Genomic DNA, 144,179 nt, shown 5'->3' on the forward strand with positions numbered 1-144,179 from the left:
CCAAGGTTCTCTTTCCAACACTCCCCCTCAAGTTAAGTAATAGGATTTCCGATGCTTAACTTGCCGAGAACATCTAGGAAATTCTTCGTAACAGTTTTGGTTAATATATCTGCTAGCAGATCGAACAAACGGGAATGCAACAATCTCTGCTTCAATGTTTTCCTTGATGAAATGCCGATCAACCTCCACATGTTTTGTTCTATCGTGTTGAACAGGGTTTTCTGAAATACTAATTGCAGCTTTGTTGTCACATAAGAGTTGACAAGTTTTTGGGGACATCAAACCCAGCTCCTTCATCAATCTTCTCAACCACAATACTTCAGTCAAACCACTTTTAACCCCCCCTAAACTCGGTTTCAGCACTAGATAATGTCACAACCTTTTGTTTCTTGCTTTTCCATGAGACCAGATTTCCACCAACAAATGTGAAGTATCCGGCAGTAGATCTTCTGTCGATTGGGTTACAGCCCAGTCTGCGTATGTGTAACCATGAATTTCCAAGTGATTATTTCTTTTGAACATAATTCCATGACCAAAAGTACCTTTTAGATACCTTACAATCCTTATTGCTGCTTCCATGTGATCGGCCTGGGGCTGATGCATAAACTGGCTTACTACACTTACAGCGTAAGCTATATCGGATATGGTATGAGACAAATAGATCAACTTTCCAACCAGACGTTGATATCTTCCACGATCTGCCAATGGTGAACCCTCTGTAATTTTTAAGCCGTGATTCACAGATATGGGGGTTTCAGTCGGTTTGCAGTCCACCATTTCTGCTTCTGCCATAAGATCCAGTATATACTTCTTTTGATTAATGAAGATACCTTGTGGTGATCTCTTTACTTCAACGCCCAAGAAATATTTCAGATGTCCCAAGTTCTTCATTTCAAATTCTGAAGCTAGGTTATTCTTTAATTCCTCTATTTCTTCCAAATCGTCTCCAGTGATAATCATGTCATCCACATAGATTACCAAATATGTGATCTTTTATCCCTTCTTCTTTATGAATAGTGTATGATCAACATTGCTCTGGCAGTAATCATATTTCTTCATTGCCTCAGTGAACCTCCCAAACCAAGCCTTAGGAGATTGCTTCAACCAATATAGGTTTTTTTTTTCAATTTGCATACTTCTCCCTTTCCAAATTCTTCAGAGAATCCTGGTGGAACCTCCATATATACTTCCTTTTTTAGTTCCCCATGGAGGAAGGCGTTGGTCACGTCGAGCTGATGTAGTGGCCAATCCTTGTTCGCTGCAATTGATAATAATACTCGAACTGTATTCATCTTGGCCACGGGCGAGAATGTCTCTGAGTAGTCTACCCCATATGTATGTGTGTACCCTTTGGTAACCAGACGAGCTTTATATCGTTCAATGCTACCATCAGGTCTTCTCTTAATTGTAAATACACATCCACATCCAACTGGTCTCTTTCCTTCAGGCAGTTGGCATTTCTCCCATGTACTATTTCGTGCCAATGCCTTCATCTCTAGCTTCATTGCCTCTCTCCAATGCTTGCTTTTCCAAGCTTGTTCCAATGTCTGAGGAATCTCCTCTTCTTCATATAATGCCTCTTCAAATGCACGGGCCATTTTTGTAAGATTGGCCCTGGCAATGTTCCCAATCGAGTATCTTGTTCGAGTGTTATTATTCTCAGGGGAATATCGTTTGGGTGGAATCCCCCTATTGATCTGAGTTGGCAAGATATATCTCTCTGTGTCTCCATCGATAGCATTTACTTCTGTGTCACCATTGTTAGTAGCACAAGTAGAATTTGAACTTTCTTGAAGGGTCGTAGTGTTTACCTCAGATATTGGACGAACGACGGGCGTGCCACTCAACTCCACGGGTTGACTCGTAGTGTGTGGGACCTGCTCGGCAACAGGAGTAGCTGACTCGGGTAGCTCTTCAGTAGGGGTATTACAGTATGGCATAGGAAACCAACTTAGCGGGTCACTAGATTTCTCCCCCTGACTGGTAAGTTGGGTATGGTAAAAGAATTCAGTCTCCAAGTAATCACAATTCATAGTAGTGAAGACTTGTCTATTTTTCGGATCATAACACCTATACCCTTTTTGGTGTATCCCATAACCTATGAAAACACACTTGATTGCACAAGGCGAGAGTTTAGAACGCTCATGCTTGGGAATATGAACAAACACAGAGCTACCAAAGACTCGAGGTGGAAGCGATAAGGCAGCTGGGACAGAAGTTAAGGTAGACAACTCAAATATTGGGGCTTTGAGGTTCAAAACTTTGGTGGGTAACCGATTTAAGAGATAGATAGATGTAGCTACAGCTTCGGGCCAAAAGTATTTGGGGACTCTAGAATCAAGCAACATAGATCGAGTCATTTCTAGAATACCTCTATTTTTCCTTTCGGCGACACCGTTTTGCTCTGGGGTATAGCACAAGATGTTTGGTGGATGAGGCCTTTTTCAACAAAAAATTGTTTCATTTGAGCATTGACATATTCCCCTCCATTATCAGATCGAAGGATCCTAATTTTGGTTTGAAACTGGGTTTTAATCATGGTATAAAATTCTCTGAATTTTGCAAAAACATCATACTTGTTTTTAAGGAAATAAACCCACGTCATTCGCGTGCAATCATCAACAAACAAGACAAAATATTTAATCCCATTACCCCCAACAACAGGTGAAGGACCCCACACATCTGAATGAATTAAAGAAAATGCAGAATTCACTCTAGTATTGTTGGGTTTATAAGAATGTCTGTGACTCTTCGCAAAAACACACGTTTCACAATTCATAGGGCGAAGCTTAGAAAATTTGGGAAATAAAATCTGCAAATAACTAAATGATGGATGCCCTAACCGCCTATGCCACAACCATGCCTCCCGTTCTGAAGTTCCGTGAGCCAACATTGCACTGCCAGTTTGAGCTATCGCATCCACATAATATAACCCGTGACGCTCAGTGCCACGCCCAATAATCGTTCCCGTCCGAATATCCCGAAGAACACAAATTTTTGGATGCATTAGAAGAGTGCAGTTTAACTCACGTGTGACTTGACTGATAGACATCAATTTCTGAGTTAAAGAGGGAACATATAGACAATTTGATACTTTCAAGGTTGGAGATATTTGAACTGTGCCTGCCCCTTCTACCCTAGAAATTTCTCCACTAGCTGTTTCAACATGTATTCTCCTAGACTTATGTAGCATTTCAATGTCTGATATATGATATGTCATAGTATCTGTAGCCCCACAGTCAAAAATCCACCCTCTATCCTTATCTCTACCAATTTCCCTAACTTGACAAGAACTAGCAATATCAAGATTATTTTCCAATGCGGAGAAACGATTATGGCATGCAATATTACTAAGTTCCTTTTGTTGGGGCTTATTTTGCAAGTAATCAGAAGAGTATGGCATCTTTTGGGGATAACTTTTAAAGTGGGGGTCAAACAGTGATAATTGAAAATTGAAGGGTTTGGGTGTAAAAACCCAAACCCTTTACCTTCTTCGGTAGATGCCCAAAATGTGCCCTAGCTGCTCCCGCTCCTTCTTCCGCCTCATTTGCCGACGGCGGCGCTTGTCCAGCCCACCATCCGGCTTCGTCTGGGGTACCCTCCGGTTGGCCACCAAGTCCCCCTGCGTAGGCGGCCTCTCGGTCGCCCGCCGGGGAACTTTCTCTTCGGCTAGCTTCCTGTCCTCCGATTGCCATCTTTCCTTTCGCGGTGGTGCGATTTCCTTTGTGGCCATCTTCCCACCACTCCGGGAAACCGATTAAGTGGAAACAAGTCTCCCTTGTATGCTTCGACATTCCACAGTGGGAACAATTCAACTTGGATTTGTCAATTTTTGTGTATTGAGGTCCACCGCGATTCTGAATTGATGGCTTCCCTTTGTGCGGCGGTGGTGGCGGTCCTCGGTGTTGTCGATGGAACTGAGCTTGCGGTGATGGGGCTCTAAATCGGGCACCATAGCCTGAACCGATGCCCGACTGAACCACCTCTTGGGAAGTTGGTTTCCAGATACTCGTCCGATTCTCCTCTTGTTTGATGACACCAAAAGCTGCTTCGGCAGTTGGTTCTGGAACTTGCTTCAACAGCTCCCGCCGGAGACTATCGTAGCGTTCATCCAAGCCTCCCAAGAATTGGTATAGTTTCTTTGTTTCCATTTCTTTGTGATACGTAATGACAGCTTTGTCACAACACGTATACAGACAAGGTTTCCGTGTTTCAATGCTTACCCACAAATTTTGCAAATTGCTCCAGTAGTCCTACAGGCTTTGATTTCCTTGTGTATATCTGCTTGTATGTGTAAAACAGAATTTTGGATCGAAAACTGCTCTTGATACCATATTGTTTGTATTGAAATGATATTTTCATTGACTTGGTGTTGTGATACACTGTGTCCCCTTTTTATAGGACTCAAGAGCATATAATAATAAATGTGCATAGGGACTTTATACATTGGGACAACACATTATTAACATTATACTCCTAGAGACCCTCAAGTTCTTCCTTTCCAATATTCTTGATATTCCAAAGCTTCCTTCCCAATATCTTTGATATTCCAAGGTTCTCTTTCCAACAGCCACCACAATCGTCGTCGGAGAAACTGGCAGTGGAAAAACTACTCAAATCCCTCCGGGTTTACTGTTGAATTAACACTTCTGCTTCAGTTTGAGCTTAATTAAGCTGATTATTGATCTTTCCTGTTATTGATTATACTACATTTGGAGTTTTTAGTGTTGTGTTAGCAATAACCATTTTCTTACTCTTGGGCATTGAATATGGAGTTATGCTTCTTGATGCTAATGGTTGAAAATACAATGAAACCGGGCAGTTCTTGAAAGAAGCTGGATGGGCGGATAGTGGACGGATGATAGCCTGCACGCAACCAAGGCGATTGGCAGTTCAGGTACGATGTAGAGTCCAGATTGTTTTTTGGATGCAAGAAACTCAGGTTTACTTGTTCACTTACATTATAACAATCGAGGTCTATATTGCGTTCAGTCAGTCGCTTCAAGAGTTGCTGAAGAGATGGGCGTTAAACTTGGGGTAGAAGTTGGTTACACAATTCGCTTTGAAGATATTACAGATGCTGTGAGCATTTATCCTATCCTTCTTCTGGTCTTATCTTTGTTGATTTGTAGTATCATATGTTGTTTTTTCATCACGCCTTTTGCTGATAAGGGAGTAGACACAAAAGCTACACCTCATTATGCGGCAGTTCCTCCAACTTGGATTACAATCTACATATAAATTGACACTAACGATGACTTACACTTTCTGGGACCAGGAACTAACACGGATAAAATTTCTCACTGATGGAGTCTTGCTAAGGGAAATGATGGACGATCCTCTATTAAGCAAGTATAGGTAAGTCTATGCCTTTTAAAGATTGTATGCGAGCTTCACTAACTTGGCTAGGCAAAACACTGTATGACATACTATGTTGATGAGTGATTAGAATTGAGTGACACTTGCTTGTATTTACATTACTGGGGCTCATCCATTGCTTCTGGATACGCAGTGTTATCATGGTAGATGAGGCTCATGAACGGTCTCTTTCAACGGACATTTTGTTAGGTCTCCTGAAAAAGGTACCTCTTTTATCCCGCTGGTTCTTATGTTCTCCGCCTTTTGTCTTGAGATACATTTTTCTGTTTGGTCTCATATCTTCTATTGAAACTGAAAGTAACTGTTTGAAAACAGATTCAACGGCGTCGGCCTGAGCTTCGCCTCATCATCTCATCTGCTACAATTGAGACTAAATCAATGGCTGCCTTCTTTAATAGCAGGTTTTTCTTTGCATCTGAATAGTATAAATATAGCAGTTAGTTATAATTGTTTGGCTTCAAAAACATTGGTAAACCTATACTTGTTGCCCCTTATTATAGTCGTGATATCCCCTGCTCCCTACAGTATACAGGTGAACTTATACTCCCTCCGTCCACGAAAATAGTCCCATTTTGCCATTTTGGGATGTCCACAAAAATAGTCCCATTTGTAAAAATGGAAAGTTTCTCTCTCATACTTCACCTACTTTTTATTCTTATCTCGCTTACTTCACCTACTTTTTCTCCTTCTCTCTTACTTTACCAATTTCTCATTTAAACCCGTGCCGTCCACAAATGGGACTATTTTTTGTGGACGGGGGGAGTATTAATTAGCTTAGTTTTCTTGTTATAGAATTATAACAATTATCCTTATCAAGCAGTTGTGTCACTTGATATGGCCTTATTGTTTAATTAATTACGCTAGTAAAGCCTTTGGGGTGATAAATGAGTTTTGCATTAGTTGTTTTCTTCTGGTAGGAGGCATGTGCTCTTTCGAACCTACTCTAGTGATGATATAGTATTTTATTTTGGTTGGAGTAAGAGTAACACAATATGCACTGACCCTGTATCTCTTTGAAAAATGGCTCTACTCAGTTCTGAAGGTATTTAGAAATATCAGAACATGTGTTAGTGCACTATTGTAGTATTGTTGAGTGAAGCCTAATCATAAATTCATGAGAACACATAGATAAAAGGTGCTCTTGCATGGTTTTGTTGTGTAAATCGGTATGAATACGTAGTTGTTTTAAACTCCACAATTCCACTGTACCTGCTTGATAAGATCAGTAATGCTTTTATGTCAGAACAACTTCCAAGTTCATTTCTTTAAGGGCTATTGTACTTAACTGCTTATTGTACTTAATTGGTGGGTTCAAGATTTGCAGATCTGAGAATAAGATCAAATGTATGACGCTTTACGGCTTTACCTTAAAACTTCTAAATTCTTCTTTGGGTTTTCTTGACACTTTGACCTAATTGGTGTATGACCGCAATGATGCTAGTTTGAAGTTGCATAACTACATATATTCGATCATGGAATCTGCTCAATATTATATTTATATTAGAAATTCCCAAATTCTGAGCTTTATGCTTTTAAAATTTGATCAAAACTAGCCGAAGGCTTCAAGGACGAGATGTTGAAGGACATGGACCGGAGAAAGAGTCTGCTATTCTCTCTGTTGAGGTATATGTTCTTGTAATCATGCTTTCGGAGTTCGGACACACGACCAGAGCCACCCTTTGCTACGCAGACTCAAACTCAGACAAACACAAACATTCACACATGCATACATACCATCTTATTTTTGGTGATTGAATGATTGTTGATATTTATAACCGGATGTCTCAAATTGGATTTGAATATGTAGGGTAGAGGATTCAATGTGCAAACCTTTTATATTGAGGAGCCGGTTTCAGTTTATATTCGAGCTGCAGTTTTGACCATACTTTCTATTCATGATAAGGTACGATGAGGACTACCGCCAGATAATGTCTTAGCTGATTGCATGAACATAGATGCACATGCAGAAAAGTAAAGAGTGGCTTAGAATAGAAAATTGCCTAGTTAGAATTGCCTTTTTACTATATGTATAAATTTATACATCTGTTGTGAGCTATGTTGGATAAAGACTAGGCTGATTTTCTACCAAGGAAGATTTGAAGACTGTAAGGTGGGCTCCATCAACTTGAATTTATGCCTCACAAGATGCCATCAGTTCCTCTTTACAGTGATTTACTATAATTTATTGAATTAATGAATTTTAATTTGCAAAAGAGAGATCTTAATGGTGTATATTTCTAGGAGCCAATGGGAGACATTCTTGTATTTCTTACTGGTAAAGATGATATTGATGCTGCAATGCAGTTGCTTGCGGAAGATTCTCATCACAGAAACCAAGGTAGTTCATGTAGACAGAATGAATTGATAGGGTTCACTTGTTTCTTTATGCACTTGAGGCCATAAATTGTTTTATCTAGAGATCACTGTTTAAGCATTTGAAGAAGTGTGGCTTCTATGGAATTTTCTGAAGCAAGAGATAGACATGGTTTATTTAATCATTTGCTCATTCTCTATATACTCCCTCCGTCCACAAAAAATAGACAAAGTTGTAAATGGCATGGATTTTAATGCATAATTGGTAAAGTTAGAGAGAGGGAAGGAAAATGTGGTGGAAGTAATGTTAGTGGATTGTGGGGTCTACATTTAGAATAATGTGTATGGTTAGTAATGGTTTAAAACCTTTTATTTTTAGAATTAGTCTAATTTTGGTGGACGGCCCAAAATGGTAAAACTTGTCTATTTTTTGTGGATGGAGGGAATACTAACTTTCTTAGTATATAATTTTGAAGATAGCTTCCACTAGAATCATGCAAAATTTTCCTACTCCTTATCTGATTACCTGCTTGAAATTTGTACCCATCTTCATTACTTAGATTGGTAAGTGGATAATTTATCCTATTCATTTTCTTCATTCTGTTTTATTAATCTCGCTTCTGTTTGCTTGTAGGACTGATTGTTTTACCTCTGTATTCTGGACTGCCGCGTGCTGATCAGGTTATTGATTTTTCATTTTCTGTTGAAAAGAGGGGAACATACTGGAGTCTCAGCCTTCATCTATATAACTGAATCTCGTAACTGTTTATCTTTTCTAATCTTCTTGCTAGGATCTTGTGTTTTCTCCTACTCCTCGCGGGAAGAGAAAAGTGATAATATCGACAAATATAGCAGAGACATCCTTAACATTGGAGGTAAAATATTCATCCTAAAGGGCATTCCTAACACTACCCTGATTCGATGTAGCTACTGATCCTTGTTTCTAAACTTCTCAATCTCATTTCAGGGCGTTGTCTATGTCGTTGACTGTGGGTTCTCAAAACAACGGTTCTATTATCCTGTATGTGTTTCCAGTACTCTGTTGATTTCACAAACTCTTTTGACTTTCTTCATCATCATCTTCATCGTGTTCCTTGTTTTTGGTAATTTTAGTGAGACTTGGTTCTTCTCATGTCATGACTAATTAGTAATTTCTGACTATCAGTCAAATTGATGCTTAATATTTTCTTGTAAAAGCATTGGGCATGTATGGGCTACTGAATCATGCTATGTTGTGCATGTGCTGAAAAAAGCTGGAGCATATCAGTTAGTTAGCCCTAATGGTCGTTACATGAGAAGGTGACCACAATAGTTTCGAGGAAAATCAACTATGCACTTGAAGAGTCAGAAATCAGACATGGAATATATTCTGATAAATCATGTGGTGCTATATGAATTCAGTAAATTTAAAGGGCTAATAAGCAACCCATATGTTCCACTCATTGACAAATGCATAACTAAAAGGGAATAGGGATAGGAAGCAATGAAAGTTAATAGATGTGAAGTATGCAGTTAATGAGTACCTGAGTGCATCTTTTGTCGAGCAACAACAAAATAGAAGTTTATGATTTTTCTCCTCTAGCTAACACTACATTGGCTTTTTCAACAGATAACTGATATTGAAAATCTGGTCGCGGCTCCAATATCAAGGGCTTCAGCCCGACAACGGGCTGGAAGGGCTGGAAGAGTTAGACCAGGAAAGTGTTACAGGTGCTGAACTAAACCTTTGTCTTCTGAGCTAATACAACTATTGTCTAATTTAACTTGGGATAGATCTACTTACGGAAGAAAAAGAATAACTGAATGGTTTGAATGTTTTCCTTTTCTTCACCTTAAATAGGCTCTACACTGAAGAATATTATGTAAATGAGATGTCTTCTGATGGTGTTCCGGAGATACAGAGGTCAAACCTTGTTTCCTGTATTATTCAGGTATGTGTTTATTATAAATCAGTTTGAAGGTAAATGTTGTTTGAATCGTGAAAATTGGGCTGTACATCTCACTATTGAGCAAAGTATCCTCATTTTAGATGGATAATAACATGAGTTACAGCACTTGATTTTATTACTTTAAATTGTTATATGTCCATCACCATCTACTAGTCATATACGTAACTGTTGGTTTTTCTTTTTTTCTTTTTTGGAGAGGGCAGGGGGTTGAAAGATCTAGTTGGGTAAAATTCTTGTGTTCCTTTTGTTTAATTCAGTCGCCTGCCAACCCTGCCAGTGATTTCAAGAACTTCTGATGATCCTGTCATGCATTGAATGATTTGAATCTTTTATCAATTTAAGGGCTTCGTAGTGACTTTTTATTTATTTATTTATTTTTAATTTTCCTTGATAGTTAAAAGCATTAGGGATAGACAATATTTTGGGATTCGACTGGCCATCATCACCATCGCGGCATCGCCTGAAGCACTTGACACAGAGTAGCGCAGGGCAAGGGATCGAAAGATCCAAGAATAAACTTTATAAAATCTGATCTGGCTCTTTTACAGCATATTGACGTCCTTGTATAGGCATATAAGAACCCTTACAGCTAAAGGAAACAAATAAGGTAATTATTCCTAACAGCAAAAGGAAACAAATAAGGTAATTATTCCTAATAGCAAAAAGGAAACTAATAAAATAACTATTCCTAACAGCAAAAGGAAACAAATAAAAGAAATACTAACAAAAGATAACTTCTGGAAATAAAATATCGATTAAGAATCTGGAGCCCCCTGTTTGTTCTGCGTCATGCTCCTCCACCGGGGAAGAACTCGACCGCGAGTTCTGCAAGGGAGTAGGATCTCCATACTGGGGACCGACATCAGGGTGGAAAGGTGATAAGTCAGCCACGTTGAATGTAGAGGAGATGTTAAACTCTGCTGGAAGATCCACTTTATAGGCATTATCATTGATACGCCGCAATATTTTGAAAGGACCATATTTCTTCGGCCGCAACTTGTTATAAGTGCCTACTGGAACACGTTCTTTGCGCAAGAAAACCATCACCTCATCGCCAACCTCAAAAATCTTCTCCCTGCGATGCACATCAGCCTTCTCTTTATACCTTTTGTTTGCCTCATGCAGCTTTTGGATTGTTTCTTCACGGGTCTCAACAATGCGCTCATCAACCTCATCAGCTGTGCCTCTTGGTTCTCGCCCGGGCGGCAAGAGATCAACAACAATAGTAGGAACCTTTGTATACACGAGAGAAAAAGGAGAGTGCCCCGTCGAACTATGTTGCACGCTATTATACGCAAATTCAGCTTGAGGCAAGGCTAAGTCCCATTGTCTAGGCTTATCCTGACAGATAGAGCGTAACATGTTGCCTAAAGTACGATTCACTACCTTGGTTTGGCCATCCGTCTGAGGATGTGCAGTGCTGCTAAAATTAAGAGAAGAATTAAATCGCTTCCACAAACGTCTCCAAAAATGCCCCAAGAATCTGGAGTCACGATCTGATGTAATACACTTTGGAATCCCATGTAAGCGAACAATTTCTCGAAAGAAAATTGATGCCACTGCATCAGCATCCGAGGTCTTTCGACAGGACAAGAAATGTGCCATTTTGCTAAATCTGTCAACCACCACACAAATAGAATCCATACCTCTGCGTTCGTGGAAGTCCGAGTATGAAATCCATAGATAGGTCTTCCCAAATAGGGGTGTACAACCCAGTATTTTGTATCTTTCCTTTTGATGTCTGGCAAACATGGCAAGTTGTCAAGACACGTGTCACATCTTTGCGCGATTGCGGCCAAAAAAACCTTTCTTGCACTGCAGCTATGGTTTTATCTCTTCCAAAATGAGCAGCTAATCCTCCAGAGTGCAGAGTGCAGGTCATAAATTACTTTGTCACGCAAGGAGGTGCGCGGTAAACAAAGTTGGTTTCCTTTCATTAAATAGCCATCATAGATGTAGAAATCTTGATTGGAGCGGCCGTGTTGACAGTCAGCCCACGTAGTACCAAAGTCGCCATCTCCTTCATAACAGTCACGCAAGCATGAGAATCCCACTACTTCCTGTCCCAATTGTAGTAGCAGTGTATGTCGTCTGCTCAAAGCGTCTGCGACAATATTTTGAGACCCCGATTTATGCACAAGGCGGAATGGGAATTTTTGTAGAAACTGACCACCTCGCATGTTTGTCGACGCTAATTCGGCTCTGGCTATTAATAAACTTGAGGGCTTCATGATCTGAATAAAGGATGAACTCTTTCCCTACTAAATAGTGTTCCCAAATCTTGAGTGCGCGTACAATAGCATAAAATTCTTTGTCGTAGGTACTCCATCTTGCGCGTACTTCATTAAATTTCTCGCTGAAATAACATATCGGACGTTTCTCTTGGGACAATACTGCACCGATGCCTACCCCACTAGCGTCACAATCGACCTCAAACACTTTCTGAAAATCTGGGAATGCAAGGACTGGGGCAGAGCAAAGTTTCTCTTTGAGCATTTCAAAGCTGGAGTTAGCTTGGATTTAGCTGCATCTGTCCATATAAATTTCCCTTGCTTTAAACAGTTCGACAGTGGCGATGCAATGGTTCCAAAGTGCTGGATAAATCTTCTATAAAAAGTGGCAAGTCCATGGAAGCTTCGGACTTCAGATGCCGTCTTCGGCACAGGCCAATTCTGAATGGCTTGAATTTTTGTTTCATCAACTTGTACTCCCGACGAACTGATCACAAACCCCAAGAACAATAATTTGGAAATTAGAAACTCACATTTCTTGAGGTTGAGAAAAAGTTGGCTGGCACGCAAGGCTTCAAACACCTGCCTTAGGTGGAATAAGTGTGCAACCTCCGTGGGGCTATAAATAAGGATATCATCGAAGTAGACGACCACACATACTCCTAAAAATGGTTTTAACACCTGATTCATTAGCCTCATGAATGTACTCGGCGCATTTGACAATCCAAATGGCATAACCATCCATTCGTACAAGCCTTCTCTTGTTTTAAATGCAGTTTTCCACTCATCTCCAGGCCTAATTCTGATTTGATGTTAGCCATTCTTGAGATCTAAACGTGAAAACCACTTCGACCCATGCAGTTGGTCTAACATATCATCGAGACGAGGGATTGAAAATTTGTAGCCTATAGTGATTTTGTTGATTGCTCGACTATCGACACACATTCTCCATGATCCATCTTTCTTTGGGGTTAGTAAGGCAGGAACGGCGCAAGGACTCATGCTTTCACGGATTTGTCCTTTCTGCATCAATTATTCCACCTTCCCTTTCAAAATTTCTCCTTCTTGTGGACTCATCCGATAGTGACGTAAATTTGGTAGGCTGGCCCCGGGGATAAGATCGATATGGTGTTGAATGTCACGTAACGGTGGCAAACCTGAAGGGGTATCATCTGGGCCAATATCTGCAAATTCTGCCAGTAGCAGCTGAATGTTTTCGGGTAATTTGGTGATTGATGGACGTTCTTGGCTAACTTCTTGCTTTATAATTAATGCAAATGCTCTGTCTGTTCTCCAAAATTCCTGCTTTATATCAGGCCACGAGGAGCACAATGAAACCAATTCCACAACGGGCTCCCGTTTCCTATAATGTAAGGGTAACAGTACAAATCGCTTACCTCCCTTCTCAAAAGAGTATGTATTAGTCCTCCCGTCATGGCAAGAACTTACATCGAACTGCCAAGGTCGGCCTAATATTATGTTGCAGACATCTAATCCTTCCACTACGGCACAAATAATTTCATCCGAATAGTTTCCTATGGAAAACGGAACCTTACAACGTTGAGCAACGCGAATACCTCCAGAGGTGGCTGCAATCCTACCTAAGGTGTACGAGTTAGGGTGTGGTTCCATCTGTGACTCGAGCGTACGAGCCACCTTGCCCCCAATGATATTTTCCATACTTCCGCCATCTATCAAAATGGTGAATATTTTCCCTTTAATAGTGCAACGTGTACGAAATAGCTGATGTCGTTGCGTCTGACTGTCTTCTACCTTGGGTGCTGTCCAGAACCCGTCGACAAACTCCAGCTAAGAGGTCATTGTCAGAATCGCCGTCATTCATGTCACCATCCCCGTCAGGGTCACAAAATTCAGTCTCTTCGTCAACAATTTCTTTTCCAGCCACGTTCACTGTTCGCCTCTCCGGGCACGTGTTTGAAGTGTGTGACCGGGACCCCCGCAACGGTAGCACTTCCCCATGAATGGTCGAGAATAAGGGTTTGTATTGGGACGTCCTCCCAGCTGCTGTTGTGCAGGGGTATTCTTAAAGCCCTCGACAGCTCCTTTCTTTTCACTGATCTGCTGTGTCGGTGCTTCTCCTGATGCCTGCCCCGTAGGTCTGGTTCGGTCACTATTTTGTTGGTTGCGGAAAGGGTTTTGCTGAATCATCTGTTCTGCCTTTAAAGCAAAACTCTTAGCATCTCGTAATGTTCTAATATGTTGGATGCCAATTCTGTTGCGAATTTGTGGCTTCAACCCCTCCATATATCGAGCCACTCGTTGGGATGTAGACTCGGATAGTTTGGTTCTGGTGGTCAATCGATTGAATTCACATGTGTAGTCATGAACGGAGCGGTTGTTCTGCTGGCAACGTTGGTACTGTTGAAATAATACCTGGTCAAAATCAGCGGGAAGGTATTCATCAAAGCAGTTAGAGTGGAGAAAGAGTAAAAGTAAGAGAGAGAATAATATAGATAAAGACTCTTCTCTATACTATTTTCTCTCTTACTTTACTCTTTATTCACTCTAACTATTTTATTCTATCATTTTTTCAAAACGAGTGGGAAAAAAAAAACGTCTCATTTATCTTGGGACGGATGGAGTACCATTTTGAACAAAAACTTTATAAATTGGACCGGATCAGGCTGCGAACAACATGTTGTTCGGTCTAATTTGAACATAAAACCACTAAAATATTGAACTGTTATGAATTGAAAATATGAACCGATTCAACCATAAATAGATAGAGGAGTATAACATATTCTTGTTAGCTAATGCTCAGCATAGCACCAAGCCTGTATCATCTATTATGATATCATCTTTTTTACTTTTGATATTATCTTTTATGTATTTTCATCATTTTATTTTTTTCTCTAAAAATTATTAGTACTTATAATTAGTGTTAACTTGAGTATCAGAATGGTTATACTTGAATTTATTCCCTAATCCTTGTTTTGCGGCGTTTTCCAACACTCGAAAGAGAAGGTTTGCCACAACTAATAAATAGCAACACGTTTCTATCAGTTGTGATGTAATAGACGTTTCTTATGTATTTATTGATTGGGTAATGTTCTTATAATTTATTAATGGTATCATCAATAGGTATAGATTAACATGCATCAAATTCGATTCCTTAATAATAATAGAAAGGAATTGGGGTGTGATGTAATTATGCGACCATGCAAAAAGTGGACCTTGAAGATTATAATCTGTGAAAAGAAGATGAATTAATTAATTAATAGTAGCAGTATTATGTAAAAAAAAGTCGGTGGACAATTTTAATCAGTGGAAGTGACTTAGAGTGAAGCTATTACAGTCACTTTCAGCAGGTGGCCTTTTGCTTTCGTAAGCTAAACTCATAATTAATAATGATTTTGTCGTAAATTCGTAATGCTAATGCATGCCGCTCAATCATGCTAATTCACTTCTTCTAGACGTGGCCACGGTTCCGGAACCGCCGGTTCCGGTTCGTCGAATGCTTGAACCGTAACCGGCCCGGATACCAGTTATCCGGTTCCGGTTTAACCGCCGGTTCCGGTTACTAACCGCCGGTTTTAAATCCAAAGAGAATTGATAACGATAAGGAATTGCAATTTTATTGATTTGAAACTTTGAAACTTTAAGTTATATATTGCATTTGCTTTTGCTTTCTGTGGAAAGTTAGATTGAATCTGATTTCCTTGGTCTCTTATTCTGGATCTTTGAACTCCCAATTTCATTTTGAGAACTTGATGTGCCTCTCTGATCCACCAAATATCAGCTTCTTTTCTCTCCCATGATTTGCTTTTATGTGAGGTTTAATGTGATGATTAGCCTTTACTTGAGAATACTCTCTGGTTCTTCAATGAGACAGAACAAGTTAATACTATCAGTTTTATTCACATAAAGAAGTACACACTGTAATTTAATGGTTAATGAGTTGACTAAAGGAAATATTGATAATTCCTGAGAAATGAAGCAATCTATGTCATATGATACTTACATCTTGTTGAAATATTCATATCACAGAACACAAAAGGAATTTGAGACATATCATATAACACAAAATAGTTGTAATGATGCAGCTTTACTGTTTTTCATTTAGCATTGCTTTTATTTTCTCAACTGAGGTGACCACCTTCTCCATGCAGGTAACCAGCTGTTGAAGCAAAGAGACTTCAACAATGACAGCCGTCACAGACCCTTGCTCTGATGTAGCACCAAAAACAGGTTCAGGAGCAGTCACAGCAGGTTCAAGGGGCTGCTTCCCCTTCTCTTTAGCAATCACAGCTTTAGCATGGTACTTAGTACCACGATGAGCTTCAAACGCAGGTACGGTGATATTTCTACTCCCATCAGGAGAGTGGTAACCGTACCCTCTAGATGAAGAGCCAGATCCATACTCACAGCAGATAGAACAATAAACCCTCTCCTGTCCTTGTTCATCACGAAATACAAGAGCCTGGTTTTCGTAAGTTCTAGCGAGCAGACGCGCAGCAGGTGAAAGTTCAGGGGGTCCAACTGCATTAACAAAATGATATCAAATTCAAAAAAAAGGCATAAGATAAAATAATACAAAAACAGAATAAAACCATACCTTGATTAACAACAGATGGTTGAGCATAGACATAAGATGGTGGAGCATTAGATGGTACAGAGTTCAAATACAATGGCACAGTATTAACATGAGTTGAATTGCTGAACATGACCCCTGTGGATGGTATAATAACAATAAATTCACCTGAACTGGAAAATAAACAATAAACAGTAAGGCATAATATATAAAACCACAAACCAGAAGTGAAGAAGGTTGATACAAGGGTGTGTGAATATCCAGTATTGATGGGTAAGGTACAGAAGCTAGCAGCTGATTGGTAGTAGTATCCAGAACTCATGAAACCTCCGTTGAATCCAGAACTCATGAAACCTCCGTTGAATCCAGAACTCATGAAACCTCCGTTGAATCAACTAATAATAATAATAATAATAATACAATTAAATTGGAGTATTCGATATCAAAATCAACAGCCCATTTTGAGTCTCACTTCTTCAAAAAAAATCAATAGAATACGAATTTTCAAAAGAGTAAAGATTCAAATATAGCAACAGAAGAATTCGGAAAGAATTTAAAGCTTCGAAATTCTATGGGTGCAAAAAAAATCAATAATATACGAATTGAAGGAATTGAAGAAATAAACAAGTAAGACATGCAAAAGAGGAGGCAGAGGAAAGTGAATATGGTTAGGAGGGGAGGGATTTGTTTATATAGAAAAAAAATAGGGTTACAACCACTTTCCCAAATAAATCTACGCAAAAAGAATCCGTCGTGGCTCTTGCGTAGAGCCACGACGTTCATGAAGTCGTTCAGCAATGCGCAAGAGCCACGACGGATTCTTTTTGCGTAGATTTGGGAATATGGTTGTAACCCTATTTTTTTTTCTATATAAACAAATCCCTCCCCTCCTAACCATATTCACTTTCCTCTGCCTCCTCTTTTGCATGTCTTACTTGTTTATTTCTTCAATTCCTTCAATTCGTATATTATTGATTTTTTTTGCACCCATAGAATTTCGAAGCTTTGAATTCTTTCCGAATTCTTCTGTTGCTATATTTGAATCTTTACTCTTTTGAAAATTCGTATTCTATTGATTTTTTTGAAGAAGTGAGACTCAAAATGGGCTGTTGATTTTGATATCGAATACTCCAATTTAATTGTATTATTATTATTATTATTAGTTGATTCAACGGAGGTTTCATGAGTTCTGGATTCAACGGAGGTTTCATGAGTTCTGGATTCAACGGAGGTTTCATGAGTTCTGGATACTACTACCAATCAGCTGCTAGCTTCTGTACCTTACCCATCAATACTGGATATTCACACACCCTTGTATCAACCTTCTTCACTTCTGGTTTGTGGTTTTATATATTATGCCTTACTGTTTATTGTTTATTTTCCAGTTCAGGTGAATTTATTGTTATTATACCATCCACAGGGGTCATGTTCAGCAATTCAACTCATGTTAATACTGTGCCATTGTATTTGAACTCTGTACCATCTAATGCTCCACCATCTTATGTCTATGCTCAACCATCTGTTGTTAATCAAGGTATGGTTTTATTCTGTTTTTGTATTATTTTATCTTATGCCTTTTTTTTGAATTTGATATCATTTTGTTAATGCAGTTGGACCCCCTGAACTTTCACCTGCTGCGCGTCTGCTCGCTAGAACTTACGAAAACCAGGCTCTTGTATTTCGTGATGAACAAGGACAGGAGAGGGTTTATTGTTCTATCTGCTGTGAGTATGGATCTGGCTCTTCATCTAGAGGGTACGGTTACCACTCTCCTGATGGGAGTAGAAATATCACCGTACCTGCGTTTGAAGCTCATCGTGGTACTAAGTACCATGCTAAAGCTGTGATTGCTAAAGAGAAGGGGAAGCAGCCCCTTGAACCTGCTGTGACTGCTCCTGAACCTGTTTTTGGTGCTACATCAGAGCAAGGGTCTGTGACGGCTGTCACTGTTGAAGTCTCTTTGCTTCAACAGCTGGTTACCTGCATGGAGAAGGTGGTCACCTCAGTTGAGGAAATAAAAGCAATGCTAAATGAAAAACAGTAAAGCTGCATCATTACAACTATTTTGTGTTCTATGATATGTCTCAAATTCCTTTTGTGTTCTGTGATATGAATATTTCAACAAGATGTAAGTATCATATGACATAGATTGCTTCATTTCTCAGGAATTATCTATATTTCCTTTAGTCAACTCATTAACCATTGAATTACAGTGTGTACTTCTTTATGTGAATAAAACTGATAGTATTAACTTGTTCTGTCTCATTGAAGAACCAGGGAGTATTCTCAAGTAAAGGCTAATCATCACATTAAACCTCACATAAAAGCAAATCATGGGAGAGAAAAGAAGCTGATATTTGGTGGATCAGAGAGGCACATCAAGTTCTCAAAATGAAATTGGGAGTTCAAAGATCCAGAATAAGAGACCAAGGAAATCAGATTCAATCTAACTTTCCACAGAAAGCAAAAGCAAATGCAATATATAACTTAAAGTTTCAAATCAATAAAATTGCAATTCCTTATCGTTATCAATTCTCTTTGGATTTAAAACCGGCGGTTAGTAACCGGAACCGGCGGTTAAACCGAAACCGGATAACTGGTATCCGGGCCGGTTACGGTTCAAGCATTCGACGAACCGGAACCGGCGGTTCCGGAACCGTGGCCGCGTCTAGAAGAAGTGAATTAGCATGATTGAGCGGCATGCATTAGCATTACGAATTTACGACAAAATCATTATTAATTATGAGTTTAGCTTACGAAAGCAAAAGGCCACCTGCTGAAAGTGACTGTAATAGCTTCACTCTGAGTCACTTCCACTGATTAAAATTGTCCACCGACTTTTTTTTACATAATACTGCTACTATTAATTAATTAATTCATCTTCTTTTCACAGATTATAATCTTCAAGGTCCACTTTTTGCATGGTCGCATAATTACATCACACCCCAATTCCTTTCTATTATTATTAAGGAATCGAATTTGATGCATGTTAATCTATACCTATTGATGATACCATTAATAAATTATAAGAACATTACCCAATCAATAAATACATAAGAAACGTCTATTACATCACAACTGATAGAAACGTGTTGCTATTTATTAGTTGTGGCAAACCTTCTCTTTCGAGTGTTGGAAAACGCCGCAAAACAAGGATTAGGGAAGAAATTCAAGTATAACCATCCTGATACTCAAGTTAACACTAATTATAAGTACTAATAATTTTTAGAGAAAAAAATAAAATGATGAAAATACATAAAAGATAATATCAAAAGTAAAAAAGATGATATCATAATAGATGATACAGGCTTGGTGCTATGCTGAGCATTAGCTAACAAGAATATGTTATACTCCTCTATCTATTTATGGTTGAATCGGTTCATATTTTCAATTCATAACAGTTCAATATTTTAGTGGTTTTATGTTCAAATTAGACCGAACAACATGTTGGTTCGCAGCCTGATCCGGTCCAATTTATAAAGTTTTTGTTCAAAATGGTACTCCATCCGTCCCAAGATAAATGAGACGTTTTTTTTTTCGCACTCGTTTTGAAAAAATGATAGAATAAAATAGTTAGAGTGAATAAAGAGTAAAGTAAGAGAGAAAATAGTATAGAGAAGAGTCTTTATCTATATTATTCTCTCTCTTACTTTTACTCTTTCTCCACTCTAACTATTTTGTTCTCTCTCTGTCACGAAGTTGCCTGTCCCACCAAGCAGCCGCGCCAGATTTTAGACGACACGCAACCATAGCAGCTCGTTTTTCGGTGGGTACCTCAACATGTTCAAAGAACCTATCTACATCTGTAACCCAATCGAGGAAATCTTCAATATTGGTACCTCAACATGTTCAAAGAACCTATCTACATCTGTAACCCAATCGAGGAAATCTTCAATATTGAGGGTTCCATCGAATGAGGGAATGTCAATCTTCAGTCTGAACTCCGATGCCCCCTTTCTCCCAGTTCCCGTTTCATGATTGTGTGTGATGTCGCCACGCGGACGACGATGGGCCTGCATCCGGATGTTTCTCCTTCGAGAGGCAGATTCATCAATGCTTTCCTCTGGATTGTCTGATGAATTGGATGTTGAATGTTGCAACCTCGTTGATTTCGTTGCAGCCCTAGACCAATTAGAGCGATGAGAACGCTCAGAGTCAGTTGACTCGACCTCAGATGGTTGTTCCTTGCGTCCCACCCTACGGTGGTGGCGCTGGTCCTCCCTCCTGATCCTGTTAACCCTAGATGACGAACCTACATCCATCTCTAGAATTTCCAGCCTTTGAGTTATTCCTTCAATCTGCGTTTGAACGGAATCAAAACGCCGATCGAGGTGTTGCTCCAAGCGGCGCAACAACACGCAATCTCCCTCGGTCATAGATCCGTCTTTGGAACCATGGCCGCTGAGATTGGAAGCTCCAGAATTGCCAACCATAACTGATACCACCTGACACAGAGTAGGATCCAAGAATAAACTTTATAAAATCTGATCTGACCCTTTTACAGCATATTGACGTCCTTATATAGGCATATATGAACCCTTACAGCTAAAGGAAACAAATAAGGTAATTATTCCTAACAGCAAAAAGGAAACAAATAAGGTAATTATTCCTAATAGCAAAAGGAAACAAAAAAAAAAGAAATACTAACAAAAGATAACTTCTGGAAATAAAATATCGATTAAGAATCTGGAGCCCCCGTTTGTTCTGCGTCAGCACTGATCAGAGCACTTGAAGTGTAGTATTCTCTTGGAGTTATTGATGACGATGCAAAACTTGCATCTCCTACTGGATTCCATATTGCTGAAATTCCACTAGTAAGTTGCTGAAGCCCAATCTCCTTATATTGCATCAATGATGATTTTGTATGCTACACAATTTTTCGTTTTTTACTTTTTCAAATTAAGTTTGTGATGGAAGAAAATAATAATTCTGATGCACAAGATGATCATTGTTTTATTATGTGAAGTGTACTGGATTAGGAGGGTCATGTAAGGAGTGTTGTGATTTTTTCTGGAGAGTTAACATTTTTTTACATAATTTATCGTAATCTTTCCGTTGCTAAGCAAATGTATATGCAGGATCCGATGGTTTCAAAAATGATTTTAGCTTCAAATGATCTTGGCTGTTCTGAAGAAGCCATCACTATTGCTGCTGTGTTGTCCTTACAGGTTTGTTTTCTTCTTTCTGCAACTTCTATTAAGTTAACATCTCTGCATTCTGCTATCATTTGATCGCATAATTCAGATTGTGAAAGACTCCAATTTTCACATTTCTTCCTCTTTTGCTTCCCATCTTTCTTCCTCCCCATGAAGTCGATCTGGTATTCAACCAGGGGATCAGAAAAGGAATTGGATGAGGCCAAGTTGAGATTTGCTGCTGCTGAGGTGCTTTCTTGTTCTGCTCATCCATCATATGCTCTGCACAATTTTTGACTTGCAGGTTTTAATATTTTGTATCTATCTCAACAAGAAGTTCTGAGCTTTTGAAATATCCTTATAGTGCCTTCTGGATTAGGTAAAACATAGTTACTTATAGATCTATGGTTGTTATGGAAGATGGATGTACCATTATTTTGAACCAAAGTATCACTCTTTGTGTGAGAGTTGCTTGTTTATATTGATTATCCTATAGGTATCTTGTATCATGCGTATTGGATTGTGCTGTTCCATTAGCTTTAGGAGAAATCGGATATGGGCATGATGGACTACTTATTATCAACAAGTACTCATTAGGTTATTACATATGGAATTGTCCACTACGTTATCTGATTGGCTAGTGTAACAGAAGTAATAGTTAGTCATGGATTTGTTATACTTCTTTGAGTTTTTAACTTTAATGTCTTACCTTAAAAAGAAGCCAACTGTAATTGTTGTTACCATCCAGCTTTTACGGATTGAGTGAATTTATTATTTTCGTGTTTATAAATCAACAATCAACAACATTTTATATTTGCCTATCCTCTCATAACATTCTTACTCTCTTAGAAATGATTTTTTATACATTTTCTGGTTCTGCTCATAATTTTGCAGGGTGACCATATTACCTTCTTAAATGTGTATAGAGGATATGTTGAGTCTAATAAATCTTCGAGTTGGTGTCACAGGAACCACATAAACTACCATGCAATGGTGAGTATTGTAAATTGTATACATTGAAAATTTGAAAAATTTTCAATGTGCTCGTCTTAGATTTTGGTTTTCTTTGCCTACAGAAAAAAGTTGACGACGTTCGAAAACAGTTGAGAAGAATAGCACAACGTTTGGGCATATCCCTTAAATCTTGTGACCACGATATGCAGGTTAGTACAGGGGGAACATCTGATGATTATTTTGTCGCATAGCTTAGAGAACAATCAATTTTGTCTTACAAGCCAAAGGCACATTCCTGGACCTAATTTTCCTCATGGTGTTTTTTGTATTGCTGGACCTAATTTTCTTAAGCATTGTTGATTCATCCACACTACACCCTTGCATAGATTCAGGAATAGATGTTCCACTCATGTAACATACATGTGCTTGCATGATTTAAATAATAAATGATTGCCACGTCACTGGCAATAATAATATTAATTTCAACATGTTGTGTTTGTTTCTAATAAAATATACTGTAATAGTTTCCTAATTTCTTTAATGGGATATTGGATTCGGCAGGCAGTGAGGAAGGCAGTTACTGCTGGATTTTTCTCAAACGCTTGTTGCGTAGAAGTAAGTGTTGTTTTAAGTGTTACTTTTCTAGTTAACAGATATTAATATCAAACTCACATTATTGGGGAAAACTTGGCTCGCTCTGAGCATAATTTGATTTGTGTCCCTTATCTGTTGCTTATATTTAGGCCTTCAGCCATAACGGTGCATACAAAACTATACGAGGTTCACAAGAAGTCTATATTCACCCTTCGTCTGTATTATTCAGGTTAGATGGTGTTATTTATTTTCTTAGATACTATCTCATAGAAATTAGAAGAATAGAAGTATCAGCGTGTGTTCGGGTTTTGGTATGTATTGTGCAGAGTAAATCCAAAGTGGGTGATCTAACATTCTATTGTCTCGACTGAGCGTCAGTACATGCGCAATGTCATCACTATAGAACCCTCGTGGCTGCCAGAGGCTGCTCCGCACTTCTACCACCGCCAACAGCTTGATCCTAGATTGCATTCCTAGTGTTCCTTTGACAATAAAGCTTATGCCGTATCTGTGCTCCTTTCGGTTGCTCTCTCCCGCCATTTGTGATCGTTTGCCTGAAGATGTATGCATCGCGCCTCAGTGAAAGAGCTTAGATAAACCTCATGCAAGCTTGTTTCGTCGCAGACCTCTGTGAGATTGCTAATTTTGAACTCGGTGAGAAGCTAGAGCTGAAAGAGGCAGAATGACAGAGTTACTGATTCCTTGAGGTGGTGCTGCTGCTACTTAATCAGATTAACGTTTCAACTCATCAAAATCAGGAGTCTCATCATCGTCACAGTGAAATCAAATGTATTAGGTGGGATATCAAATGTGAGTTGGTATCAGTCAATTTCTCTAGAATGATTAAAAAGTTATATCCGGGTTGCAAGTCTATCTTGAATCTATGTAAGAATAGGCATACGCGTCATTTTAGTTCGACTATCAAAACTAGTATTTAATTTAATAATAATATATTCTCTCAATCCACTAAAAATAGTCTCATTTTGTTCCGATCAATCTATTAAAATTAGACTAATTTCTATATATAAAAATGTTTCACTTTCCCTGCACTCGTGAAAGCTTGTGTACTTCATGAATAATAATATTTTTCGTGAATATGAGAAATAATATTTTTTAATCATGTGAAAGGATAACTGTAACTTAAAATTAAGATTCATTTTTCATTTGGATCTATGTCGTCCAGAATATGCTCAGAGAATGACAGTTGGGGGTTGCAAAAAAGTTTAGTTTCCGAAGCAATAGGCAGAGGATGCCAACTGAGTCGTTAAATATGGCAACTTTAAATATTGGGGGGTTAGGTAAATTTCGCTTTCGGAGTTGCTGAGTTAGTTAAATAATGCAACATCTCACTATAATTTATACTCCTGCAGTATTCCCGCCTTACGTAGTCTTTGCTTGATTTTTCTGACCCGGCTGCTAAGACCGAACATTGCATGCGCCAACTTGTTGCGCATAAAATAATGATAAAACCCTGTTTAATTGGTAAGATGTTTTTCCTTTAACCCATATCTAAATTAAAAAAAAAAAGCATTACTCAATTGATAAGACGCTTCATCTCGACCAATAAATAAGAAATTTGAGTCACATGTTGTATATAAACAAGTGTTTTAATGACGTGGATTCTCATTCAGCAGCCCCTTCCCCTATATATTTACGAATGGTTGGAGTGGAGATTAATATGAAGTAGCTAGCATGGGGAAGATGAGCATAATCTGTGTGATGGCTGTGGTGGCGATTCTTTTACAGGATATGTAGGTGGCGATTCAATTCAACTCAATTTGGATGAATATTAGTACTAGTATAATACATCTTGTCAGCTTTCATGTCACATCTACTTTTGTTTCCAAACACCATATAATTTCAAATGCACGATTAGCATGCATCTAAGAACGAACGAGGCTAATAGTATACCCTCTGTCCTTGAAAATTTATCACTTATCTCTATTTTTTTCCGTCCCTAAAAATTTGTCACCTTTTACTTTTACCATTTTTGAAAACACTCCAACTGTTGTAAAATGAATCAAAATGCGGATGTAAATACTGAAGTAAAGAACCATGAAGAGCTTCAGACCACATTGTTATTTGTTATTGTCTTGTTTGATCCAAAACATTACATAGCCGTATTAATACTAGGCATATTTTCTTGGTTAAACACATAGACTATTACATAAACCTTATTAACTTCTTTGGATAATTTGACTTGATATTTGTCTGGTCACTCGATTATATAGATTTGGGTTTTGTTTTCTTCTAATTTCTATCACTGGTATATGTTTGGTTTTGAATCAGCAACGGTGCTTTCGGGAACCAAAGAGGCTGCTCAAGAAAGGGCAGCTCTTGGCATGGGATTGGTTGCTGGATCAACGGTTTTGATTCTGACTTTCATATGGGGCGTTTCCATTATCCTTGCCAGCTATGATCTCTCAGAAGCTCCCACTCTTGACAAATCTGGAAGCCAGAAAACCACACCACAAGGTGCCATTTTATCATCTTTGATCTAACCTTCTTCATGTTGTTCCAATTGCTAAACTTCTCTCTCTCTTGAGCAGGTTATGGCATTGTTACGGATGCCGAAGCAAGCTACACTTCACGGATAATGCTGATACCCTTGCTTCCTTTTCTCATCCTTCTGCTAGCACAGGCTTTCAGTTCATCATCAGTGAAGAGAGTGTTTCTTCTCATTGCACTCATTGTCTCAGTTTTGTTGCTTTTCGGCTTCATTTTGTATCAGGCATTCCAGCCTTGGATTCAGTCTCGTAGATTCGAGTACTTTATGAGCAAATATGCGAAGGACAAGCTGCTCAGACTCTTGTCCAGGAACGGCAGGCCTGATACTCGGAAAATACAAGAGTACGTTGATCAGTGTAACTTGTATTAAGCCAACATTTCCAATGCCTCACCAGTTCCGTCTTGGTGTCGTTTGCAGCCTGTTTAACCAAATCGACAAGGACAGAAGCACGTCTGTATCAGCAGCAGAACTCAGAGTGCTTCTCTTAGGTGTGAGGCTGGATGAAGATGATTTGAGCACAGACAGGGATGTTGAGAATGTGTTGGAGTCTTTTGATACCACCGGAGATGGACGTATCAACCAGGAAGAGTTCATCGCAGGCATGACCAAATTACTCGATGATCTGGCTGAGGAGAGGCGAAACCGCATCAAAGGAAGCAGAGCCACCAATTCTCAGGTAAATATATTTCTGCCAAAAATTGACTGAAATGCAGCTGCTGATCCTATATTGTATAATGCCAATCTTCAGGCAAGTGATCCATCACAACAGGGCTTGTTAGTTAACAGCAACACCTCGAACGTAAGCAAAAGCCAAAGTTCTCAAACCACTTGGCTGAACTATCTGCAAGCTCTTTCCTTGGTGATTCTTGGGATTGCATTGATGTCTGCTTTCGCAGAGCCACTGATCACCAGTGTCGTGGGTTTCGCCACAGCAGCATATCTGCCTAATTTCTCTGTCTCATACTTGGCAATACCCTTAGCTACGAACTACCGAGTTGCAGTGCAAGCATTTGCTTCATCCGGAAACAAGTCACAGAACTCCATTTCTTTGACACTCTCTACAGTAAGTTATTCACTTGTTCAGTCAAAATAAATACATACATACATGAAGATATCACTTTTTCCATATTCTGAAATCTCTGATTTTAATTTGTTGTGCAGCTTTACAGTAGCGTGTACATGAACAACGTGGCGAGCTTGATTGTGTTCCTTGCACCAGAAGAAGTGATCGCCTGGTCTAACAAGCAATGTTCCTTGGATTACATGGGAGTTGTCACTAGTGTCTAAGCACATTTTTGTAATGATGCCTTGCAGCTTAGTGCCAACAATGAGCAGCATCTGCGACAGAACATTTTTTAATAGGCCGTATATCAGATTACTATAGCATCAAAGTATGATCTATGTTCATATCTTACCACTAATGGATCGCGCACACCGCTGCACGTGGATCAGCAACGATCACCATCTTGCTGCCATCCTACGACTCACCTCTGTCAAGCTGAGGCTTGCCTCGAATTTCCCACTACCGTGCAGCAGCCTCTGCTCCAACGCCCGCCCTCCTTCCTGCATTCACCGAGCCTCCACTCGGCTACGAAGCTTGTTTCGTATGAAGAGAAATACTTGGAAATTGAGGGTGATTCAAAAGTGTTGCATCAGGTTGACTTGCGGCTCAATGAGAAGAAATTAGTAGATGAAGAAGTACAAGCTATAGAGGTAAATAAAATTGATGAGGATGATGGTCTTCATGATTCAAGTAAAATTGGAGCATTTGATTTCGATGGTTGTCTCGCAAAGACATCTGTGAAGGGAAATGCAGATACATGGTCCCTCGTGTCTCCTTCAATACCAGAGAAGCTCCATAATCGGTATAAAGATGAGCTCCATGATGCTCGCGAAGATACGGTTGATGGGTTGAAAGACATGTCAATATACTCTCGTATGGGTGTGAAGAGGATGGGGGAAGTTGATAACAAGTCATTTCATGATACGATCATGAGGAAGTTAGCTGAGGATGTTTACATCAGATATGCAATAGTAGGTTATTGGAGATTGAAACAACGATCGTGTCCGTTTGATCCAGGAGGAGATACCTCGCCAAAGCTTCTGCGTGCGTTCAACTCTTCGTTGCTTCGTAGTTTCCACCTTGAGGACAAGGTGGATTTTAACCGTGGGGGAGTTGTTACGAGCATTCATTTAATTAGTTTAGATATATTAGGGTTTTGCATATCTTTTCATATATATTTATTTCTTGTTCAATAAGTTAGGGTAGTAGTCTAGTATTATAAATAGGTGAGTTTGTTATCATTTTAATTATTCAATCAATCAATATACTATTTTTGGCCAAGTCCATATGTGATTCTTTGGATCCCAAATTTCCTACACTACCTGCTGCCCGACGGAATCTCTCCGCGCACAGCCGGAACGTATATCTGATCTGTAGCCGTTGCCCGACGGGTTGGAACTCGCGCACAGCCGCATAGATTATCTCTCCGCCGACCCTCACGGGCGCCAGATTTATTTGTTTTGTTATTTTCTGCTTTATTGGATCGTTAGGGATTTAGATCCTTAACATGGTCCCCACTGGATAGGTCGACGCCGTACATTCTACCGAGCTCGCCGGATTTCTTAACGTCGCCGCCGGTGTAGGGAACGGCGCGTGAGCCCATTGTGGGCTGGCGCTCCTTGAGCTGCTGCTCAGGCCGGCCCGAGACCATCAGCCCGTTACTCAGCTGGTGCGACCCGCTCCAGAGGCTCATTTTTTCCTTGAGAGAGAGGAAATCAAAGTGAGAGAGATAGGAAAAAGGTTTTGTAGGTGTGGGTAGAGTGAGAGTGTAGTGCAGGTGGGAAGAGAAGGTAATGGAGGAGGCGAGGCCTGAAATTACCAAAGAGGGTCTACTGTCAACATGAAATGACCTTTTTCTCCTTGTCTCTCTGTTGAGAATAAGATGCTCCATTTCCGATGACTAATTTTTAACTTAATTTTTTTTTTCATCTGTAAATGCCCGTATTGTTAACAATGATTAATTTACTGATTATTGATTACGTGGCATCAAATTTAATTTTATATTGACAAGGCAACTCTTACTTAATGAACCATTTATTTGTATTTAAAAAGCTAGCGCTTTGTTAAATGATGAATAGATGATGGAAACCTTAACAATAAATCTCAACTGATGCATAAATTGGAGGAGATAATGACTAATTCATGAAATTAAAATAGAAATATATTTGAAATAGAAAATGACATTTATATATAGGTAAGCATCATAAGTTGATAGTAGTACTAATTTTGAATTGATGATGTTTCCGTACACAATATAATGATTTGAAATACTACCAAATTAATGAAAGACCAGTAAAAAGCTTGGCTGTGATGGATCATGGATGAGTTGTTAATCGACTTTCTCAAATCTCACTACCCAAAACGGAAATAAAGAAATGTACTAGTATGATTTATGGAGTGTATTGATAAAGTATGGGATTAGTAAATCAACGACTGTTATTTAATAAGCTGAATAAACAAAGTTTAATGTGCGAATGCAATTCTTTATGGAATTTGATGTGTAGCGTTATAAGTGTCGGTAGCAATAAGGTTTGGGGTGTACGTGGGTTCCATACGAAAATGATATTCCCAAACATTAGATTTTCTGACCTTTTATTCTTCCCAAAGGAAAAATAAATACTTAAAAATAATTAAATATTCATATTCTGACGACAAAAAAATATGCTAATATAGAAGATTAGTTAAGATCCATGAATAAAATGGCCATCTCAAATGCGGGATTGTGGAGGGACCTATGTAACTTGTCCAGCCTTGCTCTTCCATAATACATTCCCCCAATTTAATATGCGGATTCGAGTTCTCCATCAAATTGACTAAATTAAATATTGATGTTTTATTCATTTTCTTGTTTTTATTTAAATTCTACTCCATGTAATAGGTTATTCAGGTATATTATTTGATAGATAATAAATGTCAAAATAAATAAATTATGTAGTTAACTCCGGAAAAAAACTACTTCCTCCATCCCAAGATAATGATGCGTTTCTTTTTTGCACATTTTTTGAGATTGAGAAAATGATACTCCAATATAAAATAGTTAGAGTGGAGAAAGAGTAAAAGTAAGAGAGAGAATAATATAGATAAAGACTCTTCTCTATACTATTTTCTCTCTTACTTTACTCTTTATTCACTCTAACTATTTTATTCTATCATTTTTTCAAAACGAGTGCGAAAAAAAAACGTCTCATTTATCTTGGGACGGATGGAGTACCATTTTGAACAAAAACTTTATAAATTGGACCGGATCAGGCTGCGAACCAACATGTTGTTCGGTCTAATTTGAACATAAAACCACTAAAATATTGAACTGTTATGAATTGAAAATATAAACCGATTCAACCATAAATAGATAGAGGAGTATAACATATTCTTGTTAGCTAATGCTCAGCATAGCACCAAGCCTGTATCATCTATTATGATATCATCTTTTTTACTTTTGATATTATCTTTTATGTATTTTCATCATTTTATTTTTTTCTCTAAAAATTATTAGTACTTATAATTAGTGTTAACTTGAGTATCAGAATGGTTATACTTGAATTTCTTCCCTAATCCTTGTTTTGCGGCGTTTTCCAACACTCGAAAGAGAAGGTTTGCCACAACTAATAAATAGCAACACGTTTCTATCAGTTGTGATGTAATAGACGTTTCTTATGTATTTATTGATTGGGTAATGTTCTTATAATTTATTAATGGTATCATCAATAGGTATAGATTAACATGCATCAAATTCGATTCCTTAATAATAATAAAAAGGAATTGGGGTGTGATGTAATTATGCGACCATGCAAAAAGTGGACCTTGAAGATTATAATCTGTGAAAAGAAGATGAATTAATTAATTAATAGTAGCAGTATTATGTAAAAAAAAGTCGGTGGACAATTTTAATCAGTGGAAATGACTTAGAGTGAAGCTATTACAGTCACTTTCAGCAGGTGGCCTTTTGCTTTCGTAAGCTAAACTCATAATTAATAATGATTTTGTCGTAAATTCGTAATGCTAATGCATGCCGCTCAATCATGCTAATTCACTTCTTCTAGACGTGGCCACGGTTCCGGAACCGCCGGTTCCGGTTCGTCGAATGCTTGAACCGTAACCGGCCCGGATACCAGTTATCCGGTTCCGGTTACTAACCGCCGGTTTTTCACCGGTTCCGGGCCGGTTCCGGTTCGGTTCTGGTTTTTTTTTTTTTTAAATCCAAAGAGAATTGATAACGATAAGGAATTGCAATTTTATTGATTTGAACCGTAAAAAAATCGCACAAAGCATCTTTATGCTCCAAAGTAGAATTGAGGCAATCATATGTAGAGTTCCATCTAGTAGACACATCCATTATAAAAGTTGTATACCTGATGTTTCTGTTACGGCAATATTTTTTCCAAGCCTTGCCAAGCTTGAAATGGATCGCTCTAACTGCATTTCTAATAGGATCAACATGCTTTTGCCATAAAGAAAGCGCATCTTGTACACATAAGTTCAAAATATGACATACACATCTTTGATGAAAATACTTACCATCAATAATCGGAGAACAGACATCAATCAAGTCGCTAATACTTGCAGTATTAGCAGTTGCATTATCAAAAGCAATAGAAAACACCTTATTGCATAATTGATATTCATTCAAAACTTGAATAATTAAAAAAGCAATTGCATTTGCAGTGTGTGGTGTAGGAAAATCTCTAAAAGCAATTAAACGTTTGTTCAAAGACCAACTATTGTCCATAAAGTGAACCGTAATTCCCATGTATGCATGCTTTTGGAAAGCATCAGTCCATACATCAGAGCAAATATTCACTTTGTGTCCCAAGTTAATCAAATATCGTGATAAATCTTTTTTCATTTCAGAAAATTGATTTTTGGTAGATCGTTGAATACTAGTTCTAGGTAGTCTTTTTGAGTTCAAATTATAACACTCTTTCATCGAATCTTCGTAATCTTGATTATCATAAATATTAAAAGGAAGATGATGCATGACAGCAAATTTAGCTATAACGTCAGTAGTATGCTTATGATCATATCTTAAAAGAGCGGAGGACGGCGTACCTGTTTGAGACGAACCGGAGGCGGAGCCATGGACACTCGCACTTTGGAAGTTGAGTTGGGTTTGGCTAGCGCTATGTCCATATAGTTCGGGATGAATCTTCTGCATGTGACGGATGAGAGAGCCATATCCACCGGACTTCTTCAATTGGTATTTTTTGGTGCAGTATTTGCAATATGCCGTAAAAAATATCGGCACTTCATTAGGGGAAGACACTATTGGGACCTTTTTGAAATGTTTCACAAATATATCAGATTTATATTTAGATTTTTCTCCGCGGCCGTCTTGTGAGGGGGGGGGGCATTTCCTCATTTTCGTGGTCACCGTCACTGTCCTCATTATCATCGGTCAGATTAACATTAACGTCATCAATTTCGTAATCATCGACCGAGATGTAATTATCACCCGACCCAGCATCGGTTTCGGCGCCAACCGCGCCATGACCACCCAATTGGGCTAGTGCAATGGCTGCACCTGCACGACGATCTTCTTCCATCTACAAATAGTAGTATATGTACGAATTAGAATTTAGAAGATGAACATAGACAAATCATGAACTCAAACTTATTATGTATAAAAAAATAATATGCAAAATATTTTATAACTTACTTGTAAGCGAACAACCTCAGCATGGGAAACCTCTTCCAAAATTTCTCGACGAGTAGGTCGTCGTGATTTTTTCGGACGGGTAGATTGATCTTCGGCAATTCCTTTGCTCCGTCGATCACGGTCACCACCACCACGAGAAGAAGACATATTTTTTTATAGTAACGTAGTTGAACAAGTTGTAACTAATATGAAGAGCAAATTATGAAAATTGATGAACAACTTAGGTAAACAAGTAGAGAGCAAATTGAGAGAATGAGGTAGAGAATAGAGAATTGGAGATTGAGAGAGAAATACTTGTTAACACAAGAATGGGGTGAGTAGAAGTGATGAAGAAGGGGGTATTTATAGATGAAAAATGGGGGAAAATCTGATATTAAAAACAAAAATTGAATTTCAAAATTTGAAAACGGTCGAAAACCGCCGGTTTTGCCGCCCGAACCGCCGGTTTTCTGACCGAACCGCCGGTTTGTGTCAGAAAACCGGCGGTTCGGTCTGCAAAACCGGCGCTTTTCCGATACCTTTTCAGACCTACGCTGCAACCCTACGCCTATGCCTGAACCCTAGCCCTGAACCGTCGGGAACCGGCGGTTTTGTGTCAGGAATCGCCGGTTTTCCGACACAAATCGCCGGTTTTCCGACACAAACCGGCCGGTTTCCGACCTTTTTCAGCCCTACCGGCGACGGCTACATATTCCCGGTTAACCGGCGGTTCCTAACCTGCGGTTAACCGCCGGTTCCGTATTTTTGGAACCGTAACCGGCCCGCAATAACCGGAATACCGGATTTCGAACCGGAACCGTCGTCCGGTTCCGGTTTCGGTTCCGACCCGCCGGTTGGGAACCGGACTGGGAACCGGCGGTCCGGTTCGGTTTGGCCATGTCTAACTTCTTCTAAGGATTCCTTACGTCAAAATGTTTCATCAATCATTGTTTCCATTTTAAAAATAAACCTTGACTACGTATTTTAAGATTAGCAATTATGATTTATGATCAAGGGGGTGACCCCTTACTACATTGAGGAACAAACAATACTAACTCCTACTACTAAGTTACTTATTTTAATACTATACTAGTATTAAAGATTCGGAAGGTCGTAATCCTAAAACCCTATTAGTTTTCGAAATATATTAATAATTCGGAAATACGCTCATGTCAATTTTGTTTAAAAAAATCAAATTAGTACTATTAGTAATTCACGAGTAAACTTGACAAAACTAGGAGTACATTTTCATATATGTATACAAAGTTATATATAGACTTCGAATACAACTATTTTAAGTTGTTTTTTACCACTTAAGCGCGTCGCAGCAAATAAATAGGAGTATTATTTAAAAAATATTCCTGATATATAAATAATCAACAATAGTAAACTGAAATTTTGGAAGTGAAATGTGGATTAAGTTCATGTAACTGGAAAGTTTAACGTTCTTATTAGTCTGTCAGAATACTACCTATATTAAAAACTAAATCTATTTGTTAAAACAATCAAATACTTTACCAACTTTGCGAATTAAATTATTTCTTTACATGTGAGTTGTTCAATGCATATACCATAAAATAATAATATAAAATAAAAGCTTATACCTAGTTTTTATTAAAGCATGCAATAATACTACCAAAATATATGAAAATAGTTTAGTGGGTTATATTATTTGCCAATGTTTTACAATTATGTACATATTCGATATAAATTTGTCTTTTGATAACCTTTTTCAGTGGAATTTTCTATTCACCAAATTGAGTCCAATGGATGTCGCAGCCCAGCTAGGCCCGATTTTACATATGGTAGCCATTAAACCTCATTAATAAATCATGTTGGTCAGCCCGATTTATCATACGCCCTCGTCCAAAAAAAAAAAATAGAGCAAAATTACCATTTTTGGCCGTCCACAAAAAATAGAGCACATTCATTTATGGAATGTTTTCAACAAATAATAACCCTACACATCATTCCACTAATACTACTTCTCACTTACTTTTTCTCCTTCTCTCTTACTTACCAATTCTACATTAAAACTCGTGACATACACAAATTGCTATATTTTTTGTGGACAGAGGGAGTATTATTTTTCAATAAACTTTGAATTTATTGTTTCTTTTGATTTTGACGGACTCATAACTGTGTAGGCCCAAATAATGATATGGGCCCAAACAAATCCTTTTACTGCCTGCTAATCTAGGATTTATTACTGCATAAAATTGGAGCTTGGTTGATTTTCAATTTCAAAACAAGATTGGTTAGAGCATCCCCATCCGTGCTCTTAGCTAAGAGCACGGAAGTGGGCCCGGACCCACTTTTACTCATTGTCCTTAGCTAAGAGCACAACACCCACATCCGTGCTCTTAGCTAAGGACAAGCTCAAGGGTCCCACCATTCTATTATTCAATTTAAATAAAAACATTTCCACAATATTAAAATGCATTAAATATACCCGAAATACTATTACAAATTACAAAATAATTAAAAATTACACAATTAAAATCCTAAAAATTAAAAATTACACAATTAAAATCCATAAAATTAAAAAACCCACTACTCGTTGCCGAATTTCGCCCAAATGTGATTGATTAGATCTTTTTGTAGCTCAGTGTGAGCTCTTGTATCACGCATTGTGTGTCTTCTTTCGATCCTCTCGTTCACCGTCGTATGCACACCTCGGCGTGGGGGAGACCTCGCGGTTGAGCTTCCGGCTTCATCCTCGTCGTAAAAGTTAGCCGCCCTCGGTCCTTCGTCAGCTATAATCATGTTGTGCAAGATAATACACGTGTACATGATGTCGGCGATATTCTTACCGTACCAAAGCCGAGAAGGAGACTTCACAATGTTGAATCGGCCTTGAAGGACACCAAAAGCTCTTTCGACGTCTTTCCGAGCAGACTCTTGACGTTGCGCAAAAAGAATCTGTCTTTGCTCTTGTGGATTGCTGAACGACTTCACGAAAGTCGACTACCTTTGGTAGATACCATCGGCGAGATAGTAACCCATGTGGTATGCATTTCCGTTGACGGTGAAGTCGATCGCCGGTGCTACACCATTCAAAACATCATCGAAGAGTGGTGAAGAATATAGCACGTTCAAGTCGTTGTTGGATCTGGGAACACCGAAATATGCATGTCAAATCCATAGGCGGTAGTCGGCGACCGCTTCAAGGATAAGCGTTGGGCCGCCGCCTTTGTGGCCGCTTAAGTATTGCCCCCTCCAAGCAGTCGGGCAATTCTTCCACTTCCAATGCATGCAGTCAATGCTGCCTAGCATACCGGGAAAACCGTGGACTGTTTCGTGAAGACGAAGCAACCGTTGACAATCGTCGGTGGTGGGTGCCCGAAGGAATTCTTCGCCGAAAGCAGAACGAACGCTGTCGCAAAAACTCTTGAGGCATAGGATTCCAGTTGACTCACCGACATGCAAATACTCGTCGAAGAGGTCAGCCGTTTGCCCAGTAGCAAGTTGTTGGATGGCACAAGTACACTTTTGCAACGCCGTGAGACTTTGCCGACCGGTTGCGTCTGCACCTTCTTGAAAGTATTCAACGTGGGTGGACAATGTGTTGACAATACGCATAAACAACCGTTTTGACATGCGAAAATGGCGCCGAAAGTAATCTTCTGGATACCGCGGCTGGTCGGAAAAATAGTCGGCAACGAGCCTTTCGTGGGCTCCCTCTCGATCACGAGGGATGTAGCGACGTTTTGCTCTAGTTGGTTGAGGAGGAGGGGCGGGGGTATTGGCGGCGACATAGGCTTCATAGGCGGCACGATATTGTTCATAATATTCTTGTTCTTCGCGCTCCGCTTCTGCAATGAGATTGGTGAAATCCATTTTTGAATTTTTTAGAGAGGGTTTGGGTGAGAGAGGAAGATGTAGATGATTTAGTATGAAAATGTATGAATGAGAGATAATTTGATGTGAAAAGTGGATGATGAATGTGTGTATTTATAGATGATTTTGGGATAAAAAAATCACAAAAATCCAAAAAACGTCCATAAATGGCTCTATTTTTTTGGAATCCAAATTTTTTTTTTATTTTTTGGTATTATTTGGAATTATATATGAATTTTTTTTTTTTTAAAAAAAAGAAAAATCGAATTTGCCAACGGCTAAGCCGTTGGCCAATCAGGACGTGTCACGTAGGGCTGCTCAGCGGCACGGACGTGCTCTTAGCTAAGAGCAGCGCCGTGCCGCTGGCACGGACGGACGAGCTCCAGCGGCGGACGAACGCCGCCTGCTCAGCAGCACGGACGAACGGACGGGAAAAAAACAACCGCTGCGGATGCTTTTAGAATCTTTCCGGCCAAATCTCATAGGTTTATATCCAAAATATGAATTCCTCGCCTTTACACCAACTCATTCAACTACATAACATTTTCAGATTATTTATACAATTTTCTTTTCCTAACATTCTAAAATATTACCGTCATTAGTTAATAAGTAGTAGTAGTACTTTTCTATTTTTGTCCATTCACAATAATTAGCTTCTTTTTCATTTTTTGGTAAATTTTTCTTTATATTTTAAAAGTCCACCCATTTATGTGGATGTTGTTGCTCTTCATCGAGAGAGGATGGGTCATGGATGTGGACAGAGGCAATTACGAAATATTAAAAATTTATCATTCAATTTTTTAGCATCAATTATCTCTTTTATATTTATAATTATTTGATTTATTACACTAGGAAAAGTACAAAACAAAAAGTAACGTCTCATTATTTCTCACTTATTATCCTAGTGAGGCCTAGCCACATCACAACTTCATACAAATATGCACAGTGACTTATATTTTACATTTTATTTATTTCCTAGTTATAACAACGAGGCTTTTATATAGGCAAAGGTAAATCCTAAACTTATAGAAAATAAAAGAAGAAAAATTATTAAAAGAAAAATAAGCAAAAAATGAAAACCTAATTAGTAGAAGGAAAACAATTACTCCTAATATTTTTCCTTCTACTAATTCTATTAACTAGGAAATAAATAAAATCTAAAATATAATTTACTTATTCTCGAAGTTTTATATTCTATAACTGCATCACCTAAGTTAAACTGTAACTACTTGTTGGATAATTTTGGTGGACTTCATGTTTGGGCTTGGTGCTTCTCTGGCCCAAGCTGGATTGAGCCCAGCAGCACATTACTTACTCCATGGATGGTTGGATTGCTGCCACGTGTACTCCCACCCGGATCTTGAGTCTACACCGTTGGATGAAGGGTTGTGTTTGTTAATGTGTGTTGGGTATGCGCCGTTCTCTCACTAATTCAATACTCTCTCTCTCTACAAAAAGATACTCTCAGAACTCCTCTCTCTTCTCTCTTCTTCTCCGGTCGGTCTCCGACGGGTTTCTGGTGATCTTTCATGGTTTCTTTGAGTGATTGATCTAGTGAGAATGTTGGAGGAGGCAACTGCTTCGGTTGCCATTGTGTTGTGAGAACTAGGGTTTCTGTGTGTAAGGTTCCGAGTGAGTTCTTGTGTGTGAGGAGTTCAGATCCGGTGTGGTGGAGTTGTGTGGTGTTGATATCGGTGGTGAGAGGTCCATCTCCAGTCAGATTCAGCGTTGCTCCCTTGGTTCTGAATTCTGGTTGAATAGATCTGGTTATAGGCGGGTTGCTGAGCCATATCTCGGTGATCTATTCTGTGTTCTTATTTTCTTGTTAGTCTTTGCTGAAGATCCGAGAGGATCTTGTGTTTTGTTTACTAACAAGTTTACCTAGTGTACAGGGTTCGTTGAGGAGTAACAGTTGGTCAAGAAGACTGCTAGGGTTCCAACAAAGAGTGACATTGTAAACTAGTTTTAGATTGTAATCTTGTAACTAGTTGAATGTTGTATAAATCAGTCGCGTGGGCGAGAGTTTGGTTGAACTCTCTTGTAACAAGAACAAAGAGAGGTCTTGGTAATTAGTGAATCTGGACTGGTCTGATCCCTACACTACTAAATTTGATCAATTCGTGCTTTGTTATGGGAGTACATCAATGAGTCATTTGACGCACAAATTAGTTTCAGTGTTATTTTAAGAAAATAAGTCCAGATTATTGAGAAAATTAGAAATGGATGGAAAGAATGAGTCAAATAAGCGCAGTTTGTTATCATCAAATTTATCACAGTCTGATCACTAGAAAGTAGAAATCCCCCAAAATGTCAGTTGCATTTCAATCTCTTTGGTGACTCAAATTCCGTGTGATATGCCGTTGACTCATTCAACAACACTTTAATCTATATAGTTATAATCTATCGATTTGATTTTCGAAAATAATAATAGTAGTATTTCGTTGAATGAACTATAAAATTAGCACTAAATTTATGAATAAATGAGATTTACCTGATGGCGAAGCCACATGAGGGAAACTTTGTTTGTCAAGTAGTTTGATAACCTATCACCTTATTCTATTTTCGGCAACGCACTGAATCACTGATATATAATATGCCAGACGCTTATATGAAATGAATGAGGTAGGCATTGAGAATATGCACATATTTCTTAGGAATTTGATGTCGGAAATTGAATATGTTAATAGATTTGATAAAAGTTATAAAAAAATTTAAAATCGATATTTTACTGATCTTAGGAGAGGATATACTTAGTTAAAAATATTATAACAGGTTGGGTGGGATACAAACTATAATTAATCCAACTTGAAATATAATTCGATGAGTTTATTTGGCGTGTTGACTAAATCTGTAAAAAATACTGATAATGTAAATATAGATCATATTGGTTTATAATTGATATGTTTAACGACAATTGACACCTTAGTATATTATTTCTAAGTATAATGGTTTACAACATCGCATATTGAGAAACACAATAGAAGATCATGGTTAGTCTGCTACGTGTGCGTAAAAATTTGGTGAACTAGGCATACCAAGTTGGCATGATGATGTGGCATGTCACACTAATAATTAATTGACAAATGACATTATAAAAAATCTTATTTCCAACTAGATATATGAAAAAACTATATCCTCAAATATGGAAACTCCTATACATAATTTATAAACTCATACTATATTCCTGTAATTTATACACAGAGTCCCATTATCCACAAATCCACTCTTAAAGACCGAACCACCGAACCATACCAAATTAGGACTTTTAGATCTAGTTTTTTATGGATGAGATGCACAAATTTATAAATTATTTCCGCCTTCATCACCAGTCTATTTTAATTCATCCGAAGGTAAATAAGTCATACTAACACGTTACGAAGATTTAACTTCATTCCAGAATATATTACTTCGTTCCAGTAGGTTTTTACTTTATTCTAATAAGATTATTACTTCATTCCGGTATGTAAATGCAGTTTCGCCGTCGCGTGCCGTTTTTTCTCTCTGCAATATCTATCACCACCGCTACGGCGCTGATATGGTGTAATAAACACACGAAATAATATAATAAATTATTTGAATGTAGTATGTGTAGAAGCATTTGAAGTTATACTGGAATGAAGTAAAAACCTTATCCAATGAAGTAATAACATTTCTGAATGAAGTAATAAACTCACTTGAATAAATTGCATTTTTTAATGTGAATAAAGTAAAAACCCAGATCAATGAATTCGAATTAAACATATGTTGAACAATTCCAAAACTACTTGAAGCAAGTAAAAACATGTTGTAGTTTCAAGGTATTACGTACGGAAATAAACCTATACAATGAAGTAAAATTGGCTTGTAATGAAGAGCGAAAAAAATTTACACAGCAGCACATCTCATCAAAAAACTAGATCTAATGGCTCAGATTTGGTCTCTAGTTCGGTCTTTAAGAAGGGTTCGACATTGATTACAACTATTTATACACATATTTTTATTTGTAATAATCTTTTCAATTTAATGACATTGCTTGTATTTTTCTTATTATATATAAATATGCTAAAATGAGATATAATAAATATGATCTTAACTTAAATTTATCACCTTCATTTTCATTATATATATTTTATGTATGCAAAAAATCATCAAACATAATCATCACTTAACTTTGTTTAGCTCTTATTTTATAAAGTTAAGCTCTTATTTTATTTTATAATCGCGCAGCATTAATTACATGAATTATTATATGATATATTGAAAAATAAAGTAGCAGCTATGCGCCTATGCGTAGTATAGATAAAAGTCCATATATGGTTAAATATTTTACTTAGGAAGTCTATAACATACCATGTTTTGAAAGTATTTATTTCATTCCATAATATTGAGGGGACTTTCTATTTGTCAATTAATTATTAATATAACATACCACATCATCCCAACTTGGTATGTCTAGTCCATTAAATTTTTACTTGTAAACTTTGCCTGTTTAATTATTGAATTTGCAATCAATATAGTAGAATAATTTAATTATACTGGAAAAATCTGATAACCGTGGTTGACATCGAAACTAACTAATTTCACCAAATTTAATACACCGACTCACTTTCTTATCTTACTCTCGCTCTTGGTAATTGGTATTGTAATCAAATTAGAGATATGCTTGCATCTCAAATTTTTGAGATACAGATCAAGGTTAAAAGATTCCCTTTTTTTAAAAAAAAAATTTGATAACCTCATCAATAATATAAAAAAATGCTATTATTGGCAGTATAAATGTTCAAGAATCTTATCATGCCCAATAATTTGACACGTTAGTTTAAGAATAAATAATGTACCTTATAAAACCTATACTATAAAAGGTTCCTAGAATTATTAAACTGCCACTCCGAAATACAAAATTCTTCTTTTAGCTCAAGGATACGCAAATTCAACCAAAAGATTCTATAGTATTAGTATTATATTTCGCCCCAGAATTCCATCTAAATCCAATAATTACAAATTGCGAAATACTACTAAAACAAAGAAAAATAATCTAGTGCACAAAAGAAAGTTGCAAATTATTTAGACGAAATTTCTATACAAAAAGAATAGACAACTTGCTTTACAGTGTAACCACCCTTCTTGGTTGCAGTTTATAGGCTCAAGGACATGTCTTTTCGTCGCTTTCATAAAAATAACCATTGAAAATTTTCCATTTCCCATTATAAATCAACCTTTTAAACTCAGTTATTTTTTCAATTAGATTCAAATCACAAAATTAATAAAATTCTGATGAATAACATATTTAATGATTATACATATCTATGAAATGAACTGAGATTATCCGCCTAATCTTTGTCCTTTGTTTTCGCAACGAACTTTAGCAGACCACACTTAATGTGGAAAAGTAAAGGACATTTCCATTTTTTGCAACCCTGCCACTGCCACAAAACAAGGTACCCTTTTCCTCAAATTGAGCTGTCGAATCCTAATTATTTGAATATAGTTCTAATTTCTGGCACTATTTCCTACCAAGAAATCAAACAATTTTCGTAAAGCTGAAAGCAAATGTATTGCAAAGGGGAAAAAGAGATGATCGAAAAGGTACAAAAAAATGAAATAATGAATGAGGAGAAAACAAAGAGTATCATAGATGATTAGAGGTCCCCACGGTTCGTGAACCGCCGGTTCCAAAAAATTAAGAACCTGAACCGGCCCGCCATAGCTCCCGGCGGTTCCGGTTCGTGAACCAGATTTCACGGTTCCCCCGACGGTTCAAGACCGGCGGTTTCCAACCGGTTCCGGGTTATACCGCCGGTTCACTTTCCGTTTTTTTTTTCAAATTTATTCATTTATAGTACTAATTACATATTACACCTTGTAGTCTTGTACTATTGAATAAATAAAACGAGAATGACAATTGACAAATGGAGTAGAAGTGGACATTGGACAATTGAAATTTTATTGTTACAAATTTGAACGATATGTCGATATTACAAATACAAATGTTGAAAATTGAAATGTACAAGTACAAGTTACAATTTATCTATGGTCTTATTTGTTTATACAAATTGAAATTACAAAAGACTTGAAGACTTAAATAATAATAATTAATAAATAAATGATGAATGTAATTATGTAAATATACATGCTTGTATAACAATTTAAATAAAAAAACTTGAAGTAAAGAACAATAAATGTAAATAGATAGTATATATATATACTCTTAGTCGGCGAAGGAGATGTTTCTAGATAACTAAATTGAGGATACCTTTAGCAATTCAACCTTAATTGTTGAGTTTAATATAATCATCAACAATCATAGTAGAATTGTCAAAAGTCTCCCTGATTTAGTCTTATAGAGAAGTCTTCTTCACCGATTAGAGTATATACAAATACAATTATATAATTGTATTTGTATATTTTAAAGTTGAAACAATTGAAAAAAAAAGAAATAAAGGAAAAGGGCTTGAGCTCAACTTAAATTTAAAATTTAAGTTGGGTTGCATACGTATCCTTAATGTTCAATTACATTATGGAATCAAAGTCCACGTAGTTCTCTTACCTTACTTACCTATTCGGCAATCGGCGGTAGACCTCCCACTCCACTTCATTCTTGTTGTTGTTGTTCTTCTTCTTCGTCGGGGTAGTAGTCTTGATCGGTTTGTACTTGGGTGTTCCAATCTAGCTCTTGGTCTCTAATGTCAGCCGAACACAAATCGTCAAGTAACATGGTGGCTTCCATATTTTGGCCGGATAGTCTACTTCTTCTTCGTCCAAGACGTTGCCTCCAATACTAAAAGCGGACTCAACGGCTACAGTGGAAGCCGGAATTGAAAAAATCTCCTTGACCATTGATGCAAGTATGGGAAAATCTTTCTCATGTGTTTCCCACCAATCGAGGACGTCGATTTGGTTGGGAGCGGGACCTTCATCTTCATTCAAAGAAAAGCGTGAGTCAAAATATAAATCTAACTCACTTACCGTCCTGCCGACGAACTGCCGCTGGTGGTGTAACCGTATAGGTCGGCCAACAGGGATTGTGCGTCGGGGTCATCATCTTGAAAGAACCCAAAACTCTGTGGTTGTTGAGGGGTGGGTCGTTGTCTCACTTGGTGGGTACTGTTGTACTTGGCTTCGTATTCGGCAAAGAGAGTTCGCAACTCAAACTCAAATGCATGTTTGATGACGGAGAGATTGGGGAGGTTTATTTGGAATGTTTCGGACAAACGTATGTTGTTGTCCTCATTGTTATTGGTGTCCGATTGCAAAGAACGAAGTGGTTGAAGATCAATAGAACTCAAATTGTTGTAATAAAATTCTAAAATCTTCAAGGTACCGACTAATTTCCATTTCAGATCCAAAACCTTTGCAATCAAAAACACCGTTGGAATCTCACTGAAATACTTAAGCCATTTGTCAATCATATAATATAAAACACACATCAACTCAGGATTTGTAACGGAATTTTTCATAGCCGTCTTAAAACCAAGTGAAATATACATGCAATGCTCTAAAACACGAACAGATGTGCAATAATAAACATCCGATAACTCAACAGTCGCATTTTTGAAACCTTTGAACAATTTAAACAAACTCATGCTTTGCTCCCAACATGCATGCGATAGATATAAATCAGCAACATGATAAGTCCTAAAAAAATCAATCAAATAATCTATATGCTCCAAAGTAGAGTTCAACCAATCATATGTGGAGTTCCATCTAGTAGACACATCAATTGAAAAATTTGTGTACCTTATTTTCTTTTGATGACAATATTTCTTCCAAGCCTTACCAATCTGAGGCTTCCAATGGATCAAATTTACGGCAGTTCTAATAGGATCAACGTGCTTTTGCCACAAAGAAAGAGCATCTTGTACACATAAATTTAAAATATGACAAATGCATCTTTGATGAAAATACTTACCATTTATAACCGGGGCACAAGCCGCAATTAAGTCGGCAATACTTGCAGTGTTAGCGGTTGCATTATCAAAACCAACAGAAAACACCTTATTGCACAATCTATATTCATTCAAAACTTGAATAATTAAAGCAGCAATTGCGGGTGCGGTGTGTGGTGTAGGAAATTGTCTAAAACCAATCAAACGCTTGTGCAACGTCCAACTATTGTCCAAGAAATGACATGTAATGCTCATATAAGAATTTCTTTGAAAAGCATCAGTCCACACATCAGAGCAAATGTTTACTTTGTGACCCAAGGTGGACAAAAAACGTGTTACTTCTCTTTGTTTCTCAAAAAATTGTCTGTTGTTAGATCTTTGATGTGAAGTTGCGGGTATTCTTTTAGCAGCGACATTAAAAGCAGTTTGCATAGTGACTTCATATTTTTTGTCATCAAAAAAATTGAAAGGCAAATGCTTCATTGCAGCCTATCTAACCATAGCATCTTGAGCGACTTTATGATCGTATTTAAAAAGAGGAGTACCTGTTGTTTTAGACGCACCGGTTGGGAAGTTTAGTTGGGTTTGAGATTTGGCGACTCCATATTAGATCGGATGCTTTGTCTTCAAATGACGATGGAGAGTACCATAGCCCCCACCGAGACTAAATGGGTAGTATTTATCGCAATAGTTACAATATGCGATAAATTCACCGGTCTCTTTGTGAGAGTGTAGATCTACTACCGGGACTTTTTTATAATGTTTAATAAAAATATCCGATTTCAACGCCTTCTTAGTCTTACCCCGCCCGGTTTGAGTTTGAGGAGGAGGAACCGCTTCATCATTTTCACCAACTAGTCTGGCGCTCGTCGGAGGATATTGTTCAGATCCTCCACCTCCAGTTCCACCATTACCATCGTTGTCGTCGGATGATAAATTCATGTCGCCATAAGAGTGATAAGACTCGTACCCTTCGCCACCGGAATGAGTAATTAGCATGGCATCCCTATGATCTTCTTCGGCCTACAAATATTATGTACAAACGGTATAAATAATATTATAATTTTATGTGTAGCAATATTAATTTCCATCCTCTTCTCAGGTCAAATTGAACAAATTTGAATCAAGTATATACGCGGCCGCGGGTAAAAGTGAAAATCAATGCCACGTCATTATTCAAGATATACGTATTGAATAAACATCCTTTTTATGTACAATGTAGTCTGCAAATACACATTAAAAAAATCCGCTATGACAAATTTGATATATAAAATCATTATATAAATCTAAATCGCAAGAATAAAATATAATGCAAAAGGCTGAATTAATTTATAAAGTCATAAAATCATTAGTGGGACATATGCCAGAGAATATATCCAAAGCAAGGCATAAAATATAATGCAAAAGGCTGAATTAATTTATAAAGTCATAAAATCATTAGTGGGACATATGCCAGAGAATATATCCAAAGCAAGGTTTATGCCTTGTAACATGAATTGAAAGCAAGGTTTATTGTAGAAGTTAGAAGGAATATGCCAGAGAATATATCCAAAGAAAAAATATGGGTTGTTAGGTAAATCACAATCTTTAAGCTATGTGTGAAGACTCTAGGATCATCCACAATTAATTAGCACAATCACCGGATTTTTTTATTTTCAATTTTTCATGCCTTGTAACAACATTGTACATTCATAACGTGTGGGGTAGATTGAGTATTGATGATGTGGCGAATTTTTTATGGGAATAAATGCAAGTAATAAACGATCACAACACAGAAAATTACGTGGTTCGATTTACTGAGGTAAATCTACGTCCACGGGAAGAAGAGATGGCAAATTTGTATTGCTTGGTCTCGCTTACAGATTACAATACTGATTTGCTATAAGATTCAGGATCTAGAGAGCTTAACCCTCGTCTATCTGATCTAAGTTCTATTTATACATTCGAACTAAGATCGTGGTTTGCAGCCCTGGTAGTGGGGTTGATAACTGCTTAATACCACTAAATAGATCGTGGGTGTAATGGAGGTCGTGGAGATCCTGCATGGGTCCACTATCTCCTTGTTCGGTCGAATACTGAGACCGAACTGCTGAACTTTGCCGATCAGCTTTTGCCGATCTGAGAGTTGAGCTCGATTGGTCGGCTTTTACCGAGCTATAGGCTGTGGCCGAACTCTTTGGTTATGCCGAACTGATACTACCGAGCTATAGGCTGTGACCGAACTCTTTGGTTGTGCCGAACTGATACTCTTTCTTGGGTTTTGGGCTAATGGGCCGTCACTGCTATTGGGCTCGCAATTATTGTTTAGTTGTTTAGTTCGTATCCCCATCACCACCCCCCCCGAAAAGCGAAGTAAATCATTTCGGCATTTTGTAAGGGGGTCAGGAGGCGTGCTCTGCACGTGTCTGCATTAAATGTGACAGCAAATCCGGCCAGAGAATCCAGAAAAAGTGGGATTTGAAACGGTGCGACGAATTTGAAATGCCTTTGCGAATCTGATAAATATTTCCTCTCTTCATCATTGGAATACTTTTGCGATTATTTCTTCTGTATTCTCTCTCTTTTTCGTAAAATTTTCTTCCGCTTCTTCAAGAATTTCTTCAGAGACTTTCGACCATCAAAGAGTAAGAATCATGTCTTCTTCTTCTGAATCTGTTTCTGAATCAGGTAGTGGTAGGAAGGGGGGTAAGGGGTCTTCTGGCCGGAAAAGGTCCGGGGAGAAGACGGTAGAATATTTTCACAGCATTTTGAGTAAGGATACTGTGATATCCTTACACGGAAAATATTTTCTTCCTGGGGGTTAGTGGTGATTCCCGACGACATTCATAGGGCTAACTCGCCGCCGGAGGGTTATGCCACCGTTTACGAAGCCTGCTTAGAATGCGGGCTTCGTTTCCCTCTTCCCCCTGCCTTTGTAGAGCTTCTTGATTTTTTTCAACTTCCTTTAGGTCAGGTGACTCCAAATTCTTGGAGGCACTTATCGGCCTTTGCTGCCGAGCTGCGTAGACTAGAAAAGGATCTGTCTCTGAGGGCAATCCTTAATTTCTTTCAGTTTAAGAGAAAGGGATCCTGGTTTTACTTGATCCCTTTACAGCCCTTCAGAGCATTCTGTAAAACCAAATGACCGAAGTGGCAAAATCGTTTCTTTTTTTACAATAGGACAGCGGCTCCGGACTTTTCCTGGAGAGGGCCGAAGTCCGTAATTCCTCATCCTCGGGTAGAACCGTTGGACGAGCTCGAGGGCGAGCTCAATAAGATTCCCATGATTAGGAAACAGTATTCGGAATCTGAGCTCGTCAAGGGTGACTTCGTGTTCGATTCCTCGTCTTCGGACGAAGAGACTGAGGGTGAGGATTTCTTTTTTATGCTTTACTGCTTTAGCGGCGAAAACTAACTTTGTTTTCTCGCTTTTTGGCAGTGAACATGCTAAGCAGGCTAGGTCGCAAATCCTCCGAATCCAAGGAGCCGGAGAAACAGAGAGCCACCAGCTCGGCGTCTGATGCCGAGAAGAATCCGAAGAGGCAGAAGACCTCTTCGAGTCAGTCTTCGGATCCAAAAAAGCCGGAATCGACTTCGGCAAAGGGGAAGGCGAAGACTCAGAAACCCCCAAAAGCGCCACAGAGAGACATTGTCCTGGGGGGTTGTGGATCCGGAGCGGTTGCGGCCACTTCGGAACATATCTCTGAGCCCTTTTTATGGCCAAAGGACTTTGTGGAGGTGAATTTCCTTCTTGATTTTCTGGTTTTGCTTCTTTCCTATATTTTTTGTGGCCCCTCTGTTGACTTTTTTCCTTTTTTCCATTTTCAGAGGAACAATATGCTCTGCAAGCTCGTCACAGTTGAACTCTCTAAAGCGTCCAGCGATTATGATGAGATGCAGAGGAATTTGAATGCTGCTCGTCACCAGGCCGAACAGGCTCGGGCAGACTTTGAGGAGGCAAGGGCCGCTAGGATCTCGGCTCAGGATGAAGCCCAGCGTGCCAAAAACCAGCTCATCATCCAGAGAGAGCAGTCGAAACAGAGGGAGGCTGCTGCCGTGGTTGCTCAGGGGGAGGCTCTCCGTGTTTACATGGAGAAACTCTTTTTGAGCAATCAATTTTCGGCCCTTATCGGCGATCTGCTGAAATTGATGACCGATAACGCTGAGCAGGAACCCGAAGTCGTTTTGCCGCTGTATGGCCGAGAGATTGCAGCGCGCCTCCAGAGTCTGCCGCTCCTTGAGGAGCTTGCGTCTTCATCGGTCCTGCTTTCTGCTGAACGAGTCCGTAATTACCGTGCTGACCGTGACGAGAACATGGAGGCCATCTTTGCCTCCTTGGGGCCTGTTTCACACCCGCTTCAATTTTCAAAGAGGGTGAGCAGGAAAATGAGGCCGGCCGGGAGACCGAGCAGGAGGATCAGCAGACCGGCGATGGGGGCGCCGAGCAGGAGGGAGGGAGTAGGGAGGCCGAGGCTGAGACCGAGGTAGACAAGGAGAAAGAAGCTGAAACCCACAGAGAAGCCGGAGACGAAACTGGCGGAGTATGATTTCGTCTCCCTTCTCTTAGTTTAGTTTCTTTCTATTTGTAAAATGGCCTTGAAGCCCTCCTTGTGTAAATTTTTTCTTTGAATGAAAAAATTCTCCTTTCTACACTCGTGTCTTCTTTATAGCTTTTCTTAATCTCTTTTACTCCTATTGTGGTTTACTGCCTGCTCGGTAAACTGAAATGCCGAACTGACATAGCTGCTTCGTATTCTTTACTCTAAGGAGCTGGAGGTACTTCACTGGAAGCGGCTATACTCTTCGGCTTTAAATGAAGCTGAGAAAAAAGCTATAGATGACCAGATGAAGTATGATGAACTCTTGGCTCGTTTAGTGGAGCTGGAGTCCAACAATAAGGACTTAGAGTCCATAAAGAAAGATCTGGAGGCCGAGCTGAATACTGCCGTCGCTGAGAGGACTGCATATGAAGATTTCATCTGCGGGCGCGGGGGAATGACTATATCCGAAGTTCAGAATCAAGTTGATGAACTGTGGGAGAAGCTTCATGTACTCCGGAAGAACAATGTGCTGGAGAGCTCGGCTTGCCAACAAGTTGTGAAATCATTGCGGCGCTTGGCTTCTCTGTACGACATCATTCTTTCCCGGCGTCCCGCGATCGAGAGATTCCTTAGCCGTTTCCCGCTAACAGACGCTCACGCTCCAACTCAAACCTCGGATCCACTTACTCAAACTTCTACTCCAAATCAGCACCGGACTCAGGAGCAACCGAAAACGTCAAGACAAGAACGTACTCCAAGTCAGTAACGGACTCAGGAGCAACCGGAAACGTCAAGACAAGAACCTACTCCAAGTCAGCAACGGACTCAGGAGCAACCGGAAACGTCAAGACAAGAACGCCCTGAAGTTCGTAGAGGAGTGGTGAATATGAGTGAGCAAGATCAGCGAATGCTTCGTGAAGAGACTCTTCGCCGCCGAGGTGCTAGAACTTCCCGGACTCAGAGAAGAGGCGGTAGGTCGATCAGAGCATCTCGTCCACCTACTGATTCTTCAACTGCTCGGAACGCCCGAACTCAGCATCATGAGGACTTTTTGGATAGGTGGCTCAACTTTAGCAACCGTAGACAGTAGAGTAGTCCTTTGTAATGGTGTAACGCATTCTCGTAGGGCAGCGGATTTGTATGCCTAACAAGACTTAGTAAATGAAATTTTTTCATTTCGCTTCTATCACTGCGTATTTACAGTTCAGCGATTTTTTATTTCATTTATTGTACTCGTCCTCGGTCTTATGAAGTAAACTCTTCTTTGACCGGACTGAGTTAGTGTCCTTATTTGGCGAGTTTTATCGCTTGGATTGGACTTTCCATGTACTCGTCCTCGGTCTTATGAAGTAAACTCTTCTTTGACCGGACTTAGTTAGTGTCCTTATTTGGCGAGTTTTATCGCTTGGATTGGACTTTCCCTGTACTCGTCCTTGGTCTTATGAAGTAAACTCTTCTTTGACCGGACTTAGTTAATGTCCTTATTTGGCGAGTTTTATCGCTTGGATTGGACTTTCCCTAGTTAACCGGAGTGGTTTCCGGCTTATTGCAGTTCGTTTCAGACGAATTGCTTGTTTCTTAAGCTGAATTGTGGAATCTTGTATCTTCCTTAGAAGCTTGGACTCACAATTGTCTTTAATACATGATCTAAAAAAAAGGGGATCAGCCTTTAAGGAACAATATACCTCAGTAACATTTGTAAGAGACAAAACGCACATAACTCTAGGACCGAACTAGACACAAGAACAATAAAAATAAGAAAGCACATAACCCTAGGACCGAACTAGACACAAGACTGACCGGACCTTGTCTCTTACAAATAGAACTTCTTGAGGTTGGAAATATGCCATGTTCGGGGTACTTGTTCTCCTGACATGTGGGTTAATTTATAAGACCCTTTTCCCAGGACTTCTGACACCCGATACGGACCTTCCCATGTGGGTTCAAGTTTGCCCAGCTTTTCTGCTCGGCTTACTTCATTGTTTCTCAATACGAGATCTCCCACTTGAAACTGCAAGCTTTTTCACCCTTGGTTATAATACCGGGTTACTTGCTCCTTGTACTTGGCTTCTTTTATGAAGGCCAATTCTCTTCTTTCTTCGGCAAGATCTAGTTCGGCTCTCAGCCCGTCGTCATTCAGTTCTGTTGAGAAATTAAGAGTTCGGGGGCTGGGTATGCCGATCTCAACCGGAATTACGGCTTCAGTGCCGTACACTAGACTGTACGGAGTTTCACCGTTGGAGGTTTTTGGTGTAGTTCGGTAAGACCATAGGACTTGAGGAAGATTTTCTACCCATTGTCCTTTGGCTTGTTCTAACCGAGCTTTTAATCCTTTCACCAAAATACGGTTTGTTACTTCCGTTTGTCCGTTTGCTTGTGGGTGAGAGACCGAAGTGAACCGCTGTTGAATATTCAACTCTTGGCACCAATTCTTGAATGTTTTGTCAGTAAACTGAGTCCCATTATCCGAAATGAGGATATGGGGTATGCCAAATCGGCAAACTATGTTCTTCCAAACAAAATCTAATGCCTTTGAGCTCGTTATCGTAGCTAATGGTTCAGCCTCCACCCACTTTGTGAAGTAATCCACGGCAACGATCAAGAATTTCATTTGCCGGGGAGCTTGTGGTAGTGGTCCTACTATGTCTATGCCCCATTGCATAAAAGGCCAAGGGCTTTGCATAGCACATAGATCAGTCTGCGGCATCCTTGGGATATTTGCATGGATTTGGCATTTCGTACATTTCTTAACTAGCTGTACTACTTCTTGTACCAAAGTTGGCCAATAATATCCCCATCTCAGAACTTTTTTAGCTAATGCTCTAGCTCCGATGTGGCTACCGCAAGATCCTTCATGAACTTCTCTAAGGATGTAATCCGTCTCTTCTGGTCCTACACATCGCAATAACGGTTGAAGGTAGGACTTTCTATATAGGACTCCTTCATGAAGTTCATACCGAAGTGCTCGGCATGTGATTTTCCTTGCTTCTCTCTTATCCTCGGGCAGTTGTCCTTGATCTAGATACTTTAATATTGGCGTCATCCAGTTTGGTGAACTGGTTACTGAGTGTACTTCAGCTTCATCAATGCTTCTGTGCGGTAATTCCTCCACCTTTGAGCTCGGATATGAGGCCAACTTACTTAAAGTATCTGCTCGGCTATTTCCCGCTCTGGGAATGCGGATTATCCGAAAATAAGAGAAATTTCGGCTAATACTTTGCGCTTTGTCCAAGTATTTTTTCATCCTTTCATCACGGGCTTCACTTGTACCCAGCATGTGATTCACTATGACTTGTGAATCACAATGAATTTTGAGAGATTTGACAAGTAGACGTTGCGCTAACTGAAGTCCGGCAAGAAGGGCTTCGTATTCGGCTTCGTTATTAGTGGCTGGGAATAAGAACCGAAGTGAATAAGTTACTTCGTGTCCGTCGGGAGTGATAAGTAGAATACCAGCTCCACTTCCTGTCTTATTCGAAGCTCCATCTACGAATCCAATCCAACAGTCCGGCGGCTCTACTTCGGGTTTCTGGGGCTGTGTTAGTTCGTCATTGGTAGGATTTTTCTGTTCGGCAATAATAGGGATTGCCTGATCGAACTTTGCCTCTACAAGAAAATCTGCCAAGGCTTGTCCCTTGATGGCTTTCCGAGGTAGATATTCTATTGAATGTTCTCCCAACTCTATGGCCCACTTGGCAATTCTGCCCGATGCTTCGGGCTTAGTCAAAACTTGCCGAAGTGGAAGATCGGTTAAGACGCACACTTTGTGAGCATAGAAATATGGCCGCAGTCTCCTTGCTGCATTTACTAATGCCAGAGCAATTTTTTCCAGAGGTTGATACCTTGTTTCGGGACCTCTTAATGCTCGGCTTGTAAAGTAGATAGGACGCTGTTTTAGGCCTTCTTCTCGTACAAGCACCGCGCTAATGGTTTGATCTGATGCTGCTAAATATAAGAATATCACTTCGGCATCTGTTGGAGCAGAGAGAATAGGAAGTTCGGTTAAATAACATTTGAGTTCGTCAAAAGCCTTCTTCTGTTCGGCTCCCCACTCAAACTTTGGTGCCTTCTTCAAAACATTGAAGAACGGCATTTGCTTCTCGGCTGCTTGGGAAAGGAATCTATTCAGTGCGGCTAGACATCCAGTTAGCCTTTGCACATCATGTATTGACTTCGGCATTACCATGTTCTGAACAACTTGAACCTTTAGGGGATTTGCCTTGAGTCCTTCCTTTGAAACCCAACAACCCAGAAATTTTCCCGAATCTACCAAAAAGGTACATTTTTGGGGATTGAGTTTGAGGTTGGCTTTTTTGAGCACGTCGAGAGTGGATTTGAGATTGTTTTCGTACTCCGAAGTGCTTCTGCTTTTAACAACTATGTCGTCAACATATACTTCAACCTCTTTTCCGATCAGGTGCCGAAATAGCTTATCTACCATCCTTTGATATGTGGCTCCGGCATTCTTTAAACCAAATGGCATCTTTTTATAAGCAAAAATACCGAAGTCAGTAATGAAAGCCGTTTTTGAAGCATCATTCTCATCCATTAAAACTTGGTGGTATCCTTTATACAAATCAAGAAAACAGAAAATTTCGAAGCCTATCAAAGCTTCTACTTTTTTATCTATGTTGGGAAGGGGGTAGCAATCTTTAGGACAGTGCTTATTTAGATCTGTAAAATCTATGCACATCCGCCATCCTCCTTTTTTCTTTATCATCACAGGATTGGCCAACCAAGAAGGATATTTTACTTCAAATAATACATCCGCTTTCAGTAATTGGCGGACTTCGTCATGGATGACTTGATTTCTTTCTGCCGCAAAGAGTCTTTGCTTCTGTTTTATAGGCCGGACTGAAGGATCAATATTTAACCGATGTGTAATTACCTCGGGAGACACTCCAGTCATGTCCAACGGAGACCACGCAAAGACATCTTTGTACTCTTTGAGGAGCTGGATGGTCTTTTCCCGGAGTAGAGGTGTTCCCGCGAAACCGATCTTGACCGTTCTGGATGGATCGTCTTCGTATAACTGAACTGGTCGTGAGTTCGGCTCCGGTGTGACTTCGTTCATTTCGCATGCCTCTGACTCCGGCTGCTGTGATTGCTATGCTTGATGGTGCCGATCTGATTGTTCGGCACTTTTAAGCGCAATCTGCAGACATTCTTTTGCTCTCTTTTGATCACCTCGGATGACTGCTATCCCTCCTTTAGTGGGGATCTTGATCGTGAGGTGATAAGTAGAGCAAATGGCCCGAACTGTGTTGAGCCAGTCTCTTCCCAGTATAATGTTATACGGGGATTGAGCTTTTACCACAAAAAACTCGATCATCGTACTGGAGTTAGTAGGCGCTCTTCCTACCGTAATCGGAAGGCTGATAATACCTTCAGGGCAGGTGTCCTCCTGGGCGAAACTTTTCAGAGGAAGTGGGGCCGGACTGAGCCGAGCTGGATCCACTTCCAGTTTATCAAAACATTCTTTAAAAAGAATGCTAACCGACGCTCCTGTATCCACAAATACTCTGTGGATCAGTTTGTTTGCCACTCCAGCTTGAATGACAATAGCGTCTTGATGAGGAGAAATGGCCGGGACGGGATCTGCATCTGAAAATGTAATCACTTCCTCCTTCTTCAGCCTTTTATGTGTTGGCTCCTCTCGGTTGAAGCCTCTGCGCTCTGATTTTAGAGACGATTTAGTCTTCCCGGCTGGGAGAGCGTCAATAGTCTGGATTACTCCATCATATTGCGGCTCGTCATCGTCTTCGGGATCCTGTTGCCTTTTAGGATCCTGAGGAGCGCAGTTCGCACTTCTCTGTTTCTTATTCTTTTTCGGCGGCTTGCTTTGGTATTTTTTTTAACGTCCCTGCTTTCACAAGAACATCAATACCTGCTGCCAAATTTCGGCACTCCTCGGTATCGTGACCGTGGTCTTGATGGAAGGAGCAATATTTATCCTGACTTCGGCGCGTGGCCGATTTCGTCATCTGCTTTGGTTTTTCGAACATATCAGAATGCAGTTCGAAAATTTCCGCTCTCGACTTGTTCAATGGTACGAACTGAGCGGGGGGTTTCTCAAGATTGAGACGTGGTCCCAACCTGTCTTGTACCGGTGCCCTTTGAATTCTTTCAAAAGGAGTTCGGCGAGGATGCCCCTGATCGCTATGATCGGGCTTCCTCTTGTCTCCTCTGGAAGAGCTGTCTAAAGACCGTTTTCGACGGTCTGCCTCATCAGCCCGAGAAAACTGGTCCGCAATGTCCCACATCTCTTGAGCTGTTTGCGGACTGCATTCAACGAGCTTTCTGTAGAGAGCTCCTGGCAGAATTCCATTTTGGAATGCCGAAATGACAAGTAGATCATTGAGATCATCTACTTGTAGGCATTCCTTGTGGAATCTTGTCATGAAGTCGCTAATCTTTTCATCGCGACCTTGACGTATAGAAAGCAGCTGAGCCGAAGTGATTCGGGTTTCCGCTTTCTGGAAGAACCTCCTATGAAAAGCATCCATTAGATCTCTGTAAGATCTAATGCTGCCTTGAGGGAGGCTATCAAACCACCTTCTTGCGTTCCCGATGAGCAGCTCGGGAAACAGCTTACACATATGAACCTCATTGAGACCCTGGTTCGCCATATTATACTGATAGCGTCCCAGGAAATCATGAGGATCCACTAACCCGTCATAAGTCACTGACGGAGTTCGGTAATTCTGTGGCAACGGAGTTCTGGTGATATCATCCGAAAATGGAGTCTTCAGCGCTCCATACATAGCGAATCCGACATCTCTACGGTATGGTGGAGATGGAGTTCTCCTGTGATTCCGGTAACAAGGAGGAGAAGGAACATATCGGTGGTGAGGATTCTTTCTCCTGGAAGATACGACACTACTGCGGTAGTGACTTTCATGTCTGGAGGGGGAGGGAGAATCCGCCGTTTTCTTCTCCGGCTTCTGGCTCTTTTGCAGGAATGTTAAGAACTCATCCTGCTTCTCAGCCAAGAACAACTTGACAGCCTCATTCAAAGCGAGCTGCTGGGGAGGCTCGGTGCGATGACTTTTTGAGTGGTTTGTTCTTTCACCGTGAGAACTGGAGGCAGATTTCTCCCGAGGCTGTTTTCCAGACCTACGGGCTGGACTAGCTTCCTCACGTTCATCACGGACGGAAGTATGGGTATTATGTGATCTGGTACGCATTTTTTGGTGGAAGAGGATCAAAAACTCGCTTTTATCACAGTTTTGGTTCTCTGTTTCCCACAGACGGCGCCAGTGATGATGTGGCGAATTTTTTATGGGAATAAATGCAAGTAATAAACGATCACAACACGGAAAATTACGTGGTTCGATTTACTGAGGTAAATCTACGTCCACGGGAAGAAGAGAGGGCAAATTTGTATTGCTTGGTCTCGCTTACAGATTACAATACTGATTTGCTATAAGATTCAGGATCTAGAGAGCTTAACCCTCGTCTATCTGATCTAAGTTCTATTTATACATTCGAACTAAGATCGTGGTTTGCAGCCCTGGTAGTGGGGTTGATAACTGCTTAATACCACTAAATAGATCGTGGGTGTAATGGAGGTCGTGGAGATCCTGCATGGGTCCACTATCTCCTTGTTCGGTCGAATACTGAGACCGAACTGCTGAACTTTGCCGATCAGCTTTTGCCGATCTGAGAGTTGAGCTCGATTGGTCGGCTTTTACCGAGCTATAGGCTGTGGCCGAACTCTTTGGTTATGCCGAACTGATACTACCGAGCTATAGGCTGTGACCGAACTCTTTGGTTGTGCCGAACTGATACTCTTTCTTGGGTTTTGGGCTGATGGGCCGTCACTGCTATTGGGCTCGCAATTATTGTTTAGTTGTTTAGTTCGTATCCCCATCAAGTATAACACAAAAAGGTTAGAGATTGTGATTAAGATAATCACACTTTTAACAAAACACAATTGTTATATAGATTAGTAGTGGATAGGAATTTGTTGACGAGGCATGCCGTGTAACCACGATATGAAGATCATCAAATATGCATTTGAATAAATTCCAATATGGATGAGATTTAACTATTTAAGCATTGATTATGCTACACACGTACACTCATTATTAGATCATCAACCATCGCAATACTACTAATAAATTATTTATTTATTATATAAGTTAGCTACACCGCTCCTCCTTCAGCCTATCGGTGGCAATGCGGTGGCGCTTGTCACTAACCACCGCGCCACACCTATTTTATTCAGATTCGTTGAATTTTTTTGTTCTTTAAGGACAATAATTGTATGGAGATGCGTTCATGATTACTTGATCTAAATATAATTGGGATAAGATAATTATAAAAAAAAAAATAAATGCTATTTTGACCACATGTTAAGACTTTTCAGCTTCAGCCAAATTCTCAAATTAATTGATTGAAGCACTTATAAAGAAATTGATTAATTAAGTCGGTTAATCAAAGAAATCACTCCAAATCCCAACTCACAATTGAATTATAATTTTTTTTGGTTTTAACCACAGGTATACCGGACGAATCCGATTAATCCTGCTCGACCGGGCTTGCGGATTAAGGCCGAAAGTCTCCCAACGGGTGGTGGGGTTTGAACCCGTGACCTCATGGTCACCACAGCTCCGCGCTGCCAACTGCGCTGCAACCCGTTGGTAATTGAATTGAATTGAATTATAATTTGATTAACCCATTAATAGATCTTAGACAATCCACACAGGTGTAATTTGGTGAGTGATTTGGAGGGTTTAACACTTAAAACTCATCAAAGATTAAGATATTTTTGTTGGATATAGCCTTCACGCGATTCTTATTAATATGTGGAGTGTAGGTGATGTGGATCCACGCTTTTCAGCCGTATAAAAGTGGGATAATAAGCTGGCAATATAGCAACTAGTCAGCCACCAGTCACCACATTCTTAAATTTCATACTAGTAGTATATTAAATTTAAGAAGATGTAGTAGGGTGGCCTAATATTAACATCATATAATAAATAAATAGATAGAGAGGTTTTTTATTAGAACCCTATGTTAATTCAATATAGCCGCGTCGCGTGCCACATACATCATCCACAAATTAATTAATTAATTGAGCAATAAAAATGTAGACACGAACAAGTTACTAATTACGAACCCAAAAAACTGAATATCTTTTCTAAGCTATGAAAAATCATTCATCATATAAATATTTATAGGTTCCTAAATAATATTATCGGCTTAGTTTTAATTAGTATGAAAGAGCTTAGTTTTAATTAGTATGAAAGATGTTTAAAATTTTCAAAATAAACAATCTTATGATTTCACTTTGATCCACTTGAACTCTTTTTTCATATCCATGATGTGACTAATTTTCCATCCACAAAATAAAGTACTACTGTATATCATGTAAAAGTACAAAATTACATAAAAGTAGCATACAAATTAATTAAAAAGAAATACTCCATATTGTCATAAAAAATTATGAATTTAGGTCAAATTTGTATGTTTCACTAACAAGAATGAAGAACATCCACCAACATTTTTTGTTGTTGAAAGTGCATCTTGTATGTTAATTATTGAAAATCATAATGTGATGATCGCCGCTAAATTAAATACTAGTACAATCATTAAGAGCATCCACAACCGTGCTCTTGCCAGCGGCACGGTTGTGGGCCCGGGCGGTACTATTCATGCCTGCTCTCTGGCAAGAGCACAACACCCACAACTGTGCTCTTCCGCAAGGACGAGCACAATTAATATAAAATTCAATTACACAAAAACATTTCCATAATATTAAAATTCATTTAAAACCCACAATAAATATTACAAATGACAAATAAAATTAAACATTGCATAATTAAAATCCTAAAAATTAAAAATTACATAATTAAAATCCTAAAAATTAAAAATTACATAATTAAAATCCTAAAAATTAAAATGACACTACTCGTTGCCGAATTTCGCCCACATGTGGTTGATTAGGTCTTCTTGTAGTTGATTGTGGATTCGAGTATCGCGCATTGTGTGTCTTGTCTCGATCCTCTGGCCAACCGTCGTATGCTCGCCTCGGCGTAGGGGAGACCTCGCTGTTGAGCTTCCGGCTTCGTCCTCGTCGTAGAAGCTAGCCGCCCTCGGCCCTTCGTCGGCTATAATCATGTTGTGTAATATAATACACGTGAACATGATGTCGGCGATATATTCACGTACCACAGCCGAGCCGGGGCCTTCACAATGTTGAATCGAGCTTGAAGGACCCCGAAGGCTCTTTCGACATCTTTCCGCGCTGACTCTTGACGCTGCGCAAAAAGAACCCGTCTCGGGTCGTGCGGGTTGTGGAGCGTCTTCACGAACGTCGACCACCTTGGGTAGATACCATCGGCGAGATAGTAACCCATGCGGTATATATTTCCGTTGATGGTGAAGTCGATCGCCGGTGCTACACCATTCATCACATCATTGAAGAGTGGTGACGAATATAGCACATTCAAGTCGTTGTTGGATCCAGCAATGCCGAAATATGCATGCCAAATCCATAGGCGGTAGTCGGCGACCGCCTCAAGGATAAGCGTTGGGCCGCCGCCTTTGTGACCGCTCAAGTGTTGCCCCCTCCAAGCAGTCGGACAATTCTTCCACCTCCAATGCATGCAGTCAATGCTGCCAAGCATTCCGGGAAAGCCATGGACTGATTCATGAAGACGAAGCAACCGTTGGCAATCATCAGTGGTGGGTGCTCGAAGGAATTCATCCCCAAAAGCAGAACGAACGCCCTCGCAAAAATTCTTTAAACATAGGATTCCAGTGGACTCACCGATATGCAAATACTCGTCGAACATGTCGGCCGTTTGCCCAGTAGCGAGTTGTCGGATGGCACACGTACACTTCTGCAACGCCGTGATACTTTGCCGGCCGGCTGCATCTACACCTGTTTGAAAGTATTCAACACGTGCGGACAATGTGTTGACAATTCGCATGAACAAGCGCTTTGACATGCGAAAACGGCGCCTGAAGTAATCTGCCGGAAACCGCGGCTGGTCGGCAAAGTAGTCGGCAACGAGCCTTTCGTGGGCTCCCTCCCGGTCACGATGGATGTACCGTCGATTTGATCTGGTTCGTTGAGGAGGAGGAGCAGGGGTATTCGCCGCGACATATGCTTCGTAAGCGGCATGATGTTGTTCGTAGTATTCTTGTTCTTCGCGTTCCGCTTCCGCCATAATATGGGTGAAATCCATTTGAGATTTTGAGTGGGTGATGAATGTGTTGATAGTTTGTATGAGAATTATGAATGAGAGATGAATGAGAGATGATTTGATGTGATAAATGGATGATGAATGTGTGTATTTATAGATGATTTTGGGAAAAAAAAAATAAAAAAAAATCAAAAAAAATCAGAAAAAACGGGAAAAAAACGGCCATGTTTTTGGGATTTGGAAAATATTTTTTTTTTATTTTTTAGCATTATTTATAATTAAATACCGATTTTTAAAAAAAAAATAAAAAAAAGTTTAAACACAACGGCTATGCCGTTGACGAATGGGAGCGCGCCACGTGTGCGTCCGCTGGCACGGACGTGCTCGATACATCGAGCAGCGCCGTGCCAGCGGCGCGGCTGCAGCGGCGGCGGTCCTGCGCCTTGCCAACGGCGCGGACGGCGGTGGCGTAAAGTAGGTAACTTAAATTATTTACCGTGAAATGATTGCAAAATAGTGTGATTTTTCGGTAACTAGTAAAAAAAGCAATGTGGGCCCACATGTTATCGCCCACTACGATGAATGGCTCCGTGGACTCTGCAAGTACGTGTATAGATAAAATACTGGGCCCACCTATTCGGCCTAGGATTGGTGTTTTACTTTTGGGTTATAGTTTTGTTATTTTAAATTTTATTAAAAATCACAAATAGTTTAGTCTATTTTAATTAGAAGGTGTTTCTTGTAGCGGCTGAAATGGTTACGATGATGTTTTTTTCTGGGGCACAAAGAATCCGTTTTATAGAAAATCTGATAATATATAGTTTCATGAAGAAAAAATTTATACTACAATTTATTAATTTCTGTACAAAATAACAAGAGTCAAATAATTTTTTATTATAATATATACTCTTCAATAAAATGTCTCTTGCTTGTATTGTACTACTGAATTTCTACAGTACAGTGCCTAAGTTTTATAGGAAGAAGGAGAAATACATTTAGTATGTAGAAAACTAGAAACATTCATATCTTTGAATTTATCAAAGAAAGGGATGCATACCGATTAAAAAGAATTTATAAGTAATCAAGTGTAATTCTTATATTTGGAGTAATTTTCACAAGTCACTGATCATAATAATTTATCCCAAATAAAATTTTATCGTCTATTTTTGGAATTGTTCCCCTTTTATACAACAATGCTTTAAATTAATGGACACGAAGATTCCTCCCTGAGAGCCCCACATCTGTCTCAAAATAAAACAAAATGAAGTGACGAATCAATTCTGTTTTCTTTTCTTCCTTAATGGAGTTAGTACCCCCTCCGTCCCGGCTAAGATGACACATTTCTTGGCCGGTACGAGATTTTAGGGTTCACTTTATTGGTTAAAGTGTTTAATTTGAGAGGGAAAGGTGGATGAGGAATTAGAATAGAGAGAGAAGGAATTCATAGGAGGGAGAAAAAGTAGTTGAGTGTATTAATTGGAAAGATAAAGTTTCCAGAAAATGAAATGTGTCATCTTAGTTGGGGCAAACTAAAAAGGAAAACGTATCATCTTAAGCGGGACGGAGAGAGTATAATTTTACTAATTGTCATAAATGTAATTAAACTCCGGAAAATAGTCCATTCGAATTTTGAAAAAATAATCTGTATACTCTCTTATAAAAAATGCAGTTTTGGAGTTTTACATTCGTATACTCGTGCCGTCTTGCACCGAAGAATATATATTTTTTAAATAGATAGTAAAAACAAATTTACATATTATGGGACATAAATTGTCTTTCTTGGACTTTGCTTCTCCGGAACAACCCTGCGGGCGGGACATAAATTGTCTTAGTTATTATGGACGGAGTCATGTGTAGGTTTTTTCTCGGATTGAGAGAAGTAAGAGATCGAATTTTGTACTCTAATAATCTAGTATAGTGTGCAACACCTTAGGTGATCCGAACTGATTGCATAGAGTCATCGAGTGTGTTTGAGCTGATTATAAACTATGTACTATGATTGTTGAATAATTTCCTTTTGATGCGTCTAAGGATTGCAAATTACAGTGTCCGTTGGACCAGTTACTAGAAGTCGAGCCAAGGATTTCAAGGATAAATTGAATAAATTAGTTTAAGCAATGTTAACTCAAGAATTATCCAAGAGGCTCATTGAAGATGAAAGATTAAGTTTATTTCCTTCTAGCTTATTTCGATGTGGCTCCACATGTCGGATGATTTTTACATATATTTGAATCATATTTTTGTGAACTTTATCTCTCTTCAGTTTTCTCTCGAATTGTCAATTTATTGATAAATTTATCCAACTTATCAAACGACTTTTCGTGTTTGTGGCGTCATTCACACCCTAACACAATTTATAGAACGGTCCATATATCCCATTTGTAGCATCATTCATACATTGAAATAAGACTTCAATAGTCCTACATTTTTGCAATGTCGTCGACATACAATCATCTCAACCCAGTTCACAATTGCCCCTAAGAAAAATCAAAACGTTACATTATGAGTTATGCAAGTTAAATTGGGACACGTTAAGCAAATAATTTGATTTATTAACACCCAAATAGTATTATCTACGATTCTTCATTAAACTCAGTAAGTTGCTTGGGGTTATTTTAAATAGAACAAATTTATTTTAATTCGAGTTTTGTTTTCGTTTAGGTTGGTGGAAGTCTTAATCGTAAAAGATAAACACAGTTGCAGATCGTTTTCAATGTGGTTAATTAGGTTAAGTCGTTTTCTGTATTTAAGCATAAGATTAAGTAAATTTATTTTAGGTTTTAAATTGCAATATTACTACACTAACGTATGAAAGCAAAAACAAATGCAATATAATTGAGTTTGTCCAAACAGAGTAGGAAAAAAAGATAAAAACAAAAAACTTTATTTGATATTCCAATAAATCCCACAATATTTTTAGGCTATCTATGATCATGTCCTTAGAGTCTTAGATTCCATCTCATCATGATTAATAAGCCCCACAATATTTATTTTATTTCGTTCTTACTTATAAAGCAATATCAACATCCCTCACATTTTTTTACCTCATTCTTATTTTATTTCATTTATTAAAAGTGTAATTTAATAAAAATATTACATACTATATTGTAATTAAAATCTAATTTTTAAAATAATGGATATATTTTTAATTAATTATTATATTAGTATTTAATAATAACAAAATAAAGGTAAAATTAAAAGAAAATTGAAATAGAAAAAAAAATTCAAAGTAAGTTAAAATTAAAATAAATTTAAATATGTGGTGGCTGGGTTTCGAACACAACACTAAATGGTGACATAATACACTCTAAACCAATTAATAATACACTTGCAACGTGTTTCGCCATCAACCCATTTCACGGGATATGATGGAAGACTATCAATGCGAATGCTCTAATAATTGTAATTTTAATTTTACAATATTCTAAAGCAACTATGTATAATTTGTCTATCGTAAGTATTCTAGTATTCTAATAGTTGATGCTTTTTAGAAATATATACACATAACAAACTTGCCAAATGATTTTTTTATAATAAACTTGTTTTCTGTGTATTTGTGATAAACGTTGGGAATCAAGTTGTACAAACTTGCCAAATATTACCTGGAATATTTTATAATTTATTTTACAAAACTCATATATTTATCACAAACACAAAGTGATAGTATGAACTATGAAACATTTTATGTATCCTTTAAAAGGTCGGCCCAACCCAATAAATCATCTAAGACCAAGCACAAATTGAAAGCCCATTTCTCATACTTACCTACAACTTCAATTTTGTACCAATAAAACAAACTTTACCTTTCGAATTATCTCATTCATTAAAAAAAATGAGATTTTCTTAATTATATTAAGTGATTTAGCTGGTGCAACAAGCCATGATTAACAAGTCGTTATAAAGAAAGTCGATCCCAATATTTTATTCATTTTCGATTCCACTAATAAGTTTTAAATCGAGTTCAGTAGTATTTGCTTAGGATTGGATTTTCTACATAATATTATTGCATAAATAATCTGTTTACAACTATAAATAGAACCGACGAAATTTTCTTCTTTAAAAAAACAGGAAGATTTATTTGTTCAGCGGTATATAAAGGGAAATTGAAATATTATCATTATTAGATCTGGCCCGTGTTTTAAATGGGTTATTAAAGCCCATTTATTAGAATTTAATTGCTGGACTTTTCTATTCAAAGGCATTTATATAGTCTTGATGTGACAGAATTTAGTAATGGAGTTGTGCAGTAGTAGTTGAGTCTGGAAAATTTTATATAATAATTATTAAATACGATCATTCAAATGTAGGTTATATATTTAATGGATAGAATGATAAATATTACTACTAGTATTCATTCTGAAAAGAAGAAATTCAGCTGATTGCTATAGAGGGTGTACTAATTAATTTGCCAATCTGACAATTTTGACTTACATCTATCTTTGATTCAATAGGAAATGGCAAAGATTTGATTTTATTGTTTTGTCGAATATTTGACGAAGGATGAGGGGCAGGTCACATATTTATTAGCTTTAATTGAATACTTTTGTTATGTATTTATCAAAACTTACTCCGATTGCGATTAGAACACGGTGATTTGCTACTAATAAGCTTTCCAAATCTGTTTGCATAAGAGTATGGTTGAATATTTTAAATATATAAAAAAAATCAATTAATTTATCAAATAAATACTACTAATTAGTGTATTATCTATATATTCTATGGTTATGAATATGATTATGAGATAAAAATGTCTAGGGTTTAATCTATAATTTTATAATTATTTTCAAAATTTAATTATTTCAAAAGTTTATAGAAATTTAAGATCTATTTGAAAAAAAAACAAATCTAATATGTTTCGTAATGCAACAAATCATTTAGTATGTCCTTAAATTAATTTCATTTTTCCCTTTATGGATTAGTACAATAGGTATTTACATGCGCACTACTGGATACCTTTTTTTGGTTCATTATTTCTTTAGTGAGATGTTTAAAGGGGAGCATTCAGCTCCTATTGCCCCATTAGTGTCAATTTCATTCTTAATATCAACCATTAGATTGATGGAATGGAAGGACTAGATTAAAAGGGCAGATCTGATCCCGTGTTGCATTATTAGTTCATTTTTGTGCATTATAAGGGTAAAGCTGTAAACACAAAAATATATCAGCAGTTTCAAAACTGCAAGTGCGAAAATTACGTTGTTATTTGGAGAGACGATTGACAAATCCCTCATTCCATTCTCTTTCATAGTCGCGACCTCCTCACTTCTCCCCTCTTCCCAAACCCTAACCGCGCCGTTTTACATCCACATATCAAGATTTTTTTTATTCGTGCTGCAAGGATGACGGGAAATCGAACCAAAGCAAACTCTGATCTTGTTTTCATCATTCGAGGGTCGCTTTTGCTATTTTGTCACAACCAGACGTCGCCGTTTGTATCCGTAGCCCGAAAGCAGGTTAAATTTCCGATCGAAATCCGATGATTGTGCAATAATTTCACTTCTTGTATACTGAAAACTACAATTTTAGGTTCTCTACTGAAGATTGTGCAATAATTTACACTTCTCGCCGTTTGTATCCGTAGCCCGAAAGCAGGTTGAATTTCTGATCGAAATCCGATGATTGTGCAATAATTTCACTTATTGTATACTGAAAACTACAATTTTCATCATTCGAGGGTCGATTTTGCTATTCTGATCGAAATCCGATGATCGAAATCCGATGATTGTGCAATAAATCTAAGGTCATTTTTTTTCATTACCGAAATTCAATTTTAGGTTCTCTACTGTATGCCGTTCGTTAATTGAACTTTTGTTATTCGTTTAGTGCTTCTACAATTATTCGGCCAATTTACAATTTATGGTACATTGTGATTTGTACATTTTTGTAGGGAGTGGTATACATTATAATTTTTTGGTTGAAATTACATCACTTGGTTTCCTAATAAGCCTGTAGTTGAGTGAATGTTATATTCATTCGTGCATTATTTGATGCAATTTGTACATTATTGTAGGGAGTGGTGTGCATTATGGTTTTGTTTGAAGTTACATCAATCGGTTTGATAAAATGCCTGTAATTGAGTGAATGTTGTATTCATTTGTGCATTATTTGCTGTCATTTGTACATTATTGTAATGAGTGGTATACAAAATTTTTGTGTTGTTTTAATTTTCATTTGTGCATTATTTGCTTACTTTTGTACATTATAAAGTTAGTATTGTGCATTATACAATATTAATGCGATACATTATTGATTTTTGGAAAGCAGCGAAGCAACCTAGGTTGGACATTGACGATGCGGTGGATGATGTTCTTCTACTTGTGATTGCGCAAAAGTTCAGGGAGAGATTGGTTGAGCAAAGGGCCGAGACTAGTACCTCTAATGATTGTTTGATTGCGATACTTTTATTGATTATTTGGCCGTTCACCATTTGTTGTAATTGTATGGTTGTTGTTTTTTTATGTGTACATTAATTCTTTATTTAGTTACATTATTAACAGAGTAGTATACATTAGTTGCTTGATTTTGTATATTATGCATGTCAAAGGATGTATACGCTACATTAGATTAATGTGATACATTATTCTGTTTGTGAGTGGGTACTACAACCTAGCCCCATGAATTGTTAAACTCAAATGGCAAGAATTCAATTTCCTTTCAACATTATTCTCTTCAATCTGTACATTATTCACTGATCCGTGCACATTATTAGATATTATTGGTACATTATTTACTGTACCAAATCTTAAACGCATTAAAAAAATGAAATTTAATTTATGTGATGATGCTATAACCTAGCCTCATGGGTTGTTAAACCCAATGGGAATGATTCAAACTCTATGCCCTTTGTAATGGTTTCGTTTGTAAGTGGGTACTACAACATAGCCCCATGGATTGCTAAACCCAAAGGGCAATAATTCAATTTTCTTTCAACATTATTCTCTTCAATCTGTACATTATTCACTGATCCGTGCACATTATTAGATACTATTGGTATATTATTTAATGTACCAAATCTTAAACGCATTAAAAAATGAAATTTAATTCATGTGATGATGCTATAACCTAGCCCCATGGTTGTTAAACCCAAGGGGAATGATTCAAACTCTCTGCCCTTTGTGATTGTTCCGTTTGTGAGTGGGTACTACAATCTAGCCTCATGGATTGCTAAACCCAAAGGGCATGAATTCAATTTCCTTTCAACATTATTCTCTTCAATCTGTACATTATTCACTGATCCGTGCACATTATTAGATACTATTGGTATATTATTTAATGTACCAAATCTTAAACGCATTAAAAAATGAAATTTAATTCATGTGATGATGCTATAACCTAGCCCCATGGTTGTTAAACCCAAGGGGAATTATTCAAACTCTCTGCCCTTTGTGATTGTTCCGTTTGTGAGTGGGTACTACAATCTAGCCTCATGGATTGCTAAACCCAAAGGGCATGAATTCAATTTCCTTTCAACATTATTCTCTTCAATCTGTACATTATTCACTGATCCGTGCACATTATTAGATACTATTGGTACATTATTTAATGTACCAAATCTTAAACGCATTAAAAAATGAAATTTAATTCATGTGGTGGTGCTATAACCTAGCCCCATGGGTTGCTAAACCCAAGGGTAGAGGTAACCAAACCGAACCGAACCGGACGAACCGGCCCAGAACCGTCATCGGCGGTTCCGAACCGGAACCGGAACCGTCGGCGACGGTTCTAACCGGGACCGGAACCGCCGGTTCCGACGGGCCGGTTCAGGTCTACAATATTGGCAAACCGTAACCGGCGGTTCTGAACCGCCGGTTACGTCGGAACCGCCGGTTCAGGCAGCTTTTCAAGCCTATTCCGACCTACACACTAGCCTTTTCAGAAACCGTCAGCGGAACCGCCGGTTTTTGTTAGAAACCGTTGACGGAACCGGTGGTTCCGACCGAAAAACCGGCGGTTCCGCCGGTATTTTGAAATTTTGAAAATTTGATTTTTTTTTTAAAATTTAATCACATTTTCCCCTATAAATACCCCATTCATCTTCATTTCTACTCACCCCATTCTTGTGTTAACAAGTCTTTCTCTTCTCAATCTCAATTTCTCTATTCTCTATCCTCATTCTCTCTAATTGCTCAAGTTGTTTACGTTTTGCGCTCATAATTTACTCACGTTGTTTACGTTATCATATTCACACAATCACACTACTCTCTATTCTCCACTTTCAATTTCCATAAATATTATCATGTCTTCATCTCGTCGTCGTGGTGATCGGGGCAAGGGAATTGCTCAAGATCAAAGTGATACTCGTCGTCAGCGTGTCCCTACTAGAGCACAAGTTGCGGAGGAGGTGGGAAGGCGAGCCGCTATTCGAGCGCAAGTAAGTTCTAATATGTTTTTTTTTAATTCATTTTTATTAAATTCATAATTTCATTTTTAACATCTATGCTATGTGTCTATGTGTTAGGATTTTTGTTAGAATTTTTACTTAATTTTATAAATTTCGTAGGAGGAAGAAGATCGAAATGCGGCCTTGTTACTTTCCCTCGCCGACCAAGAGGGGGGGGCCATTCGCATTCGGATTCGCCTTTCGATTACCATGTGAATCTATCATCAGGCGATGATGGATCACATCAATTCCCCACTTCTAGCGCCGGCCAAGTTGGCGAAAATGACGAGGAGGCCGACGACGATGCTCCTCCTCCTTCAGGACGACAAAAGAAGAAGATGCCTCCAAAGTTGAAATCCGATATTTTCATCAAACATTACAAGAAGGTACCGGTTGTAATTTCAAATCCGAATGATTTGACCACTACCATAAAGACAAATGAGTACAAAGCATATTGTAACTACTGCGAAAAAGTCTATCCATTTGTACACGGTGGGGGATATGGTACTCTCCATCGCCATTTGAAGTCAAAACATCCCGTGGAATATGGGCATACTAAGTCCCAAAGCCAAATAAACTTCCCTGCCGGCTCATCGTCTCAAACAGGTACGCCTCTATTTAAATATGATCCCAAAAATGTTACCGATTCTATGGTAAGATGGGCGGCAATGAAGCATTTGCCGTTTAATTTTTTTAATGACAAAAAATATGAAGTTACTATGCAAACCGCCTTTAATGTTGCTACAAAAAGAATTCCCCCCACAACTGCTCAAAGATCTAACAGCCGGCAGTTTTTTAATAAAAAAATAGAATTAGGAAAATTTATTTCTACCTTGGGACACAAAGTTAATATTTGCTCTGATGTGTGGACGGATTCTTTCCATAGAAATTCTTACATGGGAATTTCATGTCATTTTATAGACAATAGTTGGACTTTAAATAAACGTTTAATTGGTTTTAGACAATTTCCTTCACCACACACCGCACAAGCAATTGCATCTTTAATTATTCAAGTTTTGAATGATTATGATTTATGTAACAAAATATTTTCGGTTGGTTTTGATAACACAACCGCTAACACCGCAAGTATACCCGATTTAATTGCGGCTTGCTCCCCGGTGATAAGTGGTAAGTATTTTCACCAAAGATGTATATGTCATATTTTAAATTTGTGTGTACAAGATGCTTTGTCTTTATGGCAAAGACATATTCAACCTATTACAACAGCTGTATCCTTGATCCACTGGAAGCCTCATATTGGAAGGGCGTGGAAGAAGTATTGCCACTCGAAGAAAATAAGGTACACAATTTTTACTTTAGATGTGTCTACTAGATGGAACTCTACGTATGATATGTTGCATTCTACATTAGATCATATAGAATATTTGGTTGATTTTTATAGAACTTTCCATGTAGATGATTTATATCTAACCTCTTCTTGTTGGGATCAAAGCATGAGCTTATTTAAATTATTCAAAGGTTTTAGAAATGCCACCGTTGAGTTATCGGGTGTGTATTATTGCACATCCGTTCGTGTTTTAGAACATTGCATGTATATATCACTTGGTTTTAAAACTGCAATGAAAAATTCTGTAGATAATCTTGAATTAATGTGTGTTTTATATTATATGATTAAAAAATGGCTTAAGTATTTCAATGGGATCCCAACGGTTTTTTTGCTTGCAAAAGTTTTGGATCCAAAATGGAGACTAGTTGGTACTTTAAAAATTTTAGCATTTTATTACAACAATTTGGCTTCTATTGATCTTGAACCACTCCGAGCTTTGCAACCGAATGACGATGACGATGAGGACGGCAACAACATAACCTAGCCCAAACATTCAAAATAAACCTCCCCAACCTCCCAATCCTACAAAGAAATTTTGAGTTAGACTTGCGGGCCCTCTTTCACGATTACGAAGCCAAGTACAACAGTACCCACCAAGTGAGACCTAGACCCCCCCGTCAAACACACAACTTTGGCTTCTTCCAAGTTGATGACCCCGACGCCCAATCCCAATTGGCGGACCTATACGGCTACAGCAGCGGAGGAAGGACGACAAATTCGATAAGTGAGTTAGATTTATATTTTGACTCACACTTTTCTTTCAATGATGAAGAAGGGGGTCCCGCTCCCAACCAAATCGACGTCCTAGATTGGTGGGGATCACACGAGAAAGATTTTCCCATCCTTGCATCAATGGCCAAGGAGATCTTTTCGGTTCCGGCTTCCACTGTCGCCATCGAGTCCGCCTTTAGTGTTGGAGGCAACGTCTTGGACGACAGACGAAGTAGACTCACCGGGCAAAACATGGAAGCCACCATGTTACTAGATGATTGGTGCTCCGCCGAAATTAGAGACCAAGAACCGGATTGGGACAATCAAGTAGTACAACCCGACCAAGACTACTACCCCGACGAAGAGTAGGTCAATTCATCCGATCAAGCCAAATAGGTAAGCAAGGTAAGAGAACTACGTGGACTTTGATTCCAAAATGCAATTGAGCATTGAGGATACGTAGGCATCTCAACTTAAATTTTAAATTTAAGTTGAGCTCAAGTCCTTTTCCTTTATTTCTTTTTTCTCCCATTTGTTTCGAGTCTTTCGACTATGTAATTTGTAAATTGCAATTTGTAATCAATACTTTAAGTATTTTGTAATTTATAATTTTTAAGTTTGTAATTTGTAAATTTTAAGTTGTAATTTGTAAATTTTAAGTTGTAATTTGTAATATAGTTGAAAGTTGTATAAATAAAATTGCATTTGTATATCGCATTATTCTTATTTTATTTATGCAAGTATATTTACATCTTTTACTTGAATTGAAAAAAAAATGGAAAAAAAAATTGAACCGCCGAACCGGCCCGGAACCGGACAGGAACCGCCGGTTCTGAACCGTCAAGTGAACCACCGGTTCACGGTTCAGGAACCGGAACCGTCCAAGCTAGGACGGGCCGGTTCAGGTTCACGAAAAAATTGAACCGGAACCGGCGGTTCCGAACCGTGAACCGCCGGTTCCCGAACCGTGGTGACCTCTACCCAAGGGTATGAATCAAACCTCATGCCCTTGGTGATGGTTTTGTTTGTGAGTGAGTACTACAACCTAGCCCCATGGATTGCTAAACCTAAAGGGTATGAATTCAACTCTCGCCAAACATTAAATACTTACACAAGTACATCATTAAGTATTACGCGTGTACATTAAAGGCCACTTGACGTACATTATTTAGTTCTACTTAGCCTAAACATTATTCCCTTAAACACGTACATTATTTAAATTCGGACTGTACATTATTAGACATTAGGCGTACATTATTTCTTGTAAGAGACATATGCATTACTCATAAACTGACGAGAATATTGAACTCTTATTTCTCCAATATTTTTTAGCGAAAAATAGTTAGAATTGAAGTAAAATCGATGAATCATAGAAAGAAATAAGCATATTGAGATTTAATAAAGGAAAAGAAATAAAATATAAGTAAATATGTAACAGAAGGCGTGAATCATGGAATTGCAATAACTGCCGATTTTTTACTACTCCCCTAAACGCCCTTTTTGAATTTTTTAATCAATAAATTTGAATAAATCAGGCTCTATTTTCGGCCATCAGATCTTGAAAATGGAGGGCCGGGATTGAGAAGGAAAATAGTACAAAAGATGGAAAATGGATATGAATACATCCCGATGTTTAAATGTGTAAGTCAATACAAATATTTTCGTTCCAATTATATGATATTGGAGTACTATAATAGAAAAAGAATGGATAATGATATTTTTAATGCTATTAAGAACACTAATTTGTGTATCTAATTATATAACTAATGCTTCATAAAATATTCTTATTGTTGATGTACCAATTAAAATGATGAGACACAAATAAAAGGCTCCAATAATTTACAATCAACTTAAAAGCGCTTTTTTATATATCCTAAATTATACTAACAATCAAGCTATATTATTCCTGAACCTATCAGGAAACATCTACGCCTAAAAACATGGGTCTAAAAAAATGAACTTTGAAGCTTCAACATTAATGAAATCTTATTCCATAAACTTAAATTTGAAGCGTTGGACATTAATAGTGCCAATGTTACCATCATAAATTCTGACTATTGACAATGCTTGCGTGTATCGATAACAATAATATAAATATCGTAGAAAGATCTAATGTGAAATTTATGTCAAGAATTTGTGGATGGCATTTCAGACAATGTTTTACCAATATTTCATTATTTTGTGATTGTGCACCAATCTCAAAGTTCATAAGAGTATTTTTTTATCTCCAAAATTGAAAGATACTATAATCTACTGTATGCATCCACTGCAAACAAACCTGCACACTAATCATCAAATTCAGAAACATTCAGGTCCTACTTGGTATGAGGGAATGTAATAGAGGAATGGAATAACATTCCTATCTCAATTCCATTCCTTTACTTGATATATTTTGCTCTTATGAATAACCATTCCCTTTGGAATCACTATTCCATTCCATATGAGAATAGTCATTCCATCCATTTAGCTAAGGAATAGTCATTCCATTCCATTTCATATTCATTTCTTCTTATTTTAAATTTTAACAAAATTATATAAATATTATTTTATTTATATTTAAATTTAATATCATCACAATTTTTTAATAAAATTATAATTTTAAAATTTTTAATAATTGAAAAATCCACACACACACACACACTTCACACACTACACACATTTCACATATTTCACACATTTCACACACTACACACACTTCACACACTTCACACATTACACACATTTCACACACTACACACACTACACACACTACACACACTTCACGCACTACACACATTTCACACACTACACGCACTACACACATTTCACATATTTCACACACTACACACTTCACACACTACACACTACACATTACACACAATGTGTGTAGTGTGTGAAATATGTGAAATATGTGAAATGTGTGTAGTGTGTGAAATGCGTGAAATGTGTGAAGTGTGTGTAGTGCATGTAGTGTGTGTAGTGTGTGAAATATGTGAAGTGTGTGTAGTGTGTGAAGTGCATGTAGTGTGTGAAATGTATGAAATGTGCTTAGTGTGTGAAGTACGTGTAGTGTGTGAAAGTGTGTAGTGCTTTTTTTGGTAGAATCAACATTAATTATTCATATTTCATCCCATTCTATTTCCATATTAATTTGTAGTTATCAAACATATGAATGGAATCAATCAAGGAATAACAATTTCATTCCTTTTGCATTCTTTGTGCTTACCAAGCACAAGAATGGAATGGAATGGAATTGTCATTCCATTCCCACCTTCATTTCATTCTCATCTCCATTTCATTCCCTCCTCATTCCATTCCACCATACCAAATAGGGCCTACCATGCCAATTTTAAACGGTTAATTTTTGTTAGGGAGTATAACAAAAAAAACTTACTCCATAATAATTTTTCAAATTGATATAAAGAGGGACTGAAATCATGCTATAGATAATTTTTATCACTAATTGATTTTGGAAGATAACCCTATATATTTCTATTCACTTCTTAAATGATACGTTTCTAGATATAAAATTTTAAAAAATACATATTTAGAGAGTTAAGTAAAGAAAGAATAAAAAATAAAATAAGATAGCATAACTGAATTATTTTTTGGCCCAAAAATGATTCATTTTAAGTGGAATCTACCAAAAAATGACGCAAGTCCTTGTGGTGTGGTGGAATGGAAGGAGTATCAATTTTTTTATAATTAATGCACCTCATGACTTTATATATAATATTTCATCCGTCCCGCTTAAGATGACACGTTTTTCTTTTTAGTTTGTCCCAACTAAGATGACACATTTCCTTTTTTGGAAACTTTCTCTCTCCAATTAATACACTCAACCACTTTTTCTCACTCTTATTAAAATATTCATCTTTCTTTCTCTCTCTATTTTAATACTTACACCCACCTTTTCTCTCTCCAATTAAATACTTACCAATAACTTCTAAAATCTCGTGTTGGCTAAGAAATGTGTCATCTTAGATGGGACGGAGGGAGTAGTAATAAGCATTACTATCGATTTAGTGAACATATTCTCCTTGTCCATATCAATAGTTTTAGCAGTGAATCATATACTACAAGTTTTAATAAAAAAATTAATAAATTAAGATAGATAAAAAATAGTTAAAATATATTAATAATAAATGAAGCTCAATTTATTAGAGATTAATTCACTAAAAATAAAAAAAACAACTAATTTTATTAATAACCAAAAATAGAAAAATATAACTATTAATTATTGATGTATAAAGTATATTTTGATCTCATAATTATTATACTCCCTTCTTTCCAGTCTAAGTAGGACTTATTTCTTTTCGGGATGTCCCAACCTAAGTTAGATGTTTTTTTTACAATAATTAATTCACTTTTCTCTTTTACTTTATTCTCTTATCTCTTCTACTTTATTCATCTCTTAATTATTCTTTTTCTATTTTTCTTACTTTATTATCTTTATTATTATACTATTACAATTTAATTTATTAAACACAATTACATAAATTTATCTGTCAAAATAGAAATGTCTCATTTAAGTTGGGACGATGGGATTATATCTTTTAGAATTATTGTTACAAGTGCTCACCAATTCTTATGATTTATTTATTTATATTTTTAGTTTAGTTTAGTTTTTTTTCTCTCTCGTCAAGCTTACTTATTCTTATGATACTCCCTCCGTTCCGCCTTATAGGGGTGTTCCATTTTCTGCATACGTTTTGAAAAAAATCTCTTTTATTTATTTTTTCTAAATTTTAACTATTTATTAGTATTAATTTTTTAAAATGAGTATTGGAAAATGAAATGCATTAATTAGCATGTAACATGAGAGACTATTTATGTTAGAACTTATAATTATCGTTTCATTGAAACTCTTTATTGACTTTTGGAAATAAGTCAATCTTACATGTGTATATATTCCCTCCGTACAATTTTTTTTTATTATGGGTGTCATACTAGTTTTAACAAAATAAGATTACTTGTTTGTGGTAGATCTCGTAAGTTGGTGGAAATCACTTCAAATATTTGGAGTAATACGGATTCTATTCTACCAGTATCATTATAAATAAACATGAAATTTTAGAGAACAAATTTTTGTCATAGATTTATACATTGAAAAAGGTCAACCTAAAAAGAGACAGGCGTATATATACTTGGGTGTAGAGATGCCCACGGTTCCGGAACCGGCGGTTACGGTTCGGAACCGCCGGTTCCGGTTTTGGAAATTATTGATCCGGAACCGAACCGCGAGGGTATTTCACGGTTTCGGTTCCAAAACCGGAGGTTACGGTTATGGTTCGGAACCGCCGGTTTTCCGGCGGTTTTTGGCGGTTTTTCACAGTTTCGAACCGCCGGTTTTTTGCGGTTTTGGCGGTTTCGGCTCGGTTTCACGGTTTTCCGGTGGTTTTTCGCGGTTCCGGTGTGGAACCGTCCGAAATCGGCGGTTCCGGTACGGTTTCGGTTCCAAAATTTTGGAACCTGAACTGAACCACGGTTCCAAAAGTGACGGTTTCGGTTCGAGTTAAATCTCACGGTTCCGGTTCGAAACCGGAACCGCCGGTTACGGTTCGGCGGTTAACCGCCCGAACCGAAAACCTTGGCATCTCTACTTGGGTGCAGTCAATTAAAGAGGAGAGAGAAAATTAATTGGTGAAGACAGAAGCCATTAATTGTGGTGACGTGCAGAATTAAATGGAGTTGCGTTTATCGCTGCATTTGTCTGAGCTTTAGAGCATCCACAACCGTGCTCTTACCAGCGGCACGGTTGTGGGCCCGGGCGGTACTATTCATGCCTGCTCTCTGGCAAGAGCACAACACCCACAACTGTGCTCTTCCGCAAGGACGAGCACAATTAATATAAATTCAATTAAACAAAAACATTTTCATAATATTAAAATTCATTAAAAAACCACAATAAACATTACAAATTACAAATAAAATTAAAAATTACATAATTAAAGTCCTAAAAATTAAAAAATACATAATTAAAATCCTAAAAATTAAAAATTACATAATTAAACTCCTAAAAATTAAAAAATACATAATTAAACTCCTAATAAGACTACGCATCCGGCGGGATCAACCCCAATTGCTTTTGGAGACCTTTTATCATGGTCTCGTGTGTTTCAAGTTGCGTGGGGGTCATAGATGACCTATCGGCCATATTGAGTTGGCTTAAGAGCATCCACAGCGAGTTGTTCGGGGGTGGAGGTGGCACATAGGGAGCGGGAGCGGGAGCGGATTCGGGAGTGCCTTCGGGAGTCGAGCCGCGACGACGGTTGGCCGCCGCCTTCTTCCTTCCTTGGGGGCGGCGTTGGGAACCGCTCGGTCCGGCGTCGGGGCTACCCAAGCTAGCTCCGGCGAGTTGGCTAGCCAATTCTTCCGAGCCGGAGTCGGATAGGGCTACCGACCTTGATCGTTTGGAGGAGCCGCTAGAGGAGGATGTTATGCCTCCCTTATACTTCGGGTGCAACCGCGTCTCCTGCCAAACGTTAAGATATTTGAACGACTTACCGTTCATGGATTGGTAGGTGCTCAGTGCGGCGGTGATGATGTCGACCTCGCTTCGGCCGCTCCCGGCATTCCGGGACTCCTGGATGAAATAGCCGTTGAACTTGCCAATTTCTTCGTTGGCTCGGCCGATGCAGTTGCGCACCATACTCTCGTTGCGCTCGATCGTTCCCGGCGGCCGGTTTGCATTGTACCGGCTAGAGACGCGCCACCAAAAGTGCTCGCCGGATTGGTTCGTTCCAACCACCGCATCTTCGGAGATTTCCAAGTACGCCTTGAACAATCTTTCCATCTCCGCCGGTGAGTACGGTGTGCGGACACCGGCGCGAGATGGAGGAGTCGGCGTTTGGGAAGGGGCGCGAGGCCTAGGCTCCGGTGTCCACCCGTAGCGCCCTTCGGAGGCACCTTGATCGTCGATTGGGTATGGCCGGTAGCCACCCGGAACGCCCGAATCTTGGGTGAGAGGAGGGGCCGAATATTCCGTTTCCGGACTAGGAAACGGTTGTGAACCGAACCATTCGGGGTTCCAACCGTGGGAGCCCGAAGGGTTATCGTCTTGGCCGGACATAGTGATGTTGTAGGGTATGAGAGAATGAAGATGAAAATGAATATGAGAGAATGAAGATGAGAATGGATATTGGAGAATGATGATGAGAATTGTGTAGTTTGATGTGAATTTTTGGGGTGAAATTGGGGGTATTTATAGATGAAAGTTTGTATTTTTGGGGTAAAAAAATGAAAAAAAAAATAAAAAGGTGTAAAAAACGGTTATAAACGGATATATTTTTTTGGGGAAGTGAAATTTTTTTTTTTAAATTTTTTATCGGTTTTTTTTAATAAAAAACCGATTTAAAAAAAAATAATAAAATAACGTTTAAATGCAACGGCTATGCCGTTGGCGAATGAGGGAGTGACGCGTGTGCGTCCGCTGGCACGGACGTGCTCGATACATCGAGCAGCGCCGTGCCAGCGGCGCGGCTGCAGCGGCGGCGGTACGCGTCCGTGCCAGCGGCGCGGACGGACGAGCAGCGCGCGTCCACCGCTGCGCATGCTCTTAGTCACAGACCAACTTCAATTTCTCATCTGCCCTTTCCCACTTCTTATTTAATGCCCCATTTATTGTTTCTCTTTTTTATTACCACTAATCCATCGCTAATCTCCATTTACCCCATCACATTTATATTAAAATACACGTGCCTCATTAATGGCGCAAAAACACTCATCTCATTCATTCACACCAAAACACGAGCTCATTTAACGACTAATCACATCAATTTAGTTCCATAATTCCATCATATTTTCAGCTTGCTCAAAGCGGAAGCTACAACTAACTCCTCCGATGACGACGGCGATGGAGCTGCTTCTTTGATCGGCGGCGATTGGTCGGAGTTCACCCTCACCGGTGGAGCTGCGCACACCGGAATCACAGACCTAATTTGCACCGCCGGCGCGAATTTGGGGATTGATCCAATTTGGGGATTGTGACAAGTTGAGGGAATTTTCATCAACGGAGGCGGAATTGACCTAATTCTGCCATCTTCTCTCCCAAATTGACTGTAGACTCCTCCAATTTTCCCTCCATAAATCGAATTTGAGCTGCCGGCATCTGTTCTTATGGCCTCGCTTATCTTGTTAATCCAATCCTGATCGTCTCTCAAAAACTCCTCCAACGTCGGCAGCGTTTCTTTGACTGTAGCTTTGGGAGTGGGGGTTTTGGAATCGGGCAAGTTTGGGGGAAGGATTTTGGAAGCCGTCAGCGGCGGCGGAGGGAGAAGAGAGAGAAAGCTTTTGTGCTTGTGAGTCTGGTCTAAAATCGGCCGTTTCTGGGCAAAGGCAAAGCTACAAGGAGTAATGTTAAGTTTGTTGTCTCTTTGAATAGGCCTCTGCATTCTCGGCTGATGATGATGGTGATAATCTCTTCGCCTTATCACTCTACCAGAATTCGAACTGCAATTCCATTTCCCGCCTCCTGCATTCTCTTGCTCCGACAAAAGCCCCAAAGTTGGCACTGAAAAAGCAAGCAATTTTACCAATTTGTAGTGTATCAATGGAACAGGGGAAAAAGGGGGATTTAAATTGTATCGAAAAAAAGATACTACTTTGTTTCAATTGGAACCAAGCAGCAATAGCAGCATTCTTCTCGGCTTGTTTCTTAGTCTTGGCAGGCTCGCCGGAGAAGCTGATTCCGGCGAGCTCGACGGTGCTGGTGAAGACGGGGACGTGGCCGGGGCCTGATCTGACGGTGGTGTAAATCGGCAGCTTCAATCCGGCTCGGTGAGCAGTTTCCTGAAGTAGATTTTTGTACACTCCCGTCTCATCCTACATAGAAAATCAAAATACATTTGAGAAATCGAAGCAAAACAAGGCAAAGCACAAAAATTTGGTGGTGGAAAGTTACGAGAACTCTGGCGGTGAGAGATTTGGAGGGGCCTCTGGCGGAGAGGGAGCTGAGGGCGGCCTCGGCGGCGGCGTGCTCGGCCTGGCGGAGGGTGGTGGAGTAAGAGGGGCTCTCGAAAACTTCGCCGTTGAAATTGACGGAGGCTTTGAATCTGGGGGCGTGATCGGGGCCTTCTCTTACGCAGGCGTATGAAGGGAGATTGAAGCAGCTTCTTTGAGCCAATTCTTGCAGCTGGTTTTTGAACATCTTTTTTTTCTTTTTGAAAAAAAAGAGAGAAGATAGTAAGGGTGAAGCAATCAGAAGATTTGCATTGTGAAGAGATGATGGAGTTTCACTCACCTACTTCACTCTCTGTGTGTGTCTTTGTGGGGTAAAGATTTGAGGGGGATTTTTGAGTTACAGAGAAAAGGAGGCTACAGAGAGGCAATTTTTAGCTGATTTGGGTATGTTTGGTTTTGGAAAACTTGAGTGCCTAAATATTACCGGCAGCACTTTCTTTTAAAGGCGCTGTTATTTTCACATTTCACTTTGGCTAATTCATCTATTTGTGTTAATTTAGTAAAAAAAAAGAAAAAATTTAAAACGATTTTGCATGCCTATATAATTAGATGCCAGCGGTATACTGCTATCATGCTATGTATTGATTACGAAAAATGTTATCAGAAAACGGTTCTATGGTGTAGTGGTTAGCACTCTGGACTTTGAATCGGTAGGACCTATTTTTAGTTACTAATATACGTATTTTTTTTGTTGAGAAATTTTTATACTACTAATATTCGTATTGTTTTTGGCTGAGAAATACAACTACTCACTTGTGATATTGTCTGCGTTAATGTATAGTAGATGTATAATATTGTTTGCATTTAAAATAAGATGTCAAAATTTACTATGCAAATAAAAAAGGCGAGTCTATTAATTATATATGCAAAACAAACCATCTTACATTAAGTATAATTTAACCAAGGCCAGATAGAAGCACTCTTTCGTCTCCTACGATGATCAAATTTGGTTGTAGATTTCAATAAGAAATTATATAACCTTCTCATATATTTTTGCATAATGTTTACATAAGAAATTATATAACCTTCTATTAAGAGCATCCGCAATGGCGGCGTCGGCACCGGCACGCCGATTTTTCGCGGACGCCGGTGCTGACGCCGAACCATTGTAAGCGGCGTGGGCGATTTCGGCGTCAGAATCGGCGTCCCCACGCCGATTCTTTAGCGGACGCCGGTTCCGACGCCGATACAGAAGGCGCCATTGTAGACCCCGGATCGGCGTCAGACCGGCGTCAGCATTAAAAATTAATTTTTTTTTTCGAAACACTATATATACACGCTTTCGACGTCATTTTCATTCGCACCACTTGTTTTAACGAGTACTCTCTCTCTCTTAATTTCTGTACAAGATCAACAACGAAAAATGGATAATGCCGGTGGTAGTGGTGGTGGTGGTAGTGGTTGGGATGCTGAGGAGTACGAGCGTATGATGAACGAAGAGCTAGATGCCTATACGACCCGTGAGATTGATCGATGGATGCAGAGTTATATGCAGCCGGCGGTACCTCGCCCACGACCAGTTGTCCACCGTCGACAAGTGGTTGATCGTGATCATGTAGCTGCACATGAGCGCCTGTTCACGGATTACTTCGCAGAGGAGCCGCGTTTTAACGCGAACCATTTCTGGCGTCATTTTAGGATGAGGCGTGATTTGTTTATGCGTATTGTTAGCGCATTGGAGCATCGATATCTGTATTTCCGCTTCAGGAACGATGCGGCTGGCAAACCCGGCCACACCCCTATTCAAAAGTGCACTGCTGCAATCAGGCAATTGGCCTACGGAACGTCGGCAGACATGTGGGACGAATACCTCCACATCGGTTAATCGACTGCCCTTGAATGTATGAAGAATTTCTGTCAGGGCGTGATCGAAGTATTCGGTGAGGAGTATCTCCGAAAGCCTACCCCCCAAGATTGCCAGGAGCTGATGCAGATACACGGGGAGAAGCATGGGTTCCCAGGAATGTTAGGCAGCATAGATTGTATGCATTGGGAGTGGAAGAACTGTCCCGCTGCCTGGAAGGGGTTCTACACTACCGGCTACAAGGGAAAGAATCCCACAATGATCCTCGAGGCCGTAGCTGATTACCGGCTGTGGATTTGGCATGCGTATTTTGGGATAGCCGGTTCGAACAACGACTTAAACGTCCTCAACTCGTCGCCACTTTTCAACGAGCAGTGCCAGGGCATTGGTCCGGCCATCAGTTTTGTCGCCAACGGCAACCAGCATGATATGGACTACTACTTGGCGGATGGGATATATCCTAGGTGGCCCGTATTTGTGAAGACGATCCGATGCCCAGGAGATGAGAAGAAGGCCTACTTTGCTTCACGGCAGGAGTCGGCGCGAAAGGACGTGGAGCGCGCATTTGGTGTGCTTCAGGCTCGATGGGCTGCAGTTAAAGGACCAACGCGTTTGTGGAATGTCGACCGCATTGCCGATATAATGTACGCATGTATTATCATGCACAACATGATTGTCGAAGATGAAGGTGTACAACTGACTAATTGGTCCAACGACGATAATGAAGCCGGTCCAAGCCACGGCGTGGCCGCCGCCAATGTACGAGCTGGGGTACCTCACGATGAAGAAGCCCTCCTCCGAGCACATACCGACATGCGAAAGGTGGATGCTCATATTCGACTCCAAAAGGATTTAATTGAAGAGTTGTGGGCGCGGAGGATTGCAAGGCGTTAGTTTTTTATTTTAACTTATGTAATTTTTTTAAATGTACTTTTTAATTTAAAATTTTAATATTATTATTTACATTTCCCGTATTTGTCTCGTAAATTAAATTGTGCATGTTGCTACGATTGTAAATTAAATTATATAATTGTTATTAGTGACGTGGATAGGTAGTGTGAAGGCTATGTGAGGGCTATTTGATGTCCAGTTGATGTGGCGAGCTGATGTGGCAGGGGAATTTTAGTGCAGATGATGTGGCAGTGTGAAGGCTATGTGAGGGCTATTTGACGGGCGAAACCATTGCGGATGCTCTAAGTACTCCCATTTAGTCAATCAACGTGGAATTTTTGCAGAGAATGACAATCAACGTGGAATTTTAAACTTAGTAGGGCTTCTTTTCTTCTAATAAATTAAGAAATTAGCCCAACAAATATTATTTAGGCCCAATAAAAAATTAATAGATGACGCCCATTTAGTCATCTTCTTCCCCAAAATTTCTGGCGGAGCACCCAAGACACAACCGCCGTCTGTGATCTGTAAATTTTTCAATTCAGATTGTGTGACTTAGAACATCCACATTCATGGTCTTGCACGAGAGAACGGATGTGGGTCCGTACCCACCTTTATTCATTTTAAATTCTCTGTTTTTTCGTAAGAGCACAACACGTCAATACCCACCTCCGTTCTCTTATGCAAGACATGCTCAAACACTATTTATGGTCCGGGTACCACCATTATATTATTCAATTTAAATACTTCAATTACTAAAAACATTTCCACAATATTATAGTGTGTTCAAAATACCCGAAATATTATTACAAATTAATAAAAAAAATACATAATTAAAATCCTAAAAATTAAAAATTATATAATTAAATTTATAAAATTAAAAAAACTCACTATTTGTGGCCGAATTTCGCCCAAATGCGTTTGACTAGGTCTTCTTGTAGTTCAGTGTGAGTTTTGGTATCGCGCATTATCAATTTTCTTTGGCTCCTCTCGCGCATCGTAGTATGCACACCTCAGCTTGGGGGAGAATTTGCGGTTGAGCTTCCAGCTTCAACCTCGTCGAAAAAGTTAGCCGCCCTAGGTCCTTCGTTGTTTATAATCATGTTTTGCAAGATAATACACATGTACATAATGTCAGCAATATTGTTTGCTTACCGCATCTGACACGGGGCCCACATAATGTTGAATCGGACTTGAATAACCCCAAAAGCTCTTTCGATGTCTTTTCGAGCAGCCTTTTGATGCTGCGCAAAAAGAATCCGTTGTCTTGCGGCATGTTGAGCGTCTTCACGAAAGTCGGCCACCTTGGGTAGATACCATCAGCGAGATAGTACCACATGTGGTATTGACGGCCGTTGAATGTGAAGTTGAACGCCGGTGCTACACCATCTAAAAGATCTTTGAAGAGGGGGAAGATGAAGAGTATATCAAGTTCAAGTCGTTGTTGGATCCGGCCGCACCGAAATATGCATGTCAAATCCATACGCGGCAGTAGGCAACCGCTTCAAGGATGAGCGTTGGGCCGCCGCCTTTGTGTCCGCTTAAGTGTTGCCCCCTCCAAACAGTCGGACAATTCTTCCACTTCCAATGCATGCAGTCAATGTTGTCAAGCATGTCGGGAAATCCGTGGACTGCTTCATGAAGATGTAGCATCCGTTGACAATCTTTGGTGGTGGGTGCCCGAAGGAATTCCTCACCGAAAACAGAATGAACGCTGACGCAAAAATTATTGAGGCATAGGATTTCAGTGGACTCCCCCACATGCAAATACTCGTTGAACATATCAGCCGATTGCCCAGTAGCAAGTTGTCGGATGACATAAGTACACTTGTCAACGACGAGAGACTTTGCCGACCGGTTGCGTCTGGCTGTGATTGGAAGTATTCATCACGGGCAGACAATGTGTTTACAATACGCAAAAACAAGAGTTTTGACATGCAGAAACAGCGCCGGAAGTAATCCACCGGGAACCATGGCTCGTCGGAAAAATAGTCGTTCACGAGCCTTTCGTGGGATCCCTCCCGATCACGAGGGATGTAGCGGCGATTTGATCTCGGTCGTCGAGGAGGAGGGGCGGCGGTATAGGCGGCATAGATTGTTGATAGTATTCTTGTTCTTCGCGCTCCGCTTCCGCAATGTTCCGATCCATATCGTACAGATCCATTTTTGAATTTAGAGAGTGTTTAAGTGAGAGAGGAAGATGGATGTGAGTTGTATGAAAAAAATATGAGAGAAGTATGAGTGAGAGATAATTTGATGTAAAAAATGGATGATGAATGTGAGTATTTATAGATGATTTAGGGATTAAAAAATTTAAATTTTTTTAAAAAAACGGTCGAAAAATGGCTATATTTTTGGAAATCCGAAAATATATATTTTTTATTTTTCGTTCAATTTGTTACGATTTTTTTTTTAAAAAAAATTAACGGTATAAAAACGACGCCCAATCGCGCAGGGGGCTATTGGGCGTCACCGCCCAACCAGAAGCCGTCATGTCGCCTGCTCTTCGGCAAGAGCACGTCCGTGCCGACGGCAAGAGCGCAACCACGAGCACATCGCTCACCTTGCCGTCAGCACGGCCCCTGCTCTTGCCATCGAGCACCAATGTGGATGCTCTTACAAAGCATCTCAGATCATTTAAACTTCAAACAAAATGATGCTTAAAAGTTCAATTTTCTAAAAACCTTAACAACAAATCAGCAGATCAATCATATCTTAAATTTACATAATTTTTTTAATAGAATTTTTCTATCCTACATCAACTTTTTATTTCACTTAAGGAGTAATAGAATATAAATGTTGGCTCTGCTAATAGTAGAAACACAAGCATATTTAGGTGTTTCTCAATCTTCATTTAACTCTTACGTAGATTTTCCAAAAAAAATGCCAAGTTTCTAAAGTAAAATTCATAGATGTTGAGCGAAACATAGGAAGTTCCGCTTGTATTACAATACACTATAACAGTGTTCGATTTACTTGATAAAATAATATATAATTTAGGATTAAGTTGTGAGATTATTTTGATTAGAGGGGATTGTCAATGACTAATTATCACATAATTATCCAAACACACTACATATCTGATCTTGAGATACAATCTTGCAAATCGAACAACCCCTATAAGTTGGACGAAACACACACATGACAATTTACTGTAAATAAAATATAATGTCGATCGATTATAATACATAGGTATCTTTATTATGCTTAGAGAAGTACATAAACACTGAAAAACACTAGTTTATATTTATTTGGTAGGTCCACGAATTATTTTATTTAAATTTGAGCATATCAAATGTTATACTCCTTTCGTCTATAATTTAATTTAATTTAATTTATTTTATTTTATTTTGGTCCATTCTATAAAATTAGTCCATTTTTGTTTTTGGTAAATTTTTCTCTTTTGTTAGGTAACGGCCACATTCTTCATTAATAATAATTCAATCGCTTTTTTCTTTCTATATCGCTCATACTCTACCCTTTCGCATTGAAATATGTGACGTCTCCAAAAATTTTATATTTATGGAACTAATGGAGTAATGGTTATGGAGTCGATATTTTTCTTGAATGAAGCGAGTACATATTTTTATTGTACCATTTGTTGATTTTTATTCATTTACATATTTTTATTTTTACAGTAGTAAACAAATACTGTGTGTGTAACAAGACATAATATTGTTATCATACATAGTAGTAGTAAAATACTCCACATTTTAACTGGGTATATTATACGTTAGCCCATACCAAATGCGTCCTAATAAAACAAAGCCCATACAAAATAGCTTAAACTCCTAATTTCCCAAACCAGTCTACAATATGTTAATTATGAGGTTCCTTCTAGTTCATGGGAATTTCTTTTCATATGAGAGCATTTTTGCAAACCTACAATAAATAATCACACACAAAATAATTATATGGTATTGAAGAAATCATGAAAAAATTAAGTACTTACTTAATCAAAACATCACGATTTGTGCCTCCACCAACAACAGACTCAGAATTTCCTCTCTGCAGATTCACTCTTGAGAAAGGAGAGTGCAACAAGCATTCCCCGATTTCGACCAAATCCTTCAGATTATAAAAACAACAAAGAGATAGATTGCGAGAGACCTCGTACGAGGAGAAGATGGTGGGCTGCATAAGCTTGATGTCAAATGATGGGACCACAACATTTGTTAACGTGTGATGCAACCGAGTCTGCCCTAAAATCTCCCTTATTAGCTCTTGCAAATACTTGCCGTTGTATTTGGGGCCCACTAATACATCCATCGATCCAAGCAATCCACTAAAACAACCACTAATTAAAATTAAAATGTACTAATTTTACAACTAATTCACATGCTTCATCAACTCAACACAAATCAACCAAACAAACCTCTGTGGGAAAATCTTAGGCCCATGTTGTACATAAAACGGAGCAATATCTTTAGCTGCATAAATAGGGCGATTGTTAGCATCGGGAGCCGTCAGCATGCCCATCATCAGCCCTCCGGTGCTCGTCCCTGCGATTACATCAAAGTAGTCGGCAATTCTAGCATCTTCGCCGTCCAATTTCTGGAGTTAGGATTCGAGGAATTCAAGAATCTTGGCTGGGATGATGCCGCGAATACCTCCTCCATCGATGCTCAGAATCATGATTAGCCTTCCATCAACTGGAGATTGGTGCTTCTTCTTTGAAGACATTGGGATTAAAAATATTGTAGTGTGATGAAAATAATGAAAGGGTTATGAGTATTTAAAGAAGAGGTACATGTAATGCAAGTACAGCCTAATGCTTCAATTCATTACTACTACTCCCTCCGTTCCACAGTCGTAGAGTCATTTCATTTGTAATACATGATTTATAAATTATTCATGATTTCCCCATTAGTAAAGTAATTATATTATCTCAATATAGTTGATTCATGGAGCTAGAGTTATTGTATTAATTTCTTTGGGAAAAATTCAGATTATTGTTAAAGCTTATTTATATTACAGTAGTAAACTATTGTTGATCGCCACAACTCTAATTTATAATACAAATCTTGACGTTGCTATATTCACAATATTTTTATAAATAGCCAAATCTATTGCAAATCATCATATTCACAATTCTATATGTTAACTATAGAAAGCTATGACATTCTATCAGCATAAATAATTGAGAATGCTTCGGAATTTGACGTGGATTACGAAAATTTGTTTGGTGATATAGTACTTGCATGGCATTGATTGGTCAAAGTCGATATATAGTTAATTAATGGAGTATTATAATTGAAAAACAATTTGTGTTAGTTTGGGTTAATATTGATCAATTTTAACTTTATATATCACCAAAAAAGTAATGTATGTGTTGATCTAGTGGTAGAATAGTTAATATATGATGGGTTTGCAATTCAATAGATTCGAACCCGAGACCTTCGATTTCGGATATTACGACTCTACCACTAGGCCAACACACTCACATATTGCGTGTTATCTAGCGATATGTATAGTGGTCAACATGCGTAGATATTCCAAATGAAGCCAAATTTGACCTAACCAAAAATGTGGAAATTACATAGATTAGTTTAATAAGTTTATAAAAAAACGTGATTCAAATATGCATGATAGTATAAAATAAATATTGCAAGTGGTGTTAATTAATGTGATTCATACGTAGCATTTCATTGACGTATATATGAGCAGACAAAATATGAATATCAATTTGCTTAGTTGCCAAATATCTTGGATAGATGTCAACATTTGATTGTGATATTCGATTAGTTATATTTTTATAGTGGAAGATTGGTTTTGAGTTAATATATTTATAGTAGTACTACTATGTAACAAGTTGTTATGAGCAATAAGAATTTGGGTGCAAATCGTTGTTCACATATTTACATAATATGGATGGACTTATATAAAAATATGAAGTAAAAATAGACCAACTTAAATACCTAATGAGTTGCTTCCACGCCTCATCGAATGAGAGTGTGCTTTGTACCGTAAAATCTAACAACCTCACGTAAACAAAATAGCACGAGGGGATAGGATAGCAATGCTTGAGGGCAAAAAATATATCCTTATAAATCTAATGAAATAATAATTAATTAACTGTATATTTGTTGACAATTACTTGAAATTAAATGGTATAATTATTCAACTTTAAAATAGTTGGACGGAAATAGGTTACGTTTAATGAAATGTTAAGTAGTTTTGACTAATTAAAATAGTTGAACGGAAATAGGTTACGTTTGATGAAATGTTAAGTAGTTTTGACTAATTGTTGTGAAATGTGGGGATGAAAAGAGATCAAGCCAATTAAGACCAATACAAATATTGATATTTGTGGTAGAGCAAACCATATCCCACATCGGAGAATGAACAAGAGTTGCAAGCATATAAATGGGCTTCCCCAACTCCAATTAGTATGAGGCTTTTTGGGGAGTACCCCAAGAGCAAAACCGTGAGGGCTTTGCCCAAAGCGGACAATATCATACTAATGTGGAGTTTGGGTGTGCACCACCAGGACCCAACAGTGGTATCAGAGCCCTGGTTCAGGGGCTGGGCCTGTGTGGCTCGGGGTTCGGTGGATTGCGCTTGCAAGTTCTCCGATGTCTCTGTGTGAGCTCGACCAAGACCCATGGTGACCTGGTGACATGGGGTATGCATGTGGTCTGTGGTCTGGTGGTCTTGGTTTGAGGGGGAGATTGTGGTAGAGCAAACCATATCCCACATTGGAGAATGAACAAGAGTTGCAAGCATATAAATGGGCTTCCCCAACCCAACAGTGGTATCAGAGCCCTGGTTCAGGGGCTGGGCCTGTGTGGCTCGGGGTTCGGTGGATTGCGCTTGCAAGTTCTCCGATGACCTGGTGACATGGGGTATGCATGTGGTCTGTGGTCTGGTGGTCTTGGTTTGAGGGGGAGATTGTGGTAGAGCAAACCATATCCCACATCGGAGAATGAACAAGAGTTGCAAGCATATAAATGGGCTTCCCCAACTCCAATTAGTATGAGGCCTTTTGGGGAGTACCCCAAGAGCAAAACCGTGAGGGCTTTGCCCAAAGCGGACAATATCATACTAATGTGGAGTTTGGGTGTGCACCACCGGGACCCAACAATATTAATTAGAATACGTGCAAGTCTTGCTTTTGATATACTAGCTCTCAGCTCTGTGAAATTAAATGTTGCTAGTAGGGATGTGAATCGGGCCAGTCCATTAGATTTCAGGTCAATCATATTCAGGTTGTGGGGTAAGCTGAAATTTTATCGGGTTAAATATTTACAATCCAAACTCTAAACGTTTTGATTTTGAGTTAGATCAGCGGGCTTATCGAGCTAAATAGTAATTAAAATTTTCTTAATTATTTATTTATTAATCTTTAAAATTCTATATTTATTATTATATTATTTATTAATATATACACATCTACATTATTAACAAAATCAACAGCGTAAATAAAAATATATTTAGCACATATCAAAAGTACACAACAAAAATATACGATGGATATAGCAAAAAATATCAAATTAGTAAGAAAACAAGGAAATAATTAATTTATAAATATTTATTTGTTTAGAAAATTAGTATTCATCTTTTAGATTGTTTAGAAAGTTTTTATTTTTAGGGGAAAGATAAAAAATAAAAGAGTTTCTATTTTTCGGGAACGAAGAGTATATTTTAGAACCATCGTTGTTATTCAGCAAACTGTACGAACCAAGCCGGTGGAAGAATAGGTGTTAGAGCGCATTGGCTAGGCTGTCCACGACAGCTTAGGGGCCCAGCAAATCGGTTCCACACGTGCCCCCACCCGATTTGTCTCTTCAAACCCTCCGAAAGCAACGGACTTTGGAAGCTGCTAGGGAACGTGATGCTCGAGTTTAGAGACGAGCTCTCATCTGTGTACAGAATCCAGTGTATACTTTTGTCAGATCATAGTATGTACTCCCTCCGCCCCTCAAAAATAGAAACTTTTGAAATGACACGAGTTTTAATGCAAATTTGGTAAAGTAAGAGAGAGATAGAAAGAAAAGTGTGTTAGTGGAAAATGAGTCCAACCTCATTGGAGAGAAAGAAATTTCCTTAGATAGAAAGTTTATATTTTTAGGGGACGGACCAAAAAGGAAAAAGTTTCTATTTTTCAGGAACGGAGGGAGTATTTTCAATCCAATCTAACATAATTAAGTAAACGGCTCCGAATAGTAGTATTTTCGTTGGATGTTAAGCTACTTGGATTTACCTAGTCTGTATGCAGCTGCAAGTGCTGCAATCAGCTGAGCATACGTTGTCCCAACACGTCGGTGAGCTCCAGAAATGACGGTGTGTTTAGCGCGTGATGCCAGGAAGAAATCGACAAAGGCCACCCATCTAGGTGCGGGACCCCAGTCCTTTGTTCTGAAATTCATGATGCTCGACTTTGAGTTGCCTGAAATATTTCCTTCGAACTTTTTATAATTGAAGTGTACAACCTGCAAAATCGAAACCAGGGAGAGCAGGGGACAAGTCTATCAAAATTAAAGTTACGTCTCATGTATGTTGTGATTGAACAACGAATCAAGAAAATGTCGACTAATGAATCCTCTCAAGAAGCACCAGAAGATTCGATCATGATTATAAAATAAAAGAACTTGAGACGTTACCTCTGCAAATTCTTCTAAAGTTATTGCAATATTTTTCACCATGGAAGGGGTATCAGAAACCAAAACAATTTTTGGTTTCGATAAAATTGGAAGATTAAGGAGAGCTTTCCTTAGGCAATCCACCGCCGCCTGCATTGCTCTAACCGATCTGCAAAATTAACTCATTTATGCAACTCGGACCAATTTGAGTTTTTCAATGTAATAGAAGAAGCTCGTGGAAGAAAGTATTTTGTGATTAATTAACAGAAACAAAGTCGTGCAAATGTATAATCAACGAGCCACTTGCAGGAATTATGGCATTGGAAGATAAACTATTACTCCTTAACAAATGTTAAAAGATCATTCTCGATTAGTTTAGCTGAGGTACCTATTCATCATCATTCGCATGTGGAGTACTATATCAGGATCGCTCCCGCCACTAAGAGCCCAACTTACTGCATTTTCCACATCTATCGAAGGAGAAATCAGGATCCTCATAATCTCCCCAAACACATTAGCTCGGTACTGAAGATTTGCCGGCCTTCCAAATAAATCCGAGGCAGCTTCCCTCATCTCGGGATGTACATTCTTCAAGAAAAACTGGGCAGCCACAGCATCCGTCGTGTTCTGAAACCTGATTAAAGAGCGGTTCAATAATCATTCAACTAACAACAGATAATTAATTCCGGCCTTGTTTGACATTCCAAGTTACCATATGATAGGTTGCTCCCATTCTCTCCAGTTACTACAGAGAACATCGGTTCGTGTTGGCTTCTGGAAATCGTCAATCCTCATCGTTAAGTGCTTTTTGAATTTTGTCAGACAACGATTCTGTCTCCACAAATGTTTCACTTCTTTCAATGTAAATGTTACGTTGGAGTAGGAGATGTAATCGCCAAAAGGGTACTTATCCCTGAAAGATAATAGTACACAGCGGAAGTTAGCTGCAGTGCACAAAGATGTAACACAAAATTTAAGAATCTTCTCGACATGGCAAGACCGATCCATCACGTTTTATTTCATTCTTTTTGTAACTGGACACTAAAACTCGCACGAAAGGATGTAAACAACCGTGAACAGAGCAACTAGTCTATTCTTCGGATTTCTCCTCTCTTTATCTCAATGAAATATCAAATAAAACCCAAATTCCCAATGCAAACAGAATGGCTTGAGAGAGAACCAATATGCCTGGTTTGGCCGATTATCAATGACCGGTTCAGCATCACGCTCAAAGCAGCAGCAGTCAGTATCTTGTACAACTCGTTTCCCAAACCAGCTTCCGATGCTTTCCCAATCACAAACCCGTGGTTGCAGAATTGCTCCGGAGGGAGATTTCGCACCCTCGAGGCACCTGAAATTCAATACTCAGTGAATCATTCCTCACACACAAATCCTCAATCAAAACTCCAAAACACATGGTAACTATAAGAAAAATCCAAATCCTCCACAACACAGTTCAAATGTTCAATTAAAACACCATTTATAAATAAATCAGTTACTTATATCTAGAACACATTTTAAAAATGCAATTAATTAGTCATAAATATCAACCACAAAAAAAAAAACGCACCGTTAGTTTGGAAGTGATGATGAATCAATGTTCTGACTCTAAGACTCTCCTCCGCATAGCCTCTGCTGAAGATATCTCCCATCTCTTCCACCGTCGCGCATTTCCTCCCGCCCTCAGCTCCTTCCACCTTCTCCGTCGTCGAATTAGCTGGAAACGCCTCCTCCACGAAGATCTCCGACGCCTTGTTCCTGATCTGGAGCTTCGGCGACGGATCAATCGACCTGAGATCCGTGGTCAGCAGGCCAAAAATGGTGGATATCGCGATCAGGATGAGGAGAAGAGGGACGGGAATACGGCGGCGGCGGCGGCGCGCCGTAGATTTTGAGGTCATGTTTCCCGGCACCGACAGCGGCGACGGTGATGGTACAAGTGTTTCAAGGGCTGTAGAGTATCTTTCGCTTCTAATTAATCAGCTTCAGCTATATTTTGTCTAGTACACCGTGATGTCCGAATATTTCGATAGATACACCGCCACACGGTTAGATTTATGTTATGATATCGTTAATAAGAGTATAATAAGTTTTCTTAAATTATTTCACGCAAAACTGAGCTCTATAGTCTATAGTAGTATGCCATGCATTTAATTTATTTTGAATATATTTTACAATGATTTAACTAATGTTGGTTTCTGGATTACAAGAGATAAAAGCCGGGTGTAATACAACCCAAAAGAAGGAATACAGAGGATGAACTGAAACGAAATTACAAGAACAAATTCGAAACTATAAACCGCAAAGTAGGAATTAGCCGAGTCGAGGAGACCTCTTTCCGCAAGACGAGATACGCCCGGGGTGGTGCTCTTCGGATTGGCGTTTCGTCCCCAAAGATAAAACGGCTACGTCTCTGATGAAGCAGCACCGCTATCAGCAGAGCTCAGGCGAACTGGATGGAGGAGAGGGCAGAGCTTTCGACAGAAAAACAATGCAGAGAGAGGAGAGAGCGTGTGATGCAAAATCTAGTTTCTGATGTCTAGAATGCTAGAGTGACTAGCCTATTTATAGGCTTAGTCCACCTGCAGGGGTCAACAGCCATGATGGCTGTCATCATTGCAAGACCGTAACCACCGACCGTTACAAGGCGTTACGAGAGCTGATGCTGAGAGGATGAATCTAGAAGCTTCTAGGTTCGTTCATGACGTGGACTCTCACGTGTCAGCCACGTTGGCTTACCGCGTCATACTGACGAGGTGTCATCCCACTTGGCTCGCTGATGTGGAAACGGTGGTGGTCTAAAAAGAACTAGACTAGTCTAGGGTCGAACCCAACAACCGAGCCACACGACCAGGCCCAAAGAACAGTCCAAAGACCACCCAAAGACCAATTGCCAAGATCCAAGTCCAAGGACACGGGCATGGGCACGGGCACGGGCATGAGCACGCGCTCGGGCTCGGGCTCGAGGCTCGCGGCACGCGGCTCGCTTCGGGGCGGGCGGCAGCGGCGCGCGCGTGTGGGCTCTACAGCCCATCTTAGTCCACTATAATTATTACATGTAATAATCCTTCTTATTAAATACTTGTTTAATAAGGTTGTAACTTCCAATGTTGGATAATTAACTCTCTTAATTATTCCCTAAGCTTCTCTCATAGCTCATTTAGTTTGCAATTTTGCACAACTTTAATCCATTATTTCTCACTCACCGGGAATCGGATTTGAAAAATGAATATACCACGGTCATCTACTCCGAACGTAGATCGACGCTATAGCATTTAATTTCACAAAATTAAATGTCTCGTTGAAATTATAATTGGTCAAAGTCCATTGACCGGCATAGATTCCAACAATCCCCCACATGAGTGGAAATAGCCAAATGCATATGCATGCAGACACAGGCTCAACCCTCGATAGGTATATAAGCATAAGGATAGGTAGCTTTTAACTTTGAACCTTCCATAGTCAACGCCATCGGATACACAGGCGGCCAGTAGCGCGATGCTTTGAACTAGTCCCCCACGGCGTGCACCGAGACAATGGTGTTAACACTTAAACACCTCAACCTCATCCGTTCTCACGTTTTGTGTCCTTTGCGGCCTTGGACACCACTTTGGATTCATAAGTGTGTAATTTGAAGCGGCCACACTTCACACTTATATAGGTGATTCCTATTCAGAGTATCTTGCCCTACTCGGTCTCTTTGAGAACTTAATCTCCTTGAGATCCTTAGGAGTCATTAAAAGTCATAGACTTATCCTCACCACAGGCAAGCTTTCAACACTCTATTGCTCTCTAGGGAATAGATGTAGATGAGTGTTTCACACGAACTCTCATAGCTTAGTTTTCCCATTGAACCAAGTTCTTGGGATCTCCAGTCATCATGGTTGGGTTACCACTATGACAAGTCTTTAGTTTGTGGATTTCAAACTCATTCCCTCTAGCAACTTGTTCATTTGATCACGGTTTAACCCTTTGGTTAGCGGATCCGCTAGATTATCTATTGACTTCACGTAGTCAATTGTAATCACGCATGTTGTGATCAAATGTCTCGCGGTATTATGTCGTCGATGAATATGTCGAGACTTACCGTTATAGAAACCATTATTTGCCCTTCCAATAGCTGCTTGGCTATCACAGTGAATCAATACTGGTGGCACTAGCTTACACCAACCTGGAATATCCTCAAGGAAGTTCTTAAGCCATTCGGCTTCTTCCCCAGCTTTATCTAAAGCTATGAATTCTGTTTCCATGATTGATCGGGCTATACATGTCTGTTTCGTCGATTTCCACGATACAGCACCACCCCCAATAGTAAAGACGTATCCACTTGTTGAAAGTGAGTCTTTATTATCGGATATCCAATACGCATCACGGTACCCTTCAAGTACCGGGGGGTATCTCGAAAAATGTAGCACATGATTTTGAGTATGTTTTAGATACCTCAAAACCCTTACAAGAGCTCTCCAATGCTCTTTGCTTGGATTACTCGTGTAACGACTCAACTTGTTCACGGCACAAGCAATGTCCGGCCGAGTGTAATTAGTCAAGTACATAATGCACCCAATGACCTGTGCATATTCTTCTTGTGCAACAGGTTCGCCCTTGTTTTTGCTCAAGTGAACATCGAGTTCAATTGGAGTCTTAACCGGTGCGCCATCATATGCATTGAATTTCTTCTCAACATAATGAGATTGTGTTAAGATGATTCCATCGGATGTTCTTAGAATTTTCATTCCAAGAATTACATCGGCTAGACCCATGTCTTTCATGTCAAAGTTTCTCTTTAACATGACATTTGTCTCGTTAATCACTTGAGTGTTACTACCCATGATTAACATGTCATCAACTTAAAGACACACTATAACATATCCGTTATCAGTGCTCTTAATATAGACACATTTGTCACACTCGTTGATTTTAAACCCATTTGATAACATCACATTATCAAACTTCAAGTGTCATTGCAGCGGCGCTTGTTTCAACCCATAGAGGGACTTAACCAGTTTGCAGACCTTTTTCTCTTGTCCAGGTACTACAAACCCTTCGGGTTGTTCCATATAGATTTCGTCCTCTAGTTTACCATTTAGAAACGCAGTCTTAACATCCATTTGATGAATCTCAAGATTGTGCAAGGCAGCAATCGCGAGAAGCACTCGGATAGATGTAATCCTCGTTACAGGTGAATAGGTATCGAATAAGTCATGTCCTTCCTTTTGTTTAAAACCCTTTACATCCAGTCGGGCTTTAAACTTATCCACTGTTCCATCGGACTTAAATTTCCTTTTAAGCACCCATTTTCACCCTAAAGGTTTCGCACCTTCGGGCAAATCAACCAACACCCAAGTGTCGTTTAGCAAAATTGAGTCAATTTCGCTTTGAACAGCTTCTCTCCAATCTAACCCGTCTGGGCCATCGAAGGCTACTTTTATTGACGTTGGTTCTTCGTCCAACATAAAATCAATGTAGTCAGGACCAAATGTTTTTGGTGTTCTGACTCTACTACCACGTCTTAGTACTGCATCACTTGGATCAGGCCTTACTCGCTTACGCGATTTAGGCTCGTCATCCGCGGATTTAAAACTAGTGGCTTCATCCACTGTTTTAGAACTAGTGGCCTCATCTTCAATTCTTATCTCGGAATTAATTGGGACTTCTTCTTTGTCCTTGGAAGGAAATGTATTTTCAAAAAATACGGCATTCCTTGACTCGATTGTTGTTCCTACTGTAATAGTCGATATTTCAGACTTGTGAACAATGAATCTATATGCACTACTGTTAAGTGCATATCCAACAAAGATACAATCGACTGTCTTAGGTCCAATTGTAACTTCTTTGGGCGGTGGAACCATCAATTTTGCCAAACACCCTCACACTTTGAGGTATTTGTAGGATGGCTTCCTTCCTTTCCACAACTCATAAAGAGTGATGTCTTTTCCTTTGAGTGGAATCTTGTTTAGGATATAGTTGGCTGTCAAGATAGCATCCCCCACATGTTATGTGGTAATCCTGAACTTAGTAGCAACGCATTCATCATCTCTTTCAGAGTTCGATTTTTGCGTTCTGCTACTCCATTAGATTGTGGTGAATAGGGAGTCGTTGTTTGATGAATTATACCACTTGCGTTGCATAACTCCTCAAACGGGGCTACATACTCGCATCCTCTATCACTTCGAATCGCTTTGATTTTACAACCAAGTTGATTCTCAACCTCGTTCTTATAATTTTTGAACGCTTCTATTGCTTCATCTTTACTTCTTAAAAGATAAATGTAGCAATATCTCGTGCAATCATATATGAAAGTGATAAAGTACTTTTTACCACCTCTAGTTTGCACCATCTTTAAATCACATACATCCGTGTGAATTAATTCAAGGGGTTTAGTTTTCCGTTCAACCGAGTGAAACGGTAACTTAGTCATTTTAGCTTCAAGACATATTTTACATTTGTCTTGGGTATCCACTTCAATTGCCTTTAGTAAATCTAAATTCACTAATCTTTTCACGGCTTTTGAATTTACATGTCCCAATCTACAATGCCACAAATTTGAAGACTCGGTCAAATAAGAGGAAGTAGATGCTTTATTATTAGCCAAAGGCTTTGGAACAAGGCCCGTAGCCACACTAAGCTTGAAAAGTCCATCGGTTACATAACCTTTTCCGAGGGACTTCCCAAACTTATACAATGCAAACCTATCAGACTCGAATACAAGTTTAAACCCCTTATTAACTAGTATTGATCCTGACACTGGGTTCTTGCGGATATCTGGGACATGCAGCACATCCTTCAAAGTAATAGTGACGCCAGACGTCATCATGAGAATCACATTTCCAATCCCGAGGACTTCGGGGGATGCTTGATTCCCCATGTTTATCTTCCTCCCTTCAAAAGCAGTGTAGGAGGCAAACTTGCTTCTGTCTGAGCAGACATGAGCAGTAGCGCCGGTGTCAATGTACCAGCCGCCCTTGTTGTCAACAATGTTGACTTCTTCAGTGACCACAACAATGAGGTCGCTTTCATCCCAGTCCTTGAACTCCTTCTCAACGACGTGGGCTGCCGGCTTCTTCTTCTTGCTTCGGCAGTCTTTGGCAAAATGGCCAATTTTGCCACACTTGTAACACTCGCCTTCAAATTTCTTTGCAGGCTGTTTCCCCTTCCCTTTGTCTTTCTGATTTGGGAGGGGGCGTTTGTTGGAGGGACCGCATCGCTCCAACAAGTTGGCTTTTGCATCAAGGGTGTTGAAGCCCTTAGCCTTCTGATCGATCTTGCGCACATCCGCTTCAATGCGGAGTTTCACGATCAAGTCTTCAAGTGTCATCCTCTTTCGCTTGTGCTTGAGGTAGTGCTTGAAGTCCTTCCAACTAGGAGGAAGCTTCTCAATGAGTATGCACCGTACAAAGTTGTCGGGCAAAATCATCCCTTCAGCCACGAGTCCGTGGATGATCATCTGGAACTCTTGAACTTGTTCCATGACTGGTCTAGAGTCGACCATTTTGTAGTCCGTAAATTTGGATACTACAACGTGTTCAGTACCTGCAGCATTATCGATACTGTACTTTTTCTCTAGGCTTTCCCACATCTCTTTGAATGTGGTTACAAGGGAGTATACATTGTACAAGCTATCATCTAAAGCACTTAGAATGAAGGCCCCAACACTCGATCCATTAAAGGATCCGAAGGAACCACTAAAAGTGGAACCAACCGACCCACTGGAGGAGGATCCAACAGTGGGCCCAAAGGGGTTCGAAAACCCCATAAGAGTGTTGACGAAGAGGTGAACCCAGGGGTTGGGATCATCGTTGAGATCGGTCCAGTGTCCGCCATGGTGGAGGAGATGGCGGCGGCGGTGGTTGCCGGAGTGGTGGCAGCGACGGTGTTTGATTCAGTAGACATCTCCAGCAAAGGTGATTAAAGTTTCGAAAGTAATTAGGTTCAGTTTAAAGGTCCAAATTCCTTCAAATGCAAGTCGTATCTCGTCTTGCGATTGTTGGTTTCTGGATTACAAGAGATAAAAGCCGGGCGTAATACAACCCAAAAGAAGGAATACAGAGGATGAACTGAAACGAAATTACAAGAACAAATTCGAAACTATAAACCGTAAGTAGGAATTAGCCGAGTCGAGGAGGCCTCTTTCCGCAAGACGAGAACGCCCCGGTAGTGCTATTCAGATTGGCGTTTTGTCCCCAAAGATAAAACGGCTACGTCTCTGATGAAGCAGCACCGCTATCAGCAGAGCTCCGGCGAACTGGATGGAGGAGAGGGCAGAGCTTTCGACAGAAAAACAATGCAGATAGAGGAGAGAGCGTGTGATGCAAAATCTAGTTTCTGATGTCTAGAATGCTAGAGTGACTAGCCTATCCACCTGCAGGGGTCAACAGCCATGACGGCTGTCATCATTGCAAGACCGTAACTGCCGACCTTTACAAGGGGTTACGAGAGCTGGTGCTGAGAGGATAAATCTAGAAGCTTCTAGGTTCGTTCATGATGTGGACTCTCACGTGTCAGCCACGTTGGCTTACCGCGTCATACTGACGAGGTGTCATCCCGCTTGGCTCGCTGATGTGGAAACGGTGGTGGTCTAAAAAGAACTAGACCAGCCTAGGGTCGAACCCAACCACCGAGCCACACGACCAGGACCAAAGAACAGTCCAAAGAACACCCAAAGACCAATTGCCAAGATCCAAGTCCAAGGACACGGGCATGGGCACGGGCATGAGCACGCCCTCGAGCTCGGGCTCGGGCTCGAGGCTCGCGGCACGCGGCTCGCTTCGAGGCGGGCGGCAGCGGCGCGCGCGTGTGGGCTCTACAGCCCATCTTAGTCCACTATAATTATTACATGTAATAATCCTTCTTATTAAATACTTGTTTAATAAGGTTGTAACTTCCAATGTGGGATAATTAACTCTCTTAATTATTCTCTAAGCTTCTCTCATAGCTCATTTAGTTTGCAATTTTGCACAACTTTAATCCATTATTTCTCACTCACCGGGAATCGGATTTGAAAAAATGAATATACCACGGTCATCTACTCCGAACGTAGATCGACGCTATAGCATTTAATTTCACAAAATTAAATGTCTCGTTGAAATTATAATTGGTCAAAGTCCATTGACCGGCATAGATTCCAACAACTAATAGTAGTATACCATAACTTTCGCGTCTAGTATTATGATTTGATTCCGTCTTTGCATGTAATTAATTAACGCCTACCTAACAGCCACCACATGAAAATAGGCAGCAAATTAAACAAGATTTTAAGAATTTAATTATCGTTAGTGACCACTGTAATTAATAACTAGTTACCTTAATTAGGGAGTATTTTAATAAGTGGATCCCCTTCACAGGATTTTGCTACAGTTCACAAGATTGTGTACTTGTGTGCAATGACAAAAATGTTAAAGATATATGATGCTAAGTAATTAGGCAGAAAACATGATTTTTAAGAGTTTAATTATTGTTAACTGTTGAATATTTGTGGTCTACTTCGGTTTGGGTCTTTGTATTTAATGTTATTGGGCTGGCCCCAATTGGTTAAATGCAGCAGCCCAATCTTGTGTATGGGAGCCCAATCTGGCTTGACCCATTACTTACCTTGACCACACCGATGGCTGCCACGTGGACTGCCTCACCCAGGTCATGAATGCGGGCCGTTGGATCCAGGGTTTGGATGCTGAGTGTGTTAAGTGCTAGACGCCTCTTTCTCTTCCACATTCTAGATCTCTCTCTCCCTCTCTCACTCTCTGGTTTTCTCTCCGCCTTCTCTCTTCATTCTCTCTCTACATCTCAGGCGATTTCGCCGGTGAACTCCTCAATAAATAGTATAAAATCCAGATCTTTGAATGTTTTCCTCTTCTTCACCTTAAATAGGCTCTACACTGAAGAATATTATGTAAATGAGATGTCTTCTGATGGTGTTCCGGAGATACAGAGGTCAAACCTTGTTTCCTGTATTATTCAGGTATGTGTTTATTATAAATCAGTTTGAAGGTAAATGTTGTTTGAATCGTGAAAATTGGGCTGTACATCTCACTATTGAGCAAAGTATCCTTATTTTAGATGGATAATAACATGAGTTACAGCACTTGATTTTATTACTTTAAATTGTTATATGTCCATCACCATCTACTAGTCATATACGTAACTGTTGGTTTTTCTTTCTTTTTTTTAGAGAGGGCAGGGGGTTGAAAGATCTAGTTGGGTAAAATTCTTTTGTTCCTTTTGTTTAATTCAGTCGCCTGCCAACCCTGCCAGTGATTTCAAGAACTTCTGATGATCCTGTCATGCATTGAATGATTTGAATCTTTTATCAATTTAAGGGCTTCGTAGTGACTTTTTATTTATTTATTTATTTTTAATTTTCCTTGATAGTTAAAAGCATTAGGGATAGACAATATTTTGGGATTTGACTGGCCATCATCACCATCGCGGCATCGCCTGAAGCATTTGATACAGAGTAGCGCAGGGCAAAGGATCGAAAGATCCAAGAATAAACTTTATAAAATCTGATCTGGCCCTTTTACAGCATATTGACGTCCTTATATAGGCATATAAGAACCCTTACAGCTAAAGGAAACAAATAAGGTAATTATTCCTAACAGCAAAAGGAAACAAATAAGGTAATTATTCCTAATAGCAAAAAGGAAACTAATAAAATAACTATTCCTAACAGCAAAAGGAAACAAATAAAAGAAATACTAACAAAAGATAACTTCTGGAAATAAAATATCGATTAAGAATCTGGAGCCCCCGTTTGTTCTGCGTCATGCTCCTCCACCGGGGAAGAACTCGACCGCGAGTTCTGCAAGGGAGTAGGATCTCCATACTGGGGACCGACATCAGGGTGGAAAGGTGATAAGTCAGCCACGTTGAATGTAGAGGAGATGTTAAACTCTGCTGGAAGATCCACTTTATAGGCATTATCATTGATACGCCGCAATATTTTGAAAGAACCATATTTCTTCGGCCGCAACTTGTTATAAGTGCCTACTGGAACACGTTCTTTGCGCAAGAAAACTATCACCTCATCGCCAACCTCAAAAATCTTCTCCCTGCGATGCACATCAGCCTTCTCTTTATACCTTTTGTTTGCCTCATGCAGATTTTGGATTGTTTCTTCACGGGTCGCAACAATGCGCTCATCACCCTCATCAGCTGTGCCTCTTGGTTCTCGCCCGGGGGGCAAGAGATCAACAACAATAGTAGGAACCTTTGTATACACGAGAGAAAAAGGAGAGTGCCCCGTCGAACTATGTTGCACGCTATTATACGCAAATTTAGCTTGAGGCAAGGCTAAGTCCCATTGTCTAGGCTTATCCTGACAGATAGAGCGTAACATGTTGCCTTAAGTACGATTCACTACCTCGGTTTGGCCATCCGTCTGAGGATGTGCAGTGCTGCTAAAATTAAGAGAAGAATTAAATCGCTTCCACAAACGTCTCCAAAAATGCCCCAAGTATCTGGAGTCACGATTTGATGTAATACACTTTGGAATCCCATGTAAGCGAACAATTTCTCGAAAGAAAATTGATGCCACTGCATCAGCATCCGAGGTCTTTCGACAGGACAAGAAATGTGCCATTTTGCTAAATCTGTCAACCACCACACAAATAGAATCCATACCTCTCTGCGTTCGTGGAAGTCCGAGTATGAAATCCATAGATAGGTCTTCCCAAATATCTGTCGGGACTGGTAAAGGGGTGTACAACCCAATATTTTGTATCTTTCCTTTTGATGTCTGGCAAACATGGCAAGTTGTCACGACACGTGTCACATCTTTGCGCAATTGCGGCCAAAAAAACCTTTCTTGCACTGCAGCTATGGTTTTATCTCTTCCAAAATGAGCAGCTAATCCTCCAGAGTGCAGGTCTTAAATTACTTTGTCACGCAAGGAGGTGCGCGGTAAACAAAGTTGGTTTCCTTTCATTAAATAGCCATCATAGATGTAGAAATCTTGATTGGAGCGGCCGTGTTGACAGTCAGCCCACGTAGTACCAAAGTCGCCATATCCTTCATAACAGTCACGCAAGCATGAGAATCCCACTACTTCCTGTCCCAATTGTAGTAGCAGTGTATGTCGTCTGCTCAAAGCGTCTGCGACAATATTTTGAGACCCCGATTTATGCACAAGGCGGAATGGGAATTTTTGTAGAAACTGACCACCTCGCATGCTTGTCGACGCTAATTCGGCGCTGGCTATTAATAAACTTGAGGGCTTCATGATCTGAATAAAGGATGAACTCTTTCCCTACTAAATAGTGTTCCCAAATCTTGAGTGCGCGTACAATAGCATAAAATTCTTTGTCGTAGGTACTCCATCTTGCGCGTACTTCATTAAATTTCTCGCTGAAATAACATATCGGACGTTTCTCTTGGGACAATACTGCACCGATGCCTACCCCACTAGCGTCACAATCGACCTCAAACACTTTCTGAAAATCTGGGAATGCAAGGACTGGGGCAGAACAAAGTTTCTCTTTGAGCATTTCAAAGCTGGAGTTAGCTTGGAGTTAGCTGCATCTGTCCATATAAATTTCCCTTGCTTTAAACAGTTCGACAGTGGCGATGCAATGGTGCCAAAGTGCTGGATAAATATTCTATAAAAAGTGGCAAGTCCATGGAAGCTTCGGACATCAGATGCCGTCTTCGGCACAGGCCAATTCTGAATGGCTTGAATTTTTGTTTCATCAACTTGTACTCCCGACGAACTGATCACAAACCCCAAGAACAATAATTTGGAAATTAGAAACTCACATTTCTTGAGGTTGAGAAAAAGTTGGCTGGCACGTAAGGCTTCAAACACCTGCCTTAGGTGGAATAAGTGTGCAACCTCCGTGGGGCTATAAATAAGGATATCATCGAAGTAGACGACCACACATACTCCTAAAAATGGTTTTAACACCTGATTCATTAGCCTCATGAATGTACTCGGCCCATTTGACAATCCAAATGGCATAACCATCCATTCGTACAAGCCTTCTCTTGTTTTAAATGCAGTCTTCAACTCATCTCCGGGCCTAATTCTGATTTGATGGTAGCCATTCTTGAGATCTGATGAATTGGATGTTGAATGTTGCAACCTCGTTGATTTCGTTGCAGCCCTAGACCAATTAGAGCGATGAGAACGCTCAGAATCAGTTGACTCGACCTCAGATGGTTGTTCCTTGCGTCCCACCCTACGGTGGTGGCGCTGGTCCTCCCTCCTGATCCTGTTAACCCTAGATGACGAACCTACATCCATCTCTAGAATTTCCAGCCTTTGAGTTATTCCTTCAATCTGCGTTTGAACGGAATCAAAACGCCGATCGAGGTGTTGCTCCAAGCGGCGCAAAAACACGCAATCTCCCTCGGTCATAGATCCGTCTTTGGAACCATGGCCGCTGAGATTGGAAGCTCCAGAATTGCCAACCATAACTGATACCACCTGACACAGAGTAGGATCCAAGAATAAACTTTATAAAATCTGATCTGACCCTTTTATAGCATATTGACGTCCTTATATAGGCATATAAGAACCCTTACAGCTAAAGGAAACAAATAAGGTAATTATTCCCATTCTATTGTCTCGACTGAGCGTCAGTACATGCGCAATGTCATCACTATAGAACCCTCGTGGCTGCCAGAGGCTGCTCCGCACCTCTACCACCGCCAACAGCTTCATCCTAGATTGCATTCCTAGTGTTCCTTTGACAATAAAGCTTATGCCGTATCTGTGCTCCTTTCGGTTGCTCTCTCCCGCCATTTGTGATCGTTTGCCTGAAGATGTATGCATTGCGCCTCAGTGAAAGAGCTTAGATAAACCTCATGCAAGCTTGTTTCGTCGCAGACCTCTGTGAGATTGCTAATTTTGAACTCGGTGAGAAGCTAGAGCTGAAAGAGGCAGAATGACAGAGTTACTGATTCCTTGAGGTGGTGCTGCTGCTACTTAATCAGATTAACGTTTCAACTCATCAAAATCAGGAGTCTCATCATCGTCACAGTGAAATCAAATGTATTAGGTGGGATATCAAATGTGAGTTGGTATCAGTCAATTTCTCTAGAATGATTAAAAAGTTATATCCGGGTTGCAAGTCTATCTTGAATCTATGTAAGAATAGGCATACGCGTCATTTTAGTTCGACTATCAAAACTAGTATTTAATTTAATAATAATATATTCTCTCAATCCACTAAAAATAGTCTCATTTTGTTCCGATCAATCTATTAAAATTAGACTAATTTCTATTTATAAAAATGTTTCACTTTCCCTGCACTCGTGAAAGCTTGTGTACTTCATGAATAATAATATTTTTCGTGAATATGAGAAATAATATTTTTTAATCATGTGAAAGGATAACTGTAACTTAAAATTAAGATTCATTTTTCATTTGGATCTATGTCGTCCAGAATATGCTCAGAGAATGACAGTTGGGGGTTGCAAAAAAGTTTAGTTTCCGAAGCAATAGGCAGAGGATGCCAACTGAGTCGTTAAATATGGCAACTTTAAATATTGGGGGGTTAGGTAAATTTTGCTTTCGGAGTTGCTGAGTTAGTTAAATAATGCAACATCTCACTATAATTTATACTCCTGCAGTATTCCCGCCTTACGTAGTCTTTGCTTGATTTTTCTGACCCGGCTGCTAAGACCGAACATTGCATGCGCCAACTTGTTGCGCATAAAATAATGATAAAACCCTGTTTAATTGGTAAGATGTTTTTCCTTTAACCCATATCTAAATTAAAAAAAAAAAAGCATTACTCAATTGATAAGACGCTTCATCTCGACCAATAAATAAGAAATTTGAGTCACATGTTGTATATAAACAAGTGTTTTAATGACGTGGATTCTCATTCAGCAGCCCCTTCCCCTATATATTTACGAATGGTTGGAGTGGAGATTAATATGAAGTAGCTAGCATGGGGAAGATGAGCATAATCTGTGTGATGGCTGTGGTGGCGATTCTTTTACAGGATATGTAGGTGGCGATTCAATTCAACTCAATTTGGATGAATATTAGTACTAGTATAATACATCTTGTCAGCTTTCATGTCACATCTACTTTTGTTTCCAAACACCATATAATTTCAAATGCACGATTAGCATGCATCTAAGAACGAACGAGGCTAATAGTATACCCTCTGTCCTTGAAAATTTATCACTTATCTCTATTTTTTTCCGTCCCTAAAAATTTGTCACCTTTTACTTTTACCATTTTTGAAAACACTCCAACTGTTGTAAAATGAATCAAAATGCGGATGTAAATACTGAAGTAAAGAACCATGAAGAGCTTCAGACCACATTGTTATTTGTTATTGTCTTGTTTGATCCAAAACATTACATAGCCGTATTAATACTAGGCATATTTTCTTGGTTAAACACATAGACTATTACATAAACCTTATTAACTTCTTTGGATAATTTGACTTGATATTTGTCTTGTCACTCGATTATATAGATTTGGGTTTTGTTTTCTTCTAATTTCTATCACTGGTATATGTTTGGTTTTGAATCAGCAACGGTGCTTTCGGGAACCAAAGAGGCTGCTCAAGAAAGGGCAGCTCTTGGCATGGGATTGGTTGCTGGATCAACGGTTTTGATTCTGACTTTCATATGGGGCGTTTCCATTATCCTTGCCAGCTATGATCTCTCAGAAGCTCCCACTCTTGACAAATCTTGAAGCCAGAAAACCACACCACAAGGTGCCATTTTATCATCTTTGATCTAACCTTCTTCATGTTGTTCCAATTGCTAAACTTCTCTCTCTCTTGAGCAGGTTATGGCATTGTTACGGATGCCGAAGCAAGCTACACTTCACGGATAATGCTGATACCCTTGCTTCCTTTTCTCATCCTTCTGCTAGCACAGGCTTTCAGTTCATCATCAGTGAAGAGAGGGTTTCTTCTCATTGCACTCATTGTCTCAGTTTTGTTGCTTTTCGGCTTCATTTTGTATCAGGCATTCCAGCCTTGGATTCAGTCTCGTAGATTCGAGTACTTTATGAGCCAATATGCTCTTGTCCAGGAACGGCAGGCCTGATACTCGGAAAATACAAGAGTACGTTGATCAGTGTAACTTGTATTAAGCCAACATTTCCAATGCCTCACCAGTTCCGTCTTGGTGTCGTTTGCAGCCTGTTTAACCAAATCGACAAGGACAGAAGCACGTCTGTATCAGCAGCAGAACTCAGAGTGCTTCTCTTAGGTGTGAGGCTGGATGAAGATGATTTGAGCACAGACAGGGATGTTGAGAATGTGTTGGAGTCTTTTGATACCACCGGAGATGGACGTATCAACCAGGAAGAGTTCATAGCAGGCATGACCAAATTACTCGATGATCTGGCTGAGGAGAGGCGAAACCGCATCAAAGGAAGCAGAGCCACCAATTCTCAGGTAAATATATTTCTGCCAAAATTGACTGAAATGCAGCTGCTGATCCTATATTGTATAATGCCAATCTTCAGGCAAGTGATCCATCACAACAGGGCTTGTTAGTTAACAGCAACACCTCGAACGTAAGCAAAAGCCAAAGTTCTCAAACCACTTGGCTGAACTATCTGCAAGCTCTTTCCTTGGTGATTCTTGGGATTGCATTGATGTCTGCTTTCGCAGAGCCACTGATCACCAGTGTCGTGGGTTTCGCCACAGCAGCATATCTGCCTAATTTCTCTGTCTCATACTTGGCAATACCCTTAGCTACGAACTACCGAGTTGCAGTGCAAGCATTTGCTTCATCCGGAAACAAGTCACAGAACTCCATTTCTTTGACACTCTCTACAGTAAGTTATTCACTTGTTCAGTCAAAATAAATGCATACATACATGAAGATATCACTTTTTCCATATTCTGAAATCTCTGATTTTAATTTGTTGTGCAGCTTTACAGTAGCGTGTACATGAACAACGTGGCGAGCTTGATTGTGTTCCTTGCACCAGTTAATGCTCTGAATCTGTCTGTAGATGTCTTTGCAGAAGTTCTGGTAGTTATCACGATGAACACTGTGATGACGGCTCTGACAGGCTTCCGCACCTCATTTCCTAGCTGTTGGGTTATGTCGTTGTGATGTTATACCCGGTTTCTCTGGCATTAACCTATGTTCTTACTTATGTTCTAGGATGGCCTTAGAAAGACTGGTTACAATTATTTGTGTAAAATATACTCCATGTGTTTATTTTTAGTTTTGGTGTGAGTAAATTTCTTCATTGTAATAATACTAAGTTGTTAGTGTCAGTCATTGAGTAGAAAACATTCTACATTCACGAGATTCAGTCCGGGAAAGTAGAGGTGGAGAAAGGCTACGCTATTTCAGAAATGTTGAAAACATTTGATCTCAGCAGAGATGGAAGGATTGAAGAAGACGAGTTCGTAGAGGGATGCTCGAAATGGATCAATGAAGCTGCGGAGCTAGCTGGAAAGGGTGACTCTGATGCAGCAGAATTCTTGCGAGAGGCAAGTGTGTATGCTAATACAACATTAGTCCTCTCATGATTTTGAATTTGTAAGTGTAAAGTGCACATTTTGATCAGGTTGTTGAACCAGTTCGCAGGAAGAGAAGATTTGAAAAAGGCTGAAATTGAGCATCTAATGGCAAGAATACTGAAGCATGCACACAGTGAAGAGCTTGAAGCAGAACAGCTTGTAACAGATGACGGAAAGCCTAATATTGAACGAATCAAAGCGTATGCATACATTACATATTTCCCTTTATCTATCATCTTTCCTCATTCTTATCCATTTCACTAAATTTATCTAATCATTTTTCCTTTTCTTTCTGCAAAGTCTGTTCAAGCAATTTGATACAGACAGAAGCAGCTCGCTGTCGCGGCCAGAGCTGGAGCAGTTGATCCACACTACAGTCACCAAAACTGGAGATTCTCAACTGCGTCATGAAGAAATGGTGAAGAAGTTCGTGGAAGATTTCGACACGGATGGCGTGACGAGCAAGAATTCGTTCATGGCATGACTAAATGGCTTAACAAAGCCATGGACGTTACTAAATGCAAAGATACAAAGAGATCAATTGATGAATTTGACAAGGTATGATAAATCTTGCATCAAATACTAGTACTATTTGTATATTAACACTAACACATGGAAAAAGTGCAGATTATGTGGGGAGAAGTTGACAATCTAGTGTATGAAGTTGGTCGGAACGAGGACAGCCATTTGAAGCTATTGACATGGAGTTCAACAAAATCCATATTTCAAGTGATGTTAGGCATTGCTATACTGACCTTTCTCTCTGGACCTCTGAAGACCAGCATCCAACACTTCTCACATGCCATCGGCGTGCCTGCCTTCTTCGTCTCCTTCGTTGTTGTCCCCATATGCTTGAATGCACTCTCAGCAATATCAGCAATATTCCCAGCAAGCCAGAAGAGCTCAAGAACCTCTTCTCTGACATTCTCAGAGGTATAGATTCGGCGTGGCTTCTTTATGTCTTAGTATCGTGTTTTATTTCATCAGTGCATGCACGATTTTATCGTGGCAGATATATGGTGGAGTGGTGATGAACAACATCATGGGGTTGTCAACACTCTTAGCAATTGTGTACATAAAGGGATTGGAATGGGATTACTCAGCTGAGGTGCTGACAGTTTGTTGGTGTGCGCAGTAATTGGAGTTCTTGCATGTTCACAAATTACATATCCATTGTGGACATGCCTTATGGCCTTTTTCCTCTACCCATTCTCCTTGCTAATGTATTATGTTTTCCAGTATGTGCTAGGCTGGAATTAAACTAGTACTATGTAGTTTTCCTATTTGTGTAATTTTACTATGTTCAGAATAAAAAAAAGTATCATTGATGATTATAAAGAATTACAAACAACAATCAACAATATTTCAACTAGCACAACCGAAATGGTAGAAAATGAGTAGGATTTCAATGACGACTTCTGCCCCAGAAGGTGGGCTTATGCTCTTCAAAGGCAGGGGGTCGTTGATAGATAATTGATGCAGCTTTAATTAAGATTGAGGCAGTCACAGCCCAAATTGTGTAACATCTGTTTTCCGTTTCGTAATCAAAGTAGTGCACCAAAAAACTTTCGCCCATCAGCTCTACTGTCTCCTCTCTCCGGTTTTCATTCTGGACATTATTCAAGCACCATGATCAAAATCATTTCAAATTAATTTAAAAGAGAGAAAAAAAAATAGGCAACCTTGAGAAACATCTCTAATGGAACATCGAATACTGATTCCACCTCGGAGGGATTAAGGATAGGGGAGAAGCTGCTGATATCCCAAATTATTCCGATCACTGGAAATACAGTGATATGGCGCTGCAAATTAAAGTGCAAATTTGAATCGATTTCAAATCGAATTGAAATTTGAATCAAGGAATAGAGAGGTGAAATAAGTAAAGGCGGTACCTTGGTGCAGAAGGGGGGGAGAATGGAGACGATTTCACAATGGAAGGGTCCAATCCGATTTCTTCGTTGGCCTCTCTGAGAGCGGTGGCGGCGTGGGTGTCATCGCCTTCTTCCCACTTGCCTCCGGGCAATGCGACTTCACCGGAGTGAGAGGAGATGGTTGAAGATCTCTGTGTGAGTATGACGCGAAGATGCCCTTCTTTTCCTTGGAACAAGCAGATCACAACCGCAGCTCGATTACTTCCCAATTTGCCGGCAGTTCGTGAGGAATTGGTGGTGTCGTGACGGCGCAGTATTTCGGCGATTGAGCGGAGGCCGGATTTATTGTTGGAGCTCATATCTTTGCTTCTTTCACAATAGCGTCGGTGCAATAATTCTTTCATGGTATTTTTGTTATTAATATTTCGTAGTAGTATTTCGTATTTTTGTTATTGTATCTCTGTGAAATAGGTTGGTTATATTTTGTGTCACTTATCTTGTAATTTTTATCTATGTTTCATTGAATTCAAGGATTATTCTACTTTGTCTATGTAAGGTAATTTTCGTCTTAAATTCGCAAGACAAAGATGAAACAATATGCGAATTAATTATTGTTTCAGGAAATAGTTATATGATCTGCGGTTAGGGGATTCATAAATTAGCATCGCACACAATAAGATGCCGCCACGATTCCCACCTAGTGCGTATACTGGCCAGCAGCGAGAGCAACCCCAAAACCAAAACCGGCACCCCACATTCCCAAGCCCCCGTACCCCGACACATCCACAGCTCGTTCTCAACCAGAAGCCACCGCTGCAGCATGTGCTCGCCCAACAACCACAACCAAGTCAATGCCACGCAACAGCGCCATCAGCCCCTGCTGCTGCATCGCGCACACCGCTGCACGTGGATCAGCAACGATCACCATCTTGCTGCCATCCTACGACTCACCTCTGTCAAGCGAGGCTTGCCTCGAATTTCCCACTACCGTGCAGCAGCCTCTGCTCCAACGCCCGCCCTCCTTCCTGCATTCACCGAGCCTCCACTCAGCTACGAAACTTGTTTCTTATGAAGAGAAATACTTGGAAATTGAGGGTGATTCAAAAGTGTTGCATCAGGTTGACTTGCGGTTCAATGAGAAGAAATTAGTAGATGAAGAAGTACAAGCTATAGAGGTAAATAAAATTGATGAGGATGATGGTCTTCATGATTCAAGTAAAATTGGAGCATTTGATTTCGATGGTTGTCTCGCAAAGACATCTGTGAAGGGAAATGCAGATACATGGTCCCTCGTGTCTCCTTCAATACCAGAGAAGCTCCATAATCGGTATAAAGATGAGCTCCATGATGCTCGCGAAGATACGGTTGATGGGTTGAAAGACATGTCAATATACTCTCGTATGAGTGTGAAGAGGATGGGGGAAGTTGATAACAAGCCATTTCATGATACGATCATGAGGAAGTTAGCTGAGGATGTTTACATCGTATATGCAATAGTAGGTTATTGGAGATTGAAACAACGATCGTGTCCGTTTGATCCAGGAGGAGATACCTCGCCAAAGCTTCTGCGTGCGTTCGACTCTTCGTTGCTTCGTAGTTTCCACCTTGAGGACAAGGTGGATTTTAACCGTGAGGGAGTTGTTACGAGCCTTCATTTAATTAGTTTAGATATATTAGGGTTTTGCATATCTTTTCATATATATTTGTTTCTTGTTCAATAAGTTATGGTAGTAGTCTAGTATTATAAATAGGTGAGCTTGTTATCATTTTAATTATTCAATCAATCAATATACTATTTTGGCCAAGTCCATATGTGATTCTTTGGATCCCAAATTCCCTACGCTACCTGCTGCCCGACAGAATCTCTCCGCGCACAGCCGGAACGTATATCTGATCTGTAGCCGTTGCCCGACGGGTTAGAACTCGCGCACAGCCGCATAGATTATCTCTCCGCCGACCCTCACGGGCGCCGGATTTATTTGTTTTGTTATTTTCTGCTTTATTGGATCGTTAGAGATTTAGATCCTTAACATGGTCCCCACTGGATAGGTCGACGCCGTACATTCTACCGAGCTCGCCGGATTTCTTAACGTCGCCGCCGGTGTAGGGAACGGCGCGTGAGCCCATTGTGGGCTGGCGCTCCTTGAGCTGCTGCTCAGGCCGGCCCGAGACCATCATCCCGTTACTCAGCTGGTGCGACCCGCTCCAGACGCTCATTTTTTCCTTGAGAGAGAGGAAATCAAAGTGAGAGAGATAGGAAAAAGGTTTTGTAGGTGTGGGTAGAGTGAGAGTGTAGTGCAGGTGGGAAGAGAAGGTAATGGAGGAGGCGAGGCCTGAAATTACCAAAGAGGGTCTACTGTCAACATGAAATGACCTTTTTCTCCTTGTCTCTCTGTTGAGAATAAGATGCTCCATTTCCGATGACTAATTTTTAACTTAATTTTTTTTTTCATCTGTAAATGCCCGTATTGTTAACAATGATTAATTTACTGATTATTGATTACGTGGCATCAAATTTAATTTTATATTGACAAGGCAACTCTTACTTAAATGAACCATTTATTTTGTATTTAAAAAGCTAGCGCTTTGTTAAATGATGAATAGATGATGGAAACCTTAACAATAAATCTCAACTGATGCATAAATTGGAGGAGATAATGACTAATTCATGAAATTAAAATAGAAATATATTTGAAATAGAAAATGACATTTATATATAGGTAAGCATCATAAGTTGATAGTAGTACTAATTTTGAATTGATGATGTTTCCGTACACAATATAATGATTTGAAATACTACCAAATTAATGAAAGACCAGTAAAAAGCTTGGCTGTGATGGATCATGGATGAGTTGTTAATCGACTTTCTCAAATCTCACTACCCAAAACGGAAATAAAGAAATGTACTAGTATGATTTATGGAGTGTATTGATAAAGTATGAGATTAGTAAATCAACGACTGTTATTTAATAAGCTGAATAAACAAAGTTTAATGTGCGAATGCAATTCTTTATGGAATTTGATGTGTAGCGTTATAAGTGTCGGTAGCAATAAGGTTTGGGGTGTACGTGGGTTCCATACGAAAATGATATTCCCAAACATTAGATTTTCTGACCTTTTATTCTTCCCAAAGGAAAAATAAATACTTAAAAATAATTAAATATTCATATTCTGACGACAAAAAAATATGCTAATATAGAAGATTAGTTAAGATCCATGAATAAAATGGCCATCTCAAATGCGGGATTGTGGAGGGACCTATGTAACTTGTCCAGCCTTGCTCTTCCATAAAACATTCCCCCAATTTAATATGCGGATTCGAGTTCTCCATCAAATTGACTAAATTAAATATTGATGTTTTATTCATTTTCTTGTTTTTATTTAAATTCTACTCCATGTAATAGGTTATTCAGGTATATTATTTGATAGATAATAAATGTCAAAATAAATAAGTTATGTAGTTAACTCCGAAAAAAACTACTTCCTCCATCCCAAGATAATGATGCGTTTCTTTTTTGCACATTTTTTGAGATTGAGAAAATGATACTCCAGTATAAAATAGTTAGAGTGGACAAAGAGTAATACTACCAAGATAATGATGCGTTTCTTTACATGTGAGTTGTTCAATGCATATACCATAAAATAATAATATAAAATAAAAGCTCATACCTAGTTTTTATTAAAGCATGCAATAATACTACCAAAATATATGAAAATAGTTTAGTGGGTTATATTATTTGCCAATGTTTTACAATTATGTACCTATTCGATATAAATTTGTCTTTTGATAACCTTTTTCAGTGGAATTTTCTATTCACCAAATTGAGTCCAATGGATGTCGCAGCCCAGCTAGGCCCGATTTTACATATGGTAGCCATTAAACCTCATTAATAAATCATGTTGGTCAGCCCGATTTATCATACGCCCTCCGTCCAAAAAAAAATAGAGCAAAATTACCATTTTTGGCCGTCCACAAAAAATAGAGCACATTCATTTATGAAATGTTTTCAACAAATAATAACCCTACACATCATTCCACTAACACTACTTCTCACTTACTTTTTTTTCTCCTTCTCACTTACTTTTTCTCATTCTCTCTTATTTTACCAATTCTACATTAAAACTCGTGCCATACACAAATTGCTATATTTTTTGTGGACAGAGGGAATATTATTTTTCAATAAACTTTGAATTTATTGTTTCTTTTGATTTTGACGGACTCATAATTGTGTAGGCCCAAATAATGATATGGGCCCAAACAAATCCTTTTACTGCCTGCTAATCTAGGATTTATTACTGCATAAAATTGGAGCTTGGTTGATTTTCAATTTCAAAACAAGATTGGTTAGAATCTTTCCGGCCAAATCTCACAGGTTTATATCCAAAACTATGAATTCCTCGCCTTTACACCAACTCATTCAACTACATAACATTTTCAGATTATTTATACAATTTTCTTTTCCTAACATTCTAAAATATTACCGTCATTAGTTAATAAGTAGTAGTAGTACTTTTCTATTTTTGTCCATTCACAATAATTAGCTTCTTTTTCATTTTTTGGTAAATTTTTCTTTATACTTTAAAAGTCCACCCATTTATGTGGATGTTGTTGCTCTCCATCGAGAGAGGATGGATCATGGATGTGGACAGAGACAATTACGAAATATTAAAAATTTATCATTCAATTTTTTAGCATCAATTATCTCTTTATATTTATAATTATTTGATTTATTATACTAGGAAAAGTACAAAACAAAAAGTAACGTCTCATTATATCTCACTTATTATCCTAGTGAGGCCTAGCCACATCACAACTTCATACAAATATGCACAGTGACTTATATTTTACATTTTATTTATTTCCTAGTTATAATAATGAGGCCTTTATATAGGCAAAGGTAAATCCTAAACTTATGGAAAATAAAAGAAGAAAAATTATTAAAAGAAAAATAAGCAAAAAATGAAAACCTAATTAGTAGAAGGAAAACTAAACAGATCAGAAAAATCAAACTAAACATGCATTCTTAGAATGCGTATTTCAAATACGCATTCTTAGAATGCGTGTCTAACGTGAATAAAATTGGTGCAGAACATAACAGAATCGCAGACGCCGCTTCACTCCACTATCTTCTGGACTCCGCTGCTTCTTCGCCGCCGCTGCCGGTCCCGTCGACCTGCCGCCGCCGGTCCCGTCGACCTGCCCAGAATCACCCATTTTCCAGAATCACCTATTTATAGAATTTAGCGCTGTAAAGAGAGTATTTCCTGCAGGCCGAGCTCGGATTATTAGAAATGAGCCACTCACCCCTTAAAAGGCCTTATAAGGGGGAGGGTTATCCACACTTATATAGAGAAGCTAGGATCATCACCAAGTCGATGTGGGACAGAATTTAGAGAATTTAACATGCCCCCTCACGTGTGGGCCGGAATGACACATCGGACTTCCATCACGTGGGTAAGCAAGAGAAGAGATAAAGAGATAAACTCCATCATCGACTTGGGCCCTGCTCTGATACCATACTAGAAATGAGCCACTCACCCCTTAAAAGGCCTTATAAGGGGGAGGGTTATCCACACTTATATAGAGAAGCTAGGATCATCACCAAGTCGATGTGAGACAGAATTTAGAGAATTTAACACAGATCAAATCCTCTTTATGCTTCAGTTTTTTTCCTTTTAACAAACTCAGTTGCAAATGCACAACCCACACTTAGCAAGTCAAACCGTAAACACAACTCGATTTTCTCGTTGATCTGAAATCATTTGCATTTGCTAACTTCTCCTGCAACACTTCAGAATGAAGCAACTGGAGTTGAGAGCTTTCCTTTTCATTCTTCTTTTCCTTCTCTTCACTCTTCACGCTCACGTTTTTAACAGCAGCTGCGTCGTAAGACAGTTTGTGTGCATTTCTGGCAGCCTTCCCACTAGGAGAGATCAATTTGGCGGGAAATGGTTTTCTTAACTGCCTTTCCGTTAGGAGAGATCAGTTTTGGGGGCTGGGAGGTCAGCTGTGTTTTATGGGGGCTGTTAAGCACTTCAACTCGCCTTTCCCAAGGCCGAGCAGCTATCCAACGATCCATCCAGCTCCAGCCCCAGTTTTCTTTGCTGAGTTCTTTATTGCCTGACCCGAAACTTGGGATTGTGTTGGCCCTCCACTGCATGCGTTTGTTGCTCGCTATATCTTGGTTTGAGAAATGAAAAAGAAGCCCGTAGATACTAGAACTCGACAAACCTGATGAGTAAAGGCATATGCCAGATCTCGCTCCCTTTTCACTGCTGCCTCTTCTCTATGATGTATTTTTTCAAGAGCTTCACTCACTGTTTCAGAACCACCATTCCACTCCACCTGTCACACATTTCAGTTACGGATAACATCATGTGGTGTGCATGTAGTTTCAAGCGACAAAATACTGAGGCACATTATTCTATATCTAAAAGAACCACCTTTAAAATCAGAAATCAAGATATATCAGGGGAGATACAAGGCTTCCTATGCACGAATCCTACCACTGATGCATGTAAAGAAACGACATTGATGCATCCTTCGTTTTTTCTCTTCCCTAGTAATAACACACTGTCCTGGGTCCCTAACTTAGTTACGTTTTTCCCCACAAGGAAATGGAATGAAACAAAGAGCGAATATTTCATTTAGTGCATCATTTAATTCTTTTTAAGTTTTTCCGCGTTTTTAGCCGTAATGTAGAGACATAAAGAGAAATCTTGGCATATTTCCATATTTCTTATTATCTTAATTGATGGTCTAACTCACATTCGGTTTAAAGCCTTCGACCAAATAACTACGTAAAAACCCCATCAACTATTCCATAGAGACTGTCGTATTACCTCAAAGTCATGAAGCTTTGCTTCTAGCTTCAACTGATTCTCCAGCTTCTTCTGCTTAAGCCGGCCTTCCATAACAATATTAGCATGACGTGCTCTGATCTTGGCCTGCGTCTTGGTCCACGAGTGCAGGTGACTCAATGTAGCCGAGGCTTGATTCTTAATGGAATCACTGTAGAATTGAGTAATTTTATTGCTTGAATAATCATAATAGTATAGTACAAGATATATAGGCTAAACTATGACTATACACGGTAAGATTTTCTCCCAATTAAATCTCGCTAATTATGCGGTAAAGATATTCTGCAATCTTCTTCATTCAATGCGTAATATTCTCCTTTGATTTTGTAGATGCTCCGGATCTCTTTCCAACACTCCCCCTCAAGTTAAGTGACGGGATCTCCAAAACTTAACTTGCCCAGTACCTCTTGGAAATTCTTCGCAGAGACGGCCTTAGTCAAGATGTCAGCCAACTGGTCTTCAGATTTCACATACGGGATCTCCACTATCTTTTCTTCAAGGTTTTCTTTAATGAAGTGTCGATCAATTTCGACGTGCTTCGTTCTGTCATGCTGCACTGGATTCTCTGAAATGTTGATTGCAGCTTTGTTGTCGCACAGCAGTTTGCAAGTCTTCGTTGGTTCCAAATCCAATTCTCTCATTAATCTTCTAAGCCATAGTATCTCGGTTAGCCCACTTCGAATACCTCTGAATTCAGCCTCGGCACTTGAGAGTGCCACTACCTTTTGCTTTTTGCTTCTCCAAGTTACCAAGTTCCCACCAACAAAGGTGAAGTATCCTCCTGTGGAACGTCTGTCCATCACGTTCCCTGCCCAGTCTGCATTAGTATATCCGTGAATGTTCAGGTGACCATTCCTCCGAAATAGCACTCCATGTCCAGCTGTTCCTTTCAAGTATCGTACCACCCTAAGTGCTGCCTCCCAATGTTCTTCTTGAGGATTGTGCATGAATTGACTGAGGACTCCTACAGCATAGGCAATGTCTGGTCTCGTATGGGATAAGTAGATTAGTTTCCCAACGAGTCTCTGGTATCTTCCCCGATCCGTAGAGCTTGCACCTTTTGTGATTTGGAGCCCATGATTCTGAACTATAGGAGTGTCTGCAGGCCTACAGTCCAGCATTCCTATCTCTGCCAGGAGGTCCAGTATATACTTGCGTTGGCTAATGAAAATCCCTTTTCCAGACCTAAGTACTTCGATCCCGAGAAAGTACTTGAGGTCACCCAGATTCTTCATTTCAAATTCCGCTGCCAGATGCCCCTTTAGTCGCTCTATCTCGGCGTAATTGTCTCCTGTGATAATCATATCATCTACATAAATTATCAAGCAAGTAATTTTCTCACCTTCTCGTTTGATGAAGAGGGTGTGATCGGAGCTACTCTGTTGATATCCATACTTTTTCATCACTTCTGTGAATCTGCCGAACCAAGCTCTCGGAGATTGTTTTAACCCGTACAGGGTCTTTTTCAACTTACATACCTTCTCTCGCCCGAACTCTTCTGAAAAACCTGGTGGGGCTTCCATATAAATCGGGTCTTTCAATTCTCCATGAAGAAAAGCGTTAGTGACATCATACTGATGGAGAGGCCAGTCTTTATTTGCCGCTATAGACAGAAGTACTCTTACAGTGTTCATCTTGGCAACTGGAGAGAATGTCTCAGAATAGTCGATACCTGGAGTCTGAGTGTATCCTTTCGCTACCAGTCGAGCTTTATACCGTTCAATACTCCCATCTGGTCTCCTCTTGATGGTGAAGACCCATCTGCACCCCACGGTATGCTTCCCTTCGGGGAGTGGACTGATCTCCCATGTGTGGTTTCTTTGCAAGGCTTTCATCTCAACAAGCATTGCTTCCTTCCAATGTTTGATCTTTATAGCTTCTTCAAATGTTCGAGGTATCTCCTCCTCGTACAATGCCGTCTGGAATGCCCTCGCCATTTTAGAGATGTTTGCGTCAGCAAAGCTTGCTATTGAGTATCTATTTCTCCTCCCTATCCTCTCCGGCGAATATCTCTTGGGAGGAACTCCCCTTGTACTGCGCGGCGGAAGTACATACTGTCCTGTGTCTTGATCAATAGTGGTATCTTCCTCTACATCGGGGGGGTTAGAAATAATAGTCGTATCCTCAGAAGGTGTGTCAGAAATTACCTCGGATTCCGGTTCGGTTGGATCAGAGGAACGCGGCGGAAGCGCTGAAGAGCTCATTTCTGTAGACAAATTCTGCTCATGAATGGTACCAACTTGCTCTGGTGGTCCCATATCAAAGTGACTTGGCACATGCCACCGAAGGGAGTCGCTTTCTTGGGTCTCCCCCTGTCTCTCACTCTCCCCCTGAGTCCCAAGGTGGTAAAAGAATTCTGTTTCGAGGAAGTTGCAATTCATGGTAGTGATCATTTTCCTAGTTTTAGGGTCATAGCAACGATAACCCTTCTGAGTAATCCCGTACCCCATAAATACACACTTAATTGCACACGGAGAAAATTTGGTTCTTTCTTGTTTTGGGATGTGAACGTAGACGGTGCAACCGAAAATTTTTGGTGGAAGGGATAAGGCTGCAGGTATTTGGGTTAAGGTAGCTAGATGATCCAAGGGTGTTTTCCGATTTAGTGTTTTCGTGGGTAGGCGGTTAAGAAGGTATACTGACGTAGCAACTGCTTCAGGCCAAAAAATTGGTGGGACTTTGGAATCAAAGAGGAGTGCTCTAGTCATTTCAAGGATGATCCTATTTTTCCTTTCCGCTACCCCGTTTTGTTCTGGTGTGTGAGGACATGAAGTTTGGTGGACCAACCCGTTATCTCTAAAGAACTGAGACATAGAATTGTTAACAAATTCCCCCCCGTTATCTGACCGTAGGATCCTAATGTTTGTTTGGAATTGAGTTTGGATCATTTTATAAAACATAGTAAAATTTTCAACAACTTCTGACTTATGTTTCATAAAATATACCCATGTAGCCCTACTGCAATCATCAACAAATATCACAAAGTATTTAAATCCGGAACCAATAGGTGCCGGACCCCACACATCAGAATGTATTAAAGAGAAAGCAGTGTCAACACGTGTATCATTGGGTTTAAAAGAGTTACGGTGGCTCTTGGCCAGAACACACGATTCACAAGAAAAATCTTTGGGAACAAAAAGTTTGGGAAATAAAGATTTCAGATACCCCGGAGAAGTATGACCCATTCTTCGGTGCCAGAGCCAAGTCTCCTGATTGGTGGGTCCGTGAGCAAGCATCGCCGTACCATCGTGTCGAGCGATCTCATCTAAAAAATAGAGTCCGCGGCGTTCAGTGCCACGTCCAATAATCTTCCCCGTCCGGATATCCTGTAAGAGACAAAAGTTTGGTTGCATCAGCAGGGTACAGTTCAATTCCTTAGTCACATGACTAATGGACATCAATTTCTGAGATAAGTTCGGCACATATAGACAATTCGTAATCTGCACATTCGGGAATATCTCTATAGTCCCTGCCCCCTCAACTGGAGTCAACCCCCCATTGGCTGTTTGAATGTGTGATCTATGGGTTTCATAAAATTTCACAAAATCCCTTTTATCAAAGGTCATGGTATCAGTGGCACCACAGTCAAAAATCCATCCGGTATCATCAAGTCCATCACAATCTCGGGTTTCAAAAGCATATGACAAATTTTCTAGGGGAGCAAATGAATTTTTACACATAATGGGGTCAAAATCGAGGATTCTCCTAGTCTGGGGGTTAAAATTAAAGGCTTTCTTAGTATGGGGTTCAATTTCATGAACAGGCAAAATCGGGGGTCTAAATTGCAATTTTGGAAATAAATGGGGATCTAATTGCAAGGGTTTAGATTTAGGGCTAGGGTTAATTTCCCCCAACCCTTTACCTCCTTCCCCCACGCCACTTTCCATTTTCAGCGAGGCCACCATTGCCTCGGCCGTTCTTCCTCCGCCACTGTCACCGCGTCGCCCTCCGCCGGTCTGGAGACCACCGGCTTCAGGCTCTAGCTCCTGGGTTTGCGCCGTTTCTCGGCTTCCATCCACCCCTGCTCCGTCGCGATTTCGTCCCCCATCTGTCCCGATCGTCACTTTTGCCTTTGCCGCCTTCTCCTCCTCCCACCAATCGGGATATCCGATTAATTGGAAGCAGGTATCCTTCGTGTGTTTGTGCATTCCACAGTGGGAGCACCAAAGCTTTGATTTGTCCGGTTTGGGGTTTCCCCGGTGGATGGTGTTTGACGCGGTGGCGGCGGTTGGCTGCGGTGTTGGGGTTGTGGCTGGCGGTGTTCTCTGGCGACGGTAACGTTCTTGCTTGATTTGATCTTCTCGGCAATTGGTTCAACTCCATCCTTAATCTCATCGGTCATATTGGTTGTGGTTGGTTTCTCGCCGTTTCGGTCGAGAATTGTGTATTTTTGGGGCTATGATGATCTTTTCCTGAGCCAAACCTGCTCGGATGCCATGTAGAATTGAGTAATTTTATTGCTTGAATAATCATAATAGTATAGTACAAGATATATAGGCTAAACTATGACTATACACGGTAAGATTTTCTCCCAATTAAATCTCGCTAATTATGCGGTAAAGATATTCTGCAATCTTCTTCATTCAATGCGTAATATTGTCCTTTGATTTTGTAGATGCTCCGGATCTCTTTCCAACAATCACACTGCACCAGCTTCTGTAACCTTACAGTTCCTCTCATTTGACGAAGACTTTTCCGTGCCTGAAGCAGGAGAAGAAAATATAGTCAAATGATAGAGTTGAGAAAAAAATTTGCTAGACTGACAAATGACATTAGTCAGGGAATCCATGCGTCTATAATAAGCAGACACTCAGCATATCATTTTACTACAAAAAATTATTGTGCACATAAAATGGCGAATATTATCACAACGATCGTTCATGCTATAAATTAGCACAAGCACAGTTACTAGGTAAGACAAAATAAAATATGAACCATGTACTAAAACGATAGCGATTGGGAGCAGGGATAACATACAGCATGTGCACAGTATGCAGTCTGAATCTTTCTAGCAGCAACATATTCTCTGGAGAGACCAACACTGCCCTGATTGTCGAGACAAGCACCACTGGCTACTGCTATACACCCTTTGAGAGAGCAGAGATCCTCTTTGCAGCCATCTATGTGTTCAAGGGATGAATAACTCTACTCAACAATATGGAAAAAGCTAACAATATCAGAAATCGCATCCTATCTTGCGTAAAATACCTTGTTTAAATGTATTCAATCGGGCAACTAAAAAAAACTGCATGTATAAACTTTCACCAAGAAGAATGGACCATATAATCTTCAGATATCTTGAACTTGAATATTCAGATAACATGTTGGTGGTCGTGCGGAGGTGATGAACGTAGTGTTGCAGAAAAGATAAACGACACAAGAAATTTACGTGGTTCGGTGTTACCACCTACGTCCACGGAGGAAGCTGATCACAATTTTATTCAAGTACCAAAGAGAAACTACAAGAACACTCAAGCTCTCACTCAAGAAAACCGATTACAACACTCACAGTTGGTAATCCTCACTCAATCTTGATGATGCCTCACTTAGAAAGTGCTCTCTCCCTATCGCTTTTGTGTTGATGAATTAATGATTATGAAGCAAGCGGTTATCGCCTCATATACACACTCGGTTGAAGCTGCCGCCTTCAACCGTTTTAACCGCTTTTCAAAATCTTCTTATTTGGAAATGAGTCCTCCTAACTTTCACTTATCATAAGTTCCACCCATCCACAAATCTCCACCTTGGAGCTTATGAACCAAACTCTGATCAACTCCCTCTACTCCCACCTTCTCAGCACTGAACCAGATTGATCAACTCCAAGCAATGCTTCAGCTTGGAGCTGGGTATTGACTTTGTGAGCATATCTGCTGCATTCTCCTCTGTAGAAACTTTGGTAACCTCAACCGCGCCTTCTGATCAACCCCAAAATCAGCTAGAATCCCCTTGAGCCAGAAGCTCTCTTTAACTGCTTCTGCCAAGGCAATATACTCAGCCGCAGTGGTGGATAAAGCTACCACACACGGTAAGACTTCCAACTCACCACACTTCCATAAAGACAGAAAACATAACCAGATTGAGATTTCCTTGTATCCACACTCACTGCATAATCAGAATCACATAAACCAATCAATGCTCTCCTGATCCTTTGCAGCTTCAAAAACAATACCATAGTCAGTGGTTCCCTTCATGTATCTCAAAATCCATTTCAAAGCATGCCAATGCTCCAAACCTGGATCTGACATGAACCTACTAGCCACACTGATTGAATGACTTAAGTCAGGCCTAGTACACACCATAGTGTACATTATACTTCCAACAATGTTGGCATAGGGAATTTTATTCATCTCCTTCCTTTCTGAATCTGATTTTGGGCACTGCTCTTTGCTCAGTTTAAACTGTTGTGCCAGAGGGATAGTGACAGCCTTTGAGGAATCCATCTGGAACCTCTTCAAGACTTTCTTGACATAGTCTGATTGTGTGAGCCAAAGCTTTCCTTCTTCTCTTGCCCTCACTATATCCATCCCTAAAATGCGCCTTGCTTGTCCCAAATCCTTCATCTCAAACTCAGATTCCAACTATTTCTTTACTGACTCCACCTCAGCTTCAGTCTCAGCCGCCACTAACATATCATCTACATACAGTAGCAAGTATGCCACAACTGCTCCTTGCCTCTTCTTTATGAAAACACAACTATCATATAAAGATCTCTCAAAACCAATTTTCTGCATGTATTCTCCAAATCTCATGTACCACTGCCTTGAACTTTGCTTCAAGCCATAGAGAGATTTCTTGAGCAAGCAAACCTTATCTTCATTTCTAGGCTTTATAAAGCCCTCAGGTTGCTCCATGTATATTGTTTCTTCTAAATCTCCATGCAAAAATGCAGTTTTGACATCCAATTGATGAAGCTCCCAGTTCTTCTCCACAATAATGGCCAGAAGTATTCTTATGGAACTATGCTTCACCACATGAGAAAATACTTCATTATAATCAATTCCCTCCCTTTGTGTATAGCTCTTTGCCACTAATCTAGCCTTATATCTGACTTTACTGTTCTGGAAGGCTTCAATCTTTTTCTTGAAAATCCATTTGCACCTAACAACTTTCTGATGCAGTGGCCTTAATACCAAAATCCAAGTCTTGTTCTTATAGAGTGAATCAATCTCTTCTTGCATAGCTCTCATCCATTTATCCTTTTCATGACTTCTTACAGCATCCTTATATATGGATGGCTCATGGTACTCAATCTCCTCTGCCACACACAATGCATAATACATCATGTCATAATCACTGAATCTGGATGGGAGCTTAATTTGCCTTTTTGACTTGGCCCTGAGTGGGGAGGCTCCTTAGCTGATGTGCTCTGATGTTGTATTGGAGGCTCATTTGTGTCAATATTTGGACCCTGAGGAAGATCATTATCCTCCGAACCTGATCCCTCATCAGAAAGCTCCACCTTAGCTTTCTTACTGACAAAAGGCATCTCATCCTCCTTGAACACCACATCTCTACTAACAACAACCTTTGATTTCCCAGGCTCAGTGGACCACACCTGTATCCCTTCACTCCCTTTTGATAGCCAATCATCACACACTTGATTGCCCTTGGCTCAAGTTTGCTTTGTCTGATATGGGCATATGCTCTACATCCAAAAGCCCTCAGCCTTGAATAATCTCCTACAAATCCATACCATTTTTCATCAGGGGTGCAAAAGTTCAATGCAGATGATGGAGACTTGTTTATAAGAACAGCAACATTGATGCTGCTTCAGCCCAGAAACTTTTTGCCATTCCTGATGTGAAAAGCATGCATCTTACCCTTCTAAAACTATTCTATTTGCCCTCTCAGCAACTCCATTCTGTTGTGGATTATTGGGAACCGTTCTATGCCTTTTGATTCCCCTATCCTTGCAATACTGATCAAATTCTGCAGACAAGAACTCTAGCCCTTTATCTGTCCGGAGGCATCTTAGGGTCTTACCCTTCTCCACCTCAACCTCCTTGCACCATTCTTGAAATTTCTTAAAGGCCTCTGACTTTTCCCTCATCACATATATCCATAATTTTCTTGAAAAATCATCAATAATTGAGAGAAAATACCTGCCTCCACCAATGCTTTGAACTGGAGAGCTGGACTCAGACATCACTATGGTCATAATCCATTGGTGATCCAGAATTGTGCTTAGCTGCTTTGTAGGCTAACTTCTTGTTCCTCAGTATCCACTTTGATGATTCCCTTTTTGGCTAGCTCCTTAAGGCCAGATTCTGCTAAATGTCCTAGCCTTAGGTGCCAAGACTTGAGACTGAGTTTCTCTGACAGATTCACCTCACTCACAATCACCTTTGCTTCAATATAATAAAGGCTATTTATCCTCTTTGCTTTCATAACAACTTTATCATTCTTGATGACCTTCATATAACCATCTGATGAAGAGAAACTCATCCCCTTTCTTTCCAGCATGCCAAGTGATATCAGGTTTCTCTTGATGGAGGGAATATACCTTACTTCTGAGAGAATCTTGACTGATCCATCGCCCATGAGGAATCTGATCTTTCCCATCCCCTCAACTCTGCAGACATGGTTGTTCCCCAACATCACTGATCCACTTGAATCTTCTAAATCAGAGAGCCAAGCCTTCTTGGAGGTCATATGAAAGCTGCAGCCTGAGTCCATCACCCAAGTCCATCACCCAAGAACTAGAGATTTCTTTCTCTGTGATGTTCAGAGCTTCTGCCACCACAACTTCTTCAGTAACATCTGTTGTGTTGACACCTTTCTCTTCCTCTGCTTGCTTCCTTTTCCAGCCATAACAATCTTTCTTAAGGTGCCCTGGCTTCTTGCACCAGTGGCAACTCCTTGACTCCTTCTGATCCTCTTTCTTGCCTTTCTGCCCCTTTGGCTTCTTGAACCCGTTCTTCTTGGTCTGTCATTGGCACTGACATTCAGGCTCTCTGCAGTGAGGTCCACAAACTTGACACTATTTCTTTGAAACTCCTTAGACTTCAAGGATGACCGAACCTCTTCAAAGGATATGGAATTCTCTCTTCCAAACAACATCGCATCCTTGAGGTGCTCATAAGATTTAGGCAAAGCATTCAACAACATTATAGCCTTATCCTCATCCTCAATTTTGACATCAATATTCTCTAAATCATGAATGGACTTATTGAACTCCTCTAACTGTTCAGTCACCCCTTTACCCTCAACAAACATATAAGAGTAAAGCTTCTGTTTCATATACAACCTATTGGCTAAAGATTTAGTGCAGTAGATACCTTCAAGTTTGGACCATTTGCCTGCAGCGGTGGTTTCCTTCGAGACTTCCCTTAGGACTCGATCAAAGAGGCTCAAGATCAGTGTGCTATACGCCTTCTCTGCCACCTCCTTCTTTGCAACGAGCTTCTCATCAGTTTTCTCATCGCCCTCCTCTTCTTTTGCAGGCTTGTCTTCTGCAATTAGGGCATCTGCTAACCCTTGCTGGATCAAGATTGCTCGCATCTTGATTCTCCATAACCCAAAGTCATTCGCACCAGTGAATTTCTCAAGATTGAACCTAGCGGCTGCCATGGTTCCCACAGACGGCGCCAATTTGTTGGTGGTCGTGCGGAGGTGATGAACGTAGTGTTGCAGAAAAGATAAACGACACAAGAAATTTACGTGGTTCAGTGTTACCACCTACGTCCACGGAGGAAGCTGATCACAATTTTATTCAAGTACCAAAGAGAAACTACAAGAACACTCAAGCTCTCACTCAAGAAAACCGATTACAACACTCATAGTTGGTAATCCTCACTCAATCTTGATGATGCCTCACTTAGAAAGTGCTCTCTCTCTATCGCTTTTGTGTTGATGAATTAATGATTATGAAGCAAGCGGTTATCGCCTCATATACACACTCGGTTGAAGCTGCCGCCTTCAACCGTTTTAACCGCTTTTCAAAATCTTTTCTTATTTGCAAATGAGTCCTCCGAACTTTCACTTATCATAAGTTTCACCCATCCACATAACATGTCATGATGTTGCCACTCCCAAAACATGGGAGGAAACTAAAACAAAGAAAACCATAGATAACCAAAGATTTGGATTAGAGCTTCAAACCTTGACTTTCCCGGATTTCCCACCCTTCACCTTCTTTTTGCCGATTATATTCTTAAACCAAACTCCTGAACCCATGCTCAATGCTCAAAGCCTCGAACTGGTACTGCAATACCCTATAGAAATCATAGATAACATCAATTACACACAGAATATGAAAAGGCTTCAGTGCACTTGCTCACTAGTCCAATTATATGCTTATAAAACAAGATGTTGGTATCATATGAAATTATATTGCTTCATTTCTCAAGAATTCTCAGTATTTCATCTAGTCCACTCAAAAACCATCAACCAGAAAGGATGAACTAGAAACTTCTTCAATAAAGAAGAAAGCTTGTGTTCCATCTCATAGATGGAGTTACAGTGTGTACTTCCATATGTGAATAAAACTGATACTATTAATTTGTACTATCTCAGTTAAGAACCAAAGAGTGTTCTAAAATAAAGGCTAATCATCACAGGGAACATTAAACCTTGCATAAAAGCAAATCATGGGAAAGAAAAGAAGCTGATATTAAGTGGATCGGAGAAGGGACATCCAGTTCTAAAAAATGAAACTGGAATTTCAAAGATCCAGAATAAGATCAAGGAAATCAGATTCAATCTAGTATGAAAGAATTGTTTGTTTCAATCTAACAGTCCACTGAAACCAAATGCAATACTATAAAACTGATTGGGATCCATTCAAGAATCACAAAAAAAAACACATGTTTCTATCAGTAATAGTTAAAAAAAGAAATTTAAATTAAAAGAGAGGCACATTTTGCTTGCAGACACAACAAAAAAACATTCTAGAAAGGAACAAAACAACATGGGCAATTGAAGAAGCAGACATACCAAAGAAGTGGCCTCCTCCTTTTGGGCAAAAGGGTTTCTATCAGAGCTAACAAAATAACCAAGAAAATACTAAGCAGTGATGGAGATTGGAGTGGGAGAGACAAGTATGAGTGAAACTAAAGAAATACAAAGGCTTATATGTACAGTACAGACTTGAAGTAGAAGGTTGAGAGGGAAAGAGAGAGCACATAAAGTGGGTAGCTTTGCCATGGCCCAGCGCCTGCTGACCTCAGAAACAGACAGACTTGAAACAATCAGTCTAAAAACGTAGCAACAATAAGAAATGTCGCTTTAGATCCCAATTATTTGAATAAAATTACATGTATTTCTCCAATCAAGAGTGCTTAACCGACACCCCAAAATCCGAATCTGCATAATATTCCATTTAAATATATTGTTAGAGCGACAGCCTACTAACCAATTTTTTATATTTTTGTCAAAATACAGCAACTCGACTCCCAAATTCTTGATTTAATTTGTTTTAATTAAGTTGTAAATCCATATCCAGAAACTAAAAAATTAATAATCTTCAACGTCATTACAATTTTAAGCAATCAACTATAATATGTCAAACGTCACAACAATTTCATGACTGAGTCTGAGTCTGAGAGGATAAACGTAATTACTCATATGAAAATGTATATTATGCAAAACAGTAAATACTCGCCATGACACAATCCTTACTCTAGCGATGTGAATTATTGCAAAATTAATATTGATGACTTAATTGTTTACAAAAATTATGAAAATATGTAACTTTTTATTTACTTCACAACTTTAATTTAGGTAATTTCGAACTATAAAAATTTTATGATTTATTATTCTTATTAAAAAAATAAAAGGATAATTTGTATAAGCAATAAATTAAAATACCTTCAAAAAGCGAGTTGTACAAAAGTTTAATAGAGATAGTATCACCAACCAATAAGATACAGTTTAATCGACAAGTTTAATAATAAAGTACTTGAGAAATGGGAATATATAACTCCAACATATCCGTTTAAAAATTATTTAAAACAAATCAACTGAAATGGGCATCTCTGTTTGGTGAGAGCAATGATTTATGGATGAGCATTACTTAAGTTTACGTGTTTGGGCAGTAAACTGGCATTGGCAACTGGCATATTATTATGGTAGTATTAAATTAAATGTCATACTTTGAATAATTAACTCATTTTTCAGAGGTATAATTAACGCATAAGTACTTTAGTTTTCTTCACAAAAAATTTAATATGTAGTCTGAGCTATTAGGTTGATCAGAATGCATGTCACGTAGTTGTGTATAGAAACTTACTAGTTTTGTTACAGCTGGAACACCAATCTTGTTGATACTTCTTTTCTGTACTTTAAGAAAGTGGATCATTTCAATTTTAAAACAAATTAGATGAATGCTATGAAATGCAGTTTGACTTCTTCAATAAAATACTCTTAATTTAATATGAAACTAGTATTACACCCGTGCGATGCACAGATCAGTATTTTGAAAATATGGATCTTATGTTGAAACAACACTATTAAATGCATCATCACAACTAATATCATTATCATCACAAAACAATAAGAAAGACTCAACATTAGAAAAATGTTGAAGGGTAGAAACGTGAATACTTATTTTTCCACATTTACTTCCGAGACACCTAAATAGAATATGGACTTTATGTTGAAATAACATAATATTAAATGTATCATCACAACTAACATAATCATCATCGCAACTGATGTATAATTTTCGAGTTCTAAAATCAAGTGCAAGATCATACAAGTTTAATAAAATAAATATAATATTACAATGATACTGCAAGAATACATCATCGAATGTAGTACTTCGAGTGTCGATCCACAAGGAAAGTAAAGATTATTTAATAAAATAAATCTAATATTACAATGATACTGCAAGAATACATCATCAAATGTAGTACTTCGAGTGTCGATACACAAGGAGTAGTACACACATTTGATGAATTGATGAGTTCTTTGTTAGCCCATGAAAGCAGGGTGAGATAACCTTGTGAGAAGGTGGAAGAGAAGGCATTTCAAGCAAAAGGAGAGTCTTCTTGTAGAGAAAAGAATGAAAATTCTGGAGGCCGATATGGCAGAGGCGGATTTCGTGGTGGATTTCATGGCCGAGACCGTGGCAGTGGCAGAGGACGTGGACGCCATGATGACGAACGTCAAAACAAGTACAATTTTCATTGTCATTATTGCAAGAAGAATGTGCACAAAGAAGCTTTCTGTTGGATCAAGCAGAAACATGACCAAAAAGCAAATTTCATTGAGAAAGTGGAACAGGAAAACAATCTATTCATGGCACACACAAATTTAGTTGGTGATGCAAATGAAAGAGTGTGGTTCGTGGACAGTGGGTGCTCACATCATATGTCCGGGTCAAGGTCACTGTTCAAAGATCTTGATGAGAAGCAAAAGGGGGAAGTGCGTCTTGGAGATGATAAACAAGTCTCTATTGAAGGCCGAGGTACCGTGGCTATCAAAACTGTTCAAGGTGATGTCAAACTTATGCAAGATGTGCAATATGTGCCTAACTTAGCCCATAGTTTACTAAGTGTTGGTCAATTGATGGCTAGTGGATATTCTATTATGTTTGATAAAAAGACTTGTGCCATTGTTGATAAAAAGTCAGGTCATACAATATTTCTTTTACATATGACACAAAACAGAATGTTTCCTCTTGATGTGTCTAATGATGTTGGTAGTGCACTAGTGGCTAAAAGTGACAATGAAACTAGATTATGGCATTTTCGTTATGGGCATTTGAATGTGAATAGTCTAAGGGTCCTAAGTCAAAATGAGATGGTTGTTGGATTGCCAAAAATAGGAGAACGTGTCTTTTGCGAAGGGTGTGTGTATGGTAAACAATGTAGGCAGCCCTTCCCCTTCGGGAAGGCATGAAGAGCGTCACATATTTGAGTTAGTACATGCTGATTTATGTGGGCCAATGCAAACCGAATTTATTGGTGGAAGTCGATATTTTTTGCTATTTACTGATAATTACACTCGGATGAGTTGGGTATATTTCTTGAAATTAAAATCTGAGGCATTTGAACATTTCAGGAAATTTAAAGTGCTGGTGGAGAATCATGGTGACAGGAACTTGAAGGCTCTTCGCACTGATCGTGGTGGTGAGTTTCTAGGCCATGGATTCACAAGCTACTGTGAGGAACATGGCATACGCAGAGCTAACGGAACCCTACACGCCTCAACAAAACGACGTGGCTGAGCGAAAAAACAGAACGGTGGTTGAAATGGCAAGAAGTATGTTGCAATCTAAAGGGTTACCAAAGAAATTCTGGGGTCAAGCTGTTGCAACTGCAGTCTATTTGTTGAATATATCTCCAACAAGGGCAGTCATGAATCAGACTCCTTTTGAAGCATGGAGGGGTAAGAAGCCTCGAGTAAGACATTTGAAAGTCTTTGGTTGTGCAGCTTATGCTTTGGTTCCGTCTAACTTACGTCGTAAGCTTGATAGCAAATCTGGAAAATATATTTTCATTGGTTATTGTACTGAAACCAAAGCATACAAGTTATATAACCCGGTGAATGGCAAGGTCACTGTAGCAGCAACTTGTCATCATCTGATTCTACACCACCAGACAGCCCAACTCAAAACTCGAGCAATCATACATCACCTCACAACTCAGCAAGCAACAGTTCAGTAGGTAGCAGTTCAACGAGCAGCAATGCACTATCACCATCTGGTTCCTCCTCAGATGGAACACCTCCAAAGCATTTCCGTTCACTTCGAAATATTTACAGGACATGTAACTTCGCATTATATGTTGCTGATCCTATTTCTTTCGATGAAGCTGTAGAACACAAAATTTGGCAAGATGCAATGAAAGCTGAGTTGGAGGCCATTGAGAAGAACGAAACATGGCAGCTTGTTGAAAAACCAGCAAATAAGAATCTGATAGGGCTCAAGTGGGTGTTTCGCACAAAGTACAATTCTGATGGGAGTGTTCAAAAGCACAAAGCAAGGTTGGTTGTCAAGGGATACTCACAACAACATGGTGTAGATTATGAAGAGACCTTTTCACCCGTTGCTCGATTTGAAACAGTGAGAATGTTTCTTGCTGTGGCTGCTCAGTTACAACTACCTGTGTATCAATTCGATGTGAAATCTACATTTCTCAATGGTGAGTTAGAAGAGGAAGTTTATGTTTCACAACCTGAAGGTTATTCTATCCATGGCCAAGAAGACAAGGTTTACAAGCTGAGGAGATTACTTTATGGGCTGAAACAAGCCACACGTGCACGGTATAGCAGAATTGATTCTTTCTTTCGAGGAAGCGGATTCACAAGAAGTGATAATGAGCTCACTCTCTACTTCAAGAAGCAAGGTAACAAAGATTTCCTTGTTGTTTGTTTATATGTTGATGATATGATTTATATGGGTTCATCTCAATCATTGGTTGATGAGTTCAAGTCTAATATGATGAATGAGTTTGAGATGACAGACTTGGGTCTGTTAAGTTTTTTTCTTGGACTTGAGGTGAAGCAAAGCAAGGATGGAATCTTTGTGTGTCAAGAGAAGCATGCTACCGACCTATTGAAGAAATTTCACATGAGCAACTGTGAAATTGCAGAAACACCGATGAATGTTAACGAGAAGTTGCAGCGTGTTGATGGAACCGAACATGCTGATGGTACAATATACTGGAGTCTAGTTGGAGGACTTAACTACCTTACTCATACAAGGCCTGACATTGCTTTTTCTGTAAGTGTAGTGTCGAGATATATGCATAATCCAACCAAGTAGCATCTTGGTGCAGCTCGAAGAATACTTCGTTATGTTGCAGGTACTGTAAAATTTGGAATATGGTATGTGAGTTAGGAGTATGTGAGTTTGAATCAAAGGGGAGAGTTGAAAGTTGATTCAATTATTCTGTAAATATTTGATAAGTTAGGAGTTGGTTATTATCAAATTAGGATAATGTCAGTTTATGTCAGTTATGGATAGAAGTTATGAAAAGTAGTTATTCTTAGCATTATAAAAGTGTTGTTGTATATTACGTTTGTACAGATGTTTTTTTTATCAATAATAGAAACAAAGTTTCCAGCCTAATTCTTTACTTTGATATGCTTTTACCACAATAATTCATCATTCTTTTAAGACCAGGCCAGGCCATTGATGCAAAAAATTTGAATTTTCTTGATTTTAATTAAAAAGTTGGCGAAAGTGACTGCATTTCGTTCAAAACACTATAATGTTGGATACGATCAAAGCACACAACTTACTTATTCTGTTCTTGGTAAAATATGTCATTCTACGCCACAACATAGGGGAAACACCTCAAGACAAATGAAATTCTTATCACCTAACATGGCTTCTGCCTGGAGTTAAACATGGGTCATTCAATTTGATGTGCTGCGATACTATTCGAATCTTCATTATTAATATATGCAAATGGAGTACTATTATTGAACTATCGTAATTACCGAATACAACATACTCCCTCTGTCCACTTTAAATATTATTTTTTTAAAATGAGTGCAGAAAATGAAAGTGCCTTATTTTTCATGGACGGAGAGAGTATTTTGTTTTAAAAAATAGAACTAGAATTCACTATAAATTAAAATTAATTCAAATATAAAAAACTTGAATACCATAACCGTGCCATATATAAGCAAAAGTATCTTGAATCATATCATGATTAGTTTTGTAGAACTATATGGTATCTCAAACATCAAAACTCTTTAACTTAATTTGATATGGCTTAATTTTTCATAATTGAACTCGAAGCGCATATGCATACCTAAAAGCCCTTTAGTTTTAAAAATATACAAATAGTTATCATATTTAGCAAAGGCAAGCACTAAACTGGTCAAAGGGTATATAACCTCAGAATAAATTTATAATTTGTGAATTTTTTTTTTAAAAAAAATTCAATAATTCGGGTATACCCGATATCCGAAAATCCAAAATTCTCAATACCCCATCCCGATCCGAAACCCGATTTTTTGAGTTTCGGGTATCCAATTATCCGATATTTTCGGGTTCAAATATCGAGTATCCAATACCCGATATCCATTTTGACAGGCCTAGGAGAGAGAATAAATATGGGTAATTGTGTTGGCATTACTTAATGGTACCGGTAATCAAGAAAAAGGATGCGGGAGAGAGGGAAAATCAGGAAAGAGAGAAAATATTTGAATCTTTTGTACTCCATAAATGATACTATTACGCATTATTTGAATCTTTTGTACTCCATAAAATAACATATACTACTATACTTTATTACATGACATTACGACAGTTATGTAACTATTCTTCACAGTAAATTGTGACACAACGTTATATAAATTCCATAATACCTGAATATAGATTTAAATGTATCATACTATTATTAAATAAATTGATATTTCAAAATATCTAAAATTCAACTGATATATTTGTGTATGTATAGTACTACTCCATCTGTCTTACTAATTACGGGTACCTATATAGTACATTGTTGTATTATGACATCACTATATATTTACTATTTAATACTCCATTTGTCTCATTATAAGTGACCCATATTACTTTTATATGATTACAATTTTAATTATTGAATGAATTTTAAGAATTATTTTGAATTCAAATTAATTTATATCATAATTGTTCAATGGAACCTAAGATCAAATAAAATTACTTTTAAATCTTCAATTATTTTGAATTCAAATTAATGTAGATCTCAATTATTCAATTGGCTTAAGATTAAATAAGTTTTCAAATTGATCCATGATCAACCGAATTTAGAACAATTGAAATTTCCAATTCAAACATTTAAATTATTCAACTACATATGGATTTAAAACTATTCAAAATACTAAGCTATTTAATTAAATCTAAAATTTATTTAAATTCTGACTACTCAATGAATATATAAGGCCAGCTGATTTCATTTAATGCGTATTAATTATACCATTTTTATTAATATTTTAAAATCATGTTGATTTGGGATAATGGAGATTTATTAGACATTGATTTGGGAAATCAAAGGACCCACAATCATTTATTAATTTATTCTTTTGTTTGGAGAATGAAAACGTCTTTAGAGCACCCGCAACGTGTGCCGCCGGCGTTCCGCGTGCCGTTCCGCCGGAACGGTTTCGCCGCGGAACGTTTTGCGGCGCTGCATTCCGCTCCCGTCCCGTTCCCATTCCGTGCCGGGTGCCGACGGCACGTAACGCGGCACGGAACAAGCCGCCACGCGCCTGGGCGACGTGGCCGATCCCCGTGCGTGCGTGCTTCCCACTCGCCGGCCCGCGAGTGGGACACGTCAGCAATGACGCAATAATTATTTTTTTTTATATAAAAATCGAATTTTTAAAATTTTTTTTTAAACGGTAACATTACCGTTTTTTTAACTTTTTCTTAATTTTTTTAAATTTTATTTTCTTATTCTATAAATACACCTAATTCATTCATTTTATACACAACTACACATCTATTCTTCCTACATCAACATCAATTTCTCTCCAATTTTCATATTCTATCTCTTCAAAAAATGTCCGGCGACGGCAATTACGGTGGTGGCGGCGCCGGAGGGTGGGATCTCAACGCGTTCGGCGATTGGGAGACCATGTACAACACACTTGGTGGTTCTAGGTCATCGACGCCGGGCACGCAGGGGTCGGCGACGCCGGGTGGGTACCAACCACCCACTTTCGATGTGGATGCCTACGCTCGAGGCTCCGGCTCGCGGCTTTCCCAGGGTTTGTCCCAGATTCGGGAGGATATCCCCGTTGAACCCACTCAGGGAGGAGGCCGAGGCGGTGGAAGCTACAGGGCTGCGTCTGAGGCACCCGAGGAGGATGAGGAGGAGGAGCCGGAGGATCTGGGCCGGCATCCCTACACCAACGAAGAAACAAAGGCGGTGTACACCGCCTGGCTCACCGTCTCATATGATCCCATCGTCGGCAACCAACAAGCCGCCAAGTGCTTCTGGGAAAAGGTCCGTGATGTCTACCACGAGACTAAGCCGAAAGGGGCCCGGAAGCGCAAATATACAATGCTTCGTGCTCACTTTGGCCGAGTCGATTTACAGGTCAAAAAATTCTGCGGGATCTACTCCACCGAAGCGGCGCACTACCAAAGCGGAGCTTCGGGCGCCGACATACTGAGGGCGGCTTTGCGCGCCTTCCACCAGGACACCGGTGTACATTTCAAATATGTTGATATTTGGCAGCTCGTCAAGGACGAGGAAAGGTGGGCCGGTGGTGTCCGCTCCAGCTCGGGATCAACCTCAAAGCGGACGAAGCACACGACGAGCGGCCAGTACTCGTCTGGTGACACCGATGAGCCCAGCGATCGTGACCCGCGGGAGGTTGGGGTTACGGCCGCCGAGTACGAGGGATCTAGCCGTGGGCGCCGTCGTCCGCAAGGGACGAAGGCGGCGAAAGCGGCTAGAGCGAGGAAGGGCCGAGGAGAATCAAGCCAGTCGGCCTCGGGATCGGGCTCGCAAGGAGGCTCGAACACACTTATGGTGGCGTACATAACCGCCACAATGGCGGACACTTCCCGCTTCTCGTACGCCCAATACACGGCCTGGTGGAACGAAATTGTGCATATGGCAGGACTACTTGGTCTTCCCCCTCCCCCTAAACCTCGACCGCCTCCGGAGGATGATTCGCCGGCGGAGTAGTTTTTTTATTTTCCCACGTTTAATTGTGTGTTTTTTATTGTGTGTTTTTTATTTTTTTAGGATTTGAATTGTGTGTTTTTTTTAATTTTTTTAAGTTTAAGTTGTAATTTTTTTTAATATTGTGTGTTTTTTAATAAAGTATGTTTGTTTTTTAATAAAGTATGTTTGTTTTTTAATAAAGTGTGTTTATTTAATTTAATTTAGTTGGAAATAAAAATAAAAATTGAAATAGAATGAATAGTAATTTAAGGAACGGTTAAGGAACGGTTAAGGAACGGAGGGTTGCAGGTTCCGTTCCTTAGTTAAGGAATGGAGTAAAAAAGTACAGTGGGGCCCTCAAATAGTGGTTTAAGGAACGGTATAGGAACGGTATAGGAACAGCGTTGTAGATGGCCTTATGGTAATATCGTGTTGAATAGGGTTAATGGAGATTTATTAGTCGTTGATTTATGGGGAAAATCGGGTTTATGGGGGAGTTTACACTAAATATTACGTAAATGTACCCATTTTGTTATCTATTCCACAAATGGGAAAAACGCCAACCACATTGGCGTTTTTATTAGTAAATACGCCAACGTCATTGGCGTGTTTTAAGGTAAATACGCCAACGATGATGGCGTTTTATACTTGTGCCGTATTTTGGGTGTATGCTCTCGGATTGTAATTACGATTAAACACGCCAACTTGGTTGGCGTGTATAAATAAAAAAACGCATTTGTAAATGGCGTGTTTTCTTTGTTGAAACGCCGAACATATTGACGTTTTATAAAAGACGCCAACCGGAGTGGCGTATTTACTTATGAAAAACGCCATTCTGAGTGGCGTGTTTAATCAGACTGATATACCAGGCGTTCCTCCCCCAAATCGCGAAAACCTCACAACACACAGCCTTCGCGATTTCTCCAGCTGCGCGCCTTCTCTCCGTGATTTCGGCCTACATTCATCAATCGGTGCTATTCTCCCCCAAATTCATCTATTTTATTCGGTTAGTATGCTTACCTTTTACATAATTATAGTAATTGGTGGATAGCTAGGGTTTGTAATGGGTTGTGAATTGAGTAGAAATATTATGCATTTTGGATTGGTTGAATGATATTATTGTTGATTATTATGTTGGATTGTGTTGGGTTTAAGTTAATTTGTGTATAAATTTGATTATAAGCCTAAACCCTAGGGTTTTTATAGCTAAAAAATTGGGCAAATTGTTTTGATTTATGTGGGTTTTGGTTGATTAGTTTAGATTGTTAAATTTGTTTATATTGTTAGGTTTGTCAAATTGAAATTGGACAAATTGAAAATGTTAGGTTAGGCAAAATTGAAATTGGTAGGTTGGGCGAATTGTTAATTGAAATTGTTAATTTTGTGTAGGTGAATTGGTTTATGATTTTGAATGTGCAATGTTGTGTAACTTGCTTATTTGATGTTGGTGTTCAATTTTGTGATATTGGATTAAATTGTATCTAATTATTGAAATGGTTTATGGTTGGTTATTGTTGAATTTGGTTTATGAAATTGGATTAAATGTTATGGTTGGTTATTGTTGAATTTGAATTATGTAGGTAAATTATGGCATCATCTTCAACCTCTCGTCGTCGGCTTGCATGTGGTCCTGCGGATCCATCTGTATTATATTTTCAGAGACAACACGTCTCTAACAACATATGGGCAGGAGTTCCATCCGAAGATGTACGCTGCCGACGATTTGAAGGAAAAATTTGGGATGTTCCCATCTTGCAACATGTCTTGACAATAGTGGACCAGATGGGGTTTGGGGGTATGTTAAGGTGTGGTAAACCAAAAGAAATTGACCACCATCTTATCACAGCTCTGATTGAACGTTGGAGGCCAGAGACTCACACGTTTCACTTTCCAGTCGGTGAAGCGACTGTGACACTGGAAGACGTGGAGGTCTTATGGGGCCTGAAAGTTGATGGAGAGGCTCTGACAACTTACATCCCCCCGACGGACGCGGGATATTGGACGGACAGGTGTATGGATTTTCTAGGATTCATACCGGAAGCATCCGAGTTGAAGGAAATGGCTTTTAAGCAGACGAGCTTATCGCGCCAATTGAGGATTGAGCTGTCTAATGACCACGAACACTACATATATGCTCAGCGGGCTCGTATCTATTGTCTGCTATTACTTGGTGGTCTGATGATCCCCAACGCCACCGGAAATAAAATTCCGTTCTTCTACCTACACTTTTTCATGGATATAGAACGGTGTTCTACATATAGCTGGGGTGGGGCGACGCTTGCTTGCTTGTACCACAATTTGTGTGAAGCGGCCGTTGGTAAGAGGACGGATGTAGGGGGAGCCTTAACTCTATTACAACTTTGGGCTTGGGAGAGAATCCCAAATATTAGACCGAGGATGCTAGATCCCGTGCATACAGACTATCTACCATGTGCAAGCGCGTAAGTTGTTCATTAATTGCGTTTTTAAACTTAATGTTCATCAATTTTCGTGTTCTTCGCTCATAATTTAAATTTTTTAGATGGAATGGCCCGGCGTCATATGTAAAAGCACCCGGACATTGTGTTGAAAATTTCCGAGATCAGTTCTCCATGATGCATCCTAATCAGGTACTTCATATATTTATAAAATGTTTTTGGTTTTTTTGTTTTTTGTTTTTATGGAAATTATTTTGAAAAATTTGTGTCACATGTAGTTTATTTGGAGGCCTTATCTCCACCGGGAGTTGCCGGAAAGTTGTGATGCCGGTCGTCCTATATGGATGTCGATCACAACGCTTATTTGTTGGAATCTGGCTGAGCCATACCTGCCACACCGAGTGTTGCGCCAATTCGGGATTGTCCAACCGTATATCCCGGATCTCCCCCGGTTCCACGGTTCTGATTTTTTGAAACAGGATCGCCGTGGAAAAGCTGGTCGGAATTGGGTTCAATGGCACGCCAATTATATACAGGAGTGGGACAACAGACACTTTACGATATGGACTGATCTGGAGGACAGTACTGAGCCTGTTGCAACGGAAGAATATATGAATTGGTTTCGCCAGATCACTGTGGTGTATTTAACCAAACCCGGCGTGCATAGGGATTCCACGAAACCGCATCTTCTCATAACTTTACGGTACATTATTTATACTTAACTAAACCCTGATTACTTATTCAAATTCATATTATGATATGTACTTAACTTTGAAAAATTGTAGGTGGAGACGCTTCACAAAATACGTCACTTTCTAAGTGGCCGAGCTGCGACAGGACATTTCTGTCCGGATATGGAAACCATTTCGAGGATGGTTGAAGAAGGACTGCAGATATCCGGGGAGCCTCAGCTGATGGACTACCCTCCTTCGCAGCGCTCTGCAATGGACGTGGACGTACCCATAAGGCAAAAGGCAAAACGACGAACCAAGCAGAAAACCGTCCGCGGAGAGTCGTCATCTCAGTTCGTACACGACTCCGATGACGATTTTGAGGACCCACCTCCACCGAGCTCTGCACTTCGAGGCCGTCATTCTATTAGCCATACCGGTGGTACCGGAGAAGATATTGGCCTCAGTGATGTCCCCGCTTCTCCACCGCGGTCGTCTGTGCAGGAGGATCTTGAGAACGCTGTTGTTCAAGATACTCCTCCCTCAAGGATCCCTAGATCTACATCTACTATTGGGAAGAGGATACGGCGTCTGTTTATGCGGAAACGTCGTGACGATTGAACTAATTTGAACTCTTGATATTACTGTAATTTGATATTGATGTTTTTTCATTTGATTTGAACTCATTGATTTTAAGTCTTTATGATTAAGTATTTGGATGTCTGAATTATTATTTCCTAGTAGAAATGAAAATGAAAACAGGCAAATAAAGAGATATTGGCGTTTTTGTGAATGTAAGTCTTTGTGAAAAACGCCAATGCTATTAGGAATCCTAGTAGTACGGTATCGACCGCGACTTTTAGGCATTAACTGAGCTCGTGAACATTGCAAAGTCCATTCAGGCACGGCCCAATAATCTTGGTGTCTGGGTGGATTGAACACCTTAGAATATTGGTGTACCCAAACACTTGTGCGGTATACGGGATCAACAAGCGACAGCATGTTGTCGTTTCTAAAACGCGCAACTGCCGCTGCATGTGAACATGGAAGTCTCCACATCTGCCACTTTTGACATTTGCAGTGCGAGTCCAAGTACTTTACCTTCCACTTATTAGCGCCCTTTCCACCAATTCGACGCTTTGTTCGAACCACATAATGCCCTGCAATTGTGTTGGGTGCTCTCACATTATGCAATTGACCTTTTGCATCATTTTTGCACACCTTTTCATGCGCCCACGGGGTAAGTGGTGTGGCACACTGTGTTGATGCAATTGACCGGTCATTGAACCATTCTATTGTCCTCCAGAATATCATATCAATGCAAGCTTTAATTGGGAGTTGTCTTGCGCCTCTCAACACATTGTTGTAAGATTCCACCATATTAGTGGAAACCTCACCCCATCTTTTGTGTTTGTCATACGCCAGATTCCATTTTTCTAACTCCACGGCATCAAGGTACTGCAAAGCCTCGTTGTTGACGTTTCGAAGTAAACGACGTCTGATCTTAAACTTGCGCTTCTTGGTAGCAATACCAATTTTCCAAACAAGTCTTTTGACCATGATACCTTTGTGATTCTGCAAAACATTCTTTCTAACATGTACCAAGCAAAATCTGTGATGACCCACATTGGGTTCTTCTTTCCATATGGGAGAATTCATTGCATCTATGATTCCCACATGCCTATCAGATATGACACATATTTCATGCTTTGCTACATGAAGTCTAATGCGTTCCATAAACCAATTCCAACTTTCTTTGGTTTCCTCATCAACAATGGCATATGCAACAGGCAAACATTTCTTATTAGCATCAAATCCAACGGCAATAAGAATTTTACCTCGACATCGTCCACGTAGATGAGTTCCATCAACCGTTAAAACTGGTTTGCATAGTTGAAAAGCCTCCACAGCTGGTCCAAAAGCCCAGAATACGTACTTGAATACCTTGTTCATACCATTGCTTAATATGTCATCGTGCATCCATTCCACAATTGTGCCAGGATTTTGTCTTTGCACTTCATTCAAATAAGCTGGTAAAACTTTGAACGACCACTCCCATCCACCGTATACAAGCTCAATCGCTGTCCTCCGAGCATACCATGCTTTCTTGTAACTAACTTTGACATGAAATCTATTTTCAATATCCGCCACAATTGCTTTTACCTTGTAGCAAGGATCGTTTTCTATCTGATGGCGAACACTCAACGCTATCATACCCGACGAAAGATTAGCGTGGCCATTATAGTTACGATCCCCCATGCAAGTATGAGCAGTGCTGAACACTCTAATTTGCCAGTGTTCATCATGCTTCCTCAGTGTTGCTCGGCACTCCCACAAACATTTAGGTAAGGACGTATCTTTCGGATTTCCCTGTGGCCACTTACAAACTGCATGCCATCTCTTTCCTTTACTTTCAACAACTGTATATTGTCGGATTTTTTCCAAATGCCAATGAGTCACAGCTGCCTTCAATTCCAACTTCGTTCTAAATTTAGTATGCAAACCGACATTGGTAGGATCCTTTTCACTCCAATAATGCACACTGGGATCATCACGCTCAAAGTTTTTGGGATCAAAACTATCATATGGACCTGGTAAGGTGCGAAAGTAGTTGATTCCAGGCTGTGGGAACTGTGGAACTACTCTTCCTCCAACTGCCCTTCCACCAACTGATGTTTTCTCCAACTGCTGTTTCTCCAAGTGGAATGGATGGTCTTGAAGCAACAAATTGTTCATCATCCGACGGATCACCATCTGAGTCTGTACTAACCGTGTCGGAATCTTCAGAATTATAAGGTGATTGTGGATCAAGAAAGTCGGCTTTATCAGGACCTATTATGTCCTCCACCACATCACAATTGTCACGATCCCCTAAATGCACGCCTCCAGCTTCAAAATCTTGTGTTGCAGCTAAATATGGTTCTTCGGCTCTCGTAGACGTACCAACATCAAAATCTTGTGTTGCAGCAAAATATGGTTCTTGGGCTCTCGTTGACGTACCAGCATCATAACTTATGACATGATGACTATGATGTTGAGTAATTGCCGAATACTCAACATATAATTCAATTACACCTCCAATAACCATACTCTCACTAAACATTAGTTGCATGCATACTTCTTCTAGTTGAACACCTATAAACGTGACTCCGGATCCAAAGCATATAGTACGTTTCCATATTATTTGAATATTGTTTTCATATATGCTTATCCCCATCCTTTCACAAATTTTTTCCACAAGGTCATCGTACGAAATTGTTTCATCCAACATAATGAATCCTTTAGCAAAAGGAGGATCATACGAAATAACTGCTCCGGGAATTATCTTTCCACCCCAATATAAATTGACACACCACGTCATACTATCTGCAATAATGTAAAACACAAATAAATATGTATTATTTTTACATTCATCATTATGTAGAGTCAGCCAAAAAATTGACAAAATAATTCTATTAAATACACTACAATATGTATTATCATAACAATCCATAAAATATACTATAACATATAATAGCATAACAATTGGTCAAAATATTTCCATTAAAATATATACTATCATAATAATCCATCAAAATATTAGTGTACCCATAATAATTGGTCAAACTATTATATTAATTACACTACAATATATATTATCACAACAATCAATCAAATATTGGAAGACTAATGTTTAGAAGAATGAGTCTAAAATTTGATATACTAACCGATTAGAAGGACTAATGGTTGAAAGAATTAGCCAAATTCAAAATATCCACGCTTAAATCCACCACCGGGTCGACCCGAGCGAAAGGTTTTTATGCGTTTGGGAAGGGTTTTCGCGTTTTGGGGAGGGAAAGTGTTTAGGGTCGCGATGTTGGGGGAGATCTGATAAGGATATGGTTCAACAGAAACACGCCGCTCAAATTGGCGTTTTTAAGCATAACACGCCAACCTCAGTGGCGTTTTTATTAATTAAACACGCCAACTACATTGGCGTTTTACCTTAAAACACGCCAACTTCATTGGCGTTTTTTCCCGCCGCTGTATTTGGCGAAAATACACCTCCAATACGACGCGAAGATAAACGCCAATGAGGTTGGTGTTTTTACTAATAGAAACGCCAATGTGGTTGGCGTTTTTCCCATTTTTGGAATAGATAACAAAATGGGTACATTTACGTAATCTTTAGTGTAAAGTGCCCCCATAAACCCGATTTTCCCTTGATTTATGGTTCTCTCTGTCTCACTTTCGTTTTTCTCACTCTCGCAATGGACGACCCGAACTTCCAGCCAAACTCCCAGCCAAATCAACCTATTTGGATGCCAGGTTTCATTATTGTTCATTTGATTAATGATTTGTTTCTGAATCCAGCGATTCGATGTTCATTGATCGGACTGATTCTGTCATTTCTGTTTTTTTCATGTTTTTATTGTCTAAGTTCATCTCCTCATTTGTTTTCATTCACTAAATCAGATCCGTTCGCTGATTTCGTTGATGATTTCGAACAGAAGGCATTGGTTGTTGTTATTATCTCAATGTTTTACTTGATTGAATTCATCTTCTCATAAGTTGTGCTTGTGTGTTTTACATAGGTATGTTCGATAATCACACGTTTTATCCTTCTGGATTCGAAGGAAACGATGCATTTAGTGCTTCAGTAGGTTTCGTGAATTCCGCATTCTCTGGTATTGTTTCGGGATCACATTGCTATATTTGACCAAAATTTTATGATAATTTATGTCTCCAAATGTCATTCTAGTGTATTTTGTAACTTGTAAATCAGATTCAGTTTTATCAATTCATGTTGTTTTATATTTTTACATAGACAAATACTTTTGGATTTCCAACCCTCACTATTCCATACCTGCCTAGTCCTACTGGTATGTAGTCCTAGTTGCCAATATTTGTCTATGGTTCATATTTTCTGGTTTTATGTTCTATCATTTAAGTTAATTTCATCATTTTTTAAAACTGTCTTTGTACAGTTGTAATGTCAAATTTCTCAATGTCTCATCATTTTGGA

At 39.4% G+C, this 144,179-nt stretch overlaps 7 protein-coding genes and 2 pseudogenes across 14 annotated transcripts in view; 4 read left to right on the forward strand and 5 right to left on the reverse strand.

Moving 5' to 3' along the window:
- The first annotated feature begins 3,963 nt into the window (after window positions 1-3,963).
- LOC121740758 (probable pre-mRNA-splicing factor ATP-dependent RNA helicase DEAH9) lies at window positions 3,964-104,131 on the forward strand. Its single transcript, XM_042133375.1, has 22 exons — window positions 3,964-4,130; window positions 4,823-4,897; window positions 4,993-5,082; window positions 5,279-5,358; window positions 5,513-5,582; window positions 5,695-5,780; window positions 6,933-7,002; window positions 7,187-7,282; window positions 7,621-7,717; window positions 8,327-8,373; window positions 8,484-8,567; window positions 8,660-8,713; window positions 9,302-9,402; window positions 9,533-9,623; window positions 21,503-21,592; window positions 21,737-21,808; window positions 22,454-22,552; window positions 22,636-22,722; window positions 23,075-23,128; window positions 23,257-23,336; window positions 23,434-23,457; window positions 103,894-104,131. Exons 2-22 carry the CDS (start codon window positions 4,859-4,861, stop codon window positions 104,018-104,020), a joined length of 1,638 nt encoding a protein of 545 aa, XP_041989309.1. The 5' UTR covers window positions 3,964-4,130; window positions 4,823-4,858; the 3' UTR covers window positions 104,021-104,131.
- LOC121740759 (sodium/calcium exchanger NCL2-like) lies at window positions 23,465-27,726 on the forward strand. Of its 4 annotated transcripts, XM_042133377.1 has the most exons (8): window positions 23,465-23,903; window positions 24,478-24,589; window positions 24,742-24,858; window positions 25,397-25,582; window positions 25,657-25,957; window positions 26,034-26,292; window positions 26,365-26,679; window positions 26,778-27,722. In XM_042133377.1, the coding sequence occupies exons 4-8, from the start codon at window positions 25,450-25,452 to the stop codon at window positions 26,901-26,903; spliced, it is 1,134 nt and encodes a 377-aa protein (XP_041989311.1). In that variant the 5' UTR covers window positions 23,465-23,903; window positions 24,478-24,589; window positions 24,742-24,858; window positions 25,397-25,449; the 3' UTR covers window positions 26,904-27,722. The 4 variants fall into 4 exon arrangements, with proteins under 4 accessions (XP_041989311.1, XP_041989312.1, XP_041989313.1 ...); XM_042133376.1 differs by lacking the exons at window positions 23,465-23,903; window positions 24,742-24,858 and adding an exon at window positions 24,186-24,405 and having other exon boundaries at window positions 26,778-27,726; XM_042133378.1 differs by lacking the exons at window positions 24,478-24,589; window positions 24,742-24,858 and having other exon boundaries at window positions 23,465-23,917.
- On the reverse strand, window positions 77,746-79,752 carry LOC121740760 (double-stranded RNA-binding protein 3-like). Its single transcript, XM_042133380.1, has 3 exons — window positions 79,013-79,752; window positions 78,714-78,933; window positions 77,746-78,622 (listed from the first exon to the last, which is right to left on the reverse strand). The coding sequence occupies exons 1-3, from the start codon at window positions 79,256-79,258 to the stop codon at window positions 77,907-77,909; spliced, it is 1,182 nt and encodes a 393-aa protein (XP_041989314.1). The 5' UTR covers window positions 79,259-79,752; the 3' UTR covers window positions 77,746-77,906.
- On the reverse strand, window positions 85,567-86,422 carry LOC121740775 (patatin-like protein 2). The gene is made up of 3 exons (XM_042133398.1): window positions 86,142-86,422; window positions 85,719-86,051; window positions 85,567-85,648 (listed from the first exon to the last, which is right to left on the reverse strand). Exons 1-3 carry the CDS (start codon window positions 86,246-86,248, stop codon window positions 85,609-85,611), a joined length of 480 nt encoding a protein of 159 aa, XP_041989332.1. The 5' UTR covers window positions 86,249-86,422; the 3' UTR covers window positions 85,567-85,608.
- On the reverse strand, window positions 89,260-92,382 carry LOC121740755. The gene is made up of 7 exons (XM_042133373.1): window positions 91,919-92,382; window positions 91,537-91,699; window positions 91,061-91,261; window positions 90,737-90,982; window positions 90,370-90,517; window positions 89,970-90,198; window positions 89,260-89,628 (listed from the first exon to the last, which is right to left on the reverse strand). The coding sequence occupies exons 1-7, from the start codon at window positions 92,247-92,249 to the stop codon at window positions 89,426-89,428; spliced, it is 1,521 nt and encodes a 506-aa protein (XP_041989307.1). The 5' UTR covers window positions 92,250-92,382; the 3' UTR covers window positions 89,260-89,425.
- LOC121740756 lies at window positions 100,063-109,129 on the forward strand (annotated as a pseudogene).
- LOC121740769 lies at window positions 109,098-110,156 on the reverse strand (annotated as a pseudogene).
- A 5,434-nt stretch (window positions 110,157-115,590) lies between these two features.
- On the reverse strand, window positions 115,591-127,744 carry LOC121810760 (protein IQ-DOMAIN 5-like). Its single transcript, XM_042211497.1, has 8 exons — window positions 127,463-127,744; window positions 126,629-126,741; window positions 125,806-126,205; window positions 121,505-121,647; window positions 121,173-121,228; window positions 116,510-116,678; window positions 115,899-116,012; window positions 115,591-115,821 (listed from the first exon to the last, which is right to left on the reverse strand). The coding sequence occupies exons 2-8, from the start codon at window positions 126,701-126,703 to the stop codon at window positions 115,591-115,593; spliced, it is 1,188 nt and encodes a 395-aa protein (XP_042067431.1). The 5' UTR covers window positions 126,704-126,741; window positions 127,463-127,744.
- A 15,621-nt stretch (window positions 127,745-143,365) lies between these two features.
- The window catches only part of LOC121741119, a 24,338-nt gene continuing 23,524 nt past the window's right edge, over window positions 143,366-144,179 (forward strand). For 3 of the 5 annotated variants that reach the window (XM_042133817.1, XM_042133819.1, XM_042133818.1), the window contains exons 1-3: window positions 143,366-143,482; window positions 143,749-143,841; window positions 144,142-144,179. The exon at window positions 144,142-144,179 is cut by the window's right edge. In XM_042133817.1, coding sequence (XP_041989751.1) covers window positions 143,425-143,482; window positions 143,749-143,841; window positions 144,142-144,179 — 189 coding nt within the window. In that variant the 5' untranslated portion in view covers window positions 143,366-143,424. The remainder of the gene's footprint in view (window positions 143,483-143,748; window positions 143,842-144,141) is intronic. The other 2 variants (XM_042133821.1, XM_042133820.1) reach the window with 2 other exon arrangements.

Source organism: Salvia splendens, chromosome 7, assembly GCF_004379255.2.
Source record: "Salvia splendens isolate huo1 chromosome 7, SspV2, whole genome shotgun sequence".
In the NCBI taxonomy this organism is placed as follows: domain Eukaryota; kingdom Viridiplantae; phylum Streptophyta; class Magnoliopsida; order Lamiales; family Lamiaceae; genus Salvia; species Salvia splendens.

What these genes read in the sequence shown, in the direction of transcription:
- LOC121740758 (XM_042133375.1), top strand. Translation starts at nt 4,859, where the DNA reads ATGATAGCCTGCACGCAACCAAGGCGATTGGCAGTTCAG. An exon ending in ACATAAACTACCATGCAATG is followed by an intron (nt 22,553 to 22,635) that starts GTGAGTATTGTA and finishes CTTTGCCTACAG; the next exon opens with AAAAAAGTTGACGACGTTCG. An exon ending in CAAACGCTTGTTGCGTAGAA is followed by an intron (nt 23,129 to 23,256) that starts GTAAGTGTTGTT and finishes GCTTATATTTAG; the next exon opens with GCCTTCAGCCATAACGGTGC.
- LOC121740759 (XM_042133376.1), top strand. Translation starts at nt 24,541, where the DNA reads ATGCGCCAACTTGTTGCGCATAAAATAATGATAAAACCCTGTTTAATT. An exon ending in GATAAAACCCTGTTTAATTG is followed by an intron (nt 24,590 to 25,396) that starts GTAAGATGTTTT and finishes GTTTTGAATCAG; the next exon opens with CAACGGTGCTTTCGGGAACC. An exon ending in GCAGAGCCACCAATTCTCAG is followed by an intron (nt 26,293 to 26,364) that starts GTAAATATATTT and finishes GCCAATCTTCAG; the next exon opens with GCAAGTGATCCATCACAACA.
- LOC121740760 (XM_042133380.1), bottom strand. Translation starts at nt 79,258, where the DNA reads ATGTTCAAAAACCAGCTGCAAGAATTGGCTCAAAGAAGCTGCTTCAAT. An exon ending in CTCTCACCGCCAGAGTTCTC is followed by an intron (nt 78,934 to 79,012) that starts GTAACTTTCCAC and finishes TTTTCTATGTAG; the next exon opens with GATGAGACGGGAGTGTACAA. An exon ending in TTGGTTCCAATTGAAACAAA is followed by an intron (nt 78,623 to 78,713) that starts GTAGTATCTTTT and finishes TTGCTTTTTCAG; the next exon opens with TGCCAACTTTGGGGCTTTTG.
- LOC121740775 (XM_042133398.1), bottom strand. Translation starts at nt 86,248, where the DNA reads ATGATGGGCATGCTGACGGCTCCCGATGCTAACAATCGCCCTATTTAT. An exon ending in CCTAAGATTTTCCCACAGAG is followed by an intron (nt 86,052 to 86,141) that starts GTTTGTTTGGTT and finishes TGGTTGTTTTAG; the next exon opens with TGGATTGCTTGGATCGATGG. An exon ending in AATCGTGATGTTTTGATTAA is followed by an intron (nt 85,649 to 85,718) that starts GTAAGTACTTAA and finishes TATTTATTGTAG; the next exon opens with GTTTGCAAAAATGCTCTCAT.
- LOC121740755 (XM_042133373.1), bottom strand. Translation starts at nt 92,249, where the DNA reads ATGACCTCAAAATCTACGGCGCGCCGCCGCCGCCGCCGTATTCCCGTC. An exon ending in TGGGAGCAACCTATCATATG is followed by an intron (nt 90,983 to 91,060) that starts GTAACTTGGAAT and finishes CTCTTTAATCAG; the next exon opens with GTTTCAGAACACGACGGATG. An exon ending in TGCAGCTGCATACAGACTAG is followed by an intron (nt 89,629 to 89,969) that starts GTAAATCCAAGT and finishes TTCTGTACACAG; the next exon opens with ATGAGAGCTCGTCTCTAAAC.
- LOC121810760 (XM_042211497.1), bottom strand. Translation starts at nt 126,703, where the DNA reads ATGGGTTCAGGAGTTTGGTTTAAGAATATAATCGGCAAAAAGAAGGTG. An exon ending in GGAAATCCGGGAAAGTCAAG is followed by an intron (nt 126,206 to 126,628) that starts GTTTGAAGCTCT and finishes CCGTGGACGTAG; the next exon opens with GTGGTAACACTGAACCACGT. An exon ending in CTGCATACTGTGCACATGCT is followed by an intron (nt 121,229 to 121,504) that starts GTATGTTATCCC and finishes CTCCTGCTTCAG; the next exon opens with GCACGGAAAAGTCTTCGTCA.